This window comes from Pagrus major, chromosome 4 (assembly GCF_040436345.1).
Source record: "Pagrus major chromosome 4, Pma_NU_1.0".
Taxonomy (NCBI): domain Eukaryota; kingdom Metazoa; phylum Chordata; class Actinopteri; order Spariformes; family Sparidae; genus Pagrus; species Pagrus major.
The window spans coordinates 2,011,129-2,154,794 of record NC_133218.1 but is presented as its reverse complement, the minus strand read 5'-3'; the positions used below and the strand labels follow the sequence as shown (position 1 = coordinate 2,154,794).

The 143,666-nt window shown below is 39.9% G+C and overlaps 9 protein-coding genes across 13 annotated transcripts; 5 read left to right on the top strand and 4 right to left on the bottom strand.

Moving 5' to 3' along the window:
- Positions 1 to 7,628: 7,628 nt before the first annotated feature.
- Positions 7,629 to 12,795, top strand: LOC140994645 (FAS-associated death domain protein-like). The gene is made up of 2 exons (XM_073464380.1): positions 7,629 to 7,938; positions 11,239 to 12,795. The coding sequence occupies exons 1-2, from the start codon at positions 7,641 to 7,643 to the stop codon at positions 11,514 to 11,516; spliced, it is 576 nt and encodes a 191-aa protein (XP_073320481.1). The 5' UTR covers positions 7,629 to 7,640; the 3' UTR covers positions 11,517 to 12,795.
- Positions 12,796 to 13,484: 689 nt separating this feature from the next.
- LOC140994769 (high choriolytic enzyme 1-like) lies at positions 13,485 to 19,976 on the bottom strand. Its single transcript, XM_073464544.1, has 8 exons — positions 19,958 to 19,976; positions 18,507 to 18,515; positions 18,191 to 18,268; positions 17,506 to 17,661; positions 16,858 to 16,978; positions 16,183 to 16,361; positions 14,661 to 14,742; positions 13,485 to 13,617 (listed from the first exon to the last, which is right to left on the bottom strand). Exons 1-8 carry the CDS (start codon positions 19,974 to 19,976, stop codon positions 13,485 to 13,487), a joined length of 777 nt encoding a protein of 258 aa, XP_073320645.1.
- An 8,807-nt stretch (positions 19,977 to 28,783) lies between these two features.
- LOC140994644 (low choriolytic enzyme-like) lies at positions 28,784 to 33,381 on the top strand. The gene is made up of 10 exons (XM_073464379.1): positions 28,784 to 28,846; positions 29,281 to 29,311; positions 29,402 to 29,467; positions 29,643 to 29,795; positions 29,986 to 30,103; positions 30,771 to 30,949; positions 31,379 to 31,460; positions 31,774 to 31,898; positions 32,666 to 32,731; positions 33,133 to 33,381. Exons 1-9 carry the CDS (start codon positions 28,784 to 28,786, stop codon positions 32,719 to 32,721), a joined length of 873 nt encoding a protein of 290 aa, XP_073320480.1. The 3' UTR covers positions 32,722 to 32,731; positions 33,133 to 33,381.
- Positions 33,382 to 43,289: 9,908 nt separating this feature from the next.
- On the top strand, positions 43,290 to 46,646 carry LOC140994646 (hatching enzyme 1.2-like). Its single transcript, XM_073464381.1, has 7 exons — positions 43,290 to 43,395; positions 43,509 to 43,664; positions 44,513 to 44,633; positions 44,734 to 44,912; positions 46,053 to 46,134; positions 46,239 to 46,363; positions 46,507 to 46,646. Coding segments are annotated over exons 2-7 (570 nt in total). The 5' UTR covers positions 43,290 to 43,395; positions 43,509 to 43,603; the 3' UTR covers positions 46,509 to 46,646.
- A 2,955-nt stretch (positions 46,647 to 49,601) lies between these two features.
- Positions 49,602 to 68,943, top strand: LOC140994640 (mitochondrial carrier homolog 2-like). Its single transcript, XM_073464373.1, has 13 exons — positions 49,602 to 49,703; positions 50,922 to 51,006; positions 57,446 to 57,552; positions 58,673 to 58,699; positions 60,639 to 60,695; positions 61,820 to 61,877; positions 62,047 to 62,098; positions 62,190 to 62,249; positions 63,278 to 63,371; positions 66,162 to 66,209; positions 66,302 to 66,369; positions 66,455 to 66,530; positions 68,094 to 68,943. The coding sequence occupies exons 1-13, from the start codon at positions 49,617 to 49,619 to the stop codon at positions 68,178 to 68,180; spliced, it is 906 nt and encodes a 301-aa protein (XP_073320474.1). The 5' UTR covers positions 49,602 to 49,616; the 3' UTR covers positions 68,181 to 68,943.
- A 529-nt stretch (positions 68,944 to 69,472) lies between these two features.
- On the bottom strand, positions 69,473 to 73,122 carry LOC140994638 (zinc finger protein 414-like). 2 transcript variants are annotated; one of them, XM_073464371.1, is made up of 5 exons: positions 73,035 to 73,122; positions 72,686 to 72,796; positions 72,120 to 72,225; positions 71,509 to 72,041; positions 69,473 to 69,869 (listed from the first exon to the last, which is right to left on the bottom strand). In XM_073464371.1, exons 1-5 carry the CDS (start codon positions 73,084 to 73,086, stop codon positions 69,700 to 69,702), a joined length of 972 nt encoding a protein of 323 aa, XP_073320472.1. In that variant the 5' UTR covers positions 73,087 to 73,122; the 3' UTR covers positions 69,473 to 69,699. The 2 variants fall into 2 exon arrangements, with proteins under 2 accessions (XP_073320472.1, XP_073320473.1); XM_073464372.1 differs by having other exon boundaries at positions 73,038 to 73,122.
- A 3,650-nt stretch (positions 73,123 to 76,772) lies between these two features.
- ankdd1a (ankyrin repeat and death domain containing 1A) lies at positions 76,773 to 105,009 on the bottom strand. Of its 2 annotated transcripts, none has more exons than XM_073463713.1 (15): positions 104,930 to 105,009; positions 103,173 to 103,276; positions 99,775 to 99,873; positions 99,116 to 99,214; positions 98,887 to 98,991; positions 97,808 to 97,906; positions 88,470 to 88,568; positions 87,712 to 87,810; positions 87,497 to 87,595; positions 85,699 to 85,797; positions 85,237 to 85,335; positions 84,101 to 84,196; positions 83,267 to 83,468; positions 78,883 to 79,014; positions 76,773 to 77,250 (listed from the first exon to the last, which is right to left on the bottom strand). In XM_073463713.1, the coding sequence occupies exons 1-15, from the start codon at positions 104,961 to 104,963 to the stop codon at positions 77,189 to 77,191; spliced, it is 1,527 nt and encodes a 508-aa protein (XP_073319814.1). In that variant the 5' UTR covers positions 104,964 to 105,009; the 3' UTR covers positions 76,773 to 77,188. The 2 variants fall into 2 exon arrangements, with proteins under 2 accessions (XP_073319814.1, XP_073319815.1); XM_073463714.1 differs by having other exon boundaries at positions 78,887 to 79,014.
- Positions 105,010 to 105,532: 523 nt separating this feature from the next.
- Positions 105,533 to 132,708, bottom strand: plekho2 (pleckstrin homology domain containing, family O member 2). The gene is made up of 7 exons (XM_073464963.1): positions 132,446 to 132,708; positions 117,586 to 117,735; positions 117,150 to 117,272; positions 113,156 to 113,260; positions 112,909 to 113,007; positions 109,850 to 110,164; positions 105,533 to 109,740 (listed from the first exon to the last, which is right to left on the bottom strand). Exons 1-7 carry the CDS (start codon positions 132,452 to 132,454, stop codon positions 108,322 to 108,324), a joined length of 2,220 nt encoding a protein of 739 aa, XP_073321064.1. The 5' UTR covers positions 132,455 to 132,708; the 3' UTR covers positions 105,533 to 108,321.
- A 2,397-nt stretch (positions 132,709 to 135,105) lies between these two features.
- rwdd3 (RWD domain containing 3) lies at positions 135,106 to 143,263 on the top strand. Of its 3 annotated transcripts, XR_012178752.1 has the most exons (6): positions 135,113 to 135,443; positions 136,225 to 136,457; positions 137,128 to 137,352; positions 140,751 to 140,869; positions 141,001 to 141,205; positions 142,695 to 143,263. XR_012178752.1 is itself a non-coding variant. In XM_073464893.1 (5 exons), exons 1-5 carry the CDS (start codon positions 135,359 to 135,361, stop codon positions 141,113 to 141,115), a joined length of 774 nt encoding a protein of 257 aa, XP_073320994.1. In that variant the 5' UTR covers positions 135,106 to 135,358; the 3' UTR covers positions 141,116 to 141,496. The 3 variants fall into 3 exon arrangements, 2 of the variants coding, with proteins under 2 accessions (XP_073320994.1, XP_073320992.1); XM_073464893.1 differs by lacking the exon at positions 142,695 to 143,263 and having other exon boundaries at positions 135,106 to 135,443; positions 137,131 to 137,352; positions 141,001 to 141,496; XM_073464891.1 differs by lacking the exon at positions 142,695 to 143,263 and having other exon boundaries at positions 141,001 to 141,496.
- Positions 143,264 to 143,666: the final 403 nt, after the last annotated feature.

Genomic DNA, 143,666 nt, shown 5'->3' with positions numbered 1-143,666 from the left:
CATCTGGCCGACAGACCTGACGAAGCATGAATTCAGGTTTTTTACAAGGCGCCATTATGATGTTGTTATTTCAGCGTCCTTCTGATCCATTTATTGCAGTCAGATCACAGAGAAATCTCCTTGTTTGGGTTCATACTTATGTGGTTCACAGTTATTTTAATTTGCGTTACTCTTGCGAATAGACACGATTAAAAATGTATAACCCTGCGATCAAACTCATGTGAGCGACGCAAATATTTTCTCTGCGTTTGGTCTGAACAACACATAATATTCTGCACCACTGTTCCAAGCAACAGTCAGAGACAGCTTCAGGAGACACTTCAGTAATGTTGGTACAGTATGACTGGCTGGCTAAATAGTGGGCCAGTCAATGAAGTTGTTGAATTTCACTAACGCTGCCATGAGCATACGTTATTTGCTAACGCTACATACAGCATGTTAAAACACCGACTCATACAGGCGTGTAATGTTACATCTGCAGCGTGGAATTTTAAATAAGTTCCAGTTGTTACTGGCCCCAATGTTACTCAAAACTATAACATTAGCTGTTGGTGCAGAAATATACTCTGTATTATCTTGTTATTGGTATCTCTATAGGCTAACGTTATCACTCGTATAACTGTTGTGGAATTTCGGCTCGCTTGACCATTCAGGAGAGATGAAGAAGACTTAGAGATACCAATGACTTAAGTTGAAGTAGTTTATACAAACTTGATCAAGGAGGAACAACATAACAGTACATCTGTCTGCACAGAGCAATATCATGTTTATCCTAACAAGTCTTCCCAAATGCTCAAATTATATCTACAGCTTCAGGAAGCATCCCTCCCATACATGGTTATCTGTTTAACAACATAGCAAGGGGGGTGAATGCAGAGTTTCTCACCTCTAGCCAGAGGAATAGGAGGTAAATAGGTGACAGACACTAAGTCTGCTAACATAGATAGATCGAAGGCCTCCTTACGAGTTTTACGCAAACAGTCAGCTTTGCCTTGGCTGACTAACCAGTGGCACACTAGCGTTAGGTCAGCAAAATAATTTTCTGGGAAAACTTGAAGTTATCCCTCTCACAGCTATTGCCAGTTGTGCAGCCTGTTTGGCAGTTTGATTATACAGAGGCTATATGTCATATATTTGTTTGTTATGTTTTCTTTTCATTTGTGAAGCACTTTGTAACTTTGTGAAGAAAAGTGCTATATAAATAAAGTTTATGATTATTATAATTATTATTATTAAATAATTACAGTGTCCTATTTATGGGAGAAAAATGTGATTTTAAATTGCCATATCGATTAGATAAAATTACAGGTCCGTTGGACTTACCTTTTGATGTGGTGTCGTTATCAAACTTAACCTGATCCTTAAGGTTGATACGGCACACTGATTAACTGATAACATTTTAAAATCGGACTTCATATCAAAATGGGTGCCAACCCCTGGTGTAAAGGATTGTGATGTTTTATCTCAAATACCTGCTGTCTTACCTTCTTAATGCTGCTCCGCCAGCTCACAGGAGCTTTTCCCCTATATCTGCCGTGTGTCTGCGTCTGTCAGCGGCACAAAGCCTTCAGTGTTGATTGGCTATTACTCTGTGACTTGTAACCAATCAAACAGTGTTGTGGGCGGGACATTACGTGAGACTTCATCCGTGCCCCAGAGAGGTGAATGCAGACAGAGGGGCAGCTGCAGCAAAGCGGAAGTAGCCCACTGTTAGAAAGCCCATGTTGTTTATGTGTTTTCATCTAAATACCGTTCAGTTATTGTGTTTCTCGGTGAGTTTTCATATGTTCGACGCTCAGGAACGCACCACAGTCGTTTCGACGCTATTGAACGCACCACACCTGTGTGTGAGATGCCGTCCTGTGAAAGTTAGTTTTCCTCCTGATACAGCAGTGGATAGCTCGCGATTTTCCTTTTGCCTGTTTTTTTCCCAACATTCACCTGTACATCTTGGGTTTATTGTGTGTAAATGCTAGAAGGTGAGTTTGATGGCGTTTCACTGTCCAAGTTGGATGCTGTATTGTGTTATTTGTATTATTTACCTGTGAATATGGCTAATGCTATCTCATGCTGCTGTGATGTTCAGCTAATAAGGTAATTCTCACCGTGGGTGCTGTGTGTGTCTTGGGAGGCGATTTGTTTACAATATATGATTAATATCATATGATTGATTGCTGAATTCAGTCCTTTATATCCAGAGTTGTGTTATTATATGTGTGTTATGTATGGTGTGTTCTGCACTGATTGTTGCTTTGTATCTTTATTATAGAACCACAGTCAAATAAATCCACCACTAAACTGGACATCTGTATCCGTGTTTTTTAACAGGGACACACACCATACACTTTGCCGCTCTAAACCCAGCTAATTCTTGGAGAACGCCTTATTTCCTTTTTACCCGATTTTTAATAAACAACTCTTATTGGCGGGGTAAATAAAACCCTGATACAGATAATCAGCAAAATGCTGATAGGATTCCTATCCCTTCTGATATTCATCTCTGCACTTTGAGCAGTGTGAGATACATGTCTGGGCTTTGCTATAAATCACGATCGACAGTCGATACAGGTGTTTGTATCACAGATTGATCTGGGCGTCTCACGCTCTGCCACAGCTGACTGACCTCACGCTGAGTTCGGGCTGGGTGTCAACATACTCTGCAGACTGTTTCACCAGCAGGCTGAATGACAGTGTACAGTTTTCACATCGACTTGGCGCCAGCTTAATAGCGATGTATACGGCTGGGACCGATGACTTTAAGTGACCATTTGAACGGAGTGTGAGATGAAAGAAATACGCGATGGTAACAAGTGTCACAAGTTGACCTGGACGCTGCGCACTCAACGCCACAGCTAACAGCGCTCTGCACGCTGCTCTCGAGCCGCTCGGCGTGAACAAATGCCTCAGACTGTTCCACCCACCAGCTGTCTGTAAGTACAGACATCCGCGACACAGATATGAGACCGACAACATGCACTTTTGGACGATTTATTGACAGTTGCGTTTTTTTGGACAGGCATCGAAACAGTCACCTACACTGTCATTGTGCGCTCTGTAGCGTTCGTTGTGAAGTGGCTTGCAGATCGCGGACCCCGGCATTTCCGTGTGGAATAGTGGTGTTCAAGCCAAGTCAACATTAATATTCATATACATGACTTGGATCGATGAGCAGGGTGATCGGAATGTTTTTCCTGGTTGGCGGACAGGGCCGAGGACCCCTCTCGAGACGGGATTCTCTAACCACACCTCCAGCACATCTGGGACCCTCGCCAGTTAAAATGAACACCAGTTAAACTGTCACACCGGATATCGGCACCGATAATCAGTCCACCCCTAACCCTTACCCCAAACTTAACCACCAAAAAAGCTTCATACAAAACCCCAGAACACTCCAAAAGTGCATACAAATAAATAATAAATAAAAGATTACAGGCCTATGAAAATGTATTGCCTTTATTATAGAAGTGCAATTAACTAACTACTGAAACTAAATACATTTAAACTGCTAGTAAAATATGTGTTTTTGGCATAAACAGAAAACTAATCAAATAATAGAAGAGTGGGCCGACGTCAGATCCCCGGCCTGAATTATTATCCTAGTCAGTCATTAGGCTCATTCGAGATGAACTGCGCCTCGCCTGGAAGGTGGACGAGACCAGGCGGCAGCAGCAGGGGGCGGTGACAAAAAGCTGCAGTCAAGTCGGACAGTTTCCAGCCGCCATCAAAGAATATACAGGAAGTCAGAGAAATATTTACATCCTGTTAGATCCATCTGTAGGCTACCTGTAGTTTGCAGAACACGTTCAGATAGCTATGGCTGAAGAAATTGCGTATGCGTTCTTGATCGCTGATGAAATTAAAGCAGAAGAGATCCCCCTACTTTTCCATGAAGATGGACTGGAACGGAGAAGATGATATGTGTTATGTAGATATTGAAAATGAACCAGAGCATATGGCCACTTTTACAGTTCATTTAGTCCAGTGCTTTGTATTTTTCTCTGATCGCCGTCCAGTGAAAACCACGTATCTTCATGTGTGATGATTCTCAAGTTATCAGTTAATAATGGGTTTAGAAATTCTCCTACATCTCAGGCAAATTAAAACACTCTAACAAAACATTTGAATAACCTAGGAATTTTACTCTCACGAAGTTTAAAACAAGGTTGTATTTTTATTATCCCATATAAAGATGACATTGTGGAGATACATGGTTTTCATCGGTCAGCAATGATTTCTTGATGAGTTGTATCAAAAAGACAGACACAAATATCGTTTTAACATTTTAAGTTTGTGTTGCTTTCTTTAAGTAACTTGACTTGACTGGGCAAGAGTGGTGTGGAAATAATGGTACCCGGTGGTGCACTCCCCACCCCGGAGCCACCAAATATTTCATTCATTTGCTGTAAGGACACAACAGAATTTCAGTAAAAATCAGACAGGTACAAAGTGGTATTTTCACACTAGTTTGCTGTGATAATTTCCCCCCCTTCACCAGTGTTGCAACTATGAGGCACTGATGAAGCCCCATAGTTAAATTGTGGGTGGCAAAATACTGAACAGGACAAAAGGGAGATTGATACTCTTCAGAAAGTCCCACTAAAATGTAAGATGTACATACAGAGCAAGCACTTACCAAGTAATATTCCCAAGTAATCTTGCCTTCTCCTGTTGCCTGAGATCGGTCTGTGTTTGAATTCTGTAAAAACACTGTAGTATTGTTAAAAACATTCATATTGTATTCTAATCCACTGTACCTGTCTGGGATTCGTGGCATTCTGGCTGGAAGGATGGAAATGGGACCAAGTTGTCTGAAGAGGATGACTGCTGTGGTAACGTGTGTTTCAGGAGTGGGGCACTGGGTGAATGTAGTTGCAGGCTGGGTCCGAACCTGAGTGGGGGTGGTGGAAACTGTAGGCTGGGGAATAAGAGTGGGGCACTGGGTGAATGTTGGAGGTTGAGGAGTGGGAAAGACAGGAGGTTGGGTGACAACACTGCTTGGGTTTACTGCAGAGAAAGAAAGCCAGAAAATTGAAAAGACTCATCCATATGTATTTAAATATTCATGTTTGGCATAATAAAAAAAGAAAACTTACCTTGATTGTGTTCTGCAGCTCTTATTTGCTTCAGTATGTCAGTGGCATACTTGTTATCTGGAAAAACAGATCTCATTTAATAAATGCCATCCAAATTTCTAATGGTATTAAGGTATCATACTTTTCTTTTTTACTCATCAGTTCTCAGTCTTTCAGCAGTTTCTCTGCTCACTCGTAACTGAATGGCACCTTTGTCGTCTCTCATGGTAATTATGACCTTATCCATTGTTGTTGGTCAAAACTGGGTTCTGCAGGTGCCTTATATACCCAGCTGCATTACAAGACCTTCTTACCACACAACTGCTTGAAATGGAGCAGATCCATTGTATGGGAACCCTTATAATTGTGAACAGATTGTGCCCATCACAGTGATTGCTGTTGTGTGTTTTGATGATTTTGCTAATGATGTCATTCAAGAATGTATTTCTTACGCTTTACTGCAACTGTCCAATAAATAACCAATATATTTATCAGAACTGAAGTTTGACTCAGTGTGAATATTTTTTCTTTAGCAGTTGCTGTTACGTGATATGTAGCCAGAGAATAATGGTAACTTTGCACATAAATTCCACTGTGTTAATCATCTTAGTGGGCATATGGGATGTGGTGTGATTTTTACTATTTAATCTCACAAATGTAACAAATAGAAATACAAACTTTGTACCAATGAATTGATCATATTTTTTAGGTTCACGGTTTTGAGGTTATACAAAGTGGATTTTTCTAAAATGATAACTACTTTTCACTGTGGTCTAAATTTGTCAATCATAACTTTTTATTTGTTTAACGATGCCACTGTTACGATTGAGGTGAGAATCAGAACGACTGGGCAGATGTTAGCCCTTGGAAGTCATATTTTCTGAATAAGAATTGCCTACAAAGTAGATTTATGTAAAGGCACTGTCATTTATAAATCATACAATCCCTAAATTTAAGAAATTGAACTACTGAATTAACAGTCCAAATGTTCTCACAGCTACATATATAGGCTACACATGGGGAGGTGGAGCAGCAAAGGTTTCTTATAATCTTTATTTATTGATGTATTTATATTTGTAATTATATACAGTATATATGTGGGAATATGTGTGTATCTGGCATTGTATTCTATTCTTTGTTCTTTTTGTCTGCCTTGTAAAACACTGATTGCTCGTTTTGATAAGTGTTATATAAATAACTTTTATTATTATTATTATTATTATTGTTATTATCAACCACACAAAATGTTTGTTAACAGATTAAACCTTCAATTTACAACATGAGATTCATATAATCTAGCATTAAATATAACAATTACACAGAAAATTAGGATTTTCGACAAAATGTAGTGTTTGTAGTCCTAACTAAGAGCCAATCAGCTCTTTGATCAGGCGACAGCCAGGGGTTTCCCATCATGCCCTGAGGTCTTGCAGTCGGTGGAGAGCAACTGCAGCGCCTGGCTCTAAAAACTGCAGCCGCTGCAAAAAAACTGCAGCCTATGTTTATTATCAAGCATTTTTACCGCACCAATGTGGAGAAATTCAAGTATAAAAGTCCCATATTTATACCTGCAGATTCCATATTTTCATATATTTGAGCTACTGTAAAAACACACTGCTTAATAATTCCTGGCTATGGATGCTATATTTGACTTCTACACATCTAAAACTACAACTATACTTGATATCAAGTATTTTTACTGCACCAATGTGGAGAAATTCCAGTATAAAAGTCCCATATTTATACCTGCAGATTGCATATTTGACCATATTTAAGCTACTGTAAAAACACTTTGCTCAATAATTCCTGGCTATGGATGGTATATCTCATTTTTTCACATAGAAGACTACAAGCATACTTAATATTAAGCATTGTTACTGCACCAATGTGGAGAAATTCAAGTATAAAAGTCCCTTGTGCTGTAAAAACACATTGCTCAATATTTCCTGGCTATGGGTGATATACTGTATCTGATTTCTACACATAGCCATAGCCAGGAAATATTGAGCAATGTGTTTTTACAGCACCTCAAATATGGTCAAATATGCTATCTGCAGGTATAAATATGGGACTTTTATACTTGAATTTCTCCACATTGGTGCAGTAAAAATGCTTGATATCAAGTATAGTTGTAGTCTTAGATGTGTAGAAGTCAATTATTGAGCAATGTGTTTTTACAGTAGCTCAAATATATGAAAATATGCCACTTGGAGACACAAATATGGAATTTTATTGTTGAATTTCTCCACATTGGTGCAGTAAAAATGCTTGATATAAAGGACACTTGTAGTCTTCTATGTGTAGAAGTCAAATATACCACCCATAGCCAGGAGTTATTGAGTAATGTGTTTTTACAGTACGTCAAATATAAGAATCTGCAGGTATAAATATGGGACTTTTATTTTGGCATTTCTCCAATTGGTGCAGTAAAAAAAGTGTTTTTTATTCATCATGGGCGCATGAAACACTTTAATGTAACATATTTTATTTTAACGGAAGTGAAAGTAAAAGTTATTTCCTAGTTCAGACACTTCCTGCCGTCAGTGAGGTGCTGTGTGTGTACAAAACATGAGCTCCTCACAGTTGAACCCCGTTTTACTGGAGATTTCTAACGACTTGTCCCCTGAACAGCTGGAAAAAATGAAGTTTCTGTGCGAGGACATCGGGAAAAAAGAGCTGGAAAAGATCGACACTGGAACAAAACTGTTCCGGGTTTTGAAGGAGAGACGCAAGCTGGACCACGACAACACTGCGTATCTGTGTCAGCTTCTCACAGAAATCTGTCGAGAGGACCTCTCAGACAAATTAAAAGGTTTAATAAGGAAGTCTGGGTCAACGAGCTACGAACCGCCCGAGACGGAGAAAGGTACAGTGAGCGGCGCTGTAGAGTCACTGTGTTCAGACAGCAGCAGGTTCAAGGAAGGACTACTATTTCTGCCACTACTACTACTTCTACTGCTGCTACTACTACTACTACTTCTACTGCTGCTGCTGCTACTGCTACTACTACTACTACTACTACTACTACTACTGCTGCTACTACTACTACTACTACTAGTAGTAGTAGTAGTAGTAGCAGTAGCAGTAGCAGCAGTAGAAGAAGTAGTAGTAGTAGTAGTAGTAGTAGCAGCAGCAGTAGCAGCAGTAGAAGAAGTAGTAGTAGTAGTAGTAGCAGTAGCAGCAGCAGCAGTAGAAGTAGTAGTAGTCTACTACTACTTCTACTGCTGCTGCTGCTACTGCTACTACTACTACTACTTCTTCTACTGCTGCTACTGCTACTACTACTACTACTTCTACTGCTGCTGCTGCTACTACTACTACTACTACTACTTCTATTGCTGCTACTGCTACTGCTACTACTACTACTACTTGTACTGCTGCTACTACTACTACTACTACTACTACTACTTGTACTGCTGCTACTACTACTACTACTACTACTACTACTACTTCTAGTGCTGCTACTACTACTACTACTACTAAAACAAATGTAGTCAACAGTCCTGCAGTAAATGTGATTCATGAGGCTGCTCAGTTTGTGCTGCTACTGAACTGTATTGTGTTCGACTGACAGGTCAGGCACCAGTCAGTATAACACAATACAGTTCAACAGCTCGACAAACTGAACATCAGAACCTTCATGAAGGAGGATTTATTCTACTGCATGCTGTACTACATTAGTTTTCTAGTGGTACCGAATAAACTTGACACTTAGTGTGATTGACCTCTTAAATCTGCTTAAAGTATGATCAGCATCATGACAATGGGATTGACCTGCTTTTATTACAATTTTACTCTTACTTAGACATTTTGTCCTAGAATGGGCCAAGCTCCAAAAACACATCCTACATTACCCACAATGCACTTTGATAGTCGAGGTGCACAATATTGATTTTTTTCAGTCGATAACTGATAATTACCTGCTTCTTATGGCAGATACCAATAAGATAAATGATAATATAAATGTATGTATTGAAAAAAGAAGTGCCTAACCTGTAGTTCATTCACATATGAGGGTAAGAAAGGCTCAGATGTAGTGAGTATAAATTGATGATTTAATATTCAATAACTCTAATAACGTGTTGTTTTAAAACTTTAGCTCAGGGAAGTCCACAGTGCAATGAGCAAATACGGAGCCCTCACATTTCATAATCCGACAGTTCTTCTGAATTTGTAGTTTCACATTGCTCTGACAGATGTGATCTCTTTATATGCTGTTATATGTCATAATTTGCTATAACTCACTGTGAGAATGATGAATGCCTAGTCCAACTTAGTGTGAGGCAACCATTAGCTGTTATATGCCGTCTATTAGTTGTCTCTGAACTTGCCATGGCATGTGCTCATTGGGAACGCCCAGTGAGAAAGCACTCTGACTGATTGACTATGTACTTGACTGACTGACTGACTGTTTACCGTCTGACTTACTGTCTGACTGACTGAGTGACTGACTGACGCACTACCTGACTGACTGACTGACTGACTGACTTACTATCTGACTGACTGTCTGACTGACTGACTGACTGACTGACTTAAGGCTGGTTAAAAAAAAACTAAAAAACAAAACTTTGATCAACAGGACAAAATCTTACATGTGGACAGTTTAGCAGTGTTGTAAAAAGTACCAGAAGTCAAACCTGAGTAAAAAGTAAAGATATTGTATTCACATGTTATTTTGGATAATACTGTTAGAACTACAGTTCCCATGATGCTTTGCAGGTAATATTGTTGATCATAAGGATAGTTAAAATGAAGTTGTCAAGAGTTTTATTTTTTCTTTCTAAGCAGATGTATGGGCCTTTATTTATGATGGAAATCATATATAATATGATATCCTAAATAAGCCTATATCCTTGGATTGTGTAAGTTTCATGTCTGTGTGTTCTGTGAAGAAGATGTAAGATTTCTGACACAAACTGCAGCAAATGGACACAAAATGTTTCTATCTCCTTCTATCACATCCACTGTGTCTGTGATGATCAGCAGCCAAACGACAATAACTTCCTGTTGTGCATGCCTTTCACCTTGCATAGTATCTTAATCTCACGTCTCTCCCTCTGCTGTTACGTAATTTACGTGAACATTTTTTCCCCAGTAGCCCACTTTAGAGCAAGTAGAGTTTTACTGGTCCCTTGTTTTTTTCACAGGCTTGCCAACCAAAAGATGAAAAAACTCTTTCCCTTAAATTGATAATTCATGATAACATTTCAGTGCAGGGGCGATTCTTGGGTCAGACCTTTAGGGGTGCTCAGCTCCCATACATTTCAAATTCTGTCAATTTTTTTTTTCTTCCCCTCAGCTAAACAGTTAGTTCTACCATAATAATCTTCACTACTTGTCCACTTTCTCATCTGGTTCTTTCTACTCTCGCTCTTGTTTTGCAGAGAAAAAATCATAGCCTATTTTTATATCCATCTATGTAAAAACAGACATTTCTTTGGAGCCATATGAAGTATGAAGTACAGTCAACGTCTTCACCGCTTTCAAATTCATGTTGCATCATACAGAACAAAACAAAGACAGACATCACAAGGCGTAACATAGTGAGTTGTCAACTTGAGTCATCTTAATTTCCCCTGTCTCTCCGAGGGACCAGTCCACTCTGCTCCATAGTGGAGCCCAGCCAGCACAAGTCTCACATAGCCATACCTACCTCCACAACGTGTCAGCTGTACGCCCGCGATAAACAGACAGAGGAGGAGAGATACTATTGCTTTGGTAAATTACAACAAAACGCAGTAAAGACTTGCACTGTGCTGAAATGAGTGCACATTAATGAGGTAAACTACATAAATGCATATATTCTGTTTCTTTCAGGGGGGTGGGAATGTAAGAAAAGAATTTTGATAATAGGCTAGTTATTTTAAAATTGTAGGGGCACTTTTTCAGTGTTTCAGTGAATTACATAGAATAGGGAGAGATAAAACATAAAGGTGTTTGTGTGCAAAACAAACAAATGCTCCTATATTTCAACACTTACAGTAAAAAGACTTCAATCACTCCCTTATTTATAAGACATTAGTTATATATTTGCATTTTAATCCAAGCAACGAGTACAGTACAATATATTGTAGGAATGCCATTATTATTATTGTTGTTGTTGTTTCTCATAATTATGAAATGTTTCTTTTCTAACCCTCAATGTCTCCTCCTCCTGCTCCTTCAGCCAAACTGGACATTGCCACAGAGGTGATTTCCGAGAATCTGGGAAGGAATTGGCGTAAACTGGGCCGCAAACTGGGTTTGACTGATGTCAAACTGGAGTCCATCTCCAAGAGGCATCCCACAGAACTGGAGGAGACGGCTGTGGAGCTGCTAAATGAGTGGAGGAAGAATCGAGGAGCCGAGGCCCGAGCAGAGGATCTGATAAAAACCCTGAGAGCCTGCCAGTTCAACCTGACTGCTGATAAAGTGGAGTACAGACTTGCAACCCTCGAAAATTGATAGAGTTTTACGGATCAGATAAGAGCGAACTTTGGAAAAGAAATGAAAGCTCTGATTTAAAGAAATTAAGTTTCAAGAGAGTTACACACAGATATATTAAATTATGCCAAAAATCAAGACCAGACATCTTTGTTGAGGTGAATTACATGACTTCCTGATTGAATCATGCAGCAGAGCAAGAGTAAGTGTGTTTAAAGGGCTGATCAGAGGTCTGTTAATGATAATGATATTGCTCAGTTTTCATGTTTTTATCTGAATCTGAAAACAAAAGAATGAACTCGGTAACATTCTGATTTATTAAATATTGATTACTCTACTGACTTATGGAGGTGGTGGTAGACATTATTGAATGGAATATGCTGTTTTTCAGTTTCTGCTATTGTGAAATAAGTTACTTTTGTCTTTTCAATGGAACAAGGTAATACAGGGACCTTCTAAATGTCCTGTGACTTATATTAGCATGCAGTCACTAGATATGTGAATATATAGGCGATTAGATGGAAATAGTAAGACATTTTGCAAAACCCACTTTTTCTTCATCTGGTGAGATCAATACAACTTTCATATCTGTTTATCAAATATAAGGCCACACCGACAGCAAACTGCTGTTTCTGCACATTGGTTTGTGTATGTATTAAACAAACAAGTTGCAACCTGTTGATTAGTGAGCTTTAGAGGGGCTGTTCAGAAGACTGACCAATGGACTAACCAGGCTAGTTGTTTACCACGTCTCCAGGCTTTGTGCTTTGCTAAGCCAACCAGATTGTTGGTGTAGCTTCATATTTAAAGATTTGATATGATATATGTAAGAATTCTGCATTAGAATGTCTAAAAACAACTAGACCTTTGTTATAAATTTTGTTGAGTTATACTTACAAGTGCTCTTAAGAACATTTGGTGGGCGTTTCATTTAGTGGGCTTTTGCTGTCGCACTTGTGGGATACAGTCAGAGAATGAGGATGGCAGTTGGCGAAGAACACTAAACATAATGTGAACAACACTAAAACGTTACCTCCTCCATGAACAAATGTGCCCGAATCACATCAAATAGATTTTCATTAAATAATGGTGTGCTCATCTCTAGCCAACGAATTTGACCGGGGATCATGAGTTTTTATTCGCCCCAAACAGCCAGATAATTTTACTGTACATGTACTGTACTGACGTAAACCAGTGAGCAACATTCATTAGAAATTCATATTGTGCATGTAATAGACACATATGGTGGCATCAACAACCCCGATGCCAGAAAATGAATAAAAGCATATTTTCCAATTTATCGAACTATTCCTTTTAATATTATGTTGTCTAAAATGAAACAAATTGGAAGTCATTGTAATAATATAAGGAAAACAGCTTACTGATCAGAAGCTATCCAACGGTTGATGATTTTTTTTTTCATGTGACATGAAATCCAGTGTCTCATTAATATATCCAGAATCTACAAAGTGTGTATATTCTTTGCAATTTAATGAAATTGTCAGGCAGCAATCCGCTTTTTATGCTTTAAAATGTTAAGATGTATTTTTACAGGACAACCCAAAACCCTCATCTTCTTCCCTCGCTCTGTTGACATCAGGGCAGGGGGGCAAGGTCAGGTGAAGTTTCTGCAGAGGAAATGCATGTTATTAGTGGAGCCTTTTTGAAGGGACAGTGTAAAAGTGGGATTGATAGGTGATAGCTGTATGAATATTCCAATGTTGACTGTAACATTAAATGACAGGTTCTCATTTCACTAAGTCCGTTTTAAAACAACACTCATATGCCCATACATCAGCCATAACGGTAAAAGGGCTAATAGGTACAGTGATGACTACATCAAGCAAAAACTTTCCATGTTCATATGGACACCTGGGTATTGATTTAAGACAGACATGAATAATTGTTGAAGTGTAAAGGCCCACTTCACATTTTTCAGACACAGTTCTGAGGGACTGCAGAGAATTTCCTTCACTGTGACTCCACAGACTACTTACAGCAATTGTACAGCCTGTTAAGCCTATCAATGTCATTCCTGCTCATCTGGGTGGCCTGGCCAAATGATACATTGCTGTCAGGAATGGGCACCATAGTGGGACGGTTGTTCTTGGAGAAGGCGTACCTGGAGAATAACAGACGGCACAATACAAAGCTGGGTGAGCTTGGAAATCATGTGCAGCTGGCCTAATTAATAAGACCAGGTACCCCTCACTGACACCGACTCTAACACCCCCTCAACCCTCTGCAAGTTACATCAATGTAGTGTCTACACACCTGACTCACTGCACTGCAGTACTGCAGCAGCAGTGATCTGCGGAGGTGACTTCCTTTGCCAGATGTTTATGTACTGTAATGTGGACTGCTTACTGGAGGGAAACGCACTTTACTTCTGAGTTCAGTTAGAGTTGGCCTGAATTTAAACTCACAGACACAATGCCTGTGGCTAATAACGTTGCTAATGCTTACAGCTAGTGTCCAGTAAAGTAAGCTGGCTGTTTGGGGAGGATAAACACTACATGAGTAACGGGAATAAACACAAAAGATCCTGCAGTTAAACTTGCTTCACTGGTGGTGAGCACACCATTAAACAACCGCCACTGCTGATGAAAATCTACCTGACATGACGCTGGCACAAATTTTAACGAACGTGGTCATGTTTTAAAGTTTTATTCTCCTTAAATGTTGTCTTTTAGGCTGACTTCCATACCCCAGAGGTATGAACCGACCAAACAAAATGCACCTTACTTTGAGTAAATTGTGGATTTCTCTGGTTTGAACATTGTTGGAAGCTTTTGGGATAATGTAAGTACACAAATCAACAAAATAAAGAACATAGGTCTAATCATAACAAGTAACATTTATATTGCACATACTGTTTTTATAGTATTTCTGTCATATGTTATTTTTTTAATTTTTCTTCATGTTTCGCCACGTGCAGTATTTTTGTCTTTCTTTATATTTTTTACTATGGTATTCTTACGCACCAAAATACCATGGCAAATTCCTGGTATATGAAAACCTACTCAGCAATAAAACTGATTCTGATTCTGAAAAATTTGAAAATCTTCAAAGACCCTAATAGCAAGTACTTAAATGCAGTTACAAAGGTGGTATAATGATAATGTATTAAATTAAGTAAATGAAACAAAGATGGGGTATCCATACCTCTCATATTGCATGACAGAGTTGTAGTCATAAGGAGTTCCCTGGTTCAGAGTGTTAATCTTATCGAAGTTGTACGCCATACCTGCAGAGGTGAGAGAAAATACATGTCACAGACATTTACTGTGAGAGGATTTGCATTTCAATTCAATACAACAAACATGGTTTCAGGAATGGTTTGCCAATTGTTGGCCAGTAGGGGATTTGACCCAGCAACCTTTGTATCCCCCAGAGAAGGTGACTTACTGAATGCACAAAAACTGGGGTATTCTTTTCTTGTTTGTTTGTTTTGAAGTTTGGAATGGGAAATTTGTAGAAATTTGGTTTCACTTTAATAAGCCACAGCTACACAAACAGGGCATGGAGATATGTACGTACATAAAATTAATGATGGCTGGACAATTTTTGAAATTACTGCTAAGCCCCGACTCTTGGTCCAATTATGGTCCACAGAAATTGTGATGCTGTTGGTGCTATTAGGAGAGGATGTGAAAAACATTTAAAAAAACAAAAAAAAAAAGCAATCAAAATGGTGGACAATTATTTGGACAGACTTTTATGGCCCAGGATGATTTGTTGTAGAGCATATTGAGTTGGACTTGTGACAAATTTCACATCAGTTGAAGTTATGATGTTAGGGGGGAGGAGCTTCAAAAAATGAATTCCATCTGGCTGATTTGGCTCGTATATCTTGAGAGGTATTTTATAATAACAATACAATACATTTTATTTACAGGCGCCGTTCAGAGCACTCAAGGACACCTTACAAGACCAGGTTAAAAACCAACAAACAGCTTTCAAACATACAAAAAAATCAAAGAAGACAATGGTATAAACTAAACGCCAATACAATAACTAGAAAAATACTTTCTAGTTATTGTTACTTAAATAATAAGTAACAAAAAATTAAATCTGTGTGCGGGGTCAATGTTTACAACTGAGAGATGAGAGTGTGAAGCGTAACTATCACTCTGGTCACGAGAAGAGGAAGAAAAACAACATGAATGACGTGAATTGTGGAAACAGCAGTCAGGAAAACCTTTTTTTCCCTCTCTCCAAGTGTAATATCAGCAATCAACAGTAATATTAAGTTGATGTGTGCTAGCTTGCAGAGCCAGTGCATCTCTCTGTCTGTCTTGCTAACGTTAGCTGGACTGGGCAGTGCATCTGCTCTCTGTGTTCTGTGACTTTGTCCCTGACAGAAGTAAGAGAGAAATACAAGTTTTTATAACGTTTGATAAGAGCCAACGGGCAACTGTGTTAACAAACTTGAACATGCTTTATACAGCTTTTGCAAAACACTACACACACTTCTCTACATCAGACAGAAATCTAACATGTCACTTCCTCATGTCACTGTCACTGCCTTTCAGAATGCCACACCTATGAACCAGTGTTTGATTTTTTTACTTGATTTCTGGCTAATGTAACAGCCAGAAAACTGATTATTTTCTCTGTTCATTCAGAGGCTATTTGTGCCTCTACAGCAATTCATATAAGAAGTCATGGAACGAAACAGTCTTACCATCAATGATGTTTTCCCAGTACACCCTGATGTGGTTGTCCCTGTCAGAGCGGGTCTGTTCATGGTTGAAGCCAAGGGCATGGAGCAGCTCATGCTGGACGGTGCTGTGGTACAGACAGCCCTGACGGCTCAGAGACACAGTCTGACCACCACCCTGACGACCCACGTAGGAATAGCAGCTGTCGACACATGAACACAGTTTCTCAGAAATCATACAAAATATTACCATGAAGAATTGTAAAGGGAAGTGTTGCTATTTGGTCCTATTTGGTTACAGCAGTGTAACAAGTCTGTCAGATCGTGTCTATTCAAACATTATTCTGTATTTCCTCACTATCCTACTAATAACCACTGACCACCATCAGTGGCAGCTTCAAATGTTTTCTTCAGTATTTGTCATTAAGTCCTGGGGAAAATAGTCAACTAATAACTAATATTCTGTGGTTAATGAAATGTAAATTCATTTGTGTTTCATGAACATGTATGAAAGTAAATCAAAGGGAGGGCTGAGGTGCTTTAAAGTGACAATGAGCAACTTACAATTTCTTGAAAGTCCTGATACAAAGGTTTTTATTCATGTATGACTGAGACACAAGACTGCTTGAAGGTTTAAATTGTTGGAGGTTATGGCTGACATCATGCTGGTGAGTTGTGAAACTACAGCCTGAGTCTTACCCGTCCCTGGACTCAATGCTCAGCCACTCATAATCACCGTTCTGGTAGGGTCTGAAACGGATGCAGGAAATGGAAGAGAAAGACTCCAGGCCACGAGTGATGATGGATATCTCACGAGAGGCTGGCAGGACAAATATGGCATGTTGAGAATATAGGTAGCTGTAGTTGAACACTGTCTTACTCTTACCATACTCATTAATGTTGTGTAAGTCAGCTGTGTCCACTGTGAACTTTTAGTAGGAACAATTCCAATATTATTATTTTGGACTGTTGGCAAAATTACTGTAATTATATTATTACTGCAGCAGTAGTTATTATTTTATTATTAGACAAAGTGTAGAATATCAGTGGTGTTATTTCACTGCTTTAATGTTTTACCACATCAACTTCATTAATTTTTGTAAATATAAGCTTATTCTGAATTTAATGGCAGCAACATGTATCAAACAAGTCCCCAGAATTAACAAAAAAGGAAAGTTCCTTATTGTAGCTTATACAAAGTGTCATGTGTATAAAGATGTAAACATTTATGGGGATATCCATCTAAATTAACTGTGACTATAGCTGTTATCATATGTGGCAATCTTCTGTGAGTAAAATGCATTAGTCCCTATAAAACTAAATCTAAGTAAAACAATCAATGCTTACAGTAGTGGTTGGCGATAAAGTAGGGGATGTAGACTTTCCCATCGCTCCACTTTTGCCACAGGCAGCCTCTGGAGGTGCAGGGGTCAGCGTTTCTGTCGGCCTCCGACTTGATAGCAATGTCTCCTCCGATCAGGGTGGGTTCATCAAAGTCAGGGGCTGCAAGACCAACACAGGTGTGTATTGTTGTTGCATTCAGGTTGGAGCACATTTTAACACCACCATATGACTTATCCAGTAAGGTGTCACAGGCCAATAGTGACTGATTATTTTTGGATCAGAGGCTGCTAAAATCTTTCTTTTATTATCACAGTGGAACAGCCAGAACATCATTGGACACTAAAGCTCTACAGAGGCGTGATAGCGCCACCGCTGTGGTTTGCCAAATATAACTTATGCTGTATGATTACTTGTTTCAAATGGATAACCAAAACTGTAGGCAGATTTGTCTGCTCTGTCACCAACATTCACAAAGTAACAGTCCACTTCTATTATTGATGCGTAAGGAACATTTTAGTCCCACCTTAAAGTGTGTTGGTTTTGAGACCCACGCTTGTAAAACAAATTGTTACATTTTGATTTTTTTAATTCATTTTTTCTCCAGTATGGCCACTACAGCATGGTTAAGGCCTGAATAAGGTTAGGGGACTAAAACAGACTAGTTGAGGTAAGGAAACGCTCTACTCACTTCGGTCTCTGTTGGCTCTTTCCAGCAGCTCACCAACAGAAAGCTCCCTGGATGTGTCCTCCTCAGTGGTAGCAACCTCTGCGGAACACATTGCGTATGATACTGAATGAACTGTACACATCATTATTTTGAAAATATGAGCTTGACATCAGAATCACTTCAACTGTAAGTGCAGGAAAATCATCTTGATTGCTCATATACAATTATTCATTACATTTGTAATAACAGAAAAATGAAATTCTAGATCAAAATACATCTGTTTTACTGCTCAGTTTTTATTTAAACTTGAATAAAGAGGGGTTGTTTTTTTTCTTACCTTCCTGTACTCGCCCGCAGTGACATGGTAAAGAAGAGTAAAATGTTATGGAAAATCATTCACAAAGACAGGTTATAAAACAACTCTGAACTCTGAAACTTACTGAAATGTCCGGTTTTACAGAAATCTTAAACTGCAGGCAAATTAGCTAAAAAGACTCTTAAAATGTTTGGTGCTTAGGATTTGGTCAATGCAAATAAGGTTAAATTTTTCTGTATGGATCCCTGAGATGTTAAAATAGGAAATAAATAATGACATAAGTAAATACATGCAAAACATGAATCTAAACTCAATTTATTGTTATAATACATCAAATTAAAAGTTTTTATTTCATAATGTCCCTTTAATGGAGAGTTGTCACTAACCAAATGCACATTCTGTCAGCTAGATAACTCCTCCACCATCAGAATTAGGAGTGCCTCAAGAAACTCTGGGGATATTTAAGTAACCTTGCTAACTTGGGGGATTCCAGGAGTTCCTTCACCAGCTCAATATAGAGGAGAGATTACTATAGAAATTTAAATAACTCAAAATGGTTCCAGAAAGATATTTTTAGAAATTAAATAATGAGACTACAGAAAGCAGAAAAGAAAACAGTTTGATATTTGTGTTCTCCCAGCTCTTCATAATCCTGCAGCTGCTCCTTCATACAAATTAAAGTCAGCAATGCAGTTAAGCATACACTTCCAACAATGAAACATTCATTTAACATTCTTTCTATTAATCTATTAATTTTCCTTCTGGATGAATTTGTCCTATAGAATGAACGCTTTGTATCTTGTTTATGGAGTTTCTGAGGTGTCTCTATATTTCCATTAACCTTTATAATATCTAATTAATGATTGGCCTGTGTTAGCACCCTACATGCAGGCCTTCATGTCATGACAGTGAGATGATTTCTGGAATGTTCTACCTTGGCCCAGGAAGAGGACACCAGCAGCAGAGTTACAAGAGACCAAGAGAAAACCAACATGGTTGAAACGGACCTGTAATAACCAGAGAGAAAGAGGGTGAAGAAGATGAGGAGGGGGAGGATATAATACTCTGCATGTCAAAATATTAATGTAACATGCCAGGCTGTCAGCTAAATCAATGACACTGTATAAGAACACTGAAAGTTATAGTGGTAAAATAGGACGGGGATCTTACCTTAACTCCTGCAGAGAGAGCAAGTGTCTCATTGTTATTCAGTGAGAGTTTTTATGCTGTCCATGTACTCCAAGAGCTAATCAACAACATGATATATCAGAATGTGCAAACATAGCAGCACACCTTTATCACTGTAAATGGAAACTTCTGAGCCGTTGCAACATGTGTGAAAAATTACATCTGTTCACAGGTGTGTGCGTGCATTGGAGTACAGTATTGCATTTCTCTATGCAGCAATAAAAAGGTTTCTTATAGTGCCAGTGAGGTCCAACATTAATGTTGGCTGATCAGGTCTAACTCACAGTTGTCGTTCTGGTTCATCGTGAATGTGTTGGATGGGGTTGAGGTCAGAGGTATGTGCAGATCAATTTCCTCCACACTAAAATGGGAAAAACATTTATTTATGGAACTGGCTTTGTGCATGGGGATATTATCATGTTGAAACAGGAAATTACTTTTAACAACCTGAAAACAATTTGAAAATATAAAATATCACTGACTGCTGTGCTGAACTACAGAGCCCTCGCCCATGAATAACAGCGCCAAACTTAATGTGGGTTAGGATTAAAATATGTGAGCAGGGATGTCCACATACTTTTGGCCATACAATGTTCATTTTAATGGAGCTTTTGGTTTTAATTTCTTACGTTATTTTTTCTTAGATTGGGTTTATCACATGTGCCTTATAGGAGTCTGTCCAGTTCAAAAAAGATCATGTGATATGACAGAAAGCTACATAACAGCTACTAAACGGACCTTTGTGAGGGAGGACTGTTTGTCAGCTGCTCTTTGTCTCACGCTGACATACAGTATATACATGTACATATATATATATATATGTGTGTGTATGTATATATATATATATATATATATATATATATATATATATATAAATATAATAAATGTGTTTAAAATATAAAACTAAAACATATACATTTGTTCACTTAGCTGCTTCTCACAACAGTTAATTATATGACTCACCTGTTTTTAAGAGGTATTTAAACAAGTTAAAGAACAGCAATGTTTGGGAGTTTTGGAGTTGGGTGGTGCAGCTATTTACACAATCATGTTTTTTTTATTTCAGTAGCGAGCTATGTTTTCCACTAAACAGTGGGTCACTACAATGAAACACTTCCACTGATACAGTTTATTTTATAATAAAGGTTTAAAAGATTAGAATTGAACTCCAGCTCCTGCACGGACACACCTGCACCTCTCCGTCTTCTGATGCAGAAGAAAATCAATGAAACAGGCTAGTTTAATGGTACAGGGCAGAGTGACACCTGTCCATAATGAAGGGGCCTTCATTTATCATTGAAGTGTATGAAAATATTACTGCTGCTGGAGTTCTGACAACTAGGATAAACTTGTTTTGTCGTGTAATTCATTACACCTTGGAATAATAATGCATTTGTCAAAGAAATTACTTAAAAGCAATATAATAGTAATGCATATGTTTAATAAAGTAGCCTACTTAACAGTGATATAACAATAAATGGTAACACTGTATAATAATCATCATTTAAAAAAAATGGTAACGTTACAGCTAACTACGCTTTAGTTATTTGTAAATAAACAACGAAATGCTTTAGAAACGATGTATTAAGCAATTCTTTATTGTAAAGTAACAACTGATGTTTATTACATTTTATTATTGCTTAATAAATGGTTTAGAATGTGTTTAATTATTGTTAACTGTTAAATAACAGTTGACTAAAATGCAATTATCTATAAATGTATCATTAATTAATGTGTGACCATACTTCTGGTATTTTGTTTATTATATGAAATAAAAGTAAATGTTTCTTGTCACATTAGATGTGAAATAGCATTAGTATGTTGAGTAGGTTTAAGTGTGACTGCCACTTTCAACAAAAGTGTAGGTAGTTTCAAAGCAGCTTCCCCGACACTGTTCAGTAGGTACTGTGCTGGGGAAATACTGTTCGTACGTATTCATTTGTATGTACTTATAAAAAATATAGTGAGATGTAAAACTGTGGAATCAGCCAATAAAAAAACACCACATTTTGTAATGGAATGCATTTTTACATTTAATTACAAGTTTACACAATACAGTTACACATGTGAGGTCTGAGTCTTTTACATACAGTATATACTGGTCAAGAGCTCTTGTATTTCTCCGAGGCTTGGAAGGTCTATTGTGTATTTCAGGAATCCCGCAATTGTTCTGATTGTCTGAACAACATATTTCACTGCATCCTTCCCAACATCTAAATACTGTGTTGGAGAGCTGCCAGAGTCTGAGTCTGAAACATCTGTCACTCGGTCAGAGAGAAAGACAAAAAAAAAATACACTCCTCTGCTCTTATCAGTGTGGGACATTCAACAGACTGTTGTCAATACCCACAGCACGAAACAACCACTGAGAAATGGCCAGGCATACAAATATGTAGCAAAGCTGCTTTGAGGACTGAACCAAAGAAAGAATGAACTACCTTTATTTAACATAATTAATATAATCATATATTTAAACATTTTGGCCCATAAATAACAGCACCAAACTTAATGTGGGTTAGAATTAAAATTGGGTTTATCACATGCGCCTTATCAGAGTCTGTCCAGTTCAAAAAAGATCATGTGATATGACAGAAAGCTACATAGCAGCTACTAAACGGACATTTGTGAGGGAGGACTGTTTGTCAGCTGCTCCTTGTCTCACGCTGACGTACATGTACATACATACGCACACACACACACACACACATATATATATATATATGGTAACACTTTAGATTAGGGAACACATATTAACCATGAACTAGTTTCTTATTAGCTTATTCTTATTAAGTGGTTTACAACAACTCCCTAACTCACTATCAATAAGCAGTGATTAGGAAGTTATTGAGGGAAAACTCTCACAGTAGTTAATGGCCTAGTAGTTGCAGAATATGATCATGCAGAATAAGGCATTAGTAAGTGATTTATAATGGCTTAATCACAGCCAATATGCTACTAATATGCATGCTAACAAGAAACTAGTTCATGGTTAATATGTGTTCCCTAATCTAAAGTGTTACCGTATATACATATATATATATATATATATATATATATATATATATATATATATATATGTATGTATATATATATATATATTAGATAGAACTCAAACTGAGTCTGAGTCTGAAACATCTGTCACTCGGTCAGAGAGAAAAAAAAATACACTCCTCTGCTCTTATCAGTGTGGGACATTCAACAGACTGTTGTCAATACCCACAGCACGAAACAACCACTGTGAAATGGCCAGGCATACAAATATGTAGCAAAGCTGCTTCGAGGACCAACAATCAGAAGGTCGCTGGTTCGAATCCTTCCCCTCGGTGGAACTGAGCTACATGTCGAAGTATCCTTGAGCAAGATACTGAACCCCAAAATTGCCCCTGATGTGCAAATGGCACCTTAAGTGGCAGCCTCTGCCATCAGAAAGGGCCCTGTGATGAGCTGGCAACTCGTCAACTCGTCAACCCTAGCACACCTAGAGAGTGCAAACAGGGGGAAACAAGTGAGCTAGGTCAAAACCTATATGTGACTGACATAGTCAGAGTCAGAGTATGAAAATGTGGCCAATTTGTTACTGGGGTAGTTTACATGTGATAACTTAGGAATGAGTTGAGTTGTTTCACTAGTGACATTCATTGATTTCATATCTCTTATATTTCTATCTCATATACATATGGCTGATCGATACATATATACACACACACACACACATATATATGTATATATAACCACAAAACGTCACCAGGTGACATGAATAACATTGATCATCTCATCACAATGTGATGTTCTGCTGGGAAGCCTTAGGTGCTGGCATTCATGTGAATGCCACTTGACACGCACCACCCATCCAAACACCATGTCAAGGATTAAGGTTACACTAAATGGAGGACCCAAGTGCAGACACACAGGCACACACACAGGAGGCAGGATAAGGGAAAACAAAAGGCGAGCTTTTAATAAACAAAGCTGAATACAAAAAATGAGGAATACAGAACAACTAAAATGCGTCACAAGGACAAAAACAAAGTAACAACTAAAAGCTAAAACAAAGTGCAAACAAAAGCAAAGTACAAATCAAAAGAGAAACCAGACACCAAAACTACAAACATATCAAAACGGTAGACACGAAGAGTCACTGGAGGAAACACTGGGGAAGAAGCTGGTGGAGAACACAGGGTGACATCACGGGGAAACATGGACGAACACAGACCAAGACGGACACAGGCTAACACAGGCTAACACTGAGAAAGTCGGGAACAGGAAATCACGGAACATCACGGAGGGGAAACGAAACAAACTGACGAAGACATGAGGGAGGACAAAGGGACGCCCTGGTGCCAGACACCACAGGACTCCCTCAGAGGTCTTAAGTTCATGTCTTGACAGGTCAGAGCTGTTTTGGCTGCACAAGGGGAACCTTCACAATATTAGGCAGGTGGTCATAATGTTATGCCTGATCGGTGTATATATACCTATTAGTGAGACAGCTGTAGCCTAAAAAAATTGTATTGCTGAGAGGTAACGATTATTTCCCTTTGATTTAAGAAATTTCAATTTAACTTTAACTATTCCCCATTCTGACTTACACATTTAATGTTTCTCTTATTTCCAAGCCATGCGTTAGAAACAACAAAATATCTTTTTTACGCACTTTGTCTACAACTACACAACCAAACATAATTTTGCAAGTTCAGAAACTCAAACTCTTTGACTCTTGAAGTCAATATCATTTGGAAATTCTTGTGCACATTAAGATTGTTCTCCAAATGTATTGGCCCTATATTCAGTGTAGTCAGTGTAGTTTCTGACTGTGTCCAATGGAGGACAGTCGTGATTTCTGAATGTGCCCATAGTGAGCTGGTCAGTCCAGAGACATCATTAGAATGTGCACGAGTCTTCTTTACTCTGGTCTAACATATTTTTATTAATATTGCTCAAATGATTATGGTTTAACACTTACACCATTAACGATATCTTCAAGACAAAAATTTGTGCTCAATATTAATGTGGAAGAAGACTCATAGAGAAAATATCATGACTAATCATTTGTAAAGTGATGCCCTCCAAAGGACTCAGCCATTAACTACAACTCTCCCCATACAGCACCAGTGATAACGCTGATATCAATACAAAATGATATATAGTTAGATTTCTGATATGGATAAACCTGATCATCTAACATATCATCAACAGGAAAAATGCTTGGTTAATGACAGTCGGTTGTCAAGGTCAACATGTATTTATGGAGTGTTTTAAAAAAATAAAGTTTGTCACAAAGTGTTTTACAGCAAACATAACTGGCCAAATAGATTAACAAGGCAAAAAGAGATGTAAGTCTTAAAATACAAAAATACATGGTGTGCACAGACACAAACTTAAACAGATGGCAGAAATAATTTTTGTCAAGTTGGGGATAGGAGATGGGCAAAAAAATATCAACTGCTGGTGGACTCTGAAGTGGATTTAAAATCACCATATCAGAGGAAGAGAAGGATTTTTGGGGGAAGGTTTATAACAGAGTCAGTGCTGCGTAAGACTCTGGCTCTGTTCTCAATAACCATAGAAAAAATCTTGCCCCTGCAATTTTAACAGAGAGTTGGTATTTTGTCAAAAGATGTTTGTAAGATGTTTGTAAGATATTTGTTTGTAAGATATTGCCATCTGTCAAAAGAAGCATCCGCTGCCATACCACCAGACTATGGAGCAGCTTCATTCCTCAGGCCATGAGACTCTTGAACTCATCCTCAACAATCTAAATAGATGTAGCAGGACTCAACAACTAAACCTTCAAATAAATACCTTTTAAATATACCTTGTACCATGTGTACTTTGTAAATGTCATGGAGATGTGAAACCAGTCTCTCTGTCTGTCCATTAGAGAGCTTCTTTTCTGCAGTCCCATCTGATCGATCTTGTCTGGTCATTGAGCCACTGAAAAGTCTTCTTTTGAGAGGAGTCTTGAAGGAGGATTGATGAATTCCTCTTTGTTTAATAAAGAAGGATCAAATTGGGCAAGTTGAGCTCTACTTTTCACAATGCATCATAGGATACTTTGAGTCAACTAGGTTATAATACTTCTCACTATACGTTCGCACACACTACAAAATGTTGAACTGACTATATAGTGGACTAGTGAGTAGTGAGTATAGAGTATAATGAATGTTTTACACCTCTAAATAGCATTGTCTTGTATTCTCTGACAATAAGCACAAACTTATTTTTTGTAGATGATAGAAGGGATATAAAACTGAAAATGTCAAGCAGCTGAAAGGATACAAGGAAATTGTAATACTCTATGTGAGATACCCTCTCACATACCTCTTAAATCTGTCAATCCATCATTTTTTTGAAATCGTTGCTCTTCTATTCCTTATCCTGCTCATAAGTGTGATGCTGTAGTGCCTCTGACTATACATATCAATCAAGGAAATATACAGAACTATTAATTTGAAAAGGCTCTAGTCTCTCTCAAACAGGTAGAAAATTATACAATTCAGTATGTGGATTACAGTGATCAAACATGAGATACTGAGACAGTTTCTCAACTGTTCTTACATCAGTAGACATGTTACAAGACACAAAGCCACATTAGCTCTATTTAGAAATGTCTCAGTCTCATTCTTGCGACTGTGATGTGATGACAAGTTGTTGCAGCAGACTGGATCACATAATCTCAGCACTGTACAACTGATGCACTGCCTACAGAAGTCTGCTTTGTGATGTAAAATGATGACATTTATTTGCCATGATTTCAATATTTACATGCAGAAATATTTAGGCCCTGTTGTATCTGTAAGGATTATTAGGGCCCGAGCACTGACAGTGCGAAGGCCATTACATTACAGTTTATTATTCCTTTTATATGCATACATTTAATTGGTTCCTGTGAATTAAAACATAATTTTACAAGCAATTTTACAATTTATTTTCTTTCACTGACTTTTAATGTAGTTCATAGTTGTTTTGAGTTAATTTGATGTACACTTGTTTCTTGTCTATTTGTTAAAATAAAAAATGATGCATGTATTTTGTTTACATATGTACTGATGTATGTACTATTAGTTATTGCAAAATGTCTGAGGTAACAGCAAATATGTTAAACTGTTTTTAAACGACATAGTCTGTGTCAAATGTAGTCTTTTTGTTGAGGAACTGGTCAGATTAAAGCTGGAAATAAAAACACTCATGACAGGTTTTGATATTGCTGCTGTCATTGAGGCAGTCTCTGACAATATTTAAACAAGTTATGTTGTCAAATAAAAGATATGATATCAATGATTTTCTGAAAGCAAAACTTTAATGCAAATCAGTATCCAATCTGAGCTTTTTGCTTTGTCATTGTTCCTGTTTTTTCAAGACGTTGCGAGACTGTGTGTAAACCAGATCCATACTGCAACAGTGCCCACAATTTAGAGAAGTCATATGGCTAAGAAAGGCTTTTGCAACTCCTCATGCCTGATCTTAACCAAACAGAGGGGTTGTGCAAATGTGCAAACATTAATTCAATTTTTTTCCAGAAAGTAAGTGGCCGACCAGTCTATTGGAGGGGACTCTGATTAACTAAAGAGTTAAGACAAAGCCACTGTCATTTTGGAGGAGGATAAACAGCAGCTGAAGGCATTTTCCTAAAAAAAATCTATTTATGTGTCATAACTGATCCATAAAGTATTTCTAAATGATTTATTAATAAAGCAAGAAATAAGCCTATATATCCATTCACCAGAAACTTCTCCAAGGGACCCCTGTGATCATTAAATGTGGCAGGTCTGCTTGTAACATACTGAAGATTTTCTAAAACCATCGATTCGTTTTCGCCTTTAATTTCCCTAAAGGATTAAAAGCTCATCTTATAACGTTGTTATCACATGTACTTTAACAGCTTGTTTCCTTCATAAATTAAAGTGATATGATATTTACAATGAAATATTCAGACCCAGGTTTTTATTCACCATCCTTTAAATGAAAATATTCTAGTTGTCTTTAGTGTCGTTTCCTTCTTATATCTCCATAATGTGTTGAATATGCATTCAGTAGAACATTATATGAAAGATATGCTGCATCAGTAGCATTTCATGATTTTTAATCATCACCTATTTTAGGAGTATTCATTAGCTTAAATTTCACATTGTTAGACTGAAAAACTAAAATGTCTCCTTTAGTAAGTGATAAACACACCAGCTCAAGCAGTGCTGTTGTTTAGCTTCCAGGTGAGTAAGTAATATTTCACTTGTGATCATCTAAAGTGATCAAATCATATTTTTAAAAATAATACAATCAAAACATAAATGATAGGGGCCTTATGAGTTCTTTCAGACCTTCAGTTAGTTCAGACCTTCCTGTGGCTTAAATTGGGGGTAAGTGTATACAGTGATGCACAGGGCATATAGAATATTTCATTATATTTAAAGAGCCTCATCAACTTCAATGTTTTTTGTAAATATATTCAGGGGCACCAAATACACTTCTCTGGAACATTCCCCAGGTAAACAGGTTCATTGGTATCAGGTGATTGGGTATGAAAGGGGCCATTTTGTTAAACACATGGCTGTGTTAAGGATATTGCTACATGGACTTGGGAACAGTGTAAAAACAACACTTTGAGTCCTGACCAGTTGAGTCTTGGCAACAAAAGCACTTTGGTTAAGGTTTAGGGAAAGATTGTGACATCAGTCTATGTTAATCAAAAGTATTAGTCTCAAGTCAATGCTGACTTTTTCACTAGACAGACAACAGATTTTCACACTTTTCCTGACCTTAACAGTGCTGCCAGGGCCTAAACATAATTTCAAGGAAACAGTGCTGTGTCTCAACTTTTTAAAATCAGGTGTGGATTAACTGATCAGCTTCACCTTTGTCTTTTATAGTGTGCCATTGATTGCTAAAATCAGCAGTCTGCTCCTGTGTGGAGACAGGCCCATATGTTACACAAGCCACAGTCCATTTTAAGTAATAACTGCCACTTCCAACTGAGCAAAATTTGTCAACATGCCTTTTGTGAGCAGTATGCCATATTAGGATGAAAGTTGGGTGACATTCCCACCTATATAAGTTCAAACACTTCTGCTTCCCCAACATTTCCTTGTTCTGCTGCTGTCTCACAATCAGCCATGATCCTGCAGGCTGCTGTGCTCAGTGTCCTCCTCTGCTCAGTCTACAGTTTTACTGTACAGGTAAGTATCAGCAGATACTTTGCATTTATATGCACAGACAGATGCTTCATCATTCACCAAGACTGATCATTTGGTAAATTGCAAAAAGGATAATGTGATTTTGTATTTCATGCTATGCTTTGTAATTTTGAATTGCAATTCAGTTTTAATTCTGTGAATGAATCCATTTAGCTTTTTCTACCTTTCAAAGATGTTCATTGAATTTTAGAAAAAGAAATACTAGTTTTTAAGGTTTCCACCATGCCCACCATTTTTACCTCTAGGACTTGCACTTCCCACAGGATTCTAAAATTGATGTCAAAGCTCTGCTGGAACTAAACTGTCTATGTGAACTTCATATAAGAGAGAACATTCACATGTTTCATTCATACAAGACTACTGTGGCTCTGTATTCATTCAACTGTCTTCTTTTACCTTTTACTTTTTTGTGTTAGGCTTCTTTGGAAAAGAGTGAGGAGTACTCTGGTAAGACGTGGATACTTTTGAACAGTAACATTCTGTAACTATATAGTCTTACATAGTGCAACTGATACATGCAACTCTTTTACTCTGCAGGCAACACCATTGAGGATGATGATTTCAGTGTGTCCACATTGTTAGAGAAAGCCAATAGGAATGTTGGTATGTTCATCTCAACTGCAACTACTTTACAACTGTTCATTTCCTTTGATGATATGTTACAGTGTACAGTAACAGAGATGTGACCTACCCTCATGCCAAGAGTGGAACAGTAAAGTAAATGTTGTACTATGAAAAAAACAAAATCATTTTCAGCTATCCTTATGTCATTCTCCAGGAAAGAACTTTGATGAACCTCTAGTGATGTTTGGAGACATAGCAATGCCAACAGGTCTGCAGAACGCTGATCCCTGTACACAGCGAGGATGCCTGTGGCCTAAAGCCACTGATGGCAATGTCTATGTACCCTACCGCATCTCCAACCAGTACTGTAAGTCTCAACAAGCAGTCCCTTTCTGTAGACAGGACGTTTATGTTGGCTCTGTTATACAGTAAATATAACTCATGATTAATCAATATCACATGCACACTTAACAGTGGCATTAACTACTAACTAGCAGTAGTAGTTAGAAGATTACGATGGCAGGGACAATATCTTCTAAACTTTTTTTCCTGTCAAGCCCAAAGAGAGAGAAATGCCATCGTCCAAGGTCTGCGGTCATTTGCTGCGTCCACCTGCATCCGCTTCACCCCCTTGAATCGCCAGAGGGACTTCGTGGACATCCAGTCTCGCTCAGGGTATGGACCACACAATACACATCCCACATATGCATGAATGCAATCTGTTATAGACCCTGTTAAAGAGGTCAAGAGGAGCCAAGGCCCTACTGATTGGTAGTTTAATTTACTCCCAGTAGAGAAAATAGGCAAAATAGTTTACAATAAGGAATAAGCTAAGACCATATCAGATCAGATATCAGATTATGAAAAAGAAAATGTATTTATTAAGAACACTACTTTCAATTGCCAAAAAAACCATCATCAGAATCCTATGGTTGCAGCCACAACACCCAAACATAAAACAATGGGGTAACACATTTTACAGGTCCACAAATTTCATGTCAAGTAACATATTTCAAATGGTTGAAAAATGTACTTCAATTTTATGGCCTGCTGAGGGGAAGGTAGACAGAAACTGGTAGAAAATTTAAATGCCTGTCAGCAGCAGGTAAACAGAAAACAGTTTCCTGGAGATGTATTAAATAAATTTCCAGCTATTTATTTACTCCTTATTGGTAAATGGTTGAATATTATTAGCAAATAATAAGGGGGTGATTTTCAATACATTTGATGTAATTATTGTGGTAATCTGGGGGTAATTTCAATTAAATGTTAAATATGTTAGCTAAAATACAGCTGAAAATGGACAATAAAACATTTTTAAACATGTACTGTTTTCTTTCAGGTGTTTTTCATTTGTCGGGCGTCGTGGTAATGCCCAGATAGTGTCTTTGAATCGCCAGGGCTGTGTTTTCCAGCAGATTATCCAACACGAGCTGCTCCATGCCCTGGGCTTCGACCATGAACAGACCCGGTCTGACAGGGACCAGCATGTTCGCATCCTGCTACAGAATGTCATACCTGGTGGGTTGCTTTATTGACAATACTGACCAACAATTTGAAAAGCATTCCATTTTGCAGAATATAGATGCAACTTTGTAAAACTTATAAATAACCAAAAACGTTGTGTTACAATTAGGGTAATTGACCTTTGTCACTTTAAGGAACACAAGTGAAAACTGCAATGTACACATAAATAAACAAAATCGTGACTTCACTTCACTTTATCATATGATTTCAGCAGGTATAGTAGCTTGGGGTGTTAGTGATGTGCTTATCGAGATCTCTAGAATGAGTAACCATAAAACCATTAGGAAGTTACAGAAGGAACCAGACAGACACATTGTTATGTAGATAGATTCACTGGTTTCACCTAGAGCGCTTCTCTGCTATTTTGATCGGCAAACTGTGATAAAACAGACCATAATTGATTGAGCTATGTGTGCCCTGCAGGAATGGAGTTCAATTTCAGGAGGATCCAAACAAGGAACCTTGGCACTCCCTATGACTACAACTCTGTCATGCACTATGGAAGGTAGCATCTCGATGGAATAATTGAACTTAAACCTCCAATTTGAAAGATGGTCGATTTTTGAGTGTCATTCCCAACTCGTGGAGTACAGACGCTATCTGATAGCGGCCAACCCGCATCAGTATTTGATAAGTTGAGAAACCCAAAACATTAGCGTCACACTAAATGTAATATATAGTAATATACTGTATGTGTAATGCAGCTATGCAGGAATGAATTATTGTGTCTTGCTGAATGTGATCAGAGCAGTTTAGAAAAGAGTACATGCAGGGATGCGATTTAAACTGCTCGTTAATACTGTGTGTTTGCATTGTAGGTTTGCCTTCTCCAGGAACAGGCAGCCAACGATCATTCCCACCCCCAACAGCAATGTAGCCATTGGCCGGGCCACCCAGATGAGTCCTACTGACATCCTTCGGGTGAACCGCCTATATCGCTGCAGTATGTAGTACCTATTAACCGATGAAGAAGCATACTTCCTCCCCAACTACATAAATCCCTACCTGTTTCTGTATCTATCTACAGTATCTTTCTACAGAGCCAACATTCTCACCTGTCTTACCGCCTACCCTCCTGATTTCATACTAGCATACCCACCTGTACTACTCAATAGGCCTATACTATATTCCTGCTAAGGCTGTCACAACATCAGATTTTCACTGGATGATTATCGTTGCCAAAAGAATTCACAATAAGGATATATCCCGTATACAGAAATTTTGAGAGAAAAAAGCAGTCAGTCAAATTCATCTCAACTTTGTTTATTGTGTGTTTTGTCTGTTTTTTTGTAAAAGAAAAAAATTAAACATTCGTTAAACAAGTGTAGGGAGGTGGAGAGAGTCTATGTAACCATAAATGTCTGTTGTTTCAACATGATTTTGATCAGCAGTAGTAAACCAGTGAGTAGCAGCCACACACTAGCCAGCTGACAGTTAACTGTTACTGCAGCTTTTTCTAAGGCGCATTACCACAACCTAATGTGACAAAATGAGAACAGAAAGAAACAGAAACAATTCAAGAGGCGCTGGATTATTTACAGATTATCATATTTCTATTATTAGCAAGATATCAATATTTATTTTTTTGAATATTGTGGTAATTGAAATTACCGGTTATTGGTGACCTGTGTGTTCATGTACATTGTAGCAGTACCATAAAGAAACTGAGCAGCCTTTACAGGTTTTGCTTTCTTTTGTTATTCATTTCAGATTCAACTGCCTCCAGATCTAACCTGGAACCTGTGCGTGGAGCCCATTTCCCTTAAAAAAACGAAAGTAAGTGGGTTTGGATGCTTTTTTTTTTAAACTTGCTAACCCACACACTATCATGAATGTGCTATAGAGGAAGTCTGGTATTAGTTGAACCTGGCTGAACCTTGTTGATTTATTCCTATCCTTTGTATTTTTTGTGTGAATGGACATTAATGTGCATCCATGTTTCCTGATGTAGCCAAACATCAACATATAGTATTAATTTGTACATGAAGGCATTATGAAATAGCTGTTGGGAGACATGATATAAACAAATCATTTTACAAAAACAAAAAGAAATGTGTGTGTGTGTGTGTGTGTGTGTGTGTGTGTGTGTGTGTGTATGTGTGTGTGTGTGTGTGTGTGTACCCAAACACATGCACATTCATTTAATATTTTTAACATATTCCCTCTTTTTCCAACAGGGACTCAAGAGGAAAAGAGGCAGATTGTTCCAAGTTTTTATCTTCAACAAAACCAGAGAGGCATCTTGGGCTTAATGAGTGTGCTTTCATGAAATTCAGAATTTGAATAAAATTGCTTTTGTGCTGACCTAATGAGAAATGAAAAGTGACATCATCACAAATGTACTCTTTCATATAACTGTTTAATAACTGCTTGCAAGTTTGATTGAATACTAATAATGAATAAAAATGTACATCCAGATACCTCAACTTGAAGTCAGCCTGTTTCTGTTTGCAAAAGCACATACTGTACATATTCTGACCTGTCAAGATAGGTGACTAAAACCCCTTTTCCACTGGTCAAAAATCCCACTTAAACCTGCCAAGATCAGGCTTTTGAGTGCAATTGGAATGTGTAAACTCTGCATTCACACGCGGGACAGTTGACCCTGCAGTAGACCCGGGTTTTTTATCACCACGGCTCGGCTCTGATCTAAACGTGAGACCCCGGTGAACACACTAAATTGCGCCACCCGAAGTGATGACGCGTTATCAACATCTGGTGGTGGCGCCTTAATAAAGAAGTAATTTGGGATGCGTCTTTCCAAGGTTGTTTTATTACTGCACACAGTGTTGGATGGTGGGGCCTGTTCATTCCTATGAAAGCTGCTCAGTGGTGTTTTAAAGCCAACAAAGCTTGACTTCCCGGCTAGAAAATACCTTGATCACCAACCGAGCTGGCTAACTTCCAGTTTAGCGCCTGGCTAACTTGAAGGGAGATAAATTAATTTAATCGTGCGGCTCTTCTAGACTTTCCAACTGTAATTCAACCAAATGGCTCAAATTATGATACTAGCCCCATTCACACTGCCGTTTGCATGCGGGGATCCTGCGTTTCAGATGCAGCAAGGGGTGAAATTTCGATGCGCCTCTAGCCCTTTTCACACAGAGAGGCGGCATTATCACCGCAGCGGCGGTTCGCTAATTCTCACTAATTCCGTTGTTTGTTCACAAAGAACCAAACAGCTCCGGTGTAAAAGATGAACCAGAGTATAATTCACACAGCAAGCCGGCGCTGCGGCTCCAAAAGAGGCGTGACGGTACACGTCATGGTGATGACGTGTGGTTTTTTCAAAGTGTTTCCCCGGTGTTTACCTGTTAATCTAAACATGTACCCGCTGACTGTTTATAATCATATGGATGCTGTTATAATGTGTTGTGATTGAGATCCTGACCCACCAAACATCCTGGAAAGTGACAAAGTTACGTTTTTCTCTAAATTAGATAATTACATAATCACCATCAGTCAACAGGAGGCTGTCTGACTCTCTCACTCTTTCTGGGGGAAAGTTCACTGAAGTCTCGGTGGAGGGCTGACTGCAAACAGACAGACAGACGCTGTTTTTGGTGCAGAAATGTGAGGAAGAGTCGGTAGGACTGACAGGATGACAGACACTTCTCCACATATAACTGCGTTATTTTTTTTTACTCACAGTTGCCAAAGACACGACCAGTTACTATGTTACTGTTGTTTGGTCCTGTAACGTTGCTTTGTGGGACATTTCTCTATATTTTGTTGAGTGAAGGACCTGTTTAGTTATCAGACTGTGAACACCATCAGACCGACACACCCTCGCTCCGCGCCGCTGGCTTATCCGTTCACACTGGTTCGGTTCACCAATACTGTGCCTCTGATACTACCTCTGGAGGCGCATCAGAGGCGCTGCGAAATTTCACCCCTCACCGCATCTGAAACTTTCACACAGAGCAGGATGCTGAGAATTGGCGCAGGATCCCCGCATGCAAACGGCAGTGTGAATGGGGCTTCTGATGCACCTCCAGAGGTAGTATCAGCTGTGGCGTGGCCACCGGGGTGGCTGGGGGTGGCACCGGCTACCCCTGGAATATGATTGGCCACCCTGCCTGCCCACCAGAGCTGCCAATCAGTTTGTCTGGATCGAGATTCAACAAATATACGGGATGCACTACTCTCTTTGCACTTCAGCTCTCATGCAGACTTTCATCTAAAAAGGAGAAAACAAGAGTAAGTTAACAGTCGCTCACAATGGGTAGTGTTAAAGGATTTACAGATGTTTAAATTAAGTTGATGAGTAAGTCGTATAAGTCGTTAGCACAGTGCGCTAGCTTAGCATAATGAATTGAAGTCTATGGGAAACATTAGCCTGCGCCGGCAAAGGTTGAAATAAAACAAACGTCACAGCAACCCCAAGCTAGACTAACGGACTATAAAGACACACTGTGTGCACATACTGTGTGTGTGTGTGTATGTGTGTGTGTGTGTGTGTCGCCTTTCAAACAAAAGTTACAAGCTGCTTCATAAAATACAAGTGTGGAGGATAGCCATTTAGCGTTAGCTTGTTTTTAGTCTTCAAAAGATTTATTTCATACACGTGCAAACAAGACAGCTTGGGGTTGCTGTAACATGTCATTAGAGGATGATATAATTGCATGATACCTATCCTGTGTGTTTCAGTTTAAGGAAAGGGATATCTGACTTAAAGGGGACATATTATGCAAAACTCACTTTTTCCTTGCTTTAGTATGTATATTTGCGTATCCGGAGTGCCTCCCCACCCCTTAAGCATGATTTTTCGACAACTAAGTTAATATTTCGTAAACTACTGGAGTCAGGGATTGGGTCTCTAAACCAGCCGTTTGGATTTCGACCGGATTGTGACGTCACAATCCGGTCTTTTGCATACTCCAGCCCTGGCGCTGGCTATCTCCTCCCACACTACGCCAGCTACCTGGACGAGGATCCGCCATTTTCTCGTTCTCGCTTAATTTGTAGTGACAGCCTGACCGCTACCATGTACAACCCGAAAGCCGAGCACTGCTGCTCTGTCGTCGGATGCACGGATCCTCCTGTTTCGCTACATGGCCTCACTATCAAAGAGGATATCAGAGCGAAGCGGCTACATTTTATTTATCAGGGAAACGTCCCAGCTTCAGTGAGCAAAAGTGTTACGGTCTGTGCCAGTCACTTCACGCCGGACTGCTTCAGCAACCAGGTCAGGACTGGACGCTGGACTGGCAACAAGATTGTCCCTTAAAAGATGGATCCATACCCACTGTCAATGATGGAGCTGTAAGTATTTAAAAAACAGTGTAGTTTGTGTTACTTTGGTCGTTTAGCACATGAGCTAACGCTAACCGTCGATGTAAATATGAGGCTGAACTAACATTACATGTGAAGTTGTCAACGTTGGGCTTACTGGCCGTAGTATTCACGATAATATTAATGTTACCAAACGTTAATTTGTCATATCAGCACTCTTTTAAAACATGACAGTGAATTGAGAAAATGAATTAGGATATTGAGATTTTATCGCTTCTAACCGGCCGGTGAACCACTGCTCGGCCGTGAACATGGGGAGGAGACGGGCTGAAATGTCTCGGTGTTAGCGGACGGTGAGCTACTGTTCCTCCGTGAACACGCAGAGGAGACGGTGTGAAATGTCTCAGTTGTTAGCGGACGGTGAGCTACTGTTCCTCCGTGAACAAGCAGAGGAGACGGGTTGAAATGTCTCGGTTGTTCGCGGACAGTGAGCTGCTGTTCCTCCGTGAACAAGCAGAGGAGACGGGGTGAAATGTCTCAGTTGTTAGCAGATGGTGAGCTACATTAATTCATTAGCATGTTGTGCTAAAGGACAGTGACCTGCACGTTACCTGCAGTAAAGCAATCACTACTTTGTCTTGGAGCCGGAGACAGGGGTTACCTGCTACATGTCTGCTGTGCTACCATCAGTTATATACAGGCATGGACACAGAAAAGTTGCTTCGCAAATGTGTATAGCTCGTTGCCATGGTCACGCGATGCCGTCCTCACGTCTTCCGCCCGGCAGGAAGAGGTGGGCGGCGCACGCAGTAGCTCATTAGCATAAAAGGGAAAGGCACTCAAACCAGCCGCTTAGAGCAGGGCTGTGAAACTGGTGTGTAAACACCCCTGCTGTGCTCAATCCTTCGGTTTTTTCGACCAAAGCATGTTACTGTCATTCCATTTAGACATCAAGGAACCATGTCAACAAGCAGAAATGAGCATAATATGTCACCTTTAACAATATTATTTTTAACCAAACAATATGCATGATTTCTTCAGGGGCAGACAGTGATAGGGAGAGAGAGAACTGCAGGTTGAAAAGGACTCAAAATATTGAGACCAGCGTCTGTCCCCGGCAAAAAACTTTAACTCACCAAGTGTTTGTCGCGACGTCAGCCCTCCACCGAGACTTCAGTGAACTTTCCCCACAGAAAAAAGCCTCCCTCCCCGCGTGTGAGAGAGTCAGACAGCGTCCTGTTGACTGATGGTGATTATGTTATGTAATTTATAGAAAAACGTTACTTTGTCACTTTCCAGGATGTTTGGTGGGTCAGGATCTCAAATACAACACATTATAACAGCATCAGTATGATGACAAACAGTCAGCGGGTACATGTTTAGATTAACAGGAGGACACCGGGGAAACACGTTGAGAAAAACACACAGACGTCATCATCATGACGTGTATCGTCACGCCTCTTTTGGATCCGCGGCGCCGGTGTCGTGCCAAAAAGTGATTGTCTGCCAGAATCTGACTTCCGGCCGCGGGAGCGCGCACAGCAGCCCGTTGAGCGGTAGCGCAAAACCGTCTGCTTTTCTCTGGATTAAACAGTCATAATATGCAGAAACACACAACTGCATTATAATGTAGGCCTAATTATAGCTTCGAAAGCTTAACGTTTATCACGTAACGGCATTTACGTGATAGACATGTCTCTGTGCTTGGTATGTCTGATGACTTTGTGTAGCCCTGTCTTTGGAAATTAGACTGTAATGAATATGATTAAGGCTATTGGTGGGTTTTCAATAAAGATATGATAACTTTTGCAACGATCCTCGTAGCACTTGGTGCATTGTAACAACAAGTCCAATGAGCTCAACTGCAATAATATAATACTTAATATTAACATTAATATGTTTGATATTTTGTCCACAATCACCGTGCTGGCTCTGTATTCAGAGCAAGGTCAGATAACAGACTTATCAAATACAGTAGGTGCAGCATTTGATCAGCTGTGTATGTTTATCGAGCAGCTTCACTTGGCCCTGTACATGAAGGCCAACATGTGAGAATGACAGAAAGTGTGACTACTGCTGATCACCTGCGCAGGTTTACATAGGTCTGTTTCAATAATAAATGTTCGACTTGTTTTTGATTGAAAAACGCTTTTGAGCATCACAACCCCCACGAAATGACTCGTTTCAATAGCCCTTTTCACACAGAGACGCCGCATTATCGCCGCAGCAGCGGTTCGCCAATTCTCTGCCATTGTTTGTTCACACAGAACCAAGCAGCTCCGGCGTAAAGACGCACCAGAGTAGAATTCACACAGAGAGCCGGTGTCGTGCCAAAAAGTGATTGTCTGCCAGAATCTGACTTCCGGCCGCGGGAGAGCGCACAGCAGCCCGTTGAGCGGTAGCGCAAAACCGTCTGCTTTTCTCTGGATTAAACAGTCATAATATGCAGAAACACACAACTGCATTATAATGTAGGCCTAATTATAGCTTCGAAAGGTTAACGTTTATCACGTAACGGCATTTACGTGATAGACATGTCTCTGTGCTTGGTATGTCTGATGACTTTGTGTAGCCCTGTCTTTGGAAATTAGACTGTAATGAATATGATTAAGGCTATTGGTGGGTTTTCAATAAAGATATGATAACTTTTGCAACGATCCTCGTGACTGCATTGTTTTTTATCTGATCTGGGCCCTTCATAGTATTTGCTTCCCATGTTTGGATGTGTTTTGCAGTTTTCAATCAGTTTTCACCTGTCAAAAACTGATTGAAGGCATAGTATAGTTACTGAGAGGTGATTTCTGCCTAAATATGACTTGATCTCATTCATAAGCTTCATAATATAAACACTAGAGCTCACAGGACAACTTGGAATTCTTTTAAAGGACCATTACAACACAAAATGTGCATTTTCACCTGCCAAAAATTGATTGAAGGCCAAATACAGTTACTCAAAGGTGATTTCTGCCTAAATATGACTTGATCTCATTCATAAGCTTCATAATATAAACACTAGAGCTCACAGGACAACTTGGAATTCTTTTAAAGGACCATTACAACACAAAACGGGCTTTTTGACCTGCCAAAAATTGATTGAAGGCCTAATACAGTTAATGAAAGGTGTTTTCTGCCTAAAAATGACTTGACCTCATTCATAAGCTTCATAATATAAAGATCTGAGCTCACAGGACAACTTGGAATTCTTTTAAAGGACCATTACAACAGAAAATGTGCATTTTCACCTGCCAAAAATTGATTGAAGGCCAAATAGAGTTAATGAAAGGTGTTTTCTGCCTAAATATGACTTGACCTCATTCATAAGCTTCATAATATAAAGATCTGAGCTCACAGGACAACTTGGAATTCTTTTAAAGGATCATTACAACAGAAAGCTTATGAAGCTTATGAATGAGGTCAAGTCATTTTTAGGCAGAAAACACCTTTCATTAACTGTATTAGGCCTTCAATCAATTTTTGGCAGGTCAAAAAGCCCGTTTTGTGTTGTAATGGTCCTTTAAAAGAATTCCAAGTTGTCCTGTGAGCTCTAGTGTTTATATTATGAAGCTTATGAATGAGATCAAGTCATATTTAGACAGAAATCACCTTTGAGTAACTGTATTTGGCCTTCAATCAATTTTTGGCAGGTCAAAAAGCCCGTTTTGTGTTGTAATGGTCCTTTAAAAGAATTCCAAGTTGTCCTGTGAGCTCTAGTGTTTATATTATGAAGCTTATGAATGAGATCAAGTCATATTTAGACAGAAATCACCTTTGAGTAACTGTATTTGGCCTTCAATCAATTTTTGGCAGGTGAAAATGCACATTTTCTGTTGTAATGGTCCTTTAAAAGAATTCCAAGTTGTCCTGTGAGCTCTAGTGTTTATATTATGAAGCTTATGAATGAGATCAAGTCATATTTAGGCAGAAAACACCTTTCATTAACTGTATTTGGCCTTCAATCAATTTTTGGCAGGTGAAAATGCACATTTTCTGTTGTAATGGTCCTTTAAAAGAATTCCAAGTTGTCCTGTGAGCTCAGATCTTTATATTATGAAGCTTATGAATGAGGTCAAGTCATTTTTAGGCAGAAAACACCTTTCATTAACTGTATTAGGCCTTCAATCATTTTTTGGCAGGTCAAAAAGCCCGTTTTGTGTTGTAATGGTCCTTTAAAAGAATTCCAAGTTGTCCTGTGAGCTCTAGTGTTTATATTATGAAGCTTATGAATGAGATCAAGTCATATTTAGACAGAAATCACCTTTGAGTAACTGTATTTGGCCTTCAATCAATTTTTGGCAGGTGAAAATGCACATTTTCTGTTGTAATGGTCCTTTAAAAGAATTCCAAGTTGTCCTGTGAGCTCTAGTGTTTATATTATGAAGCTTATGAATGAGGTCAAGTCATTTTTAGGCAGAAAACACCTTTCATTAACTGTATTTGGCCTTCAATCAGTTTTTGGCAGGTGAAAATGCACATTTTCTGTTGTAATGGTCCTTTAAAAGAATTCCAAGTTGTCCTGTGAGCTCTAGTGTTTATATTATGAAGCTTATGAATGAGATCAAGTCATATTTAGGCAGAAAACATCTTTCATTAACTGTATTTGGCCTTCAATCAATTTTTGGCAGGTGAAAATGCACATTTTCCGTTGTAATGGTCCTTTAAAAGAATTCCAAGTTGTCCTGTGAGCTCAGATCTTTATATTATGAAGCTTATGAATGAGATCAAGTCATATTTAGGCAGAAATCACCTTTCATTAACTGTATTTGGCCTTCAATCAATTTTTGGCAGGTGAAAATGCACATTTTCTGTTGTAATGGTCCTTTAAAAGAATTCCAAGTTGTCCTGTGAGCTCTAGTGTTTATATTATGAAGCTTATGAATGAGATCAAGTCATATTTAGACAGAAATCACCTTTGAGTAACTGTATTTGGCCTTCAATCAATTTTTGGCAGGTGAAAATGCACATTTTGTGTTGTAATGGTCCTTTAAAAGAATTCCAAGTTGTCCTGTGAGCTCTAGTGTTTATATTATGAAGCTTATGAATGAGATCAAGTCATATTTAGACAGAAATCACCTTTGAGTAACTGTATTTGGCCTTCAATCAGTTTTTGGCAGGTGAAAATGCACATCTTCTGCTGTAATGGTCCTTTAAAAGAATTTCAAGCTGTCCTGTGAGCTCTAGTGTTTATATTATGAAGCTTATGAATGAGATCAAGTCATATTTAGGCAGAAATCACCTCTCAGTAACTATACTATGCCTTCAATCAGTTTTTGACAGGTGAAAACTGATTGAAAACTGCAAAACACATCCAAACATGGGAAGCAAATACTATGAAGGGCCCAGATCAGATAAAAAACAATGCAGTCACGAGGATCGTTGCAAAAGTTATCATATCTTTATTGAAAACCCACCAATAGCCTTAATCATATTCATTACAGTCTAATTTCCAAAGACAGGGCTACACAAAGTCATCAGACATACCAAGCACAGAGACATGTCTATCACGTAAATGCCGTTACGTGATAAACGTTAAGCTTTCGAAGCTATAATTAGGCCTACATTATAATGCAGTTGTGTGTTTCTGCATATTATGACTGTTTAATCCAGAGAAAAGCAGACGGTTTTGCGCTACCGCTCAACGGGCTGCTGTGCGCGCTCCCGCGGCCGGAAGTCAGATTCTGGCAGACAATCACTTTTTGGCACGACACCGGCTCTCTGTGTGAATTCTACTCTGGTGCGTCTTTACGCCGGAGCTGCTTGGTTCTGTGTGAACAAACAATGGCAGAGAATTGGCGAACCGCTGCTGCGGCGATAATGCGGCGTCTCTGTGTGAAAAGGGCTATTGAAACGAGTCATTTCGTGGGGGTTGTGATGCTCAAAAGCGTTTTTCAATCAAAAACAAGTCGAACATTTATTATTGAAACAGACCTATGTAAACCTGCGCAGGTGATCAGCAGTAGTCACACTTTCTGTCATTCTCACATGTTGGCCTTCATGTACAGGGCCAAGTGAAGCTGCTCGATAAACATACACAGCTGATCAAATGCTGCACCTACTGTATTTGATAAGTCTGTTATCTGACCTTGCTCTGAATACAGAGCCAGCACGGTGATTGTGGACAAAATATCAAACATATTAATGTTAATATGTAGTATTATATTATTGCAGTTGAGCTCATTGGACTTGTTGTTACAATGCACCAAGTCTTATTTCCTAAGCCCTTTCATAGCATTCCATAACTTACATTTGTGAAAAGAGGAATAGATTTAAATCAACTTGTATTCACTCTGTAATAGATTGTCACAGAGGGTGCAACTGCAACACGTGTCCTTTTTCACACCCATAGTGGTATGGGGGTCTTACTGTATGTGTATGTGAGTATGTGCATCACATGACTGATAAACCTGTGAGTTTTGCTGATTCTTTCAATTTACTATATTTGGGCTTACAGACACAGTGAAGCAGTTATAAAAACCTGGAGTGACACCTCAGCTCATCCACACCGAGGATCCAAGGTGAGTTCAGCTGTGAATGTCTGCAGCAGAATGTGATGGAGAATGGTGCACTTTCTTTCAGTCAGAGTTTCTTGGTTCTCTTTTGTCTGGGTGGAAGCTGTAGCTGATTTGTGTCTGTGTCCTGCAGGTCTGCTGGGATGGCTTGCACGTCTGTTTTAAGGTTATCCACTCTGGCTCTGCTGCTGCTGTCTGCCTGCTGTTGGGCTGACAGTGCGGTAGGATCACAGAGGAACAATTGATGCTGACAGCACACTGTGATATCAGGCCATTTGTTGAGCTGCATCACAGCACTTGTAGATGTTTATCACATCTACAAGCAATGCATGTTAAAGATCGGCTGCCTCTAACAGCTGTAATGTGAAAATGACACATTAAGTCACAGTATTCAGACATTTGGCAGATAAATTCTGTAACCATAAAAATGTAATTTCTATTCCTTTGGCTCTATTTATTTCTAATCTGTCTGTTTTTGTTTGTTTGTTTTACACCTAATCCACACTGCACCTCCAGACAGGTATGTAATCTATTCTAATGATCAGACCGATTGTACTGATAAGCAGAGCATTGTGACAGGCGCATTGTTACACAAAGTGAAATTGTGTTGTTGTTGATATTAAGCAGAGAACATTGCAGAGGAGGACTCAGGAGATCTCTCTGTCTCTGAACTTCTGGAGAGAGCCAACAGTAATCTGAGTGAGTGTCACCATGTTCCTCAAGGTAGCTGTTGATGGTTCAGTTCATTTTCTTATCCTATTCACAGTCACAGTTTAACAGGATTTCAAGTTTGTCTGTATGATATGTTTCAGTCCATTCCGAAGATGATCCCATCCTGACTGGAGGAGACATTGCCGTTGACAGTGAGGCAGAGAAAAACGCAGATCCTTGCACCAGCCGAGGCTGCATGTGGGGGAAGTGGACTGATGGGAAGGTCTACATCCCATATTACATCGCCAGTCACTTCTGTAAGTGTCTCACACAAGCCTAGGAGTGAGACAGAGCAGAGATCTACCGGATCATACACCAAAATCAACCAGACAAGGGCATGTTTGTTGCTCACTGTTAACAGTAAATTCATTGTTAGCAGCAGCCCTGTCCTTGGTAGTCATGACATGAAAGACAAAAAGAAGCAGCAGTCAGTAAGAGGTCAAATTGAACACAATAAGGATTCACAAAACCAGTAAATTAGAAACTATTAAGTCGATCATCCAATTTGCATCTCTTGCATAGGCCTGGCTTACTATTTAAACAGACTTGAAGATACTCATTAGCCAAGTAAGATTAAGCCTTCAAACAACCAGTAGGTGATTTGGGGGGGATGGGTGGGGATGCCATCCCCCTCGTTAGCAAAATGACCAAAATGCTTCCTCCTTGTCATCCCCCTCTTTATTCCCTTGCAGCAGACAAAGCAGAGACACAGGGGTTCAGTGTTGAATATGTCTTGTCTGTCTTACTCATTAATCCCTTTTTGTAAGATCCCACTCATGGCTCTGAAATATCATTAGTCTGAGTGTGCTGTGTATTGATCACGGATCTCTGATGATCTGTAATTTTTTCTCAGTCCCATCCATCTGTCAGTTTTGTCCTGGATTGATTATATTCTCTAGTCTATAAACTATGAATACTCAGTTTTATTCTATAATGTAAAATATATACTCTATGGAGTAGTGTCAATCTCCATTTGCTGTTGTGAATACATAATCATCTGGAATATAATACGACCCCTACTTTCTCTAAGAATTCCCAGAAAAGAAAGGCAGTCATACGTATATTAGAGCTAAATGGGCTAAATGTTGTGGAATTGTCCTGCCAGCCTCCCGTGAGAAGGCCATCATCACCCGTGGACTGGAGTCCTTCTCCTCCTTCTCCTGCATCCGCTTCAGGCCCAGCAGAAGTGATGACCGCGACTGGCTGAGCATTGAGTCCAGGAATGGGTAAAATTTTTAAAAAGCTGCTTACACTTACAACTTAAGTTTGAGTTGAAAGCTTTTCTCAGTCTTCAGTGTTCTTTAACTCACCTCTGATCCTGTCCAGCTGTTACTCCTATGTTGGCCGTAGCGGTGGTAAGCAGGTGGTGTCCCTGGCCCGCAGTGGATGCCTTTATCATGGCACCGTCCAGCATGAGCTGCTCCATGCTCTGGGATTCAACCATGAACAGACCCGTTCTGACCGGGACAACCACATCAGAGTCCTGCTGCAGAATGTTGTGTCTGGTAATGGAGCTGTTTATTATTCAGAATGGCATATTATACCACTTTTCCACCAAAATTAGCAGGTCTACACAGGTTTTTTAAACGCATTTGGAAGGTCTAGAAGAGCAGCACCATTAAATTATTTTATTCTGATTCAAGTTAGGTGATCGGTCGGTGATCCAGGAATTTTCATAGCCGGGAAGTCAAGCTTTTTTGGCTTTAAAACACCACTGAGCAGCTTTCATAGGAATGAACAGGGCTCCACCTCCAACACTGTGTCCAGTAATAAAACGTCCTTAGATAGATGCATCCCAAATTCCTTCTTTATTTATGTGCCACCTCCGGATGGTGATAAAGCGTCATCACTTTGTCAGGTGGGATTTAGCCTGTTCACCCGGGTCTTATGTTGAGATCAAAACCGAGCCGAGGTGATAAAAACCCAGGTCTGCAGAGTTTAGACATTCCCATTGCACACAAAAGCCCGATCTTAGCAGGTTTAAGTGGGATTTTTGACCGGAGGAAAAGCGGCATTACAAAGTGGATCCAGTACACTGCAGTGCATTCAGAAAGATTTGTTTTCACTTACACGCTGCACTGGACTTCATGGCTTCTGTAAACAAAAACACAGATAATTACCTATTGCTAAACTAAGATAGTGAACATGGTAAATATAATAGCTGCTCCACACTGGTAGGTGAGCATTGTCATTGTAAGATTGTTGTGTACTTTCAGAGAGCCTCTTGGTCTTGTTTATTTTGACTGCAAGAATTTACTTGTGTTGGAGTATTTTTACACTGTGATATGTGCTTCAACTTTGTTTGGGACAGAGATCCATTCTGAGAGCAAAAAAGCAGGAAAATTAGACATGTGACATACTGATACCGTTCAAACTAATGTTAAGAATCTTTAGACCTTTGAAAGAACATGTTTCCACAACCCTACTTCTCCTCATGGCTGAAAATGTAAAAAGTGGACCAGTGGACAAAAAGAGCTCTATCATCACAGGTCCAGGAACACAATATTTTCTGAATATAAAACCATAAGTGCCAAATCACAGAGCCCTGCAGCCTTTTGGGCTCTTTCTCCTGCAGCTGAGTTCTTTCCGTCAAAAGCCACTGTGAATTGAAACCAAACAATGTTCCCTTTATCCTGTGTTTTAAGGAATGGAGCACAACTTCAGAAAGATTGCCACCCTCAACCAGGGTACTCCCTACGATTACAACTCTGTCATGCAGTACCACAGGTGAGGGGCTTCTCTTCAGCTCTGCTGTGTGTTAAGACGCATGTGTGGTTTGTGTGTGCAGGATGTGCTGTGGTTCATTCTAACATCTCTGTTTCCTGTTGTAGGTATGCCTTCTCTAGAAACAACCAACCCACCATGGTCCCCATCCCTAACTCCAACGTGTCCTTTGGCAACGCTAAGGAGATGAGTCGCAATGACATTGCCAGGCTCAACACCCTCTACAAGTGCTGTGAGTGTCAAAATGAGCACGTTAGGAACATATACTGTACACACACACACACAGGCACAGGCATACACACACTGCCAGCACTCTTTTATTACACTGTTTGTTTGCTTTTTCCTAATCCACCTTTGCTCACTTCACCATTACAGAGGAAGCCTGTACGGATGTTCTGACAGACAGGTCAACAGGAAGATTGTCTACCTTGTGCTCACTGAACAACAGGAGCTGCAGGCCTGAACTTATCAGCCTGACAGTCAATGATCATACAATAAAGTTTCTTTGACTGAAACACAGCAGTCTCTTTTCATTCTTTTACCAGATCCTGGCTTGTTTTTCTCCAAAGGTAACAAAAAAATATTCCTTCCATCATTTATTTTTTCACAACAAGTAACTATTTGCTTTTCTAGTATGATAACAAGTACACTACAAAAACACAAAAACTTTGAGGAACTTGAGTTATGCTATATCCACACTAATAACTTTTGCTGTGTTTACACATGGTGTCCACACTACGACCCTGACAACTGAGACTTTTGGAAAAAATGACTTTTGTTTCCCAATTGGGTCCTATAATATAATATATATGTATATATATGTATATATATATATATATATATATATATATATATATATATATATTAATGTCCTATAATATGTGGCACCTGAGGAGGACCAAGGTGCCGTTGACCCCTGTTTCCATCCAGGGGGTCAGTGTGGACATTGTGGAGGATTATAAGTATCTGGGGGTCCACATTGATAATAAACTGGACTGGGTTAAGAACACTAACGCCCTCTACAGGAAGGGACAGAGTTGTCTCTATTTTCTGAGACTATTGAGGTCATTCAACATCGGACGCAAACAGACTGAACAGATTGATCCACAAGGCCAGTGATGTTGTGGGAGTGGAGCGTGACTCTCTGACGGTGGTGTCAGAGAGGAGGATGCTGTCCAAGTTACATGTCATCTTTGACAATGGCTCCCATCCACTCCATGACGTGGTGGTCAGCCACAGGAGTACATTCAGCACTAGACTGATCCCACCAAGATGCACCACAGAGCGCCACAGGAAATCATTCCTGCCTGTGGCCATCAAACTGTTCAACTCCTCGCTCTGAGTGTCAGACACTGAGTCAATAGGAGGTCTCTGGACGCTTTGTTTCTCTCTAATTTGCAAATTAAGACAAACAGTGTGCAATGGCAAATGTGTTTTCAACTTTGGCATTATTTATTGCTCTGTATATATGTATATTTATTCTAGTGAAGTGTACATTTCTTGTATTTTTGTTTTGTTTTTGTTGTTCTTGTTTATATATAGATATTATTATTATTATTATTATTATTATTATTATTATTATTTTCTACATATTCTGAACTTTGAATGGGAGCAGCTGTAACATAAGCAATTTCCCCGTGGGGATCAATAAAGTATTATTGATTCTGATTCTGATAAGTCAGTACATGTCCTTCCCTGATTTGTCATGCCTGTATCATGTGACCCTTTTCTGAAAGAAAACATGCTACATTAGCCGACTCGACTACCAGTGGCTAATTCAACATGGATAACAAATTACAGTTGTTGCTGACTTTGTTGTCTATGCTAGTGGCCGTTTTGCAGTTATAGGGTTAGTTTTATAGAGTTGCTTTAAGACGACTCAACGACGCTTTAAAAAAATAAAAACTCTTTTAAAATGAAAATGTATTGGTGTGCATGTAGTGTGAAAAAGTATGAATATAATAAGGGAATAGGCAATGCATAAGACTCATATTAAACTGGAACCAGACCATTTTATTCTAAAATCAAAATCTTGAAGAAGAAGAATCTTGTCTTGTCTGCACTAGGTGTCAATGAGGGAATCTAATACAAGGCCTAAATACAGGAGGGATGGGATAAAATGTACTTAAAAAAACACACATTTTGCAAAACATGCAAAGTATAATACATATATCTATTTATACATATATCTATTACTAAAGTCATGCTTTTAAACACATTTCATATTTTTCTTATATCAAACATCAAACAAAGGCAGCTCTCTTAGGTGTGTCAGTGCAGGAAGGACCGGGTAAGCTTCCCAACCCGTCTTTCCTTCCACAAATAAAATCTGGGATGACATGTAAGAAAGCATGTCCAATAAAACATGAATAAAAAGGCAAGCAGTATGAGATGTAGCCAGCGGGTAACAAGCTGGATCATCAACCAGACAGAGCAGGCAGCTGCAAATCAAACCAATGCTTGAAAACAATGTCTTTTATTCAATAGAAATTCAGTTTATTTGGAGTCATGTATTGAATTTCAATGTGAATTTTCAACTATTAAATATACCACCAACCAATAACATGGGATCTAGGAAAGATATTTCTTGTAAAAACACTTACTTACCTCTTAAATGAATTCACTCACAGACCTCTCCTTTCACCTCTCCTATGGTCCCAAGCCTCGCCATTAGAGATAAAATACATTCTGTTTAGAAAAATAATAATACATGCAGACACTAAGTACTGACAGTAAAAAAGGTCTGTCTAATGCAATTTTCCTTCAGACTTTTTTCAATCAAATATTTGAAGAAGTTGAAGTTGAAGAAACATTTACAAGGTGATACACAGATGTGATCTGTGCTGATTATTTACTTTAAGTCCACATTGCCCGCTTATGCAGGCAATTTGGACTGGCTGTCGTGGTACACATCACCTGCCATAAACAGGGCAATGTGGAGTGGGAGGAACATTTGGGAACTGCTCTGCTGACTTCTGGAGAGAGAGATATCTCTACTTAGAAATAGAAATTATAGAAATTACATAATCAGATGTCTGTTTTTTTGTCTGATTTCGTAACCTAACACTGGGGACCTTTTATTAGATTCAATTAAACTTTTGCACCTTCATGAAAAGTTAAACATTCACAAATCAAACCGAATAAATATTTTTGGTAACTTTCAGTAGTTTTCCCAAATTTTACACAAATTACATGAACTATGATGTTTTGCATTGTTGTTGTCTTATACGTGTTTCTTTTCTTTTTCTAGAAAATTAATCTAACTTATTATTTTTATTATCAATTTGTCATTTTTTTTAGCTGCCGTTGTTAGAGTTTTTCTTCTATTACTTACTTTTATGGGTTTTTTTTCAGCAAGGTCAACTAAAGAGCCCGTGCCGACTGTAAACCCTAGATGGCAGTACAGTTATAATGACAATAAATATGGGAGCTACATGACGCAAGAGCGATGAGAACAACTTCCTGTCTCCCCTGTCTCTCCAAAAATGGCGGACACGTGTGGTCAAGTGTTGCTGGGATCAGGGCTGACCGTCCTCTCCCACCCCCTGATGTACATTAAAGTCCTGATCCAGGTAAGAGGGGAAGTGTTTGTATAGAGGCTGGGAAGATGCTGCTGGTGCAGGAGCAGCTTTACTCATGGTTTGTTAGCCGTATAGCGTGACAGTGGAACTCAAGTAGGTAGTAGCCTGAAGACGAAACTGTCAAAGTCCATTGAAAATAGCGCAGTTTAATGTTACCTCGCTTATCAGTAAATGAATGTACAGTGTAGAGAAGACTTAAGCACTTTCACGAATCACTGTCATGGGCTCTTTAATTCAGCATGCATATAATACACATGGCAGTAATCGCTCCGGCGACAATATCAGCTAAAGAACTGGTCCGACTGTTGTCCCCATGACCTTCTGTTTCCAAAATACTCTGTAGTGGGCGGAAGCGAGTGTGTGAACCAATTGTACTACATACATACATACATACTGTATTAATTTGTCGTTTGTTTGTTAAATGTGATGTAGGCAGAATGTACATTCGTCCTGAGACGTATTCACAAATGCACGAGTTATGTTTTCTAACGTTAACAAGATAAGGCATATAAGGTAGGTTGCGTTACATTTAACTGCTTTACAGAACAGCTAGGTAGCTTAGCTGTCAGCCGAGCAGCTCTGTTGCTGCGCTCTATGTTGTAGCATTATTTCTTGAGATGACAGGGTGATTTCTAGTTTCCACTCCTGTCAGATTAAAGCACAGTGGCCTTGTTGACCCGTGTAGCAGTAAAAGGTCAGGGACCAGTTTTCTTTTCTTGGCGCTAACATGCTGTTTTATTTTATAGTTTGTTTTACAGCAGATGGTACTGTTAGCTTACTATCGTAATGTATCTTTCAAATGACAAATTATTTACATTACTGCGTCGCGAGCACAGTATTCGTGAGCCTGTTATTTACTGACTGGTGCCCTTTTGCCCACTAACATAGCTTGTAAGCTAATACTAGCGGTTGCTAACTAGCTAACGTCAACGTTATAGTTAATTATTTAGCCAACATCTTAAAGGTCGGTTAATTAGCACACATACAAAAGTTTGTATCGTGTAAAGACTAAAATAAATTTAACTGACAAAGCGAACAAAACATTAAGACGGATATGGCAACAAGTTGATAAAACGGGTCAAGAAGAAATCAGGAAGTGTGGGAAAGCCTCCGTTTCTGCTGTGGTGGCACAATGAAAGTGCTTTTGGATAGCAGTTAGAATGAATATTAGTCATAACTTTGCCTAATTATTGTTGTGTGTATTGTTAGGTAGGACATGAGCCGCTCCCTCCAACCCTGGGCAGGAACCTGTTTGGCAGACAAGTCTACCAGCTTCCTGGACTGTTTGCTTATGGTGAGTCTTATTGTCCAGATGAAGTCCTTTTCAGAATTAAATCTGTGATATTTGTTACAGTGGTCTGAAGAGGGCAGAAAGAGATGTGCTTTAAATGTCTCTGTTACTGTGGCTTTTACTATAATGTAACATTACAATATGCTTGAGTGGTAGTGGTACTGTGGAAATGTTATGAGAACAAGTTGTAAATTTGCGAGCTCATTTACGGAATAAGGTGCACATCCAGGGTTGTCAGATAGGAAATGTTAAACTATCATACCAGAGGCTGCAAGTTATTGTGGTTTTGGGAAAATTATCCCACACGAGTCATAACCACAAAAATACTGAACGCGCTAACAGCTTACAGCGAGCTGGACCACAGCAGGACTTGAGCATTTCTGTTCAGAGGAACATGAAGTGTTAAACAGTGAACTGCAGTTTAATGTGACAACACAACACGTTTACAATTTGTAAATGTGCTGAAGTACTTTAGCTGAGTACAGTTTAGAGGTGAAAGTACTTTGAGTTTGGAGTTACAGACACTTTACATCAGTGTACATCTTCTGTCAGCGATTAAAGTAAAAAGGTACAAGCAGGGACCAGGTGGTGGAGTGGTGGCTTCAGGGCACAAAGACCTCAGTACAAAGACTGAGACATTTCCCCCAAATTCTGTGTTTCTAAATTCTGTGTCCAATTTACTTTCCCTTAATTCTGTTTTTTTGTTTGTTTTTTTTGTTACAGTTTACAGATAGCAATTTATTTTAGTTTAAACCTATTTCTTAAAATCACTATAAAATAAATACAATTATTTATTTCCTCAACATTTTAATGGTGATTCTTCTGTGCCTCTATTACTCAACAACTATGGATGACAAAGTAAATAAACGTCCTTTTGATAGGTGATCAGTGATCAGCCAATTCTGCTTCCAGCAAATCCTGAATGGAACACCCTTAGTGCTCATACATCATTTTCAAAGATGATTGAACAGTCTCTGCTCTGTTACGCACACCTTTTCTGACCAGTCCATTGTAACTAATGCCTTGGCCACACTACATGACTTTTAAGGTCATCAGATTGCTGTGCTGTTTCTGTCTTGTAATCTGAAGTCTTACAGTTGTTGTGGTTTCCACACTACATGACTGATAAGCGACAGGGGGTGACGCATTCCAAGATCACACATGTCAGACATGACACAGGAATGATGCTGTCCAAGCAGTCTAAGTTGTTTGAGCGCTGATTTGCAGCAAAAAACAAGGAAGAAAAAGAAAAGAATCTTAGGGAGATGTATGTTAACTCTGCAAGCACTTCTTTGAACAGTTCACACATGCTGTTTGTTGCTCGTCAGAGCCAGCATTGACCTGCCTTTGATTTGGGGCGTTTTGATGGCGATCTCTAAAAAAATCTGTGCGAAAATCTTATAGCGTCAACTAGAGGTGTGGAAATTTCTTGATTATAAGATGCATCGCGATGCGAACGTGGGAGATTCTGCATCGATGCAGAGACAGAGCATAATCAGAGTCTGCAGTTTATGTTGATTGTTGATTGTCCGGCCTCAGCTGGACATTAAAGTTAAGTTGCTCCCATGCTTTGAATTGTGGGCGGATGGTTAGGCTAACGTTTCTTATGTAGGAGGTATGTTAGAGGGAGGCAGAGATCATCTGCGCATGATTTAAAAAAAAAAAAAAAAAACTTGCGGTGTATCTTTTAAAACAGACATCTCAGGGCACATGTCAGATTTTAGAACTTGCTGGGAAGCACGAACCGAATGAGACCCACGCTGAGCGTGCCTTCTGCCTCACAACGGTTAATAATCACGTTAGCCATTTTCACCTGAAGCTAATGTCTGCAGTCATAAATAATAACTGTTACAGCAAGCCCAGCTAATCAGCCAAGATCTGAGGAAACACTGTCAACTTTGCCATCCAACTCTGAGAGGTGCGTGCAGCAGAGTCAATAAATGCCTTATCTTAAAGCTGCTTTGTGAAAACAATATTGTTGTAGATTACAACAAACGTCTAAGGCACTGCAGATGGATACATGTTTAGTTTTTGTAATGTTTATGTTTTGAAAAGATACAGCTTTTATTTTGTAGACTGTTGTAGTCTGACTGTTGGAAGGACTGTCTGAATAAAAGGGGAATTTAAATGATGTAAAAGTAGGCATGTTCAGTAATATAGATTGTTGAGGAAGCCATACACATTCACAATGCATCGAGAATAGTTTTACATTTGAATCGTTGACAGCTGAATCGTAATCGAATCGTGAGGCCAGTGAAGATTCACACCTCTAGTGTGAACATCAAGAGTAATGCACAACTTTGATAGCTTAACTGAGAGTCCTGATAGTGGGATGTCTGACTCCTGCTCTTTTCAGCACTATTTCCTCCTATACTCTGGCTCAAACAACAGTGGTTCTGAAGGAACAGTAATAGTCTTTTCATCAGAGCTCCCAGGGCTCCAGACTTACCTTTTTTACTAGGAGCACAGTGGCCCCTAACTGAAAATTTTAGGAGCACAATCACAAAATTTCAACATGCAAAACAAATATTCACATTTCCTCTTATTTGTACTGTATTACTGATAAATACTTTGATAACAAATGCAGAAATGACAATGCCTTGTTTTAAATTCTGTCACATTTTATTGTGAACTTTTGAAGAAGCAACATAAGAGAAATAAGGTATACAGACAGTACCATTACTGTCATTACAGTTCAATATTAACGAACATACATTCAGAAATCATAAATGCAAAGCTACGTTCAGAAATTTAAACAAAGTATGTGCTCAGTAACCTTCCTATCCTTTCACAGACCACAACTTAGCAAATACTTTAAATGTATGTAAACATTTGGGGCACTGGTCAATAACTTTAATGCCACTACAGAACAAGTAGGCCTAAACAATGGTAAAAAAGGGTAGTTCTTCCTTGGCAATGAAAAAGGCTGTGTTAAACGTAAAAATATTAATTCGGCCACCTCAGTGCACTGATTAACAGCCTCTTGCCTTCTAAATGCAACTGACAGGGGAGTTGCATTTTCATTGGAGTTCAGGTCACGGCATATTTTATGCCTTAGACTAGCACTGTGTTTGACCAATGTGTTATGTTTTAACTGTGTAGTGCCAGCATTCCCTGCAAATTTCGTGTTCCCCGCATGTTGCAGGTTTCAACTGCAAAATTTGCAGTTCATGGAATTCGTCTCTGAAATACCTTAACCAGTCAAATTCGCGCAGCCATCCTTCACGAAGACGGTATTATCTGCCCTTTTTCGCCACACTTGTGTCTTCAGACTCGGACTCATCCACTAAGTTAGGATTTGACTCTGGCACACTACTAGGCTTATCGGGGAGAAAATAAGCGTCAAGAGTTCGTTTCACCATTGTTCGCTGAAAGTGACACCTTCTCCTTCCGCGCTCGGAACAACTAAATGTAAAATTTAGTTGCGCTGTCTCAAATTTTGGTCGCAAAATGCGACCATTTGGTCGCAGTCTGGAGCCCTGGCTCCTCATCGTCATCTTTGCTGCGTGATATTTTCTTCTGAAAACAAGTTATTTACACTAACTGCTCTTTGGTTGATAACTAGTATATGAATCTTCCGGCCCTGATCATACAATTAGAGTGCACATCTGAGTTTGGATTTAGAGGAATGGTACGTTTATGTGCTGTTGTGTTGTTCTACAAAAAAACAAAAAAAACATTGCTGATGTGTGTTTCATTATGATGCATTTGCTATGTTCAGCAGTGTTTCAAGTGGAGCCCGGTCGATGCGGATACTGATACCGGGGAGCAAAAACTTTCGATATTGATATATTGGCAGATATACACACATTATTTGCGCAATCTGTCAAATGGTTGTCAAACATTTGTGACAAAGACATGTAATGGAAGCTGGATATTTTACAGTTTAACAATAAACTTTAATGTCTAAAATGACAGGGTACTGAAACAGTAAATTTCACTGGGAAATTATAAATTGCATCAAAAAATATCAGCTCATATTAGACAACATATGAATATGCCAAATACATATATATATATATATGTATGTGTGTGTGTGTGTGTGTGTGTGTGTGTGTGTGTGTGTATGTATGTGTGTATGTATGTGTGTGTGTGTGTGTATGTATGTGTGTGTGTATATGTATGTATGTGTATATGTATGTATGTGTATATATATATGTATGTGTATATGTATGTATGTGTATATATATATATATATATGTATATATATATATATATATGAGATAGGCCAACATCGGCTGATAAGCAATATATTGGTCGGGCTCTAGTTTCAAGGCTCTAGGAGTTCATTTTAATAGTGTTCTAAAATACCCTGAATACAGTGGGCTTGTGATATGTTGGAAAACGCGTTTAAAAATGAGCAAAACTGCATGAACCAGACTATGGTGGCCAGTAATGTAAGTTCTTAGCACATAGTATTTTACTGGGCTAATTGTGCAAAAGCACTAGTACAGCCCAGGAAAGAAGTGTTTTGCTTTTTTCTAAGGCTGTGAAAATGAAGGAAAATGTGATCTTTGTCAGAGCTGAAGCCTCCACCTCTACTTTTTCAAATCTCTCAGGAGATCATCAATAACCTTCGGTGCTATCTGATAGTTCAAGGTTCAGTTTGATTTATCTGTCATTATACAACACAAGGTTGCAAAATGAAATGAAAGCTTGTAACTCCTTATGCCATACTCCAACATATGGCATACATAGTTATTTATATACATACAGTCATGGTCAAAAGTTTACACACACTTGTAAAGAACATGTATACCATGGCAGACTTCAGTTCCAATATTTTCTACAACTTTCATTTTCTGTGATGGAATAAGTGGAACACATACTACTTTGTCACAAAAACATTCATGAAGTTTGGTTCAATAATGAATTTATTACAGGTCTTCTGAAAATGTGACCAAATCTGCTGATCAAAAATATATATACAGTAATTCTGATATTTGGTTAAATGTCCTTTGGCCATTTTCACCTCAATTAGTTGCTTTGGATAGCCATCCACAAGCTTCTGGTAGTGCTGTGGCAGAATTTTTAACCACTCCTGTTGACAGAATCAGTGAAGTTTAAAAAAATGTGTGAGTTTTGTGGCACAAACGTGTTTCTTCAGCATAGTCCACATGTTCTCGATGGGGTTCAAGTCTGATTTTAGGTTGACCATCCTGACCAGTTTTCTCTCAGCAGCAGGTGATAGTTTGTGTCCCTGATTGTGGCAGTGACACAACTGTGTCATGCACTTTATAGCTACAAATAATTGTTTGCACAGTTGATCTTGGGACCTGTAAGTGCATTTAAATGGCTGCGAGTGACTTTCCTGACTTGTTCAAATCAATATTGTGCTATGCTGAGCGCCTTATACTTTCCCATTGTAGTGTTTGTGGCTGAGTCTAATGGGTGTATCAAACAAAACCTATTAAGATGGGCCGAGAAAAGACTAGCTGTTATCAATCAGAATCAGTCAGAAGAAGTTTAATTCATGAAGTTTATTGAACCAAACTCCATGAATGTTTTTTTTCATAGTATGCGTTCCACTCATTCCATTACAGGAAAATGAGAGGTGTTGAAAACATTGGCACTCAAGACATGATATACACGTTCTTTACAACTGTAAACTTTGGCTGTAAACTTTTGACCACAATTTTATATACCTAATAGTAGTGCATTTTCTGATTATGTGTCGGGATGAATGGAAGCAGCAGCAACAAGATGTTGATGATAATATTGGCGGCATCTTGATATTAAAAGTTCGACATCAAGTAAACACTGTGCATCCAGTCCACCTCTCCTCATCTCAGTGGAGTCCTGCACTCTGTCAGCTTGGAACGCGTTCCACCTGTCAAGTGCAACAGCTTGTTCTAGGATGTTGTGGTGGAGACGGTTCTCTGTAAAGATGTGATACAACAGTCTCTGATTTCCCATTGCTTGGTCAGCCTGAGTCCAATTTGTCCATTTAATTTTTTCTGCAACCAGACATTAGCCAGGAGCAGCCTCAAATCCAAACTGGATTAGTATGGTTCCAATCCTGGATCTCTCCTTCCTGAGGCGTGATCGTCTCAAAGTCCACTGCTATTAATCTCAAACCTGTACTTCTTTCTCAAATGCTGATGAATGTATTTTGGTCATAGGTAATAGTTGTTTCATTGATATAGCTGAGAATAAAATAACAGATACACAGACCACCTACCATGATAGAGTCAGACAGACTTCCATCAATAAATCGATTCACCCCGGTACTTGTATACTGGGAAAATGGCAGTAGTCCAATTAAATGGCTTAATGTAACTATGACTGTAGCTTGACTTAAATGTGATGATCTGATTGTGGGATCTGATTTTTTTCAAATTACAGGATTGGGGTTTCCATCTATTTTACATCTACATCATATAGCTTTGTTTTAAAATTCCATTTATAATGTGTCCTGCTTTGTTTTGTGTGAATGTTTCAGCAAAACACATCATCAAGATTGATGGAAAAGTGGGTCTCTTCAAAGGGCTTGGTCCAAGGCTTTGTGCTGGCACCATTGGCACCGTTGTACACAGCAAAGTTGTGCAGGTAGGTCTGAATAGATCCAGTCCACCATTACCATTATACCTTCAGCTTGTTCTTCAGATAAAAGTGAGGATGTAATGATTATAAGTTTTAAGTTTTCAACAGACCTAGATGCTGAAACTTTACCTGGGCATCTTAAAGAAAAACTGTCAGGTTATCTGTCAAAAAATGTACACTGCATGCAGTACATTCAGCTCCTTCGGTGAAATGTACAATCCGGACCTCTGGCCAGAAGGTGTATTTGTCTGGCCCTATCATGATAATGAGTGTGCCTGTTGGTGCTATGGACACTCATTAATGTCACCAAATGTCCATTCAGGTGGCGTTAAACAACTGTCGAGGCCTGCATATGGGCCAGAGTGCAGGGGATAAAGCTTGCCACATGGTTGTTGACAGCCTTTTGGAGAACTGTGAAATAATATGTATGCAAGAGACATTTTTAGCAAAGCAAAACTTGGGAGAAACGGAACTCTTCTAATGATAATTTTCTTGGGGCTGGGGAGTCTACAACTGACCTTGGGATGGGAATAGAGGTAGAATTCCAGGAGGCGTTGCTATTTTATGGCATAAGAAGCTGGACTCACTGATAAATGTACTCTACTCAGTTTGACTTGGCTCAGCATTTCCATCACAACTGGGCTACCTGCTTGAAGGTGTGATTTAAACCAATGACGTGCTTGTCTCAATCCCTGCATTACTATCGAACAATCACCGCTAACAAAGTAAATGCTAATGCATTTACAAACACATTTCAATTCCTAGAACTTCTTCACAATATTAACCCTTTTATTTAGTCATTTAAAAGCTTTTTTTATGAAGCAGCATTACAGGAAATGTTGGTCACCAGCAGTCACTAAACATGAATCCTGTAGATGTTTGAAAGTGATATCAGGACGAGAGAAATTGAAGAGATTCAGTTTGAAGCTACACAAATTTTGGTTCTGTGTAGTATTAATGTAGTTCTGTCACATCTACAAGTTATTTGGTCTTGCATAAAAAACTGAGTGCCACAGATCTTGTTAAATATTTAATTTCCTTCTCTTGTATGTGAAAGTGTTGATATTCATTCAATATATGTTATTGTTACTACAGTTGTATAATGTTAACCTCTGCTGTCTTACAGAAATGTCAGGAACAAGGCACAGCTCAGGTAAGCTTTCTTTCTGATTTATTGTTTAAACTTTTATAAATTAGATGTTATGTACATTGACACAGTTCAATTGTTATTTTCAAAAACGGTAAATACAACCCCAATGCCAAAAAAAGTTGACTAAGACATAAATAAAACAGAATGTGATCATTTGCTTATCCTTTTTAACATATGTTAAATTGAAAACAATATACTGTATTTAATGTTTTACCTCATCAACTTGATTTTTGTCTGTTATTGTGAAGTGTTTGGTGAACATTTCCACGACCCTTTGATATGGGAAGTCCTTGACTTGCCTCCTCTCTGCTCACTCCTCATCTGTTCCTCCCTGAGTTGACCTGTTCTCTTCCATCCCTATGTCTAATCCATGTCCCCTCTCTCAGGCTTTAAAATGGAAAAGGGTCATAGTGTTTAATATTGGGTAATCAAAGCAGGCCAATCAAGTTTATTACAGTTCATCACAAATCCAGAAGTGGGCGATATTGTATAGCTTTAATGGACGCTCTCTGTCAGAAACACAGCCTCTGATTGGTTGACAGACTCAACCTAAGGCATCATGGAAATTGCTACAACAACAATAGATGTTTTAAACTTGGAAAATTGATAAATAATCACAGAAGACATACAGTGTTGGATTTATCAAATAGGGATTTATTTTACCAAGTCTCCAAAAAGACACAGCAGTTCAAGGCTGGATTACAAAGCTGCTCAAAGGGATACAATCACACTAGAGGCCTCATTGGCACAATACTATCCTTCTGGACAACAAATAAATAATGGCAGCTTTTCAGATATATTTAGTATGTCATATACAACATCCCCAGACAATGAGGTTGGGTGACAAGATGTTACTTGAAGAAAAAAAATCCCATTGGTGTCAAAAAGCTTGGAGCAGCTCATTACAAAAGGGTACTAAATTAATTTTTTGGAAATGTGAACTTCGTTCCAAGTTCCAAATTTTGAACTATAAAGGTGAACTGAACTTGCACAAAACTGGTGACTCAGTCTCATGGGTTTGTTGTGAAAGAATAGTGTGTATGCTATTAGCAGTAGTCACATTACTTGAATTTTTGTGAGTGTTACGTTTCGATCCTGAAAATGTTTGTGTTGTTGGTGGCTGGAGTTACTATGTGTAAAGTTCAAACCTGCTTTCGTGTGACTGATTGGCCTGTCCAATGTTCTTTTCTAACTGCCTTTTAGGAATTTCATCAACAACACATTACACTTCCTAAAGTTATCAGGTATCAGGGTTAAGGCTAGAGTGCTGAATGTTACTGCTTGGTCAAACATGTGTAGCATTTACTCAAACTGAAAACAAGCACCAGTTCAGTATTTGTAAAGTTAGGATATGGGATGAGGATATCTTGCAATGTATATGATCAAAATCAAAAAGTAGAGTCACATGACTGGTTTTTCAACATTATACAAATGGGGAAAAATCCATCATGGTGGGCCTTTATGGCTTCTTTTTAGAGCAAATTGATTTGGGTATGAGATATGAGAGGGGGCGTGGCCTTTTCAAATATGCCCTTTTGGGCATTTATTATAGCTCCACTATCTAGCTGATTGTGGTCATATTTTCTTGGGAAGCATTTGCACATAATTCCCAGTTCCATTTTCTAGCTTGTTCCATCTCACGGCAATTTGAGCCACGGCACAACTGTCAGATAATGATAATTATAAACTAGCACAAACTCAACAGTGCCTGGGGTTTTAACCCTAAAATGGACACAAGATAGATGATCCCCATTTCCTCTGGTGGCCTAGGGATTATGGCACCGGACTTGAACTGCAGTGTCTGGCCATGGACCTTGTCCTTGCCCTTGCTACATGTCATCCCCCAACTCTCTCTCCCCTTGTTTTGGGGGATGTTTTGGCATTAAATGGCCAGAAGAATCTGTAAAGATGTATGATGTTGAGGTTTGTTGCTGTTAACCAGGTAGTGGGCGGTCAGCAGAAGGCTGTGGAGGGCTCCCTACAGCACGTTGTCAACGAGGTAAGACACATGTACAAGTTATGAGATATGGCTAGAAAGCAACACACCAAACAAGAGCAAACTCGGGCCGTCTGTTTGAAGTGCCTGTAACTTTTATAACACAACACTTCATCACATTATTTATCCTTTGATTTTACCTTTTAAATGCATTTTCAACCCATAGTGTTTTTAAAAAGGTTTTAACCCCTCAGCTGCCTATCTGAATATAATGTAGCTCAAACAAGTCCCCCAACAACTTTCACATCTCAAGGTTCGTAATATTTTTATATTTAGGCTTTACGACGGATCAACAACAGCTCTGTTCAACAGTCACCTTTCCTCCAGTTGACTGGACTTTGTTAAATAATTTCAGACTCCAAAAAAGCTGCCCTGTTTGATTAAGTTTCAATCAGTTTCTGAAAGAAAGAGAAATGTTTCAAAATCATCATTGATTTTATAAACCTACCTGTTATTCTGTCTGTCTGATACTTGCAACAAATATATACTGCAGCATGAAAGTTCTGCCCTTCCTGTCACCTCAACCAATCAGAGACCCTCTCCACAGCTTCAAAAAGAAAAGCAGCGATTAACTGATGATGGTTCCAGGAAACAATAGAAAGGTGGGAGATATCCAATCAAATAATCAGCCAGGAGAGTGTTTAGGAGAGTGCATAAGGAAGATGTACTGTTTGGATTAGAATCCATCTCGTTTTCCCACAAAATGAAAATGAATGGGCTTTTCTTTCTTTTTTTTCAGTGATGTCTGCACGTGTTAACTTTTCTTGCTGAAATTCCTGACTGTAGTTGGGAAGCAAAGGGGAGTTGTCTTCCCTTACTTTAGGGCTAACCCTGTTCACTTTTCCAGCAGTTGGGGAAACAATAGACAAGACTTTTGGTCTTGGGAAGCTGCTCTGCGGTTTCCTCATCCTCACCAAACACTTACACCTTATGTATACTTTCTGACTCCTTCCCTTCCCAATTAAAAAAAAAAAAGGGAATAAAATTAGCTTCTTTAATTTTGTGAGTTAATCTTTGTGAAATAAAAATGCATTCTGTTGCATACACATGTATATGTATTGGCATCTACACCTCGTGTGATGTTTTTTACCTACATCTCATTTGCTTGTTTTCTACCTTTTCCGCAGACAACCAAGGAGATGATAGCTCGTTCCTGTGCCACCATTGTCACACATCCCTTTCATGGTATGTCAGGAATGTCTGCAACAGTTTGAATCTTTCAGATAGCCTTAACTGACCTACCAAAACATTATGCATGTGATACTTTCAGAGATTGTCTTATAGCTTTGAAGTGGTCTCAGTTGTGATGCAATTCAATTTTTAGTTTGGATATCTTCCTCAACTTGTTTTTCAGTGATTACATTGCGATGTATGGTCCAGTTTATTGGGAGAGAAACAAAATACAGGTACATTTTTTCATGTTTTAGATTTAAACTTTACTGAGTAGAGCCATGAAAATGATTAAAACTTAAAAAATATATTTTCTTCTGTTCTCAGTGGGGTGTTTGACTCCATCATCACAGTCTACAGAGAAGAAGGCATACTGGGCTTCTTTGCGTAAGTTTGACTCCTTATCTTTTTCTCACACACATAACAATTCACAAAACCACACACCCATAGGGACAAACAACTCATATTTCCAGCAGGATGAAGTGCTGCCTTCATAACTACATAAATGCTTAACAAAAATCAAACTTTGCCATAAAATGACACATATTACCAGATTTTTGTCCAATGCACTTTCAACTTTAGTGGGTTTTGTCATGATAATGGGACAAAAGGTCTGCAACAATATGATTTCAATTAGATTTAATTCAGGGGCTTGCGACTGATTTGAGACAGTATCATATGATCATTTATCACAATCAGTGACAGAAGAAGATGCCACCCCTTTTTTTCTGCTTTTGGCTGTGACAACAAAAGACACACAAGTAATTGTGAACATGGCTTAACAACAAAAACATTTAACAAAAGTATAACATTTGGCTCAATAATAACTGTCAAGGTTCACAGACAAAACAATTTTTTTTTCTGCTTGTCACCATTATTAGTTTAAGACTATGGCATTTTATTACCTTTTTAATTGCCATATGCGAGTCCTTCCCTGCCTCCGTTCGTTGCCTACACAAGCTTGTGGAGGATTTGTTGAAGTTGTTTAATGCTACTGGACTGTGGAGTTCTTCGTGAAGGAGTCGGGTCAGATTTTCAGTGAACAAAACAAAAGCAACACAACAAACAACAGTAGCTAACATTAGTTTAGAAATGGAGTCCGCCAACATAAACTAACGACCGGCTTCCAGTACCACACAGAAGTTCCACAGAGCGCCTTTTTAAGGGAATAGCATTTAAACTTTTCCTTACTGTTGGAGTGAGAGCAAGAAGTTGGCAGATTGCCTAGTGTGATGGCCTGCCACGTTAATTGTGCTTTCTGACTTGTAATGGCATCGTTCGTAAATGGCATGTGCTATGTCTGTTGTCTTGCAGTGTTTTTTTTTGTTTGTTTTTTTTTTTTTTATACCCAGTATGCTGATTCTTTTCTTCATATTAAAGATGTTGTAATCAGAAATGTATTTGTTTCTTTTTAGTGGTTTGATCCCTCGCCTGCTTGGAGACGTCTTGTCTCTGTGGATCTGTAACCTGCTGGCTCACCTCATCAATACATACGCCATAGATGACTCGGTAAGCCAAGTGTATCATACCTATCAGTCCAATTAAAGGTTCTGTATTGTTTAATAGAGGTTTGGTTTAAAAATTTGCCTGAAATACACCAGTCAGTAAACATTCACAGTGCATTCAGACAGTATTCAGACCCCTTCACTTTTTTCACGTTTTGTTATATTGCAGCCTTAGGCTGCATTTCCATCAAATCCAATGTTGCGGCAAAACAGCACAGGTTGGTGCGGCGGTTTGGGAGTGTCACTCCATGGTCCGTGTGTGTGACGTGTTCTGAACACCCGCTGATTAGTTTGCCGAAAGACGAAGCTGCTATGTTGATATGCTACTGGCATGCTGGTCTTTCTAGTGATTGTTTATCCTCATTGATGGATTAAAAATAATTGTAAACAACCAGGATGAGGCAGATCATTAGTGTGTGTGTGTGTGTGTGTGTGTGTGTGTGTGTGTGTGTGTGTGTGTGTGTGTGTGTGTGTGTGTGTGTGTGTGTGTGTGTGTGTGTGTGTGTGTGTGTGTGTGTGTGTGTGTGTGTGTGTGTGTGTGTGTGCGCGCAATGACTAATGTGTTAATTATGATAAGAAATGAATAGATAAAATGGTAGGGCTGTTTCAGCACGTGAATGTCATGTAGGGCAACACGGAATGGTGGCATTTGATGCACGCCCTGCTCCAACTTTCTTGCTGCTTGATACAAACTAAAACTCACACGGTTCTCTACCAGACTGCTCAGCATCACTGTGCTCCTCCAAACCATCATCACTCAGGAAACCCACACAAGCCAACGAAACAGAGAGTGAAACACTTAATGATTGCAAGGTCTGCTTGAACAGGTTGGAGAGGAAGTTAGTCCCTTGGTCAGTCTGTACTACTTTAGGCAAACCAAAAGTAGTAAAGAACTTGGTCAAATCCCTGGTAATAGCTGGGGCCGTGATTCTTCTTAAAGAAATGGCCTCAGGAAAATGAGTGGCAACACACATCAACATGAATTCATTACCCGACTCAGTCAACAATTACATGTGGCTCACCAAAAGCTGGAATGGAGTGCAGAGGGGTTGGAGGCACAACCTGGTTCGGCTTTCCCACAATCTGACAGGTGCGGCAAGTTGTACAATAACACGCTACCTCTGCCTTCATACCTGGCTAAAAGAAATGTCTGAGGATGCGATTATATGTTTTGGTAACACCCAAATGACCAGACCACAAGTGTTCATGCGCTAGCTCCAGTACATGCTCAAGGACACTCAAGAGGAACGCCTATTTGGTACACTGTACTACCCACACCCTTGTCAACAAAAAATTATTGCTTCCCATCACACTCGCCAGTGTTATTCTTCGCTGCAGTAAAAGACTTTGCTAAGGATGGGTCACCTTTCTGGGTGCTGACCAGAGCTTTTTGCATCAGCGGCAAGGGGTCTGCAGGTGCAGGTAGCTTGGTTTTTGGCTCCTTGGGAGGACAATCTTCTGGAGTATGCTGGGCTCGAGGCCGAGGCCCTGAAACGCCTGCCTCCGACGGGGAACTTTATCCCTGCCCAGGATTACTCCGAAAACAAAAAAGGCCAAATAACAAAAGAGTGCCCAAAGGAAAGGCTGATTAACAACCCAGCTGGACACTCGCCTATCTTACCTGAGAAGCAGTCTCTCACACAAGGTAGCAACGGCTAGACACTGGCTAACCGGACAATCAGTACTTACCACGGTAGCTACCGCAGATGGACAACTTCCACCAACAGTTTCTCTGGCTCCTTTTACGATCCCGGATGAGTCCCCAAATATGTTACGTCCCTGTAAGGCCAGGGGATGAGGGGAGTAACATAGTAAAATAAAATCGAGCATAAAGGAGGGAAAAGAAACATGATGTGGTTGTTAAACTAGAAAAGAGTTTATTTACAAAAAAGTAACACTGGTCAACAAAGATAGATTTGTCTCCAAAAGAAAATGTGCAGTCTGTGGCTCAGTCACTCTGGCTCCTGAAAACCACAGCTGCCCAGCCCACTGGCACCAGCAGCACTTTATATTACCCGGCCGAAGTGGCAAGTAGGATCAGGTGTGGACCCCCACACACGGGCAAGGAGGAGGGGGGGAATGAGGGCGACACCTGAGTGGAAACACAACACAAAAATACAACACAAACACGCCCACAACACTAGGGCTGTAACACTACCTTAAAACACTTTTTGACATACTCCTGAGTACGGCACACCAGGCGTCCTCCCGTAGTAGACTGTTCTACAACGTCAAGAAGTGTTGCGATAGAATTGCGCATGTGCAGTGTGGAGCTTTATTTCTCGAACGCTGTAGCCTTTCCTTCAACCATCACTGCTTAAAGTCCATATTCATATACTCTCAGCGCTACAAGCGGCTCTCAGAGCTGCCCACTTGAGTGTTAGAATGGACATCAGGAACGCCAGGATTTTCCCACACTACTACTTGTAGTGTGCTACTGCTAGCCAGTCTGACTGTTGGCCTGTGCATCCTTGGACACTGTCTCTACTTGTAGTGTGTCACACAAACAAAGCAACAGTCAGCCCGATGGAGAAGTGTAGGCAGGTGAGTACGTAAACGTAATTGTTATGTAGTGCCGCATGGTAATGCAGTTTATCAAAGACCATTAAGAATCTCCTTGAGAACTTGATATGTGCAGAAAAGAGCACCAGCAGCTTGAGACAATTGCGACAAAAAGTCACGGTGCACCAAAAAATAATGTAAAAGTGCGTTGAGGGTTGAGGGCTTGTGTTTAGCCGTCTTCAGTTCAAGCTAAAATATAGAATTAACACTATTCATCTGTTCTTGTGTCCAGATGAGTCACACAGGAGAAATCAAGAACTGCTCTCAGGCTGTGACGGGGGTGAGTGACAAACATGGCCGTCTACAACAGCAGCACACCAGTCTGTCCTTAGCTTGTAGTCCTCATGTTCCTCCTCTGCTTTTTTCTTCCAGTTCTTTGCCAGTATGCTCACGTACCCTTTTGTTTTGGTGTCGAACCTCATGGCCGTCAATAACTGCGGGTGAGTTGACTTGGCAGATTATTTGCTGTTGTGAATCCTCCTCCAAGAGTAAAATCAAGCAGTCATACTTACACTGTCTCCACAGGCTTGCTGGAGGCCTGCCACCCTATGCATCAGTATATCCCACCTGGGTGGACTGCTGGAGGCATCTAAGCAAAGAGGTAAGTACATCCAAACACCTGTGCCACAGACACTGGAGAAATGCAGATGTCATGTAAAGCACTGCGTTTGTAGGATGCAGAGGGTGCGCTACTGTGCACTGTTTTGTAATCAGTCACCATCACATGGATCACAACATGTAAACATTGACAGTTCACATAATTAATTTCTTAATATATATTTATTCCTTTTACCGTTTAAATTTAGGCTCATCAAACAAGACCAGGAGATAAAAACAGAACCTCTCATTTCTGTCATCTATTTAATAAATTACTACCATAGTGCTGGTTAACTTTCGTGCCAACTTTGGGCATCTTGGTAGTTATTAAAAATGTTTTTAATGTTTTTTAATTCTATTAATCCACACAAGAAACGGGGGAACCAGAGAACTATTTCTAATTACGTCGAAAGTGTTTTCAGAAGACCGGGCACCGACAGGAGAACAGACCATAGCCTTTCGCAGCATCAGCTGGTGCATCTTAATGGCAGTCTCTGCCTCCACCTCCAATTGCCTAAGTTCCAACTCCCTCCGGAGCTGAAACTCTTGTTCCTCCCTCCTCTCCTGCTGTAGAGCAACAGGCTATCCTGAGCTTTATCTGGGCATCTACCTTTGAACCAGGAGACCACTCGACCGAGTCAAACGGCTTCATCTCCAGCCCAGCTTCCCCCACACCAGGAGTAGGGTCAACCGACCACAATTATAAACTGTCCAGCCGTATGAGAACAAACTCCTCAGATCCTACCTATTAAAACTTTACCTGTACATCTTCTGGAGTATGCTGGGCTCGAGGCGATGAATGGGGCTCCTCCGCCGACACTGTAACCAGTGCTCATTATAAATGCACCACAACTCAGGACAACTGTGACACATTATCTGCATAAATCTCACACCAACCGTTCCACCAAGACTGCTCAGTGCAACTTGAGAAAGGATGGCAGTAGCTACATTTCAAGTGCATATGAGTTTTCCACAATAAATCCCTGCAAATGTAAAAAAAAAAAAAAATAAATAAAAAGGGCTGCTTTTTTTGGCTATCCCAGGGCTCCTGCTAACGAGCCGCATTTTGCCAGCTCTCTCCCCCTACACCGGATAAATGCTGGCTCAGTTGGTTCACTGAAAAAAAATCAGACTGATTTAAGCTTGTACACTGGATCGGACTGGCAAAACTGGAAACATACTCAACCCTAGAGGAGGGGTCCCTCTTCCAGGGCTGACAGATGTGCAGTAGATGTTGCACATAGACCAACATGACAGTATAAAAGTCTCCAAGTGAGGACTGCATGTTTCTCACTAGAATTATACATGTCAATACACTGATGCATCCATTTAGCACCCAGATACACTTAATACCTTTTTATATTAAATTACTTTAAAATCTTCACTACATATATTATGAGTCTGGACATGGATGTAAACTGCAACATGAGTTGTGGAGACATACAACCACTGGGTGTCATATTAGTTGTGTCAAAATTCAAATGGACAAAAAAGAGTTGGCCTTTTGGTTACATGTATACTGCAACACCAGCAACTACTAAACACTTCTCTCCTCTCTTCATTTCAGGGCAACATGAGCAGAGGCAACAGTTTATTTTTCCGGAAGCTTCCAGCAGGAAAGATGTACGCAATTGAGGAGAAGAGATTTTTTTAAAGCCTCAAGAGAACTGAGCTGAACAAAGTTGTGGTAATAAAACAGAAAGAATCAACATTGCCTGATCTGGGGGTTGGACAGTTGGCACTTAATCTTTTTTGTATTCACTTGTTTACTAAGTTTATTTCTTTTTCTCTTAACCTGCCATCACGTGAAATAAAAGCGCATTAGTTTCCAGTTGATTTCTAGCAGGTTTTGATTTATTAACAGAAATTTACAGAATGAAACTACAGGATCAAGAGCCAATATAAGATGGAGTATAAATGCATTGCTTCTTTTTAAAACCCACATGTACAAAAATTGATGGGAGGATGTGCTGTCAAACAAACTGTCTGAAAAATGTTATGACAGACCAATGAGAAAGCCCCCTGCCCCCATGCTTTTTAACAAATACATACATAGATTATTTGTTGACAGTTACTGTCCTTCATCCATGTGATGGAATTTGTTTGCTGAAAACAGCACTTCAGTCTGCATGTGGTAATGTCTTATAATACACATGTTAATGATCAAGTGGGACCTCTTGTCATGTGGTATTGTCTTGATGTGTTAATTATTGTAAAGCTCACTGCCTGGTGGGCATGTAATGCTAATCAAATGGAAAGAATAGAGTTAGAGATGGTGGTTAATCAGGGGCATGTTTAGATGAACTGAGGCATGGTGAAAAGCCTGAGCTGACCAAAATCCCTTGGCACTGAACAGGCAAGTGCTTGTATCAACTCATTCTGACTGACCCAAATAAAAACTGCTTTGTTTTTTTTTTGTTTTTTTTTACCTTGTCTTTCTTATTAAGGGGCTTGGTTTATAATTTGAAAAGTACATGTTGATGGTACATGCACCTAGGAAAAAGGATCCTGCACAAAAGCAAAGTATGGCATCTAAGAGCAGCTCAGAGTTCAATGACTGGCTGGCACTGATGGCAAGTTTGATGTAACTGTCAATAGACCAAGTCTATTACATTCAGTGACAGACAGTGAATGTATCTATAAACTTGTGTGTGTATCAAAGCTTGATCTGCTGTGCTGCAGAGCTGCACTGTTTTTCAAAAACTATTACAAACATCAGTGCGCCACACTGAACATGTCACCCAGTACAACACTCTAGTAAGACTTTGGTGAAAATAATCTACCGTGCTTTTGGCCATTTTAAACAGTGGGTGTACTTCAAAACATGCACAGTAGTCTCTTTCAGTGCATTTGAGCCTTTAAACCCAAATTCAGTTCATCTGGAATTTGCAGGCCTGACAGCATCAACTTCCAACAACTTGTTTACATTGAATGAATAAACTAGAATGAATGACATTATTTTTTATTATTTAAAATATTATTTATTATTACAACATGCCATAAAAACATAGTGGTAAGGACCTATCTGTAAGTGTTTTCAAATGTGTAGACAATATGGATACTCCTTGGTTAAACTCTTGAAAGAACGTTCCATCAACAGAAAGATAAGTTCGAGAGGACATCAAAAAGACAGCATTTGCTTCCCAAATTAAATGAGTCATCCTGGTTCCACACTATGTGCTAGTGGCAGAGTTCCCTGTGTCTTCTGCAGGTTTGTTACCGCTGTGATGAGTGTTGATGTGTAGAGTCATTTCCTTACGGTTGGTTACTGAGTGGCCACACTGCACACATGTGTAACGGCCTTTAGTGTGCTCCCAGAGGATTCGTCTGTTGCAGGCCATACCTAATGGGTGAAAGGACAAATTTATGTCTGAATAAAGGAACTGCATGTAACACTTTCCAATTCAAAAAGTTGTTTCTCAGTCATCAAACTGACTCATAATCACAAAACAATGGAGATATTGCATTCTGGCCCAGAGAACATTCACATCACCCTACAGACCCCAGCTACAGAAAGGTATCAACACAACCTAGAAGATGATGCTTAAAGACCCTGCTGCCGTCTGGAAGTATCGTTGTAACGTCTGTTTCAATAGGCGCTCTAGACATTAATCACTGATCATTCTTCTGATGTATAAAAATAATGACCAAGATAATGGTGGGAAGATGGTTTACATGTACAAGTGTGGGTGCTATAAATAGCCACAGCTGAGGTTAACAGGAACATGTACTGGCAGCTGTTCTGATACTGTTAAACCTCAATGATACGACACAATCAGTGTGACTTTTTTTCTTCTGTGTTGTTCCCATCATTGACAGGTGTAATCAGTGGTGGAGAGGGCACAAGTACTGATATGCAAACAGTTGTTAAACAGTGTTTCTACATCCATTGATGAATAACTGTCGGCGTGGAATTGAAGCTTGTACATGTCACTCATTTCCTTAATGGTTGAGATTTATAAAACAGAATCAGGCATACACACAGCTTTATAAATCTGAATGTATGCATATTTCTGTCTTTATGTGTACACAGTTTTCATGAATCTAAGCGGTTTTAAGCATCTGGTTCCTGGACTCCACTGTTTAGAACAACAACAGTCCTGTGTCATGATGCGCCTTCTCTCCTCCCCCCTCTGCTGCTGATGTGAACACCTCACTACTGGGCTCATTTTGGCTTATCAGGCAGAACGAACAAGATACTGAACCCACATTGCTCCTGATGAGCAGGTTGGCACCTTGCATGGTGGCCTCTGCCATTAGTGTATGAATGTGTGTGTGAATGGGTGAATATTACAAATATTGTAAAGTGCTTTGAGCTGTCAGTAGACTAGAAAAGCGAGTGCAACACAAGTTAGCCATTATATACAATTATCGTCCATTTTTAGCTTCTTCATAGCATTTCTCCATCGGCATACCAAGGTCAGTATGGCTGTGTAACACATAACTGCTGCGGACATTGAGTTGACAGCGAGGACTGTAGTCAAAGACATTACATTTGAGGGGGTTAATGTTCTGCATGGTTATAAATTGTTTATACTGTCTCCCTTGCCTGTGGATTTTGTTGCACTGACAGATAATCAGCAGAGTTGTTGTCAAATCTAATCAAAACTTAAAGTTAATTTAATTCTCTCTGTTCTGAGAGAAAAAAAAGCTACATTCCGGACCAGAGTGGTGTCCCCAAGGGTCCACATTTTGGGCATAATCATCAGCTGAAATTTGATTGTCAGAATACTTATTTCATTTCTTAATAGATCAGCCTCAAATGTCAATGTAGATTTGTATGTACATATTATACAAAACTACATAGACATTCTTTCACACAGCTGCCTACACTGAGAAAATCAGAGGTGGGTTGCTTGTGTCCAGCTTTGTATAGCTTAGATGACTTTTGGCACCTGGAATGATTTCATTATGAACCAAGTAAACATGTCCCCACATCTGGCAGGTTACAGCTTTGTGCTTTAGGCTAAGAGATGCTTCACCTTGATTCTTTTTCCAGACAGCTGAAGACCCAGGAGGAGAGTGAGGAGCTGATCCAGGAGACCTGGTCTGTGTCTGGTGCTGACCCTGGTTATCCGCAGGATCAGGAGCTGCTGACAGGCCAGCTACATTTAGAGAATGAGGCAGAGCAGAGGCATCTTTCTTGAGCTGAGGCTGGGGAGCTACCTCTGTGAGCTGCTGAGGAGCAAGCTGGGGAGGGGAGATCTCTGGGTTAGACAAGAAGGGGGGACCGAGGTGAGGCGGTTCAGCAGTGTCTGACTGAGGGACAGCAGCAGGGAAGGAACCTTCTGGGTTTGGGATTTGGAAGGGTAGTTCCTGGGGTGTAGACACCGAGTCCAGCAGAGGGGGGTTCTGGTCTATGGCCATGGGAGTCATGTTTGGGTTGGTCACAGCAGTAGCCAGAGGGGGCATAGGTTCAGTCGACTTTGTTTTGCCCCGTGGCACTTTGGAACAGGTGTGCAGGTGAGTCAGGAGGCCACGGTAGGATCGCAACTTTGTGCGACAGCTCTCACACCTACAGAAAAAGAAGCAACGTCACATTATTCAAACCATTTTTACTAATTTTACTAAAAAATAAAGGAAATTAACTCACAGGAAGAATATGTTGGGCTTGTGATGATGCCTCATATGTTCCATCAGTTTCTGCATGTCTGGGAAGGAACCATCGCAGCCAACAGTGGAGCACAGCAAGACCTTTCCTGTGGAGAGGACACAAAGTAGTTTAGCCATCCTGTCCTATCCTATCCTGCCATGGCTTATTCAGTGTTGCTCTGTGTACACCAAAAAAGTGCAGTGATTCCAGTGTATCAGTTTGGACAGGAAAAATTATTCTAATTAATAATTTCTCTTTTAGCATCTTGAAAAAATCCAAACCTGCCCTTTATTAGCGTGTTATTAGAATGTTATGAGCATGCTATTGGCATGTTCTAACTGTCAGGGTCAGACAGGCCTAGCATCAGAATGAGCAGTGACATGGTGTGAGCTCAGAACTGAGTTAGAGGCGTCAGGTCTTCTCTTAATCAGACGAATTTTTCTTGCTGTGTGGGGAACATGGTGGCAGCTGCTCTGACGGGCTGTGTACGTTAATGCCACACAGCAACAGGCCAGTGACTGCTCAGTTATCTCATTTACTGCCAACATGCACAGCCGGGAGCTCACCAGGAAGGGACTGAGCTGAGATCTCATGCGCCTTGATGTGGTTTTCCAGAGCGGCCAAGTCTGCGTACACCCGTTTACAGCCGTGTAACGGACACGGTGTCCTCTTGTTTCCTGAAATTGACAAACACAACTTTATAAAATGTCACTTAAACTATTTTGTTTTGTGACACCAACAGCGTAAATGACGTCATTAACATGGCAACACAACTCGAGCTGGTTAGCATGCTGATGTTAGCTAGCTGACTGGCTAGCTTAGTGTCATGAGTTAGCTGGTGTTGTGGCGTATAATGCGATAAAACAAAAGTACTGAACTGTCCTCTGTCTGCAATGTTTGAGTGAAATTACAAACCACCGTTTCCATGTTCTGCTGTCTGCGACACCGTTCTGTCTGCACACATCATAATGGCGGAGTAGTTGAGCGCTGCAGAAACGACAACAAAGGAAGCGCAGAAATTAACTACAAGTACCATAATGCAATGCGGCAAACAAATTTATTTGCGTGTTTTTAAATAAAGTTTGGTTTATATAAACATAACACAAAAAATAAGGAAAATGTGTTTGGTAGAGTATTTCTTTATTGTAACGATGCTTCTCGGCAATAAATCGTATACCGTTGGAAAGCCTGTTTATTTCACTTTTAAATGGTGCCACATTAGTAAGGAACATGCATTTGTGGGATGAGCAGCAGAGCTGAGTATGTGGGTTGCGCCCATGAAAAAAAAAATCCTTACTCACTAACTTCCTGTCTCCGATATCTGCATTTGGGTCCTAAGAAAACCCCCCACCTTAACAAAAATACCATCAAAAGTGTTTTTTAATCTTCTATCTGTCACTTATTGCTTGTCATCAGTGAGTGTAGCTGATGGTCCAGATTTGTAGTAAATGCAATGTGAACATTTGTTTTTAAAGATTTTTGATTGATCTAATGAACTTGTACACAGCTGCATTTAAAGTTCATACATTAATTATACAAAAGAAAATTAAAAAGAAATTGTATTGGAGCAGGAAAAAATGATTGATTTTGAATAAAGTTATCTTCATAATATGTCTAATGAGTGAGTTTGAGGACTAGCCAGGCAATTTGAAAGCTGATGCTCTGCACAGGAAATTCCTCCAACTCATGCAAACACACAGCTTATAGGCACACCCTACCCATATTTAAGATGGAGAACTCAGCTACTTGACAACAAACTCATTGCATGCTCACTCTGCTCCTGATAGTTCAGATTTTGTAAACCAGTAATGATTATTCAACAAGGTGTCCTTCATTCATGTTGAAATTCAGCAGTACACTGGCACAATAGAGTAGAGTACTATAAAACCCTTATACAAATCATTACAACAACTAGTGTCATTATTTTGTAAAAGTACTCAGGAAGAGATATGTATTCATGCAAAAATAGCAATTATTATATAAAACCATTAACCCTAAATACACCTGGCATTAAAATGCATCATAAGAGGTTCCCCCAAAAAAAACAGTTAAGTAAAAATGGAAATACACAGTATACATCTCTACAGCCCTCCCAAAACACTGTGCCCCCAGAAACTGTCATTCAGTTTGTTTTGATCAGAGCAAAACATAGACAACAATAATACATAAGAAAACAAGGAATTGATGGTGCAGTATTACTATACACAAGTCTGATTCCTGCTTTGCTGTCCTGTTAATCAACATACAAAACCTCAAATTTATGTTATGACTCCATAAGGTGGTCTGACTTTCGGGCTGTGAACACTTAATCGGAATAGTGAAAACAAAGGTCAACATGCTCTGTCTTTTTTCTCTCTTAAACTCTGTGCAACATTTCACAATTTTTTCATTCTATAGCATGCATGCACAGTTGTGGTAAGGACAATTGATAAGAGTTGAACTGAAGCCCAGCACTGCATGATCTAATGGATGTTATCAGCAGACAATTTGAGTAATAGTTTTAAACACAAGCTGTCGTTTCCCTCCCAATTGTGCTTTAGATAACTGGGTTAAACTTAGAACTAAACTGGTCTGCTCATGTTGCTAGTCCTAAGTGAATGATGTAGTCATTACACCACCAAAACACAATGTAATACATATAGAAAAAAGATCGTTTTTTTTAAGGCCACAAAGACAGTGGCAGTGCATAGCCTGAAGAGAAGACGAGTAGTTTAACTGCAACACTTAACAACTTGACATCAATGCAAACACATCAACAAGAATAATTATAAATATGCTGGTGGGTTTATCTGTATATTCCCATGTGCTTCTGTGGTTATATGTAAAATTATAGCTGCAACAGTGTATTTTATGTTTGTGAGAGCTGCTGCATTACATGGCTAGTGTTGTCACTCTCCAAGCAAAAGTGAGTGATTCAAGTGTATTTATATAGCACCACTCTAGAGCAAACATCACAAAGTGCTTCACAATGAAAGACAAACACAACAGACAGACATAATAGAACAGTGGAATATTTAAACAAACTTAAAGCTGCTGTAAGTGTTGTCGTCGTTTAGGCAAAACTTCCTTCATTTCTTAAAATATTCCTGTCCTGTATACTGTTTTATTAATGTCATGTTGAACACTTTGGAGCTCCATAGCTTAGGTGCCACAGTATATTTTAGTGTTAAGCGAGGTAACAGCACAAGCCCTGATCAGAACACATCAGTAACTGACTTCAGTATATACAACAGTACTATACTATATATAAAGTTGCTGGAAGCCTGATTATGCAGAGGTCTTAAAGTGATTACAGCATCTTGAGCCACAGTTAAATAATGAAGTTAGGAATATGAATGGTTGACACTCAACTTTTAGCTCCTAGGTTTCTAGTCTATATTTACTGTGGTTGCTTCCCAGCAGCTCTCACTAACCCCCTTGTACGTGTTCAGATTAAATGTTAAGCAACTTCTAAAAACTGCATTGGTAACAAATCGGTCCTTCGGTCTATAAACACAGTCACTCCACAGACACAGAGTATCTACAATATATGCCACAGATGCCACTTACATTTGTAAAATGTGTCTCTAATATGTGACTTAAAATGTCACTATATTGTAAAACTTTAGTATTTGTTGTAATTATGTACAGTAAGAAAGTAGTGTAAGTTAATCTGAAGTATTATCTTATGGTAATATTATCTAGTTAAGACAAAGTATTTGGGTGTTCCCTATTAATTAAATTGTGTCTTCCATTTGTAACAAACCAAAGTGCTTAATATTCTGTTGAAAATTCTGTAATAATTATGACAGCTGAGAAGATGCAAGACACAAGATTAATTTATTTTATATTATAACACAAGGTTGTATAAGGACATGTAGTTTGTAGTACCTTTATGCTACTGTTAAAAAAGGGAATTATATAAATGGATCAATAATAATTAAGTCATAAAAATAAACGTGTTTTTATATTTGAGTGGGTAGGATGACTTCAGGAGTCTCACAGCGTGAGGAGTGAAGCTGCTCTGTAGTCTGGTGGTACAGCAGCAGATACTTCTGTATCTGTTGTCAGGTGGCAGCAGGGTGAACAGACTGTGGCTGGGTGGGTGTTGTCTTTTAGTATCTTTGGGCTCTGTGCAGACATCTCACTTCACTGATGTCACTGATGCTCTGTAGATGGTAGCAATAATGTTCTGTAATCAGAACAGAGTCTTCCTGTCCTGTGCCATGCCCATTTGTGATGTTAATCCGGTCAAGATGCTTTCTATCACTCCTTTGTAAAAACTAACAATAATTTGGCACAGGCATATTGTTTTATTGTGTCATTAAGAAATAAAGCTATTTGTGGGCTTTTTTTTAACCAGAATGATCGTGACAGGTTCACTATATGCTCATTCCCAGGTACCTAAAACGATAATAGAGTTTATTCCATGTCTGGGAGTGCAGTCATGGGTGTACAGAAAGAATAAGAGGGGGCTGAGCACACAGCCCTGGAGGGGCTCAGATTTTAGAGCGTAGGAGGTGTGAGTGCCCCTGTCTGGGGTCGGTTTGTGATCAAAGTCTAAGAGTGCTTTACTCAAGCTTACTTACTCCAGTTTTCCAATCAGTTTCATGGGGAGGATTATGTTGAATACTGAGCTGAAAAGCAAACAGCATTCTGATGTATCTTTTTCCATTTGTGTGTTTTCTTTCTCCCTGTTCTGAATTAGCACCATTTATTATATCACACTGATTAGCAGGTAGTCATAATGTGCTAGAAAAAAGCCCTTTGTAGAGATCCAGTACAGTATGACTGATGTCAGCAAGTGTTCACTCCATGCATAAAAAAGTGTTATTTTACATTTACACCAGGTATTTTAAAGGTTACACACATCATTTCCCCATCATTTTCCCCCCCTAAGAGAAAATAAAAGCTCTGTGAATTCAATTTAAAACAATCACAGAATATATTATGTGGAATATGTAAACAAGGCATGCCATACAAAGTTTTTTCTTGGGCTCAGTTCTGGATATTTACAGTTAACTTAAGTTCAGATGTGAAGTGAAATCTCGGATTTGTTGTGTTGCTTTCCCAATCCCTCAAAGTGGTGATCACATTGCAGAGCACATTTTGGGAGAGCTGGTCTCTGCGTTTGCCTTCTGCCGGATGCACTCTGGATGAATCAAAACAACAAGGAGACATCATGCACCAACACATTCCCAACATTGACACTCCACACTTACTACCTCAAAGACAGTGACAAACTAGGAACGGACAAGCGAAAACAACATCCCAGATGCTACATTACTGGGCATTCTTGGTCTTTGTATGAAGTTTGTCCAAATCATAATCACTGGCACACAACTATATATAAAACTATAAATACATTTGTCATAGCACTTTGGAGTGAAGGATCACAATGGGAATTTTTACATACAATACAATACACCACAGAAGTTCAAACAGTAGTCTCAGGGCGCACTCACACTAGGCCATATGTACCGTACCCAAGCACGTTTGACCCCCAAAGTCCAGATTGTTTAACTAGTGTGAGCGCCCAGTCGTGCTTCGGTACGGTATGGTTGCTCATGCACAAGCACAAGCAAGGTAGCACAACGTGGATATGAAGTATAATCATGCGTATTACGCCGCCTTGCATAATCAAGAAATCCAGGAATGTGAGAGGGCTGTCAGTGACCAAAATGACACAAAATAGGCACAAAAAAGTCAGTAAAGTGACATATTCTCTGTGTTGCTCTCCATTGTGCCATGCCCGTGCTACAACGAGATGATGTATGTACAAGAGCTAACTGTGCTCAGGCCCGGTTGCTGCTGGAGCAATGTGAGTGCAGACTGGGGAGGAGGGACAATCGTACCAGCACGGTACAGAGCATTGGGCCAAGTATGAGTGCGCCCTCAATATAACACTGAGCCAGCACAACAATGTCAATCAGCAGCCCATGCAATCCCTACATGTTATTAGTAGAAAAGATAGAGTTGGATACTGTTCACATTTGAAACGATACTGGTTCCGGCACCTGGAATTTGGTACTTTCAGTATTTTGCCAATACTTTACTCTCTGTTTAATGAGAAAAATATAATTTCAGTTGTAAAAAATAAGTCACCAAATCAACCTGCATTGTTTCAAAGGAGGAAGCTGTTTTTACACTGTGCACTTTACTTGACCTGGATAACTGGACTTAAATGTAGAAACTGATGGAATATCAGCACAGTATTGGACTAAATATAAATTACTGAAAAAAGGAGCATTAATAACAAACAGTAGAGGGCAGCAATATGTCGTTGCAGTGTCTAGTTTGCCTGATCCAGAAAAGAAGAAGGAACACTGGAGTTTTGTTATGTTATTGTCACTACAGCAGTGTTTGCATACTGTACTATTTCCCCATAAATAGAATGCAATTCATATACTATCACTTTTATATGAAGGTTTCGGACATATTGAAGTACCTAAATACTGTTTTAGTGTACTAAACAAAAGGTTGAATTTTGTAGGCAGCCAGGGGCTGAGGTTTGGCTAACACTAGTACAAATGACAAGATAATGTCAACCAAGAAAGAGAAAAAAGCCAAGTTATTTCCAACAACAACTTCTCCAACTAGCTAATTATTATAGAGATGTCCATGAAGATGTTGATGCCTCATTGTTCATGCAGGAGGCTTCAACCTCTTTTTCGGACATAATTTGTACTGAGTTTGGTAACCATCCTGAGCCTTCAGAGGGTCCATATACCACTATGGACAGTTAAACATGACTACAAACCACAGTGCAGTTTAATGGGCTCACCTGCCAAGTCTGTCCGTGAGATTTCCACCAGGCCTTCATAGAGGCCTTTGATTGGGTTCTCCCCCGCCACCACGACTCCATGAAGCCAGATTAACAGCATTCGGTGACCATGCTCTTTGAAGCTTTTCATATCTAGAGTTTTAATTCAGAATAAGAATACATCAAGGTATCAAGTTAAAGTTATTGTGATTTTACAATTTGTGAAATTTCATTTGTAGCTCCTTCATGCTTTACATAACCCACCCCCATTTTGGCCTATCAGACCATATTTCCCTGCTTTTTCTGCCTGCTTACTCTCAGCTGATAAAAAGGGTCAAACCATCAGAAAAACTGATTAAGTGTGGACAGATGAAGCTACAGCATCCCTACAGGACTGTTCTGAGTGCAAAGACTGGTAAAAGTGTTGATGACGTGGTGATCACAGAGACAGGAAGATCATTCCCCAACCAGAAGGCCTCGATGGAAGGAGAGGTGAGGGCTGTATCCAGAGCCAAAAAGCTGCCTTTCGGTCAGGTGACAAGGGAGCACCACCAGAGCAAGAGTGAAAGCTGGGATCAAGGAGGCAAAGAGGAGACATCAGCAGAGACTGGAGAAGGACCTCAACACCAACAGCGCTAAAGATATGTGGTAGGCAAACCAGGGCATCACAGACTACAAAAGCAGGAGCACCCCCATCTTGTGTGAGGCCATGCTGAAAACATGTTATGCTTGCTTTGATCTCCTCAACAAAGAGTCTGCTGTGAGCTCTGCTTCACCTCCAGAGGGCCCGCCACCAGCAGTATCCACAGTGGATGTCAGAAGAATCCTGCTGAAAGTCAGGGCTCCAGGTTGCAACCATTTGGTCGCATATCTGTCCAAAAATCTGTCAAGTGCGACTAAACATTTTCACAGACATTCAGCAGGCCAGGTAAAAAAAAAATACCACCAACTACAGCCTATAAACATATTTTATGTATATTCTCGAGAATCTAACATCTTTGGGAGGACTGTATGACATAAATATTTTCTTGTGCTTGCTTGTGATTAAACAAATAGATCCAGTCTTTATGCTAAGCTAGGCCAATATCTTTGTATTTCCAGCTCCAGACACAAGTACGAGATTGATGACATTGTTCTCATCTAGCACTAAAGAAAGTGAATTAGCATGTTTCCCAAAATGCTGAACTATTCCTTTAACGTTTCACCCAGCTGTATGTGTATATGTCTGTGTGTGTGCATGTGTGAGACTGAGCCCTGTCCTGCTCCCACATTCCTTGCGTGGGAACAAGAGAAATTGTGAGACATAAAAAAAAACAAAGTTCACTTTGAATTGAGCTATTGATTATTTTTACATCATGGTTCCACCTGACACCAAGTCTGAAGGGTCCCCGAACTGATGCCTAATCCGCAGTGTCCCCTCTGGTAACATTTTACTGTGGTAGCCCGTTGAAGGAAAGGAAGAGGGAGTGAGATAGCACCAGGACGTGGGCAGGAGAGGTGACCCATGACCAGATTGTCCTATTTCTTAGTGCTGTGTCGTAGGCAACTGGACATGTTTTAGTTTTTTAAGATGTTTCACCTCTCATCCAAGAGGCTTCTTCAGTTCTAACTAACTGGAGGGGAGTTGCAGGCTTTAAACTATGTGTGGGAGTGTCCTTACAGAGTTGTTAAGGACACGTGTGAGCTCTGAGTTTCAGAGTCGTTAGGGCCACTTTGTGTCGTGGACCCAACCGGCCTTCATGTGGGTTGCTAGGGCTAGGTGAGCCCAGGTGTGAATTGTTGTTAAGCTGTCTGTGGAGGGAACTCAGTACAGCATTGTAGGTGGGTGATATGTAATGTCGTAGGCCACCTCCTCTGTTCAAAGACGGTCGTTCCAGTTTGACATAGATGGATTCTTTTACTCCTCTTTCAAACCATCTGTCTTTTCTGGAAGATGTTTACATTGTTGTCCTCAAAGGAATGATTTTTCTCCTTCAGATGTAAGTGGACAGCAGGAGCCTTGACCTGAGGAGTTGGCCCTCCTGTGTTGTGCCATTTGTTTATGGAGAGGTTTATGGTGCAGTCCTGGCTGCACTGAACAGCATAAACTACATTATTCTGTTTATGCCTGGGAGTTTTGTCTTTAGGATGGACAAGTTTCTGCCTCAGTGTGTTCGTAGATTTGAAGTGAACCGGGAAATGATGTTTATTAAGATTAAGATTAAGATTATCTATATTTATCCCACAACGGGGAAATTCACATGTTACAACAGCTCGAGGTGCAACAGTACAAGTAGAATCAGAAAAATATGCATAGAAATATTAAATATTAAATAAAAAATAAATAGAAAAACACAAGATATTTACAAAAAAACAATAAGATATTTACAAAAGCAAACAAGTGGGTGGAAAGTGGCTGTTCATGTAGTGCTTGAGTTAAACAGTCTGATGGCTGTGGGGATGAATGATCTGTGGTAGTGCTCCTTCTTACACAGTGTATGTAAGAGTCTGCTGCTGAAAGAGCTGCTCAATGCTTTCACAGTCTGGTGCAGGGGGTGAGAGGAGTTGTCCATGATTGACGTCAGATTGGCTGACATCCTCCTCTCACCCACCACCTCTATGGAGTCCAGCAGACAGTCCAGGACAGAGCTGGCCCTCCTGACCAGTTTGTTCAGTCTCTTTCTGTCCCTGTCCGTGCTGCTACCTCCCCAGCAGACCACTGCATAAAGGAGCGCTGATGCCACCACAGTGTCATAAAATGTTCGAAGTAATGTCCTCTGCACCTCAAAGGACCTCAGTCTCCTCAGCAGATGGAGGCAACTTTGGTCCTTCTTGTACAGGGCATCCGTGTTGTCAGTCCAGTCCAGTTTATTGTTAAGGTGAACACCCAGGTATTTGTATTTTGCAAGGATCTCTATTGAAGATCCTCCTGAGTTTCTCAGATGTTCCCACAACATAAGGAATGACAATGTTGTTATGTTTTTCTGTCTCCTCCTCTCTGTCTGCTCTGGATCTTTTAGAGGTTTTGACAAAGGTCCAGTTTGGGTAGCCACAGGTTTGAAGTGCTCCCCTGATGTGCTTCTGTTCCTTCTCCTTCCCCTCTGTCTTTGTGGGCACGGTCTCAGCCCGATGGTTTATGGTTCTGATGACCCCCAGCTTGTACTCCAGTGGGTGATGAGAGTTGAACAAGTATTCATCTGTGTGTGTAGGTTTTCTGTACACCTCAATGTTTAGGCTTCTATCTTCTTCAATATGTACTGCACAGTCCAGGAAGGACAGACAGCACTTAGAATTACCATGACCTGGATGACTGAGAACCTTCATCAACACAGATAGTCCTAGATTATAAAGGATATTTAGGATGCAGCCATTTCATAGGTGAGATATAGGTGATATAATTCGGAACAACCTGTGTTCATGACCTGTTCATGTGAGTGAGCTGTCAGCTCTATCTTTTTGAAAAAAATCTCCCTCTGTATTTCTCTCTCTCTCTCTCTCTCTCTCTCTCTCTCATTTTTTTGTTTCCAATTCAAAGGCTTTAATAGCATGAAAGGTTCAAGAAACAATTTTGCCAAAGCATCAAGGTACAAATATGACAATACACACAAACAATAACAACATTTTAGGAAGAGATGCTGCTTCCCCTTTTTTTGTGAGAGAAAATGATTGATACTACTCTCATATCATATCGTGTAGTTTAGCCTAGCAAAAAGACAGGAGGCAGAGGGAAACAGACCCAGAGTTGGTGTTCCTCTTGCTTTCAGTTTTCATGCTAAACCAAGCTTATCGACTCCTGGCTCTAGCTCCATAATAATGTATACCAAACAGTCATAACATTAAAACCACTGACAGATGAACAATGACCATCTTGTGTTACCATTAAATGTTCTTCCAGAGAAACCTTCATGTGGATGTAACACCCACCAAAACACCATTCCAGAACCAAGTACCCCACCCTCATGGCACCAACACTCCCTGATGGCAGTGGTCCCCCCAGCAGGTCAATGCTCCCTGCCACACCACAAAACCTGCTTAGGAATGGCCTGAGGCATGTGGCATAGAGCTCAAAGTGTCGACCTAGCATCCAAACTCCCTAGATCCCAATCCAATCGAGCATTTGTGAGATGTCCCTGAACAATGATCATTGGTATTCACTTCACTTGTCAGTGGTTTTAATGTTGTGGCTGATGTACAGACATGGTTCTGGTTTTGATTTTCCAACGGCTTAGTTCATACAACTGGTGGAGAGAATTAGCCAATGCAGAAGTTTGGGAAACACAATCTTTTCAATTTATAGAAAACCCATTACATGAATGTATAGAAATCAAACAGCTTCCTGTTGGAGCCACTAATGTGCAAAAGTATCTATTGTGTACCTTACTAGTGTTTTAAACCATTTTTAAGAGGTCAGCATACTGTAGCTCACCCGTCCACTGTTGCTCTATTGCTCGTATTTGTGCATCTGTGAACTCCCAGTGTTGTGCCAGAATCTTCCATTCCCCCCGGCAGAGGTGCTTGGTGGCCAGGCTCCACAGGACAGAGCGAATATGCTGTGTCTCTGGCTGGTGGTCCTGCTTGAAGCTTAGAGGCCTCTGCACCCAGGAGTCCTGCTCACTGCCCATGTGATTCTGAAGCCAAAAGGGAAGCAATTTTTTAATCCTTAGTGAACATACAGGTATGTGTTACTGTGCAAAGCATCAGAAGTTAACAAAAAACATTTAACATCCTGTAGATGTCCAAGAAAATTGCTATTAGGTGGAAATTATATCAAGGAAGGAATCTTGAAGAACCAAATACATGTTTTGGTGGTGCCAATTCATAATTTAAAATTAGAAAACCTCCGCTGGCACTGAGCTCCACAAAGCTCCACACAGGACCTGCTGCTTCTGCAGCTGCTTTCTTTAAATTACTCATTTAAAGCTCTGTTTTTTTTTGTTTTTTTTCATTACACCCTACCTGAACAGTGTGCTGCACACCACTCAATCTTTGATGTAGAGCTCTGGATAAATTAAAGTTGGAAAGGTAAAATGTTCTCCTGTATTGCCATTGGCAGATCACCATACTGTCACTCACACATCAAAGGCAACACCTTGGAGCAGTGTCACACAAAATACAATTAAATAAACCAAAAACATCAGTTTCCTAGAAGACAAATTGGAAGTAAGTATATGCTATTTTGTGTTTTTGTGTTATTCTATGTAATGATTAAGTTACACCAGGTTAGCCACTGCAGATCCAGATGCAATTAAGATTAACTCACCTTCCCCCATTTATAAAAACGGTCAGCTTTGATGATCATGTCGACCAAGATTACGTGGTTTCCTCTTGCTGCCACCTCCAGACACGTTTTCCCCTGCTGTATATATTACATAGTCAGTAAAACACAGCAAATAGGAAGTACATTACTCTGCTCTTCATGATATATCAGGTAATGTAAATTCAAAATTACACTAGTAAAGAGGAATTACACACAAAACAAAGGCATATAACATATCATACAGCGTAATACATACACAATACATACATATCTTTTATCAGGCTAACAACATGTATACTAAATATATACTATGACATTTGAAATAATGTCTTGTACCCCAAGAAAGGGTTCAGGTATGTTGGTATTAACTGAGATTATATGGATTTGCACTCCACTGCACCTCTAGCTGTGAGGGTGACTACAACACTCCTTTTCAATCATTTAATTTGTTTGTTTACAAAATGGAAAAAATAATTATGAAACGAAGTACATTTACTTAAGTAAAGTAAAGTAATGTCTGTAAAGCTCCTATTTGCAAGATAGTGGATTTTTTAATCTCATCCCGACTTGTCAAATACTGACACTTTCAGACTGTCAGTCGGGTTGACCACCATCCGAAAGTGTCAGTATTTGACGAGTTGGGAATGAGACTAAAAAATCTCCTATCTTACAAATGGGAGCTTTAAGTACCTTTTTAAAGTACTTTTACTTAAGTATTCAATTGTACGCTACATCTACTTCAATAGATTTCTGAGGGAAGTATTTTTCCTACATTTATGTAACAGCTGTAGTTACTAGTTCTTTTACAGATAAAGATTTTATTCAACAAAAACCTGTGATGATATTATGTGATATAATGAAGTAGTACATGTGAATGCATCAGTAATAATAAGTGTCACGATACTACAATATGGAAAGCAATTCTTCTGCGTACTTTACCACTTTTCACTTGTCCTTATTTATTGCTACTTGAGTAAAGAATCTGAATACTTCTCCCACTACTGCACATACATAAAATATATATAAAATATCTGATTATAATAAAAAAGCAGACAAATTAGAAGATGAAGAAAAGCTGCACATCATCATTTTTGAAAAGCTTGATTCTGTCCTGAGTGAAATTGTGTGCTGTTTGGTACCTTGTCAGTTAGACTGAGGTTAACACCAGAGATCAGCATCATCTCAGCCGTGTCCTGCCAACCATGCTCTGCTGCTATGTGCAGAGCAGTCTGTTGTCTCTGTGGAACCATGTGACAGAAATCTGTTAGGTAATATTATTGCACTATAGGACCATCACCAGGTCATTGTGAATTGTGCTGCTTAAAGCATGTAGTTTTCGGCGCGTCCCAGTAGCTCAGTTGGTAGAGTCTGATTTGCAGCCCTTTGCAGCTGCTCATCCGATTCCCTGTCCCCTCTCACACTGTCCTGTCAATAAAGCCATGAAAAGGCCCAAAAATATTACTTAAAAAAAAAAAAAAAAGCATGTAGTATTCTATGCTTTCCTGAAATGAATGTGGGCACAGAGGTCATGTAGAGCTGGGTGCTTTAATGTTCCTTAAGGTTCTGTGATGTGTACCAGTGCAGCTGTAGCTTGTACTCACACTGTCAGTCATGTCCAGGTCACATTCAGTATTTATAAGCAGCCGCACAACCTCTGAGTGATTGTTGAGTACAGCCAGGTGGAGCGCTGTGTTGTGATGCTGTTTCAAACACAACAAAGAAGACAATTAAAATGTGAATGATAATAAGACTACCCACTGTTCAAAGAAGCCACTATGGTCTCCTTTAGTTTCAAAGATCATATAAATGATTCTTTAGTCATGTTAGAATTTAAGAAAAAAACCTTACTGATGCACCCAAATGCTCAAATTTCACCTGGATCACCGGTGTGGGTTTTTAAATGCTGATGAGTGAAATTTGACTCTGCCTCTTCACCAGTGCTATATGCAACGTTTTATCAAACTTATTCTTGATTAGAAGTTGCTATATTAACGACAGTGGTGTCAAAAAATGCTGTTTCATCAAAACAATGAGTCTTCCAGTTTCCCCTTTTGAACGATAAAAACAGACTACTGCCACCTGGTGGTATAGAATGATTTCCTCTCTCACAAGCAGAATGTACCAGTGAGCTGGCCGTCAGCTATAGTCTTTGTGGTGTGTTCAAGTGCAGCTTTTTGCCTGAGACACAGGCGATGTGAGGTGAAGCAATAGACAGACCTTGTCACAGCTAGTTCTTTAACATTGGTTTAGTTTGTCTTCGCCTCATAATAACTTGTGCACCTCCTTCGTTCTCATCCACAAATTTTTTGTGACCATTTTCTTTCTCTATTTTTCATGGATGTAGCTAGCTAGCTACGTAGGAAGATGGTGTCCTGATCAAATTCATTAAATCCTGATGAAATATAATGAAGTTTATCTTTAAAGCCACTGTGTAGAACTGTTAAAGGTTTTGTCGTAGAAAAATGAGACCATCCCTGCAAAAATTGGTGTGGTCTCTTTGTTGCTTTAAGCTAGTCAATCTAGTGTACCCCTGTCGTAGCTTTATCTTTGGGGGGTGGGGAAGGAGGGAGCAGCATACAATGCAGTCTGCCACAGTGTCTTATTATTACTACCAGTGGAGGTTAAACAGCAACTTTGCCGATTTTCAACTAGATTTGTATCACTATAGTATTGGTAGTATATGCAACTGAACAATGTTAACATTGGTGGCATTTTGTAAGCTTGCATATAGTCAGATCTCGGTAGAGAAAGCCGCCACTCTCTCTCTCTTGGATTGAGTGAGGGGCTTCTCACTAAACATTGATCAAACTGTCTGAACTAAGTAGGGCTGATAAACTATAAACCAGATTCTGTTACTATACTGCCTATTTCTAACTTAAAATATTTTCAGAAACATATTTTAGCATACTGTCTATCTGCAATAGAGAAAAGGTCGGGAACTGAAAGTCTGCGCAGTACTGTTCCAGTATGGTGAAAATAGAGGCTGAAAAAAACACCACCATCCTGTTCATTGTCTATTTCTCTCCTGAAATGTTTTCATAGACGTATCTTAGTTACTGTTTAGCTGTAATACCATATTGTTTGTTTCCTGCTGGCAACTTTACTGTTTCCCACCCAACTCACAGACTGTCATCCATCAGTGGGAGTGTTAATTGGTCCGGTGTGACGCAGTGCATTGTGGTTGATGTAGGTTTTCTACCTTTATAGAAAAAGGGAATACCACAGCCCCTTTTCTCTTTTTTATCTGGTCACGTTGCACCAATTTCTATATATATATATTATATACTATATGTATTCATGCATTCTTACTACATTTGTGGATTAACCTTCTAAGTGGGAGAGTTTTTCATATATCATACAGAACAAGAAACAAGTCACATGGGAGTTGACGTTACTTACATTGTTTACAGCATCTATGTTGATTCCTGCTTCCAGCAGCAAACTGGCCTCTCTGTCAAAGCCATGCAGTGCCACATAATGGAGAGCACTCATGTTCTTCTGCAAGTAGAAGGCAAAAAGGCTTTAAACCCTGTCTCTTTCAGACTGTCAAAAGATTCCAAAATATTTTCTCTTGTGTATATTGCATATAATGACTGTAAATGAACAAACCGCACATTAGTTTGTGCATTGACATTACAGTGGGACTCCAGCAGCACTTTGACACATTCATAGTGACCTCCATCAGCTGCCAGGTGCAAGGCTGTGAGACCATCCTTAAAACACAACAGGTACATTTCAGTCTGGAACACTGAGTCAAATTGTCTTGTATAATTAGCAAATTGTGCGATCAGTCTACAGCATGTCAGAATTAATGAGAACTGCTCATCAAAGGTTACTAGAGATAAAAGTGACATCTTCAAATTCCTATCTGTCCAACCAACAGGCAGAACAGAACATATCATATAATGATATGAACAAGAGAAAAGCAGAAGATCTTCACATTTGAGAAGAGGGAACAAGCAAGCATTTGGTATTTTTACTAGATGAATTATTTAAATGATTATTCACTTCAGATTTACAGATATAGAAATGTGAGCCTGACTTGCCCATGACCACACAGCTGTGGAGTCATGGGCTGTCACGATTCTCCAAATATATAGTGTCATCATTTTCATGTTTGGTTTTACTGTTTTCTGAAAAGAAAGATTTTGACCTACATTTAACCTTTTTTTTCAAATGTATTAGTTTCATGGTGCAAGAAATCACTGTTCAGTGCAGTTTATAGTATACAAGGTATTTCTGGGACAAGCACAACTGAAACCAGTTTTGTAAAATTTAAAAGTAACAGAGAAAATAAAAAACAGGCTGCCAATTATTGATTTTTTTAAAAAAAATGGGCTTTGAAGTATGCAGCCAAGTCCAGTCCACTTACTATATTCCTCTCATCGATGTTCACTCCAGTCTCCATGATTTTCTGCAGAACCTCAGTGTGGCCACGCTTCGCTGTTAGATGCATGGCTGTGTTCTCTTCCTGTAGTCCAGACATAACAACACATTATGTCCAGAAGCCCATTCACAGACAACTTCCTCTACATACAGTGCATCCATCAAAACATGTGAAGAGGGGCTGGTAACTATACTACTGGTTTCATACTTTACTTGATCTACACCAAAAAGGAGAAGTGAACAATTTCTTTACACACTAACCTTGTGTGTTGGCTTAACGCTCTAGTCATTTTGCTAGGTGATAGTATGGTGGTCATCTTACAGTATTTTTACACCAGAAGTGAGCCTGAGTAACAATGTTACCAAATCCTAAGTTTTATATTTTGTGGTTGATGAGCGACACCACAAACTTTCCATCTTATCCACCGCCATATACTATACAGATTGTAAAGGAACATTTGTGATTTGTTTTATTAGGCTATGATGAAAAAAACTGACTCAGAAGATCCACCTGGTTGACTATCAGTGAAGCAGTCAATCAAATCAGACTAACTCTTTTAAAAAACACAAAACAGTTTAAATAAGTAGAAAATGTTGAGGGGTCTTTCTGAGAGATTACAAGATGAGCTAGCATCTAGGGAAGAACCAGCATCTCTAGAGCAGCTGATAACACTAGCTATCTGCCTAGACCTCCCATCGATTGAGGGAGAAAAAGAGAGATCCGGAGGAACCCATGCAGGTGGGGAGGACCTGTTTGACCCCGGAGGAACAACAACGCCGGATCAATAAGCAACTCTGCATTTACTGTGGACAACCCGGACACTACCTCGCATTCTGCTCGGCGCTGCCAAAAGGTCCGGCTCGCCAGTGAACAAGGGCACATTGGTGAGCCAGACTACCTCCATTCCCAGCCCTACAGCTCGTATGAACCTCCAGTAGTTGCGTGAGTCGTGTGAGAAATTAAATAGTTTTCCATTCAGTAATCAATATACCATAGACCAAAGACCATATCAGGATTTGAGAGAAGGAGGGGAGATTCCCCTTAAAGGTGTAAGGGTCAGAAAGTCATATGAGGGTGTTCCTGAGGTGTTACAGGAAGGTAGATATGATGACATTTACATTTCAATAAAACAGCAAAGGGTCACTGCCCTGGCAAAGACATGATCAAAACAAACACCAGGGGGTCATTGTTTTGGGAAAAAGTGATTCATGACTGTCATAAAGTATGCAACCACTGTATTTAAGTCAGAAACATTTGGAAGACTGAAGAGAACACTTTGGGTCTTCTCTCCATGCTGCATGTATTAAAGAGATCTGACTCATGATACTGATTCTGAAATTCTGAGAATTAGCAACTCTCAACCTCAACAAGGAGAATTTCCCTTACAGTTGCTACCCATTCATGTTTTTGTGGACTCCCCATTGAAACCCTCGACACCCCCAAGACTGTGAATGCACTAGATGGGCGGTGCCCCCACATAAACTGGTGTCTATGCCTCCATTTCCAGCTGGAGCGTTTTTTGCCACTCCCACTGTCTCCGCTCTGCCGTCACAACTGTCAAGTTATCTGCCTCCATCACTCCAACATCACCAGACAGTCTCTTGTGCTTCCAGTTTACCATGATTTAGCCACAGTGTTCAGCAAGGAACGAACTCTGTCTCTGCCACCTCACCGCCCATATGACTGTGCCATTGATCTACTCCCTGGTGCGCCTCTCCCTTCCAGCCGCCTGTACAACCTGTCACGCCCCGAGAGAGAGTTGATGGAGGAGTACATAAACAATCCTCAGGGCTGGCTTCTTCTTTGTGGGGAAGAAGGATGGGAGTCTTCGCCCTTGTATCTATTACCAAGGACTAAATGACATCACAGTTAAAAATAAATACCCAGGACTTCCAGTTGGCAGCCGCATGGAGTAGGTGCACACATTTGCGCTCCAGCTTACTTTTCATTTCTTTCACTCCTTTACCTCTTAATTCAACAACCAAAGTGTTGGTTTCGAATTAAGACCCATTAAGACCACCAGATCCATAGTCCTGGGTCTTGCAAAATCGGTCGAAGGCGGGCGCCCTACAGACTTCTTCTCTGGTCTGCTGTGCGAGGTTCAAAGATTTATTCGTCACATGCAATTGTACAAGTACAGCAGCAGTGAAATAAACTGCAGCCACTCTGTTTACTGTGCAAAAAAAAGTGCAACCAGAAAATAAAATTTAAATAGGAAAGTCAAACTGAAAAGAGAATAATATAAAAGACTTGAATTTAAATAGAAAAAAATAAAATAAAATATATATATATATACATATTATAAACAAAAAGACAAAAGTATTTACAGAAAGAACCGTGTGCAAAGTAGCAGGGTGTGTATGCATGTGTGTGATATATTGTGTGTGCTGACTATGTGTTATGTTGGTTTATGAGAGTTTATTGTCCGAATGGCCTGAGGGAAGAAGCTCCTCCTCAGACGCTCAGTCCTGGCCATGACACTGCGTAGGCGCTTGCCAGAAGGCAGCTTCACAAACAGTTCATGGTTGGGGTGGGTAATGTCCCTTATACTGGTTGCTCACTGTCGGACAGCGTGTGGGACTCAATCTTCAAGCTTGTCAATTCAACATCTATCTGCACTCGTCACTGTCTGTTACAGTTTAAAGTCGTACACAGGGCCCATGTGTCCAAAGTCAAATTGTCTCGCATGTATCCAGACGTAGATCCCTGCTGTGACAAGTGCAAAAGAGATGAGGCCTCACTTATCCATATGTTTTGGACGTGGCCTAGTCTAGAAAAATACTGGAGGGACGTTTTCCAAACCCTATCCCAAATTCTTAATTTCGAATTGGAGCCCAGCCCTCTGGTTGCCCTTTTTGGTACTACTGGAGAAATGGATACGGTCCTGACTGCAGTCAAACGTCGCACCTTGTTGCCTCTCTTATGGCCAGATGGGCACTACTACTAAGTTGGAGGGATGCTGCTCCGCCCACCCACCCTCAGTGGTTGAGGGACATTATGTCCTGTCTTAGCCTCGAAAAGATCCGATACTCAGTCAGTGACTCGGACAAAAATTTTCAACACGTGTGGGGACCTTTCCTAAAATACTTCCGGAACCATCAGTTGAGCTAAAGACTTATCCAGCACTCTCCTTTATGTTGTTGACCTTCCCTCTGATCGCAGTCAGTAACACTCTCTGTGTAAATTTATCAATTTTCTGAACAACTCTTTATTTATTGACTAACTAATTTCCCCTTCTAAATCATAAAACCGGACTTCCAGCACCTCGCTGAATTGTTCCAGGGATGAAGCTCCATGCAATACTAAATCCCGGCTTGAAGATGGGGTGGGTGTGTGGGGGGGAGAAAAATGTATGGATGTGAGTATGTTTAATTGCTTTTCGTGTATCAAGCTATTTGTATGTATTTCACACATCTGTCAAAACTCAATAAAAATATTTGTGAGAAAAGAAAAAATATAAATACCCACTGCACCTGATCGACCCATCTTTCGAGCCTGTGTCACGCCTGGATTTTCACCAAACTGGACCTTCGGAACGCCTACCACCTGGTCTGCATTCGGGAGGGCGATGATGGAAGACGGTGTTCAACACCCCCCTCAAACACTTTGAGTACCAGGTGATGCCTTTCGGTCTCTCTAACGCCCCAGCTGTTTTCCAAGCTCTCATCAATGACATTCTCCAAGACATGTTAAACCATTTTGTATTTGTCTGCTTGGACGATATCCTGATTTTCTCCAGAACACTGGAGGAACACATAGAGCAGGTGAGGCTGGTGGTGGGCTTTGTTATAGCTCAGGTGAGGCTTCAGCCAGACCCCCCCAAGATCCGGGCCGTGGAAGAGTGCCCCACACCTTCCACACGAAAACAGCTACAACGTTTCCTGGGGTTTACCAACTTTTACCGGTAATTTATCCATGACTAAAGCCGAGTCGCGGCTCCTCTCACTCAACTCACCTCCCCTGCTTCCCCTTTTACCTGGTCTCCCGGTGCCAACAGCCTTCAAGAAGCTGAAGGCACTGCTCACTCACACCCCCGTCCTTCAACATCCCAACCCGGCTCGCCAGTACGTGGTGGACTCCAGCGTAGGGGGCATTCTCTCCCAGCGCAACGCTTCTACACACAAGCTTCATCCCTGTGCCTTTTTCTCCCGACGTCTCTCCCCTGCAGAGAGAAACTATGACGTGGGAAATAGAGAGCTCTTGGCCGTAGTCTTGGCGCTACAGGAGTGGCAACACTGGTTAAAGGGGACCCTGGAGCCTTTTCTCATTTGGACAGATCATAATACCTGCGTTCTGCCAAAAGACTCAATTCCCACCAGGCCCATTGGTCGCTATTCCTAAGCTGTTTTCATTACATCCTCTCCTACCGTCCAGGCTCCAGGGATGGAAAACCCAATGCCCTTTCTCGCCTCTTCTCATCTGACGCACCTCTTGCTGACCCAGAGCCCATCGTGCCTTTTCCTCGGATCGTCGGAGCTGCCACCTGGGAGATCAAAACCACAGTCCCAGAGGCCCAACAAAATCACCCCGACCCTGGTACTGGTCCATCGAATCCCCTATTCGTGCTGGAGGAGGTCCCAGGTGTTACAGTGGGGCCATGCTACCAGGTTCACCTGCCACCCCAGAGCCCAACAGACGCTGCAGTTCCTTCGCCAGTACTTTTGGTGGCCTGGTCAAGCTAAAGATGTGGGTGAGTTTGTGGCTGCCTGTGTGGTGTGCGCCCGGAGTAAGTCATCCCATTGCCCGGGGAGTGGGGGGGCAATGAGATGACTGGGACTGAGTCTCCTCAGGCCTCTGCCTGTCCCCAGTCATCCCTGGTCCCACATAGCGGTGGATTTTGTCACTGGTCTTCCTCTCTCTGATGGACACACCCGCTTCTCCAAGATGGTTAACTACATCCCCTTGGTCAAGCTCCCATCCACCACTGAAATTGCCGACCTACTCATCCTCCACGTCTTCCGGCTCCATGGCCAGCCCCGCTGACATCATCTCAGATCGCGGCCGTCAGTTCACATCTCAGGTCTGGTAGGCTTTTTGTAAGGCTTTTGGCACCACCTCCAGTCTAACTTCAGGTTACCATCCACAGTCAAATGGACAAATGGAGAGAGCCATTCAAGATCTGGAGACCGCCATTCGCTGCGTCACTGCCCGAAACCCCACTTCCTGGTCCTCCCTCGTCCCATGGGTCGAGTACGCACACAATTCCCTGACCAGCTCAGCTACCGGAATGACTCCATTCATGGTCACCTACAGCTATCAACCTCCTCTTCTTTCCGCCCAGGAGGGCGAGGTCGCTGTCCCTTCTGTCCATGCGCATATCACCTGGTGCAAGGAGATTTGGAGATCGGCCCGAGATTCCATCACCCGATCTACCCAGCAAAGTCAGCGGCTGGTGGTCGTCACCATATCCCCGCTCCCCAATATCAACTCGTGTTTCTCTCTTGGAGATACGTTTTTCATGTTCTCTCTACAATCAGTGTTCAACTGCACTCCAACTACCAGTGTTTTCAGCTCCAGCCGTCCAGCTCGCCGCACCTCTGCAGCCAACAGCCTTACCCTGTGCTCACCGGAGTCTCAACTCGCCATGCTACCACCAGCGCCACCGTGAGCTACTGCACCTCCACCTTCACATCCCCAGACGGGGACTTCGCCTGGGACTCTCTACACCTTTAGTCAATAAATTACCTTATATCCTACTTCCTGCCTCATTACCCGCCTTTGGGTCTACACTCCACCAACCAAGCGTAACAAACAGTTTTATAAAAGCTACGAGAATATTACACAGTTGCTCTCTTTAGCTGGGGGCTCAGACATGTGCACTGGCTAGCAATTAGGGCTTGGTCACCTGAAATTCTACATACTCTTCCAATTAATTGGTCAATTGGGTCACAGACATGAAGAGAATACAGTTTTTTTCCTGTGCACTCTCCCTCCCGCCCTCTCTTTCCCATTCCCACTTTCTCACTTTTCAACAGTGGTAAAGCATAATCACGTCATCATATACATTGATAATTATCAAAGGCAAACTCCATGTAAACCGATAGGGCAGGCAAGAGCCACGCTGCAGCAGCAACGCAGCCTATGTGAACACAAACACGTGAGTAAGTAGCAGCAGCTCAGCAACACAGCCACGCCACAATAAACAAGCATCCTGTTTGTCTAGCCTGTTACAGGCCAATTTCTCTTTTGAACTCTGATGCAAAAATTATTACTAAAGCACTTGCTATGAGACTTGGGAGGGTCCTGCCAACCATTTTACACAGATCAGAATGGCTTTGTTAAAAATCGCCAGGGGTTCCACAATGTGAGGAGAGTTCTTAATATAATTCATGAATGTAAAGGGTCCCCTGACACTGCCATTTTGTCACTCCATGCAGAGAAGGCATTCGACCGAGTAAAATGGCCCTGTTTCTTAACTTGTTTTAATGTTTTGTTTTAATGTATTTTAAATTCTTTTTAATGTAATAATTAAATAGTAATTTTTGCTGGATTTCTGTTGATCATTGTGATAGTTGGGCGACTCGGACCAATTCAGGGCAGAGTAATACCGGGTTCTGGGAACGCCGGAGCTAATACGAAGAAAAGGTGTTTTTTCCTATTAAGCTGTTTCACTGCTGGATTGGGGGCCAACTCAGGGCCGAGTGGGACCAAGTGGAGACAAGGGGTCTCTTAAGGTTATCACCGCTGGTTGGCTGCTTTTTTTCAGAATTTGTAGCGTAAACAAACTGAATTCACGGTGACGACCAGGTCTTAAGGATAAATATTAAGTGCACTGGGACGAGTGACAAGTAGAACAATGGGAGGTAAATCCAGCAAAAACCAGGAAGCTGGCGTAGGAAAGATTTCTTAACTTGTTTTAATGTTTTGTTTTAATGTATTTTAAATGCTTTTAATGTAATTTTTATGCGCCTGTAAAGCACTTTGAGTTGCCTTGTGTCTGAATTGTGCTATATAAATAAACTTGCCTTGCCTTGCCTTGCCTTGCCTGTCTTCTGTAGGTGCTTGCCCATTTTGGGTTTGGTGATTACTTTCATAAATGGGCTGAAATTGTTGATGATTCCTCTGAAGCTGTATCTACAAATAATCTGATTTCTGAACCATTCAAACTAGTAACTATATCTAGGCACGAGACAAGGCTCCCTAGTTTCACCTCAACTTTTTGTGATAGCCATGGACCGTTAGCATTAGCGATTAGATCACACCCTTCAATTTGTGGTATTAAGCCAAGGGACTCAGAATATTATATTGATTTGTATGCAGATGATGCTATCGTGTTTATTATCTCATCTTGTGAAATCAATACCATCCCTCTTGGAGTTGATTACTCAATTTGGCAGTAGAGTTAACGAAGATAAATCTTCTATAATGTTTCTAAATGAATATGAAATACCCCACCAATTTGTAAAAGCTATAGAAGGTGAAGGGCTTGGCACTGGATAGCTTTTTATACTCTGCTCTATATGGCAAGTTTTTCCTCACTCGTATCGAGGGTCTAAGGACATTGGATGTCGTTCACTGTACAGATTGTAAAGCCCACTGAGGCAATGTGATTGTGATTCTGGGCTATATAGAAAAAATGATTTGATTTGATTTGATCCTGTTAAGAAATTTAGAAAGAAACACGGTTAATCCGTTCATGAAAAACACCACTGCTCTCTGGTATGAAGTACATAGATATCTGGGTGATTGCCCTGTGTTTTCTTGCTTCTCCCCAATTTGGGGCAATGATCATTTCCGCCCAGCTAAAAAAGGCATGGGTTTCAAAATATGGTTAAGTTAGGGCATAGTTACACTGCAGGATCTGTATAAAGATAACAATCGAATGTCATTTGATGAGTTGAAGGCAAACTATGATGTACCACAAAAACAATTTCTTCAAGTACTCACAACCTCCAATGTCCATTTTAGAAACATTTGTAACAAAAACAAACAAACAAAAAGGCCTGGTCACAAAATTACATAACATAATGGTCAAAAACCATAAAGACAACTCAGAAAGAAAGAGACAAGAATGGATACAAGTCTTACAAGAGGACATTTCAGTTGATGAATGGAGTAAAATATGTCTGTACACAAACCATCAACACTCAAATGAGATTATTACAATACAACTGGGTAATGAGAACATATGTCTCCCCTGTGAAGTTGCTTATGTGAGTGTGAAAAGATCAAAAGATTCTGGAATTAAGTGATGTAATGTATCTCTCATACTACGTCTTCCCCAATACCTGTTAGTCCTAAACTGTGTATATTAAGCATTTATCCAGACAATTGTTCTCTATCCAATAGAGAAAGAAAAATGGTCGACCAATGTCTTTTACAAGCTAGACGCTCTATTGCTCTTACATACACTGATACATACACATCATATACACCATTATGCCACAACCTGACAGGTGACATGTATAACATTGATCATCTCATTACAATCCAATGATCTGCTTGGAAAACCTGGGTGTTTGCATTCATTTAGATACCACTTGACACACACCACCCACCCAAACACCAAGTACACCCCCTCATGGTAACAGCACTCCCCGATGGAAGTTGGATGGTAAAGTGGCATCTACATGAATGCCAGGACCCAAGGTTTTCCAGCAGCAAATTGTTGCCAAATTGGCAGTGGTTTTAATGGTGTAGCTGATAGGTGTATTTCACAAAATCTATTCATATAACTATCAATTTCATAATTATATATTTGTATTTATTTAATACTAAACACTTTGGAGCTCCCTATGGAATTCCTCAAAAATTCCTGAAAAAGAACAAAATCCAACACTGATGGAATGTTTATGTGGTAGCCTACAAAATACATGGTAACCACTAACCTCAGCTGTACAATTAATAAATTCCCAATCTGATCCCACTCATTGCACCAAATAAAGAGCTCAGTTTGTATATATACTTCCCACCTGTGGTTCAAGGTGATCATGTGATGGATTATTAAATTCTCTAATCTGTTAACTGTATTTAGTGACAGGTATTTATACATATTACAATATTTACTCTGAGCCTGCTTTTAGAAGTAGCAGTAGCAGAATAATGTAGCTGGCTTTTTTACCTTGCCCAGTATACACAGGATATAAAGCCAGAGCATATCCTGCTTGCACTGTTTGTTTGTGTTAGGACGGACAAGGTGTGGTCATGGCAGCCAAAACTGAAGTATAACATCTTAGCTGTTTTATCTACTTGCATCTTTTTTTGACTAACTTGTCATTTTTTAGTTGTTTTTATTGAATTCATCTACATACTTTTTTTGTCTTGACCCCCAGCCCATTGTTTGCTTGAGTACAATATTGATCTGCGTGTGTGTGTGTAACTACCTTGTCCTTCAAACTATGTGTGCAACCCATTCCAATCAGAAACTCCACCACTTCAGATTGTCCATGTTCAGCAGCCAGGTGAAGTGCTGTCTTCCCTGACTGGTCAGAGAGACAGCAGTTACACACATAAGGTACAATACAGGAAATATGTATTTGCAAATGATATTGATAACAGCCAATAAAATGACTGTTATAGCAAGACACATATTCTCATATAGCTAACTATAAAGCAAGGAATCTCAGTCTGTCAGTCTGTCTCTTTGTCCATTGCATCTTAAAAACTGTTCATTCAATCTACTTCACACTTCACAACAGGTTTGTTGCTGAGAACCTGTTGCTGAATTGCAGTGTTAAATTTGGTGAAATTTGGACATATTCAATATTAATATATTTTAAATAAACAGCAAACACTGCTCTGTGCAGCAGCAGGGGCGACGCTTCAGCGCTCTGGCTTCATGGCTCTGCAGACTGAAGCTGGGCTCACATGTATTCTCTGTCATGTGATATCATGGGGAAGCAGACTTAAACAAAATGGAGATTTGCGTGGTGCAACAAAAGCAGAAGATTAAACCAGTCTGGATGGTCAACACAGGTTTTCTATTCTTTAATGAGAACTGGAGTTGAGTTTTAAGATTCTGTCAACAGTATAATGCTAGCTGACGTTAGCGTCAAGGGCTAGAATGTTTACCGTTGATTGGCAGTTGCATCAGCTGCTCTGGGATGCCTCTCACTGGTTGTTGTGGTCCGGTGTAGAAAGTACCAATGTAATCAACATTTCAAATCTTAGACTTCAGGGTGCCCCAGTAGCTCATTTGGTAGAGTGTGCATCCCATGTACAGGGCAGTCTCCTCACCACAGCATTACAGGGTTTTAATCTGACCAGTGGCCATTTGCTGCATGTCACCCCCCTCTGTCTCATCCCATTTTTCCTGTAATTTCTCTAAGATGTCCTCTAATAAAGCCATACAAAGCCCCTGTGTTGAACGGCAAGTTTTGAACCGGCACTGCACTAGTTCTGCAAAAAGACAGTCTGTAAGGATCAGTCTGTAAATCGAAAACAGTGTAAAGCAAGGAGTCACCTTGTCAACTCTGTCGAGACAGATGTCTTCCAGGTCCTCCATAATAAACTCCAATACGCTTATGTGGCCCCGCTGAGCAGCACAGTGCAGCATACTCAGACCATCCTACACACACACACACACACACACACACACACACACACACACACACACACACACACACAGACAATGAGAAAATTACTGTATATGATAATAAATTACTGTGATGATGAAATGAAGCAGTTCTTACTTTGTTTTCGCAGTTGAGCTTTGCTCCACAGGACACCAGGATCTGCAGGATTTTTAAGTGACCAAACCAGGATGCCAGAAGCAGAGCATTCATGCCAAACTGTTGAGAAACACTGTTTTATGACAGGGAAGCTCTCATAGTACCAGTATAGAAAGTAGCTTTCCTACTGTGTGATTGTTTTTTTAGTTTTTCTTATGTTAGAAAGATTTCTTACTGAGTAAAGTAAAAAGTGGCAGCAGGCTCAGTGCCAGTCTCACCACATACACTAATTCATTGTAAACTAATATCATTTGTTTGCATTCCTCTGTACTTGTTCGTAAATCTTTGCTACAGTGACTTCTTCTGAAGTCAAAATAAAGAGAAAACATTTTAGATCTTGTTCTCTTAATTATCACATAGTATTTCGCTGCTCAGAACAGCAGCAGTGTCTTATGAACTTTGATGTCCTTTTAGGTTTTATCTTGGCCTTGTCTTTTGTATGTAAAAGGATGTAAAAGATGAAAAAAAGCATTACTGTGTAATGTCACTACAGTAAATGTAAAGACTTTCGGCAACTGGCTCAGTATGATCAGTATTATGTTTTGTGATATAACATATTAGCATGTTACATTTTTATGGTAGGAAATAATTTAATTCAGTGGTAAATCTTGTGTACATACAGTGTCCCTCTCATCTACATCAGTGTCATGGACCAGTAGGAGACGTAAGGCCTGTTCATTCCCAGCTCCTGCTGCCCAGTGCAGTGATTTACGGTCTACCTGTACAGAGAGAGACAGAGAGAGACAGAGAGATACATACATGCTCCTCACAGTGCTTGCACAGCTAAATTAGACCAACATCCTCAAATATAGACTGTTTATCTGTTCAATAAAACCTCAGCCCTCAGTTTATAGTTGACCTTTTCAACAGCTGACAGTTTGCTGACATCACAGGTGGAGCCAATTACATTACTAATGGCTTAGTTCCGTAGTTAGTTAAGTGTCTCAATAAGCCATGTCAGTGACTGCACATGCAGAGTACTAAGGGTCTGAAACTGGCTTATCTTAATGTGCTATTATTTACTGTATGTCATGTGTTTTGTCTGAAATTACATGTTAAAATATGACTTTAAAAAGTCAAACTCTCAAGAGAGGTCATCAAGAGAGGTTCACGAATATATATACAATAGTCTCCATTAAGATGCATCTCTTCCTGTCTGCAAGTGTCTACTGTGTAATAACCAATGTGTTAGTGCATAAAAAGTCTCTCAAAGTAAATGAAGTATACTTACAGGATTTAGAGTTGCTGTTTTTTCATTTTTTTAGGTGCATTAATAACATGCATCTGCATGTTATTAATTTTAAGTTGTATTTAATCAAATTGAGACATTGACATTTCAAACATATTTATAATTTTAAATAGTAAATTTTAAATTTTAAACATATTTAAAAACAATAATGGAATTGCACATCTTTCTATAGGATTACTGACAGCGCTTATCTTTCATGCACACAAAAATCCATAAAATTCACACTTGCTATAATGCAGTAATTGAAAACATTGAGCCAGGACAGTGACTTAATTTTTGGCATTGAAAATGTAATTTGGCATTGAACAGGAAACACTGGCATAGAATTTTTTTTTTTCTCTATGTCTTCTTTTTTCAGGTATAAGTTTTGTTTCAGTGTCACTTGTTTTCAATTATGACTTTCTGTCACTGTTTAGGTGTAGAGGATGGCTTTGAGTTCAGGCGGCTAGGAGAGTGTAATTTAAATCCAGTATAACCTGCATACTAATGAGTTCACACTCCTCTGGACACATGGTCCACTCCAGAGCCTCTGACATGACTGTGTTTACCTTGTTGCAGACAACGCCATATTGTAGAAAAAAAAAAATTATTTCAGGTCCAATTCTATGGCTGGTTCAGATGAATTTTATTTGCTGCGCAGTGGAGACAGAAGTTCACAACAAAGCTATAGAATTCTTTTTGACTAGAATGAGTTTCTGGCCACAATTATTTACAGGTTTACGGCTAATTTACAGGTTTACGGCTAAACAATTGGTATGGCCTGACCCAAGCTAATTCTCAGGGAAGGAAAAGAAATATTGAAGCTACCAGCATATATGCTGGACTGACACAGAACATATATATATGTTCTGTGTCAGTCCCAGGTGGAGGCTGTCTGAACTCAAGTCTGTCTGAGCAGATTAACATAGATTCAATACATGTTACATTTCTGTGTCTGAGATTACTATTGTAAAGATAACTAAAAGGGAGAGTGGCTGAGATTCAGGAGCAGGTTGGGTTGTTAAGGTGTGAGTGACATTGGCTCTCCTCGCAACGCAACAAAAGGGCTGACTCTGGGATCTGTTAAGGCCCTGACACACCAGGCCAACGGTTGGCTTTCAGCCAATATTGGGGCCGTCTGTGAGCATCTGTGGCCCTAGTCATTGTGGTGTGTCCCCCATTGTTGCCACTGGTCAGACCTTTTCAGCGTTTTTTCAAGCAACTGAGCATATTGCATGTATCATGTTGGTGAGACATATCACTCTGATTAGATGTTCAACGACGCGATTTAGTGCACGTGAAGAGAAATGGAAAAAGAAAGGGAAAGTCCCTTGAGCCCGTCACTGTAATATCCATGATTTCACCCATTTAGTGCATTTTCTCCTTATTTTTCACCTCCGCATTTTCACCAGTGCCATTTGCAACTTTTAATCAGACATTCTCTCGATTAGAAGTGGCTATATTTCTAAGAGTGGTGTAACAACACAGCTTTATCAAAACAACGGTTTGCATATTTATAGATTGTTACTACCTGCTGGCATAGGAAGCAAACGTTCTAGCCAGCTGGCCTTCGGATGTAGCCTTTGCAATATGTTCAAGTGCAGTTTTTTGACCAAGACACAGGCAACATGAAGGCAACACAGCAGTTAACTTTGATCACCGCTTCTTGATGTGGATCTGGTGTGTCTGGTCCCTTAATCAATATTAGATACTTAGTCTCAACACTGATTTGCCCAAGAACTGTACTTAAGTACAGTTTAGTTTTTTCACCTCGACTAAATGTACTTGATAAATTTAGTTAGTAGTGTGATGGCCCCTGCTGCTGTTTATTAGTGTTGTGTAGGTTTGTTATTGACACCCTCTACCTGTCTCGCTCTGAAGCTGATTGCCGAAACAGCCAGATCTGGAGCACCTGGGCCTAGTGCTCTGACAGATATAAGAGTCCGGCCTCTAACTGGGCTGGCTCTCTCCCTCTCTCTCTATCTCATCAGCCTCACCAGTGCCTGCACCTTTTTGGTTTTGTTTAACTATTGTTTTGCTCCACAAACACCTACACAACACCATCTCTCAACACATCCGCATTTACACCACTGAAACCACTGACATACACACCTCATCTTGCAGTTTACTGTTTAGTTTCCTATGTTCATTACAATAAATTACTTATGTTCATTTTGGCACTCCGTGTCCATTCACATTTTTGTCATGGCCTGGAGCCAGCCTACAACACTAATTACTTTGCAGATTCATATTATTCAGTGCTGCTAGGCTATTAGTTCTGATGTGTAACCATCAGTGTTGAGTGCTGACTACAGACAGAGAAATAATGCTGTATCAGAGCCAAAGTAGCACATTTTAAGATTAATTTATTTTATCTGCAACTGGACATAATAAACACAAATACCAAACGAATATACAGTATGCTGAAAATCAACTCCATTAATCAGCTAGGCCAATAATAAATCTATGCCAACACCAGGTCTGCTGCAAAAAGCAGTAGTGTTAACCTTTGAAGTTGCACTAAATAACTTACTTTTGAGTACATGCACCTTTTTCACAGCAGACATTTCAGTAGACAGAGAGACAAGCACAGGTGTAATTCACATGAACAATGGTATTCCATTTAGGCATACCAAGTATTGTGTACTTGAGTGAAAGTGAGCCCTTAAAACTATTATTAGTTTCAGCTCTTACTATGGAAATAAAAAGGGTTGCTGTGAAAAAGACCAACTGAATTTGAGGGCATTGACTGGCGAGGCCTAAAAAGTGTTTGTCTTTGAGCAGGCTTACTTTATTCTTGGCCTTGACATCCACACCCTTCTTGATCAGTTCCTGCATTTTGTCAGTGTCGTTCCTCTTTGCAGCATCATGGAGCTCCTTTTCTGACCACAGCACTGTCAAGAATGATAGAAAAGGAGGGATTTCAAACGTTAAAGTCTGTTCTTTCTTTTGTTTTGGACTCAAATTGGGCCTTAAACCTATAGGCGTACATTATTGGCTGTATTGCACTGAGCGTTGCTATTGTAATTCCCAGTTTAATTCTCTGACTGGTTTTAAATCTTATTCTATTCTTATTTTTATTCTATATAGTTTTTAACCAGGCAACTCATTTTTTAAGTTTACTTTTTTTCCTATTTATCTGTAGTGTCTTCTGTCATTGCGCTGTCGTTGCTGTAAAGCATTATCTTATCTTATCTTTCCATTGTACTGTATATTGCACCTGATTGATACAGACAGTAAAGTTGTGCAAGTCTGCATAGTGGACACTTTACCGCACATTGACTATAACACAGAGAAATTAAGTACTATGAACCTATGTGATCAAAGTATGACTGGGCGATATAGGCATAAAATAATATTGCAATATTTTTAGGCTGTGTCACAATATATGATATGTATCTCAATATTTTGAAATCTCCTCAAAAGTACCTCATAAATGCTCGGACTAGGCCACAAAATCAAATATCACAATATTTTTTACCAAATACCTCAATATTGATATTGCAACAATACTGTGGGATGACTTATGGTACTTTCTCAAATATTAACACAATAAGATTTTTGATAAATAATCATCAGTAATGTGGATGTTATGACTAAGTAGGTAAAGGCAAGTATTAGAACAAGTAGAACAGTCTGGTAAGTTCAGAAAGTTGTCTCGCTTTACTGTAATGCAGCCTTTAAAACCAGGAAAAGATAGCACATATGCCAGGGATGCCCAAACTTTCTCCCTTGGAGGTCCAAAGCTGAAATTTAATACCAAAATGGTGCTAGGTTTCCAAGATCCCTTGATTGACTGACTTCCTGCACAAAATGTCACTCTGCCTGCCTTATAAAAACAATTAATAATTATGGATCCTGGGTGAGCATTTTATCTCACAAAAAATCAAATAGAATGAACAGCAATTGACATTATAATAAAAGAAAGAAAAAAATGCTAGAAACATCTGGCGGGCCAAATCAAACCTCATGGTAGGCCAACTTTGGCCCAAGGGCCCCACTTTGGGCCACCCTGACTAATGCCATGTCACGATACCTAACCTCTCTGTGTAACGACATAACATTGTTGTATTGGCCAGCCCTAATCCATAGACATGAACATTATCCGTCTATGGCATATGGAATTGAGGTTGAAAATCGGTGAAACCGTCCTTTAATGTACCAATAGGCTTCCTGGTGATTCACGCAAATCCTCGTGCAGGTTCTTCAATAAGCTTGTCTTTCAAACTACACTTATAATAACACTAATAACAATAATGTCCTAATTATATTACAAGAACAAACTCGGCAAAAGGAGGACAGTAGGCTGCTTCATTTTTGTAGGTAACAGAAAATCAATACTGTGTATCATATATCATATATGAGCGGTCAGTCCCGGACCTGTTCACCCTCATGACACCGTGTTAACAGTCCTGAACAGCTACACCTTCCTCTGTTGGCTTAAACGACGTTTCCCTCTGTGGTCAACACGGACATCCTGCTGCTGACAGCTCGCTCCCCGCAGTCACACAGCGGAGTGGACAACGATGCTAGCTGTCTTTACTTACAGATATCATCCTCCGACACCAGCTCGTCCTCCATCTTTGCGATGTTTTACAGGCGCCTCTGACCCTCAGCTGTCACCTCTCATTGCTGTGCTATTATGTTCCTGCAGAGGAAAGGAGGCTGGACGGTACGAGGAGCAGGTCTGTCCGTCAAGTCACAAAGTAAAGACTGAAAATATCAATTGGTTTCCGGTCACGACCTTCAAAATAAAATGAAAATCAGGCCTGAGTACCCGCCTGTGTAGCAAACTTAATGATGAACTGACCTACGCTTTTTTCAAGTAGAGATAATTCCAGTACGGTAGCTGATACAATAAGTAAATCAATTAAGCTTTGGAAAAAAAAAAACAGCGTCCCCCCTGAAAACCAAAGAGAATTATACAAACTCAATTTCTTAAACTGGCAATAGACAATATTTTTGCCTTAACTTATTGTTATGATGTTGATTATTGATTGCTTTGTAATGACTATAGAATAATGACACAAACTGCCTTTAGATTGGGTCCCTGTAAACCTTGTCTGCCATTGGGGGTGGGGGGTGTATGTTGTATGTGAAAGGTGCTTTTCAGAGAAACAACTGCATTAAAGAAACAAAACACAAGCAGATAGTTTTGATTTGTTTATTTGGCTAATAGCAAATTTTATCACAAAAGTAGAAAATTATATCTAATGTTAGAAAACAATCTTACATACAATGGCGTGGCATATACAAAATATTTTTAAAAACTGCTGACATATCCTTAACAAAGCACTGGACAATTCAGAGTAACATCACTGATGTTCCTTGAGAGGCAGAAGGATTTGCGAGATCAGTTTATCATGTGATCTCGAGAATCCATCTGGCCAGGCTTCAGGCTATGCACTTGTGGCCAAGCCACAGTTGTTTGGACCAATCAGTGCCTTCTGAGGAACTACTGGCAGCTACTGGCACTGTTTATATGTGACGACCAGGCAGCGAGAGAGACAAGAAGCAACTCTCGTCTGAAAGCAACACTGGAGGCTCCTCAAGTAGAGATGCTGTTATGCACCAGTTATGTCAGAACTGGGGAGTATTTCTTATATATTTTTTCATTGGAGGAGGAGCAATGGATAGCACTGGAGGCTTCCCTCGCTGGAAAAGATGTTTTCGCTCTCTCCTGACTGGTTTTGGCAAGAGCTTGACTCACCAAGAGCCTCCAGTGGTAGTACTCCTACCGTTAATGTGATTGGTTGAAATTAGCCCTTGATCGACGCAGATGGTTCGTCCAATCACCTGCCAAGTAACTTTTAAATGGCCTGTCCAATTCCACTTCCCGCAGATGACTTCCCAAATGGTCCTTTGTTACAAACCATCTGGTACATCAGGTCATCACTGATGTTCACATACTGCAAGAGGGGCTGCTTCTTTGTTCTGTGCTATGTACAATATGAGTATGAAAAAAACATATTGATTACAGAACTGCAATCTATGTGAAATCACAGGTGTTCATTTTGTTTTAATCACATGATTAATATTACAAGATTATTTGCAGAAAACTCCTGAGCCATGTTGGTACATCTCTCGTCAACAATTTACAGCATATGCTGTGGTAAAAGTATAAAGTCTGTACAATAAAAATTCCCTCATCTAAACTGCCAGCAAAAACAGGTTTCTGATAATACGAGAAAAAAGCCTCTTAAAATCCACAAAGTAAAATATTCCAATAGTTGTGTAATCTGGTATTAACACATTTAGTACTTTTTTGCATGTTCTGACAGTACTGCTTTGTCAAAATCATATTAATTCTCAAGTTAGCTTTCAAGTAATTATTCTTGAAAACATCTGATAGTTCATATACAACAAAAAAATCAACAATACACAGTAGAACATTTAGCATTCCTTTCAGCTGCAGAGAAAGTTAAAATTGCACTTAGTTAATTCTGAGCAAAAAGTTGCATGTGCTGCGTAACCTTTAAAAAAGAGACTGCTATCCATCAACCGACCATTTTGCTAAACCCTGATCCCTTTAACAAATGTTGCTACCTGTAAGGCTTTCCATTCTCATACAGCACATATGCTATATATACACATATATTATAGTAACCTTGTCAAATTTACCCCTCAAAATTATTAGCAATTTTTGAACCTGTAGGTCGCTGATTTCAGACTGAGGAAGACAAAAGCAGCTTCTCATGTCTAGCTGTCCCTGTTGCAGGAAGATTTGATCAGTTAGGTAAATAGGCTAGCTATCATGAGATGATTGAAAAATTGCTGGTTCTGTTTAAACAAGTTGATCCACTTTTGACATAAAAAAGAAGAGGCTTTTAGGATGAATTTGGCTAACTGAACACTGACATTGGCTCAGTGCTTCATTTGTAAATCAAAAAAGGTCCCAGGACACAGATAGGGTGATGCTCGCATGGGTCAGGGGGAGCGAAAATGAAAAATGTTGTTACAAACTGAGCATTATTTATTTGCATGTATTAATCAGAGCATTCACAATAAACACCCAAAATCAGCAGGGAGAGGTGTGTAGCTGATTAACATTACTATTTGCACACGCTCCATCACTCTCTTCTTCTCTCTTCCTACCTGTCCCTTCACCTCCCTGTCGACTCGTCTCCCCTGTGTTTGTGGACGGCTACAATGGGGGGAATTGAATAAGGGCCTACAGATCTACAAACAACTACAAAAAGCAGCAGGCTAAGAAACCAAACTAAGTGGCATGTTCTGTCCATTTGTCCGCCTGACAGATCGATCACCTCGGATCCATTTCAGCACTATGGACAGCCTCACAGATTCGCACCTATGCACAAGCATCTTAAATCAACCGTAGGCCTACTCATGTCATCATATTACAGCACAAACAGCCACTTAGTTGTAGGGTTTACAGACATCATATGCCAAAAATATTTAGACACTAAAAAGCATAGCTCACATGCCAGTTTAGTTTGCGTTTCATGCAAAAGTCACAGCTTTAATTATGTTTCGGGCATCACTGCGTGACATGACCGCTCCTTCTATCTCTTTTAAAGTCAGATTTAAAATGCCTGCATAATAGGCAAACAAGCAGTTTTGAGAAACTTCAGTGGGAAATAAAAGGACAGGAGAGACAACATTAAATATTATTCAAAATGTATTTGATAGTGACCAAGGAGGTGCAGGACGCTATCAAATAGGTACCGGTCCCAATCTGTGAGGTCCCGGATCCTGTTCTGGCAGGATTCGGCACAAAGAGCAAGACAGAGCTGCTATTGTCAGCCTAAAGTCTAATAGCGTTGTTTCATCTATTCCTTCAATGTTTGCTCTTAAAAAAGGTATGACCCTACAAATTCGTTGTACCGTATATCACTTTACGACGATGATTGGACAATCACTGTTCAGGAGAAGGGTTTAGCAAATGGTCAATGCCAATTCAATCTGCTATGACTGACATTCACCAGCTCTTCCTGTTGCTTGAGTTATTTGCAGGTTTCGCAAGTTTCAGCTTCTGGACCTCCCTGAGAACAATGTCAGCCTTCTTCAGCTTTTCCATAGCCTGGGTCAGCAGCTCCTCTGGCAAGCTCTCCTCGTCACTTCCTCTCTGGGACTGGGACACTCTGCTCAGGAGCCTGCTCGTCTTTTCCGTCTCTAGAGCCACTTCCGCCTCAAGTTTCATGACATCATCACCAGGAGCCCCGTTGTTTCCAGCCACAGGTCTGGTTTGCTGTCTCACCTGCTGAGTACAGGCTGAAGAATCAGATAGTAGATCTCCGCTGGAGGCTGACCTGGCCTTGGTTGAGGGTTTGAGAGGAGGAGTGGGCTCTGGCCGCTGACAGGGAAATACCTTAGATCTAACCTGAGACTTGGTTGCAGCCTCTGTTTGCCTTAAATCAACAGGAATCTGAATGTCATCTTCACTGGTGTCCAACACATCCAGACCCACATGGCTTCCTCTCAATGCAGCAGTAGATGCTGCCAGTGTGTCTTCACTGCCAGAGCCTTCACTCTCATCGTCTGAGTGCTGACCGCTGTCTACAGACTTCTCCTCCGCCTTCTTTCTCTTCTCCCCATGCAAGTTAGAAAGCAGTGGACTCAGGCTGAGGCTGTCAGTAACTGGGTCATTTGAAGTCACTACGACTGAGGGTACTCCACTCTTGGGTAGTGACTCTTCTGCTTGAGAAGAACTGCCTGAGGTATCTGAGGCTGTTTGCAGCAAAGCAGTAGGGTCTTCTCCTTCCTTAGGACACTGGTCGGTTATAGTTTCTTTGTGGTCTATGTGTTTCGTGTCCAGCTGGGTATGTTTCTCAGGCTCTTTTTTGCGGGTTAGAGGAGGACTAGGGCTCTTTCTGAGTGGCTCTGTCTGTGCTAATGGCTCATTGTCAGATGACTTGTTTATGTCCCTGCTTATAGTCTCCTCTGATTCTTCTTCAGAAACCTGCCCTGCTGCACTTGGACTCTCAGACTGATCATCTCTGACACTAGGAAGAGCTCCTTTAGAAATCAACTGCTCCGCCTCATCTGTTTTGACAGCTGTTCCTTGTACCTCCTTCTTATTGTCTTCTTTCCCAGTATTCTCATCAGTTGTGTCTTGAACCTCCTGGTCTGGCTCCACAGGGTGATGGGAAGGTTTCTTCTCTTTGGATGGAGGGGTAGGGGGGTGAGAGTTTGGCCTGGATTGTGGGGCCTCTGCAATGTTGCTCATGGAGCTGCTGGAGCTGGGTTTGTTGGGAGGGGTTGGTGGTGGACCAGCCTTTTTCTTGGCATCAGGACTCCTTTCAGATATCTTCTCAGCTTTGACATCCTCTGTAGCTTCTTCAACAGATGAAACACAGGGCTTGGCTTCTTTAGAAGGAGGCATAGGTGGCTTCAGGACCTTAAAAACATTGCATTATATTTGATAAGCCATGTTATCCAAACAGAAAGAAAGACATACACAAATACTCTTGCATTGTATGACAAGACTTTAATAGCATTATACAGACCTTTTTCACGAGGCCCTCTGTATCAGGTTCATCCTCAGGTGTAAGACAGGGTTTGGCCTCTTTGATAGGGGGCATCGGAGGTTTGATGACCTTTTTCTGGGGACATACCTCTGGCTCAGTCTGAGCCTCCTCCTCAGCGCTTGGTCCTGACTGTTTCTCTTTAGCTTCACTGGTATTGGACGGAGGTGTTGGGACTTTGGCCTCTTTGGGGGTCTCAGTGCCATCAACACTGGTGTGATGGGTCCCATTAGGCATCAATGCATCCTCAAGATCAAGATCCAAACGCAGGATACCATCAGACGACATATCAGCAACCTAGAAGTGAAGGAAAATATCATACACAAGACATTCAATTCAATTAAAAGGGCCATACTATGCTTTTTGGGTTGTTCCTCTACTTTTGTGCGGTAATTCCTGAAGTGTGGGCCATGGCCCACTGCTGGGCTGTAAAGGTACTGCAGGTGGGCCGTGAGTGGTCATTTACAATAAATAAATAAAACATTTTTAATTCTGTGTTCTGTTTGTAATTAAGTTAATTACCATATTAATTACCATAGAATACTTACGATTAAATATTTAACTTTTAAAACATGATCAGAACTGATGAACAAAGGAATTAGATTACTTGTTATTTTTCATTTATACTGTAGTGGACTGGTCAACCATAATTCACCATAATCTGACTCACTGACAACTAACTGCTGGTAAATGCTCCCTAGTAAGTGTCAGTGTGTAACCATGACAATGGAGAGTTGGGAGGGGCTAAGGTTAGCAGTTTTCCCACTGTTGGAGTTCTTTCTTTTGTGGGAATAAACGGTTAATAAAACAGAGTCAAAGAGAGAAGTTGTTCATCTCCTGTTTTCCACAACTTCTACATTGGATCACGTCGGGGGTTACACACTGACGCTTACTAGGGGGCATTGCCCAACAGTCAGTTGTCAGTGAGTCAGATTATGGTGAATTGTGTTTGACCAGTCCACTACAAGATGACCTATTTCTATCTGCCGTTGTGTTGAAGTCCTTTTCCAATTGATGGGGGAACAGACTCTGACACAACATCGGAACATTATATTACATCATTTCATGTCAATGACAGGAAATTGTAACTGCATGTGTTAGCATGTATTGAAAGATACGCAAATGTATTAGTTGTTACGTGTATGTGAATGGACTCTTAATTTGCACTGCAGTGCCTTAGATTGATGTTCACATAGAAGTATGCAATATTTTTTACGACGGACCATGGCGTTTCAGCATTCTTAAGCGTGAACCCATTTTTTTAATGTGATAAAAAAGCTAAGAGCTAAGCATGGGAGCTGCTCCGTTGTTGGCTGCAAGATTGAACACATAAGTCTTCATCTATTCCAATCAAGACCCAGCTGATTAACTTAATTTGATGGAAAACAGTAAAAAGTCAAGAATGTATCAGTATAGCCTGTCCATGACCCAATGTGAAACTTGGAAGCTGTAAGTTTTTCTTTCTGTGTATATTGAAGAACTACCTCAGCTAGCGTTAGCTTTGTTGTTATACAAAGACAGTTTTGCTCCAGTGTCCTCACTGATGTGTGTGTCTGTGTGTGTTGCTGCTGTGTGTAAATTTACTTGATAAGACAGGCCCTAATGATAATGATATAGCAAGTTGAAGAAGATCATGTGTGTCAAAGAAATGGTCTAACAGCAGTAATTCCTTTCCATGGAAACTTTGTATAACTTTAATGATCAGCCAGCAGTTATTTTGCTCACACCATACAAAGACCTTTACAAAGCTGTGACGTTAGGGGCCTGCTGGGCTGTGAGGCTGAGGCTAATACAGATTATATTCCTTCTCTAGCATGCAGTGGTAGAGTTTTTATATTTACGGTAGAAGTCTTCTCACTAGTGGGTTAAAACACCAGCAGAGCCCGACCAGAGACCTGGTGAGTGTTGCTGACTCAGGCTGACCAATCAGAGCAGACTGTTCTTTTCGGAAGGGAGGCCTTAAGGAGGACTGAGCTAATTCGAAGCATTTTAGACAAATGGTGAGCATGGTGCTGCAGCAATGGACAGTATGACAAAAAAAAAGTTTTTTGAACATTAAATATGTAAACCTATCCTAATAGACTCAATTTTCAAGTTTTACTCCACTTAGTGGTCGTCTGTGTTTCCACTAATGAATACACCTTACTGTCGCTGTATTAATGGCTTCAGTCATGCATTTATTTGTTGCTCATCGCTGGGGTCTTTACATCTATTCTTGACACGACCATGAGTAATTATGTAATTCATGTAACGAACAGCAAAAATGTTTGTGCATGCTTAGTCACCCCAAAAATCAATCAAAAAAATCCTAATAAACACTGTTTGTAACTCATTACTGAGACCATTTATAACAATTACAGAAATGTCATACTGACGAAATACTTTAAAATATGTCTTCTAGATTTTCAAGCTTTAACATAAAAGGAGGGTTTATTATTATTTACTGATTTGTATGTTTGGTATGATTGTATGTGGTTAGTAGTTTAATAAACTTGGTGATGATATTTTTCTTGTACTAAGTATTACTGTTACACCACTCAAGAACTTAGGAGAAACTTTAAGAAATGAGACCAAATTTAAATATATGGCTATCGTGTTCGTTTCCTAAAGGGTGGTGCCTTGAGGTAAATATAGCTCGAAGCGAGTGAAATCACTCTACTTCATCTGTTTTACAGGTTCATGTGGTACACTATATAATCTTGCTGTCTCTTGAGACTTATTAATAATCATTAAAATGTTGTTATCCTAAGGCATTCTTGCTAAAACAATTATAATTTAAGGTATCTTGAGCCTTGAATTTATGAAAAAAAAACTTTATGCGAGCTTTATGAACATCAATCCATGTATCAGCATGAAACAACAGGAGTAGTTTAGTTGAGCTAGTCATGCATGTTTGAACCAATAAAAAAACCCATCCAAACGTAAGAACAAGAAAACTCAACGCAGAGTTGAGATTCAAATCCTGACCTGCTTACTGTAGCAGCAGAGCTAACCACCTAGTGTCTGTAACACAATGGATTCTCAAATTCACACACACAAACCTCTTTCATGTGTATCCTGGTCGGAGGCCGCCGGTTGCGGTTCCCTTTGGGCCTTGTTCGAGTAACATGCTCTAAATTGCTGCTTTCATCAATCTTCACCTGTGAAAACATGAAGCTTATTCATTCACCTTTCCACTCAATCCATCTGAGCTTTCAATAGCTTAACACATATAAAAACTCAGTGAGGATGCCACTGACGGAAATTAAGAGACACTTCTGATTTTGTGTGCAGATTACACATGTTCACCTGATCAAAGACTTTGTTTTTCGCTCGATTGATGCCATCACTCAGAGCTTTGATCCAAGCCTCCTTTTCCTCTGCAGTCTGAGCCTGGAACTTCACATCATGGACCTGTCAGTCGCATACAGCAGAGAAATGACCCGTGTCAGACGTAAACACAGAATAGTCATTTCAAAATAAAGTTGATGATCAAAGGTAAAACATACAGCAAGTGTTATGGAGCATTTAATGTACAGTCTTTTCCTTTTGCTTTTTGCTTTTCCATTGGAAGAATTAAATCTCCTAACTTGTTTATTTAAGGAAGCACTTGTATTAGTAGATTTTCTGCCAGATCAGAGACCTAAACTGAAAAGTCCTTGATTTTACACTTACAATCAACGCTCTTCACAGCTCTTTGTTTGCAGTGTCCCACAGCTCTATTTTCACTGTTCAGCCCTAGTTGCAAGGTAAAGTGAAAAAAAATACCCTATCTTGAATTACAGTCTAAAATGTTTTAAATTACATTTCAAACAGTAAATACATTAATGTGGGGACTTTTGCTCAAGAAGCTACATTACAAATTTACTCAGACTCCAAACTTCAGAGAAGTCTTCCATGTATCACACACTGTAATTCATTCACTCTTTTCCTCTCTGACACTCACTCTACCTCTTCAAACCCAACATCTCTCAGTCTCTCAACTATGTGAGCTTACTTGATGTTTTTTTAACTGAACAGTGACAGGTGGTTGGTTGTGGGACACACTGGTGCTGTGCTGCTAAAAGTAAATCTTTTCTTTAAGAGGGTTGCCTTGGAGAATCCAAGAGGCAGCCAAGCAGCTCTTCACATCCTGCTCAGAAGTGAAGAGCTCTATTCACAATGAGCAACCACAATAGAGCACCAACTACCAAAAGCTTCTGGAACTTTAACAAATATGCATTGTTTTATAAAGCTGAATGATGGTTTTTCAACTTGCAAAACAGTAATTTGTAGCAGTATTTCCCTTTTTTAAACTTACCTTTATTCAGAAAATAACAAAGACAATATACACCAAAACAACTGGTTTAGCCTTATCTTTCATAGCAATGCCATAAAGATAATATGTAGTTGTAATCATAGTAATATATAAAAGAAACTGTCCCACTAATGCACTTCATCTGACAACAAGCTTGACAGCCCCTTCTTAAAGGGCCCATGTGGAATTTTCTTGTAAACAAACAAAAGTCACATTATATTAACATTCAGTGTTAGTCACCAAAATGTATTGTGTGTGTCCTCTAACAAAAAAGATCAATATATTTCTTTCCTCATAAAACACATGCAAAGTCAATTTTTCTGAAACCAGAAGGATGCACTATAAAGATAAATGAATGGGTTAGCTTTATGTAGAGTTTAAACGTTTTCAATGTCATAAAGGAAGCTGGATCACCATGGTAATGGTGGAGGTAACGTTCAGAGCTTTGGATTAAAATAAAGTGTTGCCCTTTCACTATATATTTCCCTGATGATATTCTCAATGAGCCATATACTGTGCAGTAGATTCCCAGCCTTAGGTAATATTAACACTTAACATTTTTCACAGCATGTCATCCATACACTCGAAGAATGATGAACACACAGCAGCTACAGACCACTTTTTTTTTTTAAACCTGAAGAGTCAGTTGGTAATTTTCACAGATAATATTTAATCAGTAAAATTAATTTCATTTTGATTTGGCCAAATACTAAAATGATTTCCACACATTCTTCATTATAGGACAGTGTCACATCTTCTTGAGTATAATGTTTAAGTAAGTATGCTGTCTCAAGTTTGCAGTTTTTCACACACACACACACACACAGCTACCCCTTTCATATTTCATACATTTATTTTATCCACTGTTAATATAATATATTGATTAGTGCAGCTTTAAAGGAGAAAAGTGGTTATATGTGTACTGACTTTACTTGTATCAGGAATTAATTTCAATTATTTTCTAACATGTGTTGCATCTATCAATTAGTTGACTCTTCACAAGCTTGTTAAACCCACATGACTAAACTTCTTGACTCACAACTTCTGTTTAAAGAAATACGATTTTTACATGTCCTATTACTTTGTCACACAATTGATAGTAGCTTCTCCTGTCTGGCTGATAGCCAGAGCAATTTAAGAGTAACTTCACACTGAACCAACTGAGTTTGTAAAGCTGGTCCCAGTTAATTAACAGCCAAAGCTGCGTTTTCCACTTAACTTGGACAGAGGGTGGGTCTCAGCCCAGAGTAGAGTACAAATGATAGAGACACAGGTCCAGAAAAATGTTCTCACTTACATGTGAAATTGTTGGCATTTTTTGACATTAATTTCTCAGGAAATAATGCATTGATCTTGATGAAAAAAATCTGCTGTATTTAGGTGGCTTGGTATCTATGAGTGAGTACAGTTTGATGTGGCTCAAAATACAAACTTGGATCTAGCAAATAAAATTGCTTACTTGATTGAATTAAAGGGGACTGTTGGAATTTGGCCATTCAATGAGTGCCATTCAATTGGAATTCGTGAAGGGGGCATCGTCAGGCTAAAATGGCAATTTAAGTTGCTCTTGCTCTTTTTAAACCAACTGCAGGGGAGGTCAACACAGTAACACATGTTTTGGTTCTCTTTATTCTTCTGCTTTTGTTGTTAAGTTTAATTGTTGGTTAGTTCTTCAGTTTCACTTCCTTCATTCTCTGTCACTGTGTGAAACTGAGGCATCGATACATTTGCAGTTGCTTCTTTGCATTGTTCCCTTTGGTGCGCGTCCGTCCACCTGTTTTAATGCCCATTCTCACTAAGCGCACAATAAACCCCAAATATCACAAAGAAGTTTTTATGCTATACACACAAGTCGCATAGGTCCCTGCGAGGTACACAGGGCCCCGCCTCCCCCTGCTGTCAAGGTATGAAGCGTAACTATCATTGTGGTCACAAGAAGAGTAAAAAAACAACAACAACATGAGAGTTAATTGTGGGAACAGCAGTCAGGTAAACTTGTGTTTTCCCCTCTCCGAGTGTGATATCAGCAATAAACAGCAACATTAAGTTCATGTGTCCATTTATTGCAAAACCTGTTTATGTTACCTAATATTGCTTCTGCAAAATTTTGTGGGAGCTACTCTTCCATTCTCACTCCCAACGCATCAAATACAGCAGCCTGGTCAGTGACTTTTCTTCTGGAGACCAGGGCGCGCATCCTGTTTGTGACAAGATTTGTTTTTGAGTTATGTCACGTCAGTTAATATACATAAATGTAACTTACATGACATGAGTTATGTCACTTTAGTTGTTTACATTCCATAAATTTTGAGACTGAACGTAGTTATTTTAACCCAAAGTATGACCTTTCCTTAAACCTAACCAAGTAGTTTCTGGTGCCTGAACCTAACCAAACCACGACCATTTGACAAGGTAACAACAGGTCAAAAGTCACCATATGTCATAGAATGTAAGCTGCTTGTCGGCAAGCCTTATTTTGAGAGTCTAACCAGATGTTGCATATTACGTATTATTGCTAACTTGACAGGTAGAGCGTCACAGTTTGAAGCTTAAAGAGTAACTAGTAACCGTTTTTATACTGGACAGCAACCCGCCAATTTGGCTGTCCTTTTTGTGGCTAGGTCCGCGAATTTAGTCAGACCGCGGTATATTGGGGGTCTGTTTTGGTCTGCCAATATGACGCCTGTGTCTTAACTGCTCCTGGAGCCCCACTCAGAATCAAGGCATTTTTTGAATTTCCAGCCTAGATGCACCTCAGCCAAAACCTAGGGGTTTAGTTACTCTTTAAGGACACCGATCAAGCTGCCATACTTGACAAGTTAGGCGTGAGAACATGTTGATGTGACCAATTACATTCTAATTATGTTAAAATACTGCCTTAATACACCCATGGCATATTTATTTAGCATTTAACATTGAAAAGATAAGTAAAGGTAATGAGTTCTGAGGAACTGCATTGAACATTTACACACCATTCTGTTTTCCCCAAAGCATCTCTCGGCTCACCTTATTTCCAGACTTGGCTGATCGAATCAGTATCAGTCTGTGCTTCTTCTTGAAGGGGCTCTTCAGTTCATGACATTTATCATAGTTTTCCAAGTCAAGCCTGTCCAAGCAGTTCTGCAGGTCCTGCAATACAAAGTACAACTACCTGCAAATTTGCTATTCCAAATAAAAGATAAAGCAGACGTAACTGAGATTTTTATGAAAACAAACAGCAAATCCCACAACCTTCTAGCAAGAACTGGACTGTCTTTTACGTAACATAGTTGCTTATTCTGCACAATCCTCTGACTGTATTATCTATTTTTTGAGAGCCGTGTTTTTGTTTTTTTCAAACTGCACATAAAATGACATTTCAACAGTTACATGACATTGGAGCAAAATCAAAATTGAGAATGCTGCATGAGAAGAGTAATAAAAGAAGAAGAAGAAAGTGTACCTCATTTTCATACACTACAACCTCTGTCTTCTCCACATGGATGTAGCGGTCCTTATAGCTTGCCAAAAGTCTGCCGGGGGCCTTCTTTACCCAGCCAGCCTTACCCAGGAACTTTGGCCCTTTACACTGGGTTGGCTCCTCTTTTGCATCCTTCAATGACACAGAGGAAGGAAATCACAATCACATACATGTCAGTGTACTCTGTTGGTAGAACTTCCACAGGATATCTTTTTTTTCCTTTTTTGGGACAAGGTGGTAGGTCATCTAATGGTTTTTCCACTTTCACTTTAACTGCAAGTGTGTCTCAACTTGGTGAAGAGCAGAGCACCTACAAAGAAAGGAACAGCAAGCAGGGAGGAAAGTCATTGCAGACACAGCAAGAGGGGCAAGACAATTTGCCATACTTAGGTGGCTGGTACAATGAGTACAATTTGATATGGATCTGAATAAATATCCGGTTATAGTAGGTAAATAGGTTTATAAAGAGGGAAGTCTTTTTTCAGCTGCTATACGGTAACAAATAGGGTTAGAAACATGCAACTACCACCAATGTGCATCTGAGATAATGGGGATTCAGAAGGATCTTAATGTATAATTCAAGTTCATTAACAGTGAACGGGCATCTGCCTCATCTGACTTATGTGTCACACATTAGCTGTAGCAAGTAGTATTTTGTCATTAAACACTCCTAGCACACAGACAAAGACAGAAGTTGACAGTTGACAACACTGGAAATAGAACAGCAGTGTACCCAGACACATTACTGTGTTGACCCACGAAGACGCCATAAGTGTGAGGGCCGGCTGAACCTGTCAGAGAACCACCAAGCACCATCTCAGTTAGGGCTGGGCAATATATATCGTTGTCGTGATATGAGACTATATACTGTCTGAGATTTTGGATATCATTATATTTGTTGTCTTTTCCTGGTTTTAAAGGCTGCATTAACACTTAGTCATTATATCCACATTACTGATGATTATTTATCAAAATTCCCATGGTGTTAATGTTTTGTGTACTGATAGTATTCCTACAATACAAGATCTAGGTCTTTGGTTGTGATATTTGATTTTTTCGTATTTCTGACATGTCAAAATATTGAGATATATAATGTATACCACTATACAGGCTAAACAATACTGTGATATTATTCTAGGTCCATACTGCTAAGCCCTAATCAGCCTCTTACATACAAATAATGGCTGTTTTGGTTGATTTAAATTATTAGTCTCTTACAGGACACAAACAATGTTATAGGTGAGTGATTAAGTATGTGTGTGGCAGTATGGTATCAGTCTAAATAACTTATCGGTAAGATGTATAATATACCTGTTGACTTCTTCCTGTTTTGACACTTGTGTTTTAAGTGATTTTCATAAAGGAATCTGCTAAATATAAAATATAAATACTTTCATTTTACTTTTAACATCTAATAATATCTGCTCCTATTGTTAAGGGAAATGTGACCAGTCATTTCCTAAATTTAAAGCAGAGATTGCATTTTAACTGAGAAATACTGCTTTTAAAACTACTTCCTATTCGATAAGACATGGCAATGTTCCTAATTGTGTAACCAAACCTAACTCTAAGAGGAAATGTGCCTGTGCTCAGTTTAGTCTTGCACTGAGCTTGTGCAGCAAATAAGAAAAAACTCCAGCCCTGCTTACGTTGTAGTGTTACTTCAAAAATAGTTTGGTGTTAGAGAACTTGGGCTGAGGCCTGTTAAGATCAGCAGCTCTCACCTCATATCAGGCTTTTTCATTTTTGACAACAGGCCGTGCCTGTGACACAGCTCATCTCACCTCAAACCATAACGCATTTAGACAATATTTATCTACTTTGGGCTTTGCTCTGCACATTAGCTGCCTGCATGTTTTGTCCCACTGCTATTTGTTCACAGATGTAGGTTAAGTGATAGTATGTCAATTGTGTTCACAATTCAGCCTAAAAGGGAAGTATCTATGCAGCCGCTGCTAGGCAACATGAAACACATCCTCTAGTGTGAGTAATAGTGAATCTGTGAACAAATTAGAAAAGAACTGAAACACTTTAGACTTATAATGAAAGCTGTAAGGGCTGCTGCTGTGTTCCACCAATACACACCACATAGACTACTTACAAACCTAACCCCAACCCAACAATGTCAGTGTGTTTTGGGAATGAAGTTAGATGAAAAGAAGTACTTTAAAGTTCTAAGCAGGTATAAAAAAATAAATAATAATAATATACTGTGTATATATATAGATATATATATATAAACATATATATGTATGTATTAGAGGGGCTGGTTAGAAAAGTTTCTTTGGACATTTTGATACTTTTTGCAGTGAAAAATAGTTGCCATTGTCGTCTTTTGGTTTGCGATGAATTAAAGCAGACTTCACTATGGCGACCGACCTCCATGGAATATTGACTTCTGTCTACGTATATACAGAATCGTGGCGTCAGCTCTGTGTAAACCCAGCTAATCAACAAGTGCAGGTGTCTGCAAAATTCACCGCCTTTGTTTCTGTAGGTGGAACTGCCACAGGATATCTATTTTTTCTTTTTTTTTCTTTTTGGGATTAGGCTGGAGGTCATCCAACTGTTTTTCCACTTTCACTGTAACTGTGACTGTGTCTGAACTTGGTAAAGAGCAGCGCACCTGCAAAGAAAGGACTGGCAGGCAGGGAGGAAAGTAATTCCACACAGAGAGCAAGAGGGGCAAAAAAAATCTACTTTGTATAACCACTTTAAAACAGACTAAGTTGAATGATAGGTTCACCACAGAAAGACAAAGTCCCTCTTGCTCACAGTGGCCTGCATGTCTCTGACATGGGTGAACATGGAAAAAACTGATGAGGCTGGGTGGAACACTTCAGTACAGTACAGTACAGCAACCCACCCTTGCAAAAGAGCAGCAAGAGGTTTCCATTACTCAGGGCTCAGCTGACTACTATAGCTCTGCACTGTGAGATCACAGAGTAGGTGAACGAGCTCCAATTTTAGACTCACACAGGAAGTCTGCTCTGCACTGAAACACAGACCTCACCAACACTTCAACCCATAACTATTAGCAGTCTTATCTGTGGTGTTGTGGTGAACTCTGAAATGGATCTCCTGTCAGCTACCATTATGCAGATTAAGATAATGTGTTGATGCAGTTATAAAATAACAACATGCTAAAGCTAAGGTCTTAAAAGAGGAAGAGAAGATAGAGTGCAGGGTTTTTAAGAGACACACCTCAGCAGACATGTGTTTCTGATTAAGTTTTAGGTCAGAGAGCATCTGGCATTCATTGATTTTCACGCTGACCTGCCCAGCATGAACTCACCAAAAGCGTGACTGAAGCTCACACTTTAGATTCAGATTACTTCCTTTTCCATTAAATTTAGCCCCATTGAATACTTACTGTTTGAGCTGGGAGAAGACAGTGGGGCTGGATCAATTTGTTTTGCAAGTATTATTAACTTATCTTAAAATGAAACACAAGTTACTGGCCAATCAGTGATGATTGGTGATGTGACAAAAGGTATTAAAAAAGGCTATAAAAGCTGAAATGATAAGCAATAAAGTTCTGATTAAGAATTTCTGACTTAAAAACAGTCAAATTCAAGAGATTAAAATGTGAGGACATAGAGTGGGGTCCAAAAGTCTGAGACCACATTAAACATCTCGAATATTGTCACATACCAAACCCCAAAAAATTCAGAAGGGTTAAGGATACAGAAGGGGGCAGTAGATGGAACTCTAAAATGCTTTACAGAAGCTTGAACAGTGGTATCCAAACCACAATCAGACAGACCCAAAGTGACCACACCATCAGAGGATCAATACATCAAGCTTAGTTTACTGAGAGTTTGAAAAGCAACTTCATCACAGAATTTGTTAAATAAACAACGCAAGACTGCAATCAGCAAAAGTTCTGTCAGAACTGAGACAACATGACTCAGCAGGTTTTGCTCAAGCTTGTGGAGTCCATGGTAGCTTGAGCAAATGCAGATATTCATGTACATTGTGTCCATTTAAATTCCTCACAGGCTGGACACACTGGCCTCGTGAGCAGCGCATGTGCAATGCAGAACGTCTTGCTTTTCTTTTTTGGCGTCCATGTTAACAGGTTAGAGCAGCCACACTGGCTGCCTGAGTAGCACGTCCCACGCGCATATAAGGCAAGGCTGCAGCGGCGCTTCATCTAGAGACTTGGAATCTCACCTATTTTTACCACAACACGTGCGCAGTTCTCCGCAAAAATGGACCTGAAACGACCTGCAGACAGTCATATCGACATCATACCAGCGTTTTGTTTTTTTTTTATTGGATATTTTATATTTCTTTTTTTTTGTTAGGGCCTGAGCACCAAGTGAGAGGACCCCTTTGAATTTTTTTTTCTGGCAAATGAATTGCTTTTGTGAGGGCTTAACAAAATTTCACAAAATTCAACAGTGGTGGAGATTTACGTATTTTATATGTTTCTGCTATGGATGGGGCAAAATGGCTCATTGGCGCCCCCTAAAAGGCAGCCCTAAATTTCACCTACAGGTTTGAAATTTGGTGCACGTGTATTGCAACAAGACATCCGAAAAAAAAAGTTCTGTGGCCATGACCTAAAACCAACAGAAAGTCATCAATTTTGAATTTAGTGCTTAGCATGGTGGCGCGGTGGTTAACAGAGGACCTTTGAGTTTGCATATTCTCCCTGTGCTTGTGTGGGTTTCCTCCAGTACTCCAGTATCCCCTACCAACAAAAAACCCCTACCATCAAAAAACATTCGCCCTTTACCAAGGCACTGGCTAAGACATGGAGTTGGTCCAGGGGTGCATACGTTGCCCACTACCCCCTCAGGATGGGTTAAATGCAGAATACCAGTTTCATTATGATGTACATTGTATAATATGGAATAAAAAAATGTATTATTTTTCCTCTATTTTTGGCGATTTGCACATGTTGTGCTATCACCAACAAATCGTATAGCTTTAACTGGATCGACTTCAAACTTTATCAGGGCAATCTTAACAACTTTGCGATTAAAAGTTATCAAAAGCTTGAGTTTTTCACCAGGAAACAGGAAGTTATTGTAAATCCATTGCACATGGTCAAATCTGCACCAAACTTCACATGTTGGATAAGAGTCCTGCCCTGAAGACATTGACATGCCTATATTCTGTTACAGTCATAACACCACCTAGTGGCAACGGGAAATTATATTTTTCTATACATCTTACAACAGCCGCCTGCACCTGGTTTACCTAAAGCCAAAAACCAGTATGTTGGAGCTACTACCTCAACCAAGGATGTTATAATTATACCTGGACACAGTCATGGAGGCCAAGTCTCATTCATTTCTATGAAAGCTGCTCAGTGGCGCATGAAGCTAAAATGACCCGACTGTCTTCCACATAGTTTCCACATTGTGGGGCCCATAGAGCTTGTGGACTAGAGACTTCCACCGATCAAGCCGGCTAACTTCCGGTTTAGCACTTGGCTAACTTAAATGGGGATAAAATAATTTAACCATGCGGCTCTTCAAGACTGCAAATTTTATTGGACTGAATGGATCAAATTCTGACAGTGAAACAAGTCATTTTGTGGGTGTTGCGACGCTCAAAAAAATGTATCCACTGTTTTACAGACACTTCTGTCACAATGTAAGCTTATGGGAAAAAGTATTTTTGGGCCCCAGTTCATCGCGTGACGATGTTTGGCCACTACGAAAACTGGTTTCAAAGCCTGGCACTCGTCCTGGGGGCCTGACCTCAACCCAACAGTAAGTCAACCATTTAGAATTTTTTCTGCTCATTTTTGGTGATTTGTATGTGTTGTGTTTCAACAAACTCCTTGTACAGCTTTAACCCAATCAACTTCAAATTTTCACAGGCCAATCTTAACACCTTTGTGATGAAAAGATATAAAAACTTGAGATTTTGTTGAATGACGTGACCGTGGCCAGCATGGTCATTCGCCATAAAACAGGTGGTTGTTGTAACTTCATTGTACATGCACCAAACCTCACACGTTTGGTAAAAGTCCCAGACGGGGGCGCTGTTTAGCTCAGTTGGTAGAGCAGGCGTCCCATGTACAGAGGCTTTGCCCTCGCTGCAGCAGCCCTGGGTTCGAGTCCCGGCCTGGGGCTCTTTGCTGCATGTCACTCCCCCTCTCTCTCATCCTGATTCCTGTCTATCTTCAGCTGTTCTGTCAATAAAGCCATAAAAAAAAGTCCCAGACGGAACACATTTACATAACAATAATCACTTACACTCAGTGCCCCCTAGTGGCAGCAGGAAATGCCATTTCTTAAACTGAGAGGTACTGCTTCGAGCCACATAACCACATCTGCCTCATACATGGTGAGAAAACTCTGAAGACCATGATGATGCTGTATTGTGAACATTGTGAGTTTTCGTTGAAGGGCGTGGCCAATGGTGGCACGGTAAAGGCCGATGTGGCGCTGTGACACAGGAAATTGCTGTAACTCCATTGTGCATACTCAAAGCTGCCCCAAACTTCAGGTGTTGGATAAGAGTCATAGTGCCATCTAGTTGCACCAGTAAGTTTTCTTTTTTGTTTTTATTTCCCTTTATGTGTTACTGCTAGCAGGTTGACCATATCCACCTCAAATTTCATGAGAAAATCCTCAAGACCTTGATGACAGTATATGGAGAAGATTCTCAGTTCCCCTTCGCCATGAAACAGGAAGTTATAACTTCTGTTTAAATGGTAAAATATTTCCCAATTTCACATCTTTGATCAGAGTCCTGCCCAAAACACTTGTTCATGCCAATTAGTAGGTATATTCACTACGCCACCTACTGTCAACAGGAAGTGAGGCTTGTCTGACAATCAGTATTTCACTTAGATGGTGCGGTCTATCCTTGACCACCTTAAACCCAATGTGTAATTGGTTAGTTTTCTCTAGTGCCAAATAGTGGACACAGGAAGTTATTGACCTCCTTGGCACAGTGTCCAAAACACAAGGAAATTCCAGAAGCATGTCAAACAAATCAATTAAAGTCAAACAATCTTAATGAAAAATGAAAACTGCAAGCTGTGATGAACGGCCCCTTGTACCCCTGTGCCCGTCTGTTGCTGTACGCCCCGATGCCCATTCGGGCCCATTCATCACTGTTTGCAGTTTTAATGTTGCTGTTGTTTTGGAAGTTCTTCCCGTTTGGCAGACAAGTTTTTTATTTATTTGATGTTATTTAACTTTTTTTTTATTGTTGTATATCATTCGGCCAGACATGTTGGCTAGTTATTGCTTTTATTGAACTTGCTCTTACTTGGGCTCCCACTTGATAATTTCTTTATTGTTAGTACAATGGTTGTTACCATATTTATATCCTTTCTAGCCCATATGAATGTGATTTCAGGGCGTTGGTGGAACAGAGCTTAATGCTCAGTCAATTTTCCCTGAAAAAAATTCTTGTTGATTGTTCAAAGATTCAACTTTTCACTTAAATTGTTAAACTGATATTATCATTTGTAATGAAGAAATAGTATTACATTCAAAACAAATGCAAAATTAAAGTATCTTCACAAGTGGTCTGTACTTCCTGTTTTGTGTCGTTGCTGCTGATGTTGTCAGAGCCAAGTGTGCTGCAACAGAAGAATGTTGGGGTTGATAGACTGTCCACACCCTACTACTTTCTAAAGCCAGAGAGAAAACTACACATCAAACCTGTCCTGCTTATTTATATTTTTAGTTGTGACAGTGGTGGTGTTTCATAGTTAGTCACAGATCAATTACTCACACAGGGAGGATATATATTTTTGTAATGCCACCATGGCTAGAATAACACCCACGTTCTTACTACATAGCCTGTTGTTTCTAAACACAAATGGTGTCACACAGCATACAAACATCATTATTCTGAACTCACACATGTAGATAATGTGAAAATGAATAACTTTATCAGACAAAAAGGTACATCACATCAGCAATATGAATTTACAGTTTTCATGGGTGCTGGAATTAGTGACTATTTTCACTACTGACTCATCTAATGGTTCAAAACCCCAAAGATATGTGGAAAGTAACAAATCCTCACATTGGAGACTAGAAGATGGGAATATTTGGCATTTGTACTTGATAAATTACTTAAATGTTAATCCATCTTCAAAATAAATTCCAATTAATTTTCTGTTCATCATTTTTCAACCCTATTTTGTACAGCTGACCCGGGCTGAAAAGAAAACCAGGCCTAGCATGTAAAAATCATTGTAAACATTGCAAAATAACACAGCTCTCCAGAAGACGACTCACAAAGCAATACCCGAACATGACCATGATTCACTTTGTTTTTAATGCCAAGTAACTATGAACAATGCAAGCCTCATATGTCAAAATACCACCGTTCTAATGCTCTGAACACAGAATACACTTCAGAAAACATTGACAGATTTTTCTAAAAGTTCATTTATTTGCTGTGGACCTTACTTTGTTCATAGTTTCCTTGTTTGTGCTTTGAACATCAAATTATTTTGGAACATCAATGACCAACAAAGTGGAATGTTGAAAAATTCTCTTGACAAACCACAAAATCCATTAACATCCAAAAAATGCTTCCTCTCACATGTGATTACAGCTAGACCAACTTATCTGACAAACATTTAGAATGGCAACCATATAAATTATCTAAAATCAGTTAGACTGATGAAGCATTGTTGTATTAGTAGGTATCAGCTGTTAGATTCATGTTTCACCATCACTAGCTCAGTTACCAGCTGAGTAGCTATCAGCTGACTAGTCGTGTCCAGGCATATATGCATGTGTACTGGAAAATGTAATCTTTTCCATCAGGTGGGTTTGGTGGACAATTCTAAACACTACCCTAACCCCCAAAAACCTTGGGACGCTGTATAAAACATAAATAAAATAAAATAAATTAAAATACAATAATGTGAACGTGAACTGTGTTGACATTCTTTTAAGTGTTCTTGAGACCGTGTGGTAATAGCCTTTATATAATCATGTGTTTCACATGGTGGTGAACCTCATCCCATCTCTGCTTGTGAACAACTGAGCCTTTTGAGGATGCTCCTTTCAAACCCTGGGTTTGGGGGATGGGACAATATAAGATAAGATTTTATTGTTGATCGTGATCAAAAACAACCGGGATAAGTTGATGGTGGTGAATTTCCATTATCAGGATAATTGTGAATATCCTCACATGATTTACTTGAAAAATCTATCTGGCTTGATAGTGTACAGTCCTGTATTGATTTCCTGATTTATTATATATTACCACACGGGGCGCCCGCATTTTTTTGGTAATTCCAAAATGGGTGCCAATCACGCAGATACTAATCGCTACAGGTGTGGCTATTTAAAAAAAACCCTTGGAAATGCATGTTTTGGCTGAAACAGTGCGCTTGTGGAGCGAGGCTGGCTTGTGCAGTTGAAAAGAATACAGTCAAAGGTGTGGATCAGAGCTGTAGCAAATGCAAGATTCTTTGTTGTTGTAGTTGGGGGCAAAGAATGGCAGCAAAGCTGCTGAATTCATCCAAAATTAACCCCTGAATCTAGAGCTATTTTGGTAATCGCTTAATGGTTTCAGTCATTTGTCAACAAAATGCTAAATATCTGCTGGTTCCAGCTTCTCAAATATGGGGATTTTCTGATTTTATCATATATAATTCTTGGATTGTTGAATAAAACAAGCAATTTCACATCACTTTGGGCTCTGTGAAGTTGTGATGGGTGTTTGGGTACTTTTGACATAGGCGATGAATAACTCGATTAATCAGGAAAACAATTAGTAGACTAATCAATAATCAAAATAATAATCAATTGCAGCCCTAATTGTCTAATAGCTTATCAATATTAATCTTCCACTTATTGTCATCGGTGCACAACACATCATTTTAAAGGACAAGTTGACCCAAAACGGCCTCCCTCCATGTTGATGGAATCCCGGTGAGGTTTCGTTGTTCGCAAAACATTTCTGGAGATTCACAGCAAAACAGCGTTGCAGCATTCTCCTAAACAACGAAGATAGATAGGGACTAGGGCTGCACGATATTGGAAAAAACTGACTTTGCGATTTTTTTTTAACCCTGTGATATATATTGTGATATGAAAAATTAGATGAGTTCATTTGCCTCCTACATCGCAGGCCTTGCGATGTGACTACTGCGCACATGTACATCACGATGACGATGCTCAAACGATATATCGTGCAGCTTTAATAGGGACTTGTTTTAAAACGTATAAAACTATTTTTACTTTTATACAAAACTTCACCTGACTTTCCATCAGCATGGGGGTGAGTACACAATACATTTTCATTATTGGGGGAACTGTTCCTTTAAACCCAGTTATTAGACGCTCCTAAGTAAAAAAATAACGTTGGCGTCGTAGTTAAGTATACAGGTTTGTACTGTTTGTAATGAAGTTTGGACACAATTTCATGTCCATCCAAGCTTTGGCTGTGCTCCAACTGTCAGTCACCTAACATAAGCAAACAAAATAACATTATTTCACTACTTCCATTTAATGCTAGATAAATCCTGTGTGCATAAAGTACAAATGTCTTCTAAAAGAACATTTGCCGAACATTCTTATCTTTTGGAGGTGTTCGTCCCTACAAGGACACAAATTCAAGAGCACACACACACACACACACACACACACACACACACACACACACACACACACACACACACTCACCACTGAGGACTCTTTCTTTTTCATAAAGGCACTTTCCCAGAAATTGTCAGTGGTGCCCCAGTAAGAAGATGTGCATACACACACATCCATTGTGTAGCAGAGGCCTGGATTGCAGGCTGATAATGAGAGAGGGTTAATAGTTTTCTGCCTGACACATAATGTAGCAGTCTGTTTCCTCTTTACTGAATGGCTCAAGCAGACACGTCACGTTGCACTGTAGGTCAGCGGGATGGCGAGAAAAGGATGACTCACATGGAGCTGAGACAAAAGATCATCATGGAAGGGCCACAGTTGTTTTGGGGTTGAAAGGTAAAGAAGATAAGGCAGAATGTGGAGTAGAGACGAGGAGAGTGGGAAATGACAAATTAAAAATAAAGACAAAGATAAGAGCAAAACCGCTATACACGGGCAGCCAGCCAAGTAGTGGGTGTTCATACTAGCACACATTCCAGTCATGAACATCAAGCAAGAGTTTTAGTTCAGCTTTAGATATGAGAGTACAATATCCAAACAGAACTATTTCTAAACCAGAGAAGTCCAAATTAATTATGAATTCTCCTGTTAGCACCGGTGAATACTGACTATTCTAAGTCAGTATTCACCGGTGCTTAGATTTACCATGACCTGGATGACTGAGAACCTTCATCAACATATGAATACTGACATACTCAAACAACTTCTATTGAACCCTTCTCAGGCAGTTTTGGTCCTACTGGCCCTCGCCCTAACCCATCTGTACTCTGGGAATCCCCAGCCAAACCACACATCATTCTCTCACATCACAAAACATCCACACATTATGAGGTTTAATGCGAATCATTAGCTCTGTCTTCTTCAGTTATCAAAAAAATTCCCAGGTAATGTGGCCTTTTTAATAGCGTCACTCAGGGCTCTAGACTAACTTTTTCCCAGGTAGCACTGGTGCTACCTAGCTTTTCATTTGGTAGCACAAAAATAAATTAGGTAGCACACCTTATTTTTCTTTGTTGTGTGACATTAATAAAACGTATCATGCCGGTGATAGTTTTTATTTCTATACCATTGTTAAAACATCATGCGAAAACACACGCAAGGGAATTTCGTCTTTACACACCATACGCAGATACCCGGTAGTTGCCCGAATTAAGGGTTCAGCTTCGGGACAAAAAAAAAATATTTCTTTCTATTTGAGGCAAAAGTCATGAACAAAAACGTGTTGAAAATGCGCTGAAATTACAAAGTAAACGAAACAATTGTAAGATAATCCACAAGACAAATCACAAGTTTTAAATCAGTCATCACTTTGGACTGATTGATTGACTGACTTACCGGTAGAAGAGGAATCGGCGCATTGTCTACCTTTGGAGTTGGCGGAGTTGTTCAGAAGTGACACCGAGGAAGAAGATTTCGTTGGCTTTAGTGATTATGAGTGACACTGATTGTTTGGTTGTAGCATGTTATATATGCTATATTTAGTCGAATGACTCTACCGTAATATGTTACGTTAACATAGCCTACCAGGCACGTTCTCAGTTCGTTGTTTATGCGTCATATAACGCAGGCTACACTTATTCAGCCTGTTGTTCTCTATTCTATTTTTATTTTAAATTGCCTTTCGTGACATGCGCATGCTGTTATTACTATTCTGTGGAAGCGCATCGTTCGTTTTTCCCGGCAGAAATGTACGTTGTTTAAAGCCCCCAACAGTGCGCTGATGGTCATGAAAATAGAGCCCGAAATGTCTATCCTTGGTGTTGGATATTATCAAATAAATTTCCCCAAAAAATTTGATGCGACTTATACTCCAGTGCGACTTAGCCTATACATGTTTTTTTTTTCGTTCTTTATTATGCATTTTTGGCTGGTGCAAATACGGTATATATTATATTTATTATCAACCACACGTCCGCACGGTCACGGCTGAGGAGGGTAGTGAAAGGGGGGTCCTCTCCAAGTCGCACCGGTGCGACCTGTTTGAAAATTAACTCGCACATTTTGAAATTAGGTCGCATGTGCGACCTATTAGGTCGCACTCTAGAGCCTTGGCGTCACTTATCCATGTATAAAGTGTAGTGAGATGGCAGAGTCACTGTTATATGTAATAACACACTGCAACTGAGTGACTTTTTCTAACAAACTAGATGTTTTGTATCATCAAATGTATCACAGCAACAACAAAAAAAAGACAACCCACCTCAGATTATTGGTGCTATAAATATGTTTAAATTGTTGTCTAGTGTACACTACACTAGACGAAGAATGAAAAGCGAATGCAATGCAGGACTCAAGTCACACCACCAAACATCTGCTCGCATTGCAGTTCTGACACAAAACCATCCACAAAACTGATTAAAGCAAAAGTAATGAAAAGTGCAACCTCTGAAAGTCATCAAGAAGACCCAGCCCACCATGACAGTGACCACATAGCTCTGTTGTTCCTGTTTGAAGTGAAACTCTGGCAAATCACAAATCTGGAAATATGACTGTTGTAGTGTTTATTAGTGTTTACATGGTATATATTAATGTATACATGGTAGAAACTATTTATACATAGGCTCTTTTTTAATGATGCACCATATATATTGGACCAATTGGAATTTATATTATTGGTTATCAGCTGATAATAAGATTATGATAAACAGCAACATGATTGCACTTTGCAATACAGTTCCACAAGGGTTGAGAGAGGATGGAAACATCTACATGTTTTAACACAAGCCTTATTAGTACTGTTACTATGGAATATGAAATAATCCATCTTTGTTCACTACATCTGAGCCTTTCTTACCCTCAGGTATGATTAAACTACAGGTCATGACCTTCTTTTTAAAATACAAGAATGTGAAATCATTAGTTCTGTTATTGGCTGAAAAAACTCAATTTCTAGCTTAAGCCATGTATAGCCTGTATTTGACTTGCATCTTCAACATTTCATTTTGATTAAGTCACAGGTAAAATCGTCTCACTGAATAAGAAGAAAACATATTTTTAAGTAGGCTATTCTTTAAATTTGAGTTGTAACTGTTGTGGTTTATAGCCTAAGTAGTGTGTCGTGGAGAGTGGTTCTCAGGGCTGCATCCAATCATCAGATTCTGATTGGGAAGGAGAATGAAGTTAAATAACTTTTCTCAAACAACATTACAATTAAAGGGTGGGGTACAACATGCTTGAAAAAAATGTTTGCAACAAGTTCCCTGCATGCTGTAGACCAACTCAGTATGTCTCTACTTGACTTCCCCTTTCTAGTAAGTTGGCTTCCTCAAAATGCCAAATTCTTACTGAGGCATGGAGTCGATCAGCTGTTACATGAGCCCACTGTAGAGTATGTATCACACAGGGCCTTTTATGATTTTAGGATTCTTCTGAGCAACAAATCATTACAACAGTCTGTCTTAAGAGATAAAATATTGTATCATCGTGCATGAGCATCTAGCTATGGCAAATCACACACAAACAGGAAACGTTGTTGACACTTATGACACATTGGTCCATCACGATGAATCCGCCAAAGGTACAACCAAATAAGTATTTTCTGTATTTGTGAAATGTTAACCTTTGACGTTTTTCCTTCAATCCTGTCCACTGAAATGAACCCTTACGGAGCGTCACTCTGTTGAAATACCGTTCACCTAAGTGCTAGATGGATTTTGTAATAATGCCGAACGTATTAGAGGACCTATCTGACTCAAACGAGGTCTCAATTTCTGTTTTAAACATTAAGTGGGTACACCCACACATGGTGCTACAATAAAATGGAAGATTTTTGAACGGAGGTTGCAGTTTTCTCTAGAGTTGTCGTCGCAAATTTCGTATGGAATCTGACCAACAAGTTGATGCAACAGATTGACAGGTGGGCAGGTGCTTTGTGCCAGAAAGTGTTTGAGTGTTGATTTAAGATGACTGTGTGAGGCAGGACGGCAGGAAACCAGGCGTCGTTATGAATCTAAACATACGTCTTTCTCTCAGGACTATCAGGCCTTCGTGTATCTCCAACATATTCGCGCTGCCACCTCTTCTACCGCCCATAACTTCGCTCTGATGACCTGGTCGCGCCCTGCACATTATTTTGCTCCCGAGGTTTATCACACAGGCTAGTGAATCCCAGCTCCAGTGTTCACTCTCACTAAACGTCCTCAAAATTACGACCCGACATTGCAAACACAACTGCAAAGTATCTGCGACAAAAAGCAAAGCAGCAGCGGCTACACCGTGGGACTGAAGTGACTACTCACATCTTCCATGATAAAGGACCAGAATCCGTTATGTGAGCGGTAACTAGTGTAAAAACTCGACGTCGCCTTTATCCTCTCCAGAAACAGTTCACTTCTTCCCCATCGGTCGGCAGCTGACACATCTCCGACAGCACGCCTAAGTGAAGGAAATAAGGAACCGTGTGTTTTATGACACCAAGGGTCGTCTCTTCCTCTTCTTCTGCTCAGAGAAAAAAAGTTCTAAGAGAAAGTTTAGTTTCCGGTTGAACTGCCTTCACACTCTTGAATCGAGTCGAGGAGGAGCAACGCGAACAGCAGCCAGCAGCGCCTGAACGCATCATCTGAGGCGTCTGAATCCAGACTGCCTCCAGGGAAGTTTAGACGACATGCGTTGCATCAAGCGTTCGCCTTTCTCAGCGAGATGATCGACGAGACCAGAATACAAACGGCTGCAAGTGCAGCATCCCCAGCGAAAACCTTGTTATGGAGGAAACATTTCCACAGTCCACCAGTGTTCAGGGGGAAGGCTTTTCTGGGCAAACATGTTGTAATTTGACTGGAGGCTTTCATTTTAAGCCTCCTTACACGACTTTGTCAGCATATATGTATATGGACGCTGCTGGATGATGAACATTATAGTGGCTCTCATGTTACTACACTCAACACTTCCTGGTAGGTGTGGTGGTGTGAGGGGATGTTTAAAACTGGCAATAAAGTATTTAAGACGGACAGACAGACAGAAACCGGGCCTACAGTAAGTGATGGCCTTATGAGTGGTTAATGAATGCATGAATTTATTAATTAATACTGATGGTTAATAGATCAGTTGTAAGCCATTATCAAAAACAAAAAATTGGATGATTAGGTTGTGAAAGAACATGTTTATTCTTTCTATTTTGTAAAAATGCAGGTAGAAATGTTGGTATTACACTAATAAATACTTAATTTAGCAGACATGTGACTCAAGTCATTAGGTCCAAGTCTCAAGTCGTTTTTTCTTGTTTCTAGTCACAGGTTGGATGAAGTTGAGTCAAGCCCCAAGTACAGTAGTTCACCTGGTGGAGCCTGTGCCCCATGTACAAAAAGGCTGAGTCCTTAGCAGCAGCCTGGGAGCGGTAGTGTCCTGTGGCTCTTCGCTGGATGTCAGCCCCTCTGTCACTGTCAATTTCTTTATAATGTCAGTGACAGCCACTAACATGATAAAGTCACAAAGAAATTGAAAAAATAAACTACAGAGAAAATGGACACTAGTCACTAGTCTTTAACTTTACAAGGGAGACAACAATTTCTAAAGTAAGTAAAGTATACAATCTATCATAAAACAAAAGATGAACTGAGAATAACCATCCAAACCAACACATTAGTAATCTTCCTATATGCCAGTTCTTGAGATTACGCAGAAACTGAAGCACAGTTACAGATGATCAGTCTATAGAGATGTTGAAATGCAGAGGGCTTACCCTACATCGTGTATCTCCTCAGCTTATCCAAGGGCCCTACGTACAGAAAGGGAATCAGTGCAGTGGTTTATTTGTAAAAACCATAACCATTAGAAAAAATAAATGGACAGTTAGCAATAATATCCTTTTACATGTCAAATTGCTTACAAGGAGTAGATCTGTTTTTCTTGTTAGTGAGGGAACCCACCATATTTTGTACAGTATTTCAGTGTAGTGTAACCAGTTTAATTCAATCAAATCCAGCTAACAGGTGAATTTGCAATCGCATGCTATTTCAGGCATGTTTATATGTCAAATCTACTGGTCTAATGTAGTTTTCCAGGCTGCAGTGTTCATACTTTAGTACTTTATTAGGCAGTGTTGACATTTGTACATGTGCTGCACACCTTACAGCATTAGGTGGTGCCTTTCAGTAAGTCTAGCAAGTTTTGAACAGGATGCTGTAATAAAAAACTCTTTTTCTCTTAGCTGCAGATTGTATTAAGTTAGGGGAGGAAGCAGAAGAAAACAGTCTGGTGGACTATAACAAGTGAACATACAGTGTATCCTTGTTTTTATTGTAAAGTGCAGAAATAAAATCAGTTCAACTACATCTCAGACTCCGTTCAAGTCTCTGGCTGCAACATGATTAGATGAGGCTATCAAAGTTTGAGATGTATAAACAATGAGCAACTACAGAATCAATGTTCAAGCAAAAAGCATCACAACACAGGTTGGGTTTCCTTAAAAGAGGCTGGACCACAGCATGTTGGTCCAACGGCCATTTAAAAGTGAGCTATTGATAAAAATTTAAATACAATTCAGGGATTAAAATGGTTTAATGAAATTAAGTTAGAATAAAAGGACGCTCTTGCTTCTTTAACTGCCTTTTGATCATTTTTCATTGCATCTTTCCAAATCTGTTAAAACACACGTAGATCTTTATTTAAAACTCATGTATCGTGTCATTCAGCCAGGGCTGCGGTGTTTTAAATGAGTTTTGACCCTGTAGGGGGTAGTGCAACAGGTGTGGTTAGAAAGGGAGACCAGCTCCTCTGTGTAATTAAAAGTAAGTTCATGAGAACACTGAATAAAACCAAATCAAAAGTGTCTGGAGGTATCTACAAAACCTAGGTGTTCAAAAGATGAAAAACCAATATGTACAATGGGGGTGCATTTAAAATCCTTCTTGTAAGGTGGTTTGGTATGACCTTAGACTGATTAACTAGAACTACAATTGTAATAGAGATCTGCTTTAAAAAGCGACCCGCAAAAGTGAATTAAATCCTCCAGCGTGCACCACCGGGCGGAGACTGTGGGCCGGAACTCCTGAAGTCGATTTGCGAAACTACCCGAACAACAAGGAGGTGCGGACCTGTGTATTTACTGAAATCGTGGATCTAATGAGGGGGGGTAAAATGAGGGAATGCTACAAGGCTCTCATAATTTTTCTGAAAGACACAGCTTTAAATTGTAAGACATAATATAATTGGTCATGTCCGAAGCGGCTGTTGAGGAAGTTTCCGTTTTATCGTCCATTTACTGCGGAGAAGGAGAGTTCCAGCTCCTCCAACAGTCTGGTAAGTTAGCTAACGTGGCTAACATTTGGTCGTAAATAGGCCTAAAGTTACAATAAACTGACCATGTCTACATTTAACCTGAAGCCTTTAGTAACAAGACCAGTGAAACACATCACAAAGACATCTGTGCCAATATCCAAATCAGCTGTACTGACCAGTATGTGATCATACACAGTTCATAAGCATACACAGGCTACATACTGTACACACGCTATTTTTATCTCTTTCTTTTGGAACTGTGTGTAACGCGGAGTCAGAAATCTGAATCAGCGTTACACACAGTTCCAATAGAAAGATATAAATAACCATACTGTGAAAACAATGTAATCCAAGCTGAACAAAAAATAGGGTTCAAAACAAGAAACGTAGAACTATTACACATACAAGGACGTGAAAGCATAGGTGTAAAGTTTTATATACAAGTTAAGTAGGTGTCATAAACAGTGTGTAAACTGTGAATATATCAGGTTTGATTTGCAGGAAAGTGGATGTTGTAGTATTATTTGGGTAAACCAAAGTTTCTTCCATGCAAACATGAAGGAATATCTAATACTAATGTTATGAAAGTGGACCAAGATTGTTTTCGTCTGTCCCCATTGACTTGTCTTACCTGTTTGTTGTCTCAGATATGCATTAATGGGTGTGGACCTTTTTTAATGGTAAAATTCAACACTATCTGACATGTGGCCTCAGAGTCGGCTATTTCTGACTAACGTTGAGCATTTTAAGTGTCATTTAAAAATGGCATTAACACTGACAACCCCCATTCTGTGCCCTGTAGCTCAGGATGGGCTCGTGTTCCAAATCAACAGCACTGTTGGAGAAGAAAGAAGGTTGGACATCAGTCTGTTGTTCCATCTGCAACCCCACTACCCTTACCATCCCCCCGACATCTCTGTCTCTTCCACTGGTCTTTCTAGGACCCAGTGTCACAACATCAGACAGCAGCTGCTTGATCAAGCTGCATCATTACCACCAGAACCAATGGTTCATCAGCTAGTGGAGTGGTTACAGGTAAACAATGAACTTACTGACTGTCGAATAAGCTGTAACTTAGTGAATTTAGCCTGTTACGTGTAATTGAACAACAACATTTCCGCATGAAAGGAATGTTCCAGCAAAAGACAACAGCTATAGTGTGAGACTATTGGTCCTCTGTATCTTTAAAGGGCAGCTGTGAGACATCTGTAGCTTGGTCAGATGAAAAAAAGCCACAGCATTATCAGTGTGCACAAAGTAGAACATTTAGAAAAAAAACAAGGTTAGTAGAATTTGAGGACCTCAAATAATTAGGGTAGACTGATTATTGGCCTCACGAAGCAATACCTTGACTCCAATGCAGCATCCTTTCTCTTTCTGTAGTCTCATCAATGTCCCAACCACAACACAATCTGATTTTTTACACATCACAAGTAATAGCTGATCAACACTGAATAATCTGAATATGTAAAGTAACTAAAGTTATCTAATAAATTTAGTGAAGTGGAAGAAGCAAAAAATGTAAATACTCAAGTATTTGAGTGAATTGTAGTTAGTTACATTCCATCACTGGTTATTCTCAAATTTGACACTAAGACTTTTATTTTTACTGCAAATATATATCGGTTCCAGTAATCACTTATCGGTCTTCTCGATTACTAATAATCATTATTAATGATTTACCAAATCTGTGGTGTGTTAATAGCAGTTTGTGGAGGTGACAGAGGACTGCACAGGAGGTGAGGAGGAAAGGAAAGAGCGAGAAAAAGAGGAGAAGTGGACTGCAGTGCTGTCGTTGGACCACATTCGATCTCCGAATCGTTACATTAGACTGCTGGAGCGCTGGTCCGAACAGCTGCAGCTCACAGGGAGGTTATTCCTGGGACGATGTATACTGGTTATTCTGCAGGGGGCCAGAGCCAACATCAAGGTACCAACCCACATATTTAACACAGCATCACATAAAGTTGTCAAATGGTGCTTCTTTTTCTTTATGTCTTGTATGCAGCACACTGCTGCTGAAAAGTTTGGGGTCGCTTAGAAATTAATTAATTTTGAAAGAAAAGCACAATGCTTTTCAATTAATTTAAATTGATCAGAAATACAGTCTAAACATTCTTAATATGGTAAATGACTATTTAATTATTTAATTTTTATTTTCAGTAAACATCACTACTGTACTGCAATGACACTTTCTGTGAGCTCGTCCAAGTTTGTCATGTTAAAAAGCTAATTGATCATTAAAAAATACTTGCACAGCTGAAAACTGTCATGTTGATTGAAAAAAGCAAATCAACTTGGCAAGCAATCAGTTGAGTATCTGGAGCATCAACATTTGTGGGTTCAATTATTGTCTCGAAATGGCCTGAAAAAATAACTTTCTTCTGAAACTTGTCAGTCTATTCTTGGTCTGAGAAATGAAGGCTATTCCATGCAAGAAATTGCCAAGAAACTAAAGATCTCATACAACGGTGTCTACTACTCCCCCTCAAAATACAGCACAAACTGGCTCTAACCAGAATAGAAAGAGAAGTGGATGCACAACTAAGCAAGACAAGTATATCAGAGTTTGAGAATCAGACACCTCACAGGTCTTCAACTAGCATGGTACCCACAAAACATCAGTCTCATGTCAACAGTGAAGAGGCTGGCCTTCTAGGCAGAATAACAAAGAACAAGCCACAATGAGTCTATCATCAACGAGAAAAGATTAAGATCGACAAAAAAGAACACAGACTTTGGACACAGAAAGACTTGAAAAAGTGTTATAAACAGAAAAAAATCTAAGTTTGAGGTGTTTGGATCACATTTATGAGTTATGAAACAAATGAAGAGGAGTGCTTGACACCATCTGTCAGCATGGTGGAGGAAATGTGATGTCTGGCATGCTGGTGCTGGTAAAGTGGGAGATTTGTAATAGGATTTTAAGGGTCTTGAATAAGAAGGGGTTAATTCTATTTTGCAACACTGTGTCATACCCTGTGGATTGCATTTGAATGAAGCCAACTTCATCCTACAACTAGATAATGACCCAAAGCTTAGCTCCAAACTATGCAACTACTATTTTGGAAAGAAGCAGTGAGCTGGTGATCTGTCTATAATAAAGTGACCACAGTCACAAAGTATGGAGTGAAATTTCTTCAGATTACTAACAAACTGACAGCTAGAATGCCGAAGGAGTCTGGAGGATTCTTTAATTCGAGTTTGAAGGACAAAATTATAATTTCAGGTGAGAGTCAGTAAAAATCATTATTTCTTACCTTGTCAATGTTGTTACCTGATATAGAAAATGACAGCTTGAGTTCCCCCAAAACTAGTATTTAGTCTCCCTGTTGTGTAGATAGTACAGTTAGTAGTGAAGCAATACAGTATTGTTCCCTAACCACATGTTTTTGTGTCTAAAGTCATAAAACAGAATAATTTTCTTTCTGTGATTTATAATAGCATTGCCAGGAACAGACTGATGATGTCATCCTGCTGATGTTGGATCAGAAAATGCTTCCATGCATCCTTTTGTTGGGTGATTTGAAGGGCTTGTTGACAAAGTCATCCTTCTAGAATTCTGATGCCAGTATGGGAAATACCTTCAATACTGCCTATAATGCTGGAATCTGTGTTGGCGAGTGCACAAGTCTATGCACCGACCTGATGCCACATATTATATTTTTTAGAAACAGGGCCCTGTTACTGGCTGCATCCCACTGCCTCCCCGATCCCTCTACAAGAATTCTGTGTATTTTCCACTTCTTGGTTGTCTTCACAAAAATGGGGATTTTAGCACACATGCTTTCTGGCACTGTCTTCGGTGCACAGAAAAATGGGATGGAAATAGTTGGTAGATGTATTAAAAAGAGAGCTTGAGAGAGAAGTTCAAGCTCTACTTTACTTTCTCACCTCTAAGCACCTGGCCAATCAGTCTGTAGTCAGGCATGATTGTCAGGGTTTTACATGCTGTAGCTGATTTGATTAACACACAAAATAAACACTGAGGCCCTCTACAACAGCCTTGTAAGGTTTGCAAAAAAATACTAATTTGTTATCTCAGTTTATTAATTTGAGCACACAAAGTAGAAGGCAGTTGTTGACATGTTAACACTGAGTTAAGCCCAAGCAGCTCATTGTATGTTCAATTGTTGGACTTGCGAGAACTTTTGCTGTTTATTTTATACTGAATTAATGTTAGGTTCACAGGTGTGCACCTAAAGCTGGGCTGACAATGAATGTTTATAACAGTCTTCTATGTTGTGCTAACTCACACTACATCTTGTGATCACTCTTTCTGCATGGGCCAAAACATACGACCTCTACACTCACTCACACTCAGAGTCATGACTTGTACAATAATAGGAACCTTCTGATAGGGTTTTTGCTCTTTGGTATACGCAAGGCAGTGTCACTTGGTGCAATTTGACTATGAACGGACAAGAAGAAGAGAAAAAAAAAGAGTTTGGCATAGCAAATTGCTAAAGATGTGGACAGTATGGTCACTGTGTTTCTATCACAGCAGAGTCTGAATCAAGACTAGTAGCCACAACATATAATACTACAATAATATTATAACAAGTTCATTACAGTTTATAAAGGATCATTTGACAACTGCCATGTGGGTAATTGGATCATGAACACCTCAAACTGCAATGCCCCCCTTAAACAAATCCAACAAAGCAGATGTAGTGAAATAGAAATTTATCAGAGGCCATCAATATGGGGTTAAAATCTTAAATCATAGTGTCTGTCCAGTATCACTAATAGCAGCTTAATAGGAAACAAGTTCCAGTGAAGGAAATCATTTGTATGACAAAAGAGTGTTGAGGGGACCTTTAATAAATGTAATAAATGTTATAACCCTCAATTGTTCTCTGTAAGTTCAGTTGCTGTTGCTACAGTATCTTGTAATCTTTGCTGTTTGTTGTGGTCAGGTCATGATTGACTCCTGCCATACCATCTCTCTCTCTCATTCTCTCTCTCTTTCCTGCGCTCTCTCGCTCTCTCTCTCTCCTCCCTCCCTCCCTCCCAAACCAGCCTAGCTAGATCTCTACCCACCATTGAGTCTGATTCTGCTCAGAGGGTTCTGCCTGTTAAAAGGCAGCTTTTTTTCACCAAGGGCTTGCTCATGCGGGAAATGTTGGGTCTTTGTTTTTGTCTAATTTATTAAAGAGTATGATCTACACCTACTCAATTTGGAAAGTATCATGAAATGACTTTTGTTGTAAATTGGCACTATACAAATATTGATTGACTGATTGATTGATTGATTGATTGATTGATGTACTGTGTTTCCCTTTGTCTTGTATTCTCATTGTTGTGACTGTAATTATGTCTCTTCAGGAGTTTTGTCGCCTTTTGAAGACAGTGAAGGTGGATACGGATTCTTCAGGCAAGAAATGCAAAGAGAGGATGATGAAGGTTGTCATTGAAACCCCCTCGTTTTCCTCCTGTGGCCATAGGTACAGATCACAGACACATGACTCATGTAGCAGAGAAATGGAATTAGTGCTGGGCTCCTACATCCATGTAATCAGTTTTTGACTACACCGTAACACTCCTCATATGGTTTCTTTCTGTGTCTTTCTATCAGTCTCCAGGGTTTTGTAGTGATGAACTACCAGTCAGTAGCAGAGCTGACTGCAGCCTTCAAGGAAATCAACATGACTGAGCTCTACCAGCAGATACTGCCATCATTAAGTCACTGACAGCACCTACATTACCACAGTGACTGAATCTAAACCGAGAAGATCCTTGACGAGATTCAGACTAAGTGAGCATAGTCTGACTGGAAACAGGTGCGCACAGAAGAGTTGACTGACCAAAATTCCAAATTGAATGTAAATCCTAAAAGCCCGCTTACAACACCAACTGTGCTGTAGCATCGGCTCAACTGCAGACACAAAGGGACAGGTGGTCTGATGTCTTGCACAGAAAATGTGTGTATTACTGCTGTGTAGTTTGATGTTTGATTTATTTTCAATGATGGACTGATAAAGTATCAACAGACCAGACATCATTTATGTTATTTATATTGACTGCATGTAATAGTATTATACCAATAAAGCTCCTCTGAGGTTTGCTATTGATGCGCCTTCATGAATTACAATTATTTACACTCTGCTGCTAACTGCATATGATTATATGTCCCTGTTAACAGGTTATGTACCACAGTCCTTTTAAGCAGCTGTAAGTAAACCTCTCCTTAAAAAGCCTGCACTTGATCCAGAGGTTTTAGCCAACTATAGACCCACATCTAACCTTTCCTATTTCTCTAAGACCCTGGAGAAAACAGTTGCCAGTCAGCTATGTGACTTTCTACATAACAAAAGCTTATATGAGGATTGAAACAGGATCGTCAAAGTTACAATGACTTTCTAATTGCATCAGATGGGGTGTTCGTATTGCTCTTGTTGGATCTTAGTGCTGCATTTGACACCATTGACCATCAGCTCCTATTACCAAGACTGGAACATGTAATTGGCATGAAAGGACCTGCATTGAGCTGGTTTAAGTCCTATTCATCAGATCAATCTTGTACATGTTAACGATGAACCTTCAGTGCATGCCAAACTCAGAGTTTTACAAGGTTCTGTGTTGGTACCAATACTGTTCACTTTATATAAGTTAGAGAAATTCTTGTTCAAATTAGGGAAAACATGGTGTTAATAAAAGTTATTACACCAATCACCACATTAGTCTCAATTTCCTATTTGGCATAATAAAACCCTCCTTATCCGTTACATCCTAACACTCCGCTCAGGATAGTTATCCCCATCCATCGACTCGACCCTTGAATCAATGTTCCTCTTGGCATTCTTAGGCTTCCTACAATGCTTGGAATTTTTCCTCTTCTGATTAAACTCATACCTAAGCCCTTACGAACCCATCCTATCGTATATACACCAGAGACAAGCATGCCACGCTACCCCACAAGAACCACTCTTCATCACTGAATCAGGCAGTCGCCACACGCTTCTGGTTCCACCACCATCTCCACCAGGTCTTATCCAAGTCAGGAATCTCTCCCAAACTTTATTCTAGCCACTTCTTCCGTATAGGCACCACCGCTACCGCCTCCAGACAAGGAATTCCCAACATGCCATCAAAGTCCTCGGCCGCTGGTCTTCCCGAGCCTAACAACCTGGTTACGATCCACCACCGCAAAATGCAAAAACTTGTAATTTTCCCCGTCTTAAGATTTTGTTCAGGTGTGTATGTGTGTTAAACAGTGTGTTCCTTTCTACCCTTATCTAACATGATGTCTTTTTGTATTTTATTTATCAGAGTACAGCTCTCCAATCGCCATCACTCTTGACACCTTACGGATCACCACCGTTATCTCCTCCATATCCGATGGTGCATACACCTCCTTCCTCTCCTCCTACTCCATCTCTGTTGGTGCGGACCCCTTCACCGTCTCCATGATGTTGAAACCATTGTCCTCCATCTGCTCAATACTGTTGTATACAAGTATTGGGAGGAGCTCTGCTTCAGCTGTCACATTAACCACCCCAGCCAGAAACATCAGGAGTTTTCTGTGAGAGCAACCAAATTACAAAAAAACTGTGAACCGACCGTTTTATTTCTGCCATCCAACGCTTCTTAACCTCAAAGCACATCTACGCCCATGAAGCCAGAATCCAAGGGGCTGCAGAAGCTATTCTACATGAACTGAAATCAGCAGAGAGGAGCATGGATAAAATCAAGGAAATACGTATATGATACAAATGTAACCAGGGGGGAAGAACAAAAATCACACTAAAGCCACTAGATGGCACTGTGCCCCAGACTTTGAGGTGTTAAATAAATAATAGATAATAAATAAATAATTGTGTTTTATAAACCATAATTAACCCTCTGGTTTGTTTTGGGTTCTGTTCTAAGGAAAATACTCTTAAAACTGTCAATTCAAAATTATTATTGTTAAATTTGCTGTATAACTTGATAATTATCGACATCGATCAATATAAAAAAACATATGATAACAGTTTTGGCCATATCACCCAGTCCTAGGTTCCAGTTAAATGCCTGCTGGATACAGGGAGCCCGGTTAGCACCATTTCTGAGTCTTTCTTAAGACAGCACTTATTAGGAAAAGAGGAGGATGTGTTCCCCACAGCCCAGTGGCTCAAGTTGACTTCAGCAAACTCTATGCCGATTACCTACTTAGGGTATCTTGAACTAGATATGGAGGCCATGGGGTTAAACATACCTGAGTGTGGTTTCCTAGTGGTTAAAGATCCAGTCCCAGAGGAG

What these genes read in the sequence shown, in the direction of transcription:
- LOC140994645 (XM_073464380.1), top strand. Translation starts at nt 7,641, where the DNA reads ATGAGCTCCTCACAGTTGAACCCCGTTTTACTGGAGATTTCTAACGAC. An exon ending in ACCGCCCGAGACGGAGAAAG is followed by an intron (nt 7,939 to 11,238) that starts GTACAGTGAGCG and finishes CTGCTCCTTCAG; the next exon opens with CCAAACTGGACATTGCCACA.
- LOC140994769 (XM_073464544.1), bottom strand. An exon ending in CTGGGAAAACATCATTGATG is followed by an intron (nt 14,743 to 16,182) that starts GTAAGACTGTTT and finishes TCACCTCTGCAG; the next exon opens with GTATGGCGTACAACTTCGAT. An exon ending in TCTGTCATGCAATATGAGAG is followed by an intron (nt 13,618 to 14,660) that starts GTATGGATACCC and finishes GTTATTCTCCAG; the next exon opens with GTACGCCTTCTCCAAGAACA.
- LOC140994644 (XM_073464379.1), top strand. Translation starts at nt 28,784, where the DNA reads ATGATCCTGCAGGCTGCTGTGCTCAGTGTCCTCCTCTGCTCAGTCTAC. An exon ending in TCTACAGTTTTACTGTACAG is followed by an intron (nt 28,847 to 29,280) that starts GTAAGTATCAGC and finishes TTTTTGTGTTAG; the next exon opens with GCTTCTTTGGAAAAGAGTGA. An exon ending in GAACCGCCTATATCGCTGCA is followed by an intron (nt 31,899 to 32,665) that starts GTATGTAGTACC and finishes TATTCATTTCAG; the next exon opens with ATTCAACTGCCTCCAGATCT.
- LOC140994646 (XM_073464381.1), top strand. Translation starts at nt 43,604, where the DNA reads ATGTGGGGGAAGTGGACTGATGGGAAGGTCTACATCCCATATTACATC. An exon ending in GCTGCAGAATGTTGTGTCTG is followed by an intron (nt 44,913 to 46,052) that starts GTAATGGAGCTG and finishes CTGTGTTTTAAG; the next exon opens with GAATGGAGCACAACTTCAGA. An exon ending in TCTGTCATGCAGTACCACAG is followed by an intron (nt 46,135 to 46,238) that starts GTGAGGGGCTTC and finishes TTCCTGTTGTAG; the next exon opens with GTATGCCTTCTCTAGAAACA.
- LOC140994640 (XM_073464373.1), top strand. Translation starts at nt 49,617, where the DNA reads ATGGCGGACACGTGTGGTCAAGTGTTGCTGGGATCAGGGCTGACCGTC. An exon ending in TCCTGGACTGTTTGCTTATG is followed by an intron (nt 51,007 to 57,445) that starts GTGAGTCTTATT and finishes TGAATGTTTCAG; the next exon opens with CAAAACACATCATCAAGATT. An exon ending in GGCATACTGGGCTTCTTTGC is followed by an intron (nt 62,250 to 63,277) that starts GTAAGTTTGACT and finishes GTTTCTTTTTAG; the next exon opens with TGGTTTGATCCCTCGCCTGC.
- LOC140994638 (XM_073464371.1), bottom strand. Translation starts at nt 73,086, where the DNA reads ATGATGTGTGCAGACAGAACGGTGTCGCAGACAGCAGAACATGGAAAC. An exon ending in AAGCCCAACATATTCTTCCT is followed by an intron (nt 72,042 to 72,119) that starts GTGAGTTAATTT and finishes CTTTTTCTGTAG; the next exon opens with GTGTGAGAGCTGTCGCACAA. An exon ending in TGTCTGGAAAAAGAATCAAG is followed by an intron (nt 69,870 to 71,508) that starts GTGAAGCATCTC and finishes TTCACCCATTAG; the next exon opens with GTATGGCCTGCAACAGACGA.
- ankdd1a (XM_073463714.1), bottom strand. Translation starts at nt 104,963, where the DNA reads ATGGAGGACGAGCTGGTGTCGGAGGATGATATCT. An exon ending in ATGTCAAGGCCAAGAATAAA is followed by an intron (nt 99,874 to 103,172) that starts GTAAGCCTGCTC and finishes CTCTCTGTACAG; the next exon opens with GTAGACCGTAAATCACTGCA. An exon ending in AATAGAGCAACAGTGGACGG is followed by an intron (nt 79,015 to 83,266) that starts GTGAGCTACAGT and finishes TTAAAACTCTAG; the next exon opens with ATATGAAAAGCTTCAAAGAG.
- plekho2 (XM_073464963.1), bottom strand. An exon ending in CAGCCAAGTCTGGAAATAAG is followed by an intron (nt 113,261 to 117,149) that starts GTGAGCCGAGAG and finishes TGCGACTGACAG; the next exon opens with GTCCATGATGTGAAGTTCCA. An exon ending in CAGAGGGCCTCGTGAAAAAG is followed by an intron (nt 109,741 to 109,849) that starts GTCTGTATAATG and finishes AATGTTTTTAAG; the next exon opens with GTCCTGAAGCCACCTATGCC.
- rwdd3 (XM_073464891.1), top strand. Translation starts at nt 135,359, where the DNA reads ATGTCCGAAGCGGCTGTTGAGGAAGTTTCCGTTTTATCGTCCATTTAC. An exon ending in CCAGCTCCTCCAACAGTCTG is followed by an intron (nt 135,444 to 136,224) that starts GTAAGTTAGCTA and finishes TGTGCCCTGTAG; the next exon opens with CTCAGGATGGGCTCGTGTTC. An exon ending in GGGCCAGAGCCAACATCAAG is followed by an intron (nt 137,353 to 140,750) that starts GTACCAACCCAC and finishes ATGTCTCTTCAG; the next exon opens with GAGTTTTGTCGCCTTTTGAA.